This window comes from Salvelinus fontinalis, chromosome 38, assembly GCF_029448725.1.
Source record: "Salvelinus fontinalis isolate EN_2023a chromosome 38, ASM2944872v1, whole genome shotgun sequence".
Taxonomy (NCBI): Eukaryota; Metazoa; Chordata; class Actinopteri; order Salmoniformes; family Salmonidae; genus Salvelinus; species Salvelinus fontinalis.
The window spans coordinates 34,843,896-34,988,074 of record NC_074702.1 but is presented as its reverse complement, the minus strand read 5'-3'; the positions used below and the strand labels follow the sequence as shown (position 1 = coordinate 34,988,074).

The following is a 144,179-nucleotide window of genomic DNA, read 5'->3' as shown; positions in this document are numbered from 1 at the left end:
TCAAAACAACTTTCACAAACAACTGCCGTTTTGACCCCTTTCCCAACATTTTACAGAAAACAATGTTTTCTATATAAAATCTTCCCCTACTCTTCTGCTTTTCAAGCAAGACGTCGGATTTCAAATCGGGTCTACCAATCTGTAACTAGAGCTATTTTTGTAACCCTTCGCCTGTTTTTCTGGCTTCGGTAAAACATGTCAGAAGCTTGCAGATTCATTCAATTCAAAACAACTATCATTTTCACCACTAAACCAAAGAGTTTGACAAAAATATATTGGATTAAAACTTCCTCTACTTCTCTGCTTGTCAAATGCGGAGAGGGTTTATTCAGTATGGAACTTATGTTACAGCAGTTTTACTAAATGCACTACCATGTGTTTTTTAAACTTTCACAAACAACTGCCGTTTTGACCCCTTTCCCAACATTTTACAGAAAACAATGTTTTCTATATAAAATCTACCCCTACTCTTCTGCTTTTCAAGCAACAAGTCGGATTTCAAATCGGGGCTACCAATCTGTAACTAGAGCTATTTTTGTAACCCTTCGCCTGTTTTTCTGGCTTCGGTAAAAAATGTCAGAAGTTAGCAGATTCATTAAATTCAAAACAACTTTCACAAACAACTGCCGTTTTGACCCCTTTCCCAACATTTTACAGAAAACAATGTTTTCTATATAAAATCTACCACTACTCTTCTGCTTTTCAAGGAACAAGTCGGATTTCAAATCGGGTCTACCAATCTGTAACTAGAGCTATTTTTGTAACCCTTCGCCTGTTTTTCTGGCTTCGGTAAAAAATGTCAGAAGTTAGCAGATTCATTAAATTCAAAACAACTATCATTTTGAACCACTAAAACCAAAGAGTTTGACAAAAATATATTGGATTAAAACTTCCTCTACTTCTCTGCTTGTCAAATGCGGAGAAGGTTTATTCAGTATGGAACTTACGTTACAGCAGTTTTACTAAATGCACTACCATTATTTTTTTACATTTTCACAAACAACTGCCTTTTTGACTACTTTCCCAACATTTTACAGAAAAAAAATGTTTGATGAATAAAATCTTCCCCTACTCTTCTGTATTTCAAGCAAGAACTCGGATTTCAAATCGGGGCTACCAATCTGTAACTAGAGCTATTTTTGTAACCCTTCGCCTGTTTTTCTGGCTTCGGTAAAAAATGTCAGAAGTTAGCAGATTCATTCAATTCAAAACAACTTTCACAAACAACTGCCGTTTTGACCCCTTTCCCAACATTTTACAGAAAACAATGTTTTCTATATAGAATCTACCCCTACTCTTCTGCTTTTCAAGCAACAAGTCGGATTTCAAACCGGGTCTACCAATCTGTAACTAGAGCTATTTTTGTAACTCTTCACCTGTTTTTCTGGCTTCGGTAAAAAATGTCAGAAGTTAGCAGATTCATTAAATTCAAAACTTTCACAAACAACTTGTCACGTTCCTGACCTGTTTTCTGTTGTTTTGTATGTGTGTGATGGTCAGGGCGTGAGTTTTGGGTGGGCAGTCTATGTTTTCTGTTTCTATGTTGGTTTTGGGTTGCCTGGTATGGCTCTTAATTAGAGGCAGGTGTTTTGCGTTTTCCTCTAATTGAGAGTCATATTAAGGTAGGGTGTTCTCACTGTTTGTTTGTGGGTGATTGTCTCCTGTGTCCTTGTCGGTGTACCACACGGGACTGTAGCGTTTGTTCGGTTTTTGTGTAGTCTGTTTTCCCTGTCCGGGCGTTCTTCGTGTTTTATGTAAATACTCTCGTTCAGGTCTGTCTTCTTCGTTTTGTAAAATATTCAAGTGTTCTTCGTGTGTTTAGTTTTGTCTTGTAAATAAAGTTAGCTCAGATTCATTCAATTCAAAACAACTTTCACAAACAACTGCCGTTTTGACCCCTTTCCCAACATTTTACAGTTTCTATATAAAATCTACCCCTACTCTTCTGCTTTTCAAGCAACAAGTCGGATTTCAAATCGGGTCTACCAATCTGTAACTAGAGCTATTTTTGTAACCCTTCTCCTGTTTTCTGGCTTCGGTAAAAAATGTCAGAAGTTAGCAGATTCATTCAATTCAAAACAACTATCATTTTGACCACTAAACTAAAGAGTTTGACAAAAGTATATTGGATTAAAACTTCCTCTGCTTGTCAAATGCGGAGAAGGTTTATTCAGTATGGAACTTACGTTACAGCAGTTTTACTAAATGCACTACCATGTGTTTTTTAAATTTTCACAAACAACTGCCGTTTTGACCACTTTCCCAACATTTTACAGAAAAAAATGTTTGATAAATAAAATCTTCCCCTACTCTTCTGTATTTCAAGCAAGAACTCGGATTTCAAATCGGGTCTACCAATCTGTAACTAGAGCTATTTTTGTAACCCTTCGCCTGTTTTTCTGGCTTCAGTAAAAAATGTCAGAAGTTAGCAGATTCATTCAATTCAAAACAACTTTCACAAACAACTGCCGTTTTGACCCCTTTCCCAACATTTTACAAAACAATGTTTTCTATATAAAATCTACCCCTACTCTTCTGCTTTTCAAGAAACAAGTCGGATTTCAAATCGGGTCTACCAATCTGTAACTAGAGCTATTTTTGTAAAAATTCGCCTGTTTTTCTGGCTTCGGTAAAAAATGTCAGAAGTTAGCAGATTCATTAAATTCAAAACAACTTTCACAAACAACTGCCGTTTTGACCCCTTTCCCAACATTTTACAGATCTATATAAAATCTACCCCTACTCTTCTGCTTTTCAAGCAACAAGTCGGATTTCAAATCGGGTCTACCAATCTGTAACTAGAGCTATTTTTGTAACCCTTCGCCTGTTTTTCTGGCTTCGGTAAAAAATGTCAGAAGTTAGCAGATTCATTAAATTCAAAACAACTTTCACACACAACTGCCGTTTTGACCCCTTTTCCAACATTTTACAGAAAACAATGTTTTCTATATAAAATCTACCCCTACTCTTCTGCTTTTCAAGCAACAAGTCGGATTTCAAATCGGGTCTACCAATCTGTAACTAGAGCTATTTTTGTAACAATTCGCCTGTTTTTCTGGCTTCGGTAAAAAATGTCAGAAGTTAGCAGATTCATTAAATTCAAAACAACTTTCACAAACAACTGCCGTTTTGACCCCTTTCCCAACATTTTACAGATCTATATAAAATCTACCCCTACTCTTCTGCTTTTCAAGCAACAAGTCGGATTTCAAATCGGGTCTACCAATCTGTAACTAGAGCTATTTTTGTAACCCTTCGCCTGTTTTTCTGGCTTCGGTAAAAAATGTCAGAAGTTAGCAGATTCATTAAATTCAAAACAACTTTCACAAACAACTGCCGTTTTGACCCCTTTCCCAACATTTTACAGAAAACAATGTTTTCTATATAAAATCTACCCCTACTCTTCTGCTTTTCAAGCAACAAGTCGGATTTCAAATCGGGTCTACCAATCTGTAACTAGAGCTATTTTTGTAACAATTCGCCTGTTTTTCTGGCTTCGGTAAAAAATGTCAGAAGTTAGCAGATTCATTAAATTCAAAACAACTTTCACAAACAACTGCCGTTTTGACCCCTTTCCCAACATTTTACAGATCTATATAAAATCTACCCCTAACTCTTCTGCTTTTCAAGCAACAAGTCGGATTTCAAATCGGGTCTACCAATCTGTAACTAGAGCTATTTTTGTAACCCTTCGCCTGTTTTTCTGGCTTCAGTAAAAAGTGTCAGAAGTTAGCAGATTCATTCAATTCAAAACAACTTTCACAAACAACTGCCGTTTTGACCCCTTTCCCAACATTTTACAAAACAATGTTTTCTATATAAAATCTACCCCTACTCTTCTGCTTTTCAAGAAACAAGTCGGATTTCAAATCGGGTCTACCAATCTGTAACTAGAGCTATTTTTGTAACAATTCGCCTGTTTTTCTGGCTTCGGTAAAAAATGTCAGAAGTTAGCAGATTCATTAAATTCAAAACAACTTTCACAAACAACTGCCGTTTTGACCCCTTTCCCAACATTTTACAGATCTATATAAAATCTACCCCTACTCTTCTGCTTTTCAAGCAACAAGTCGGATTTCAAATCGGGTCTACCAATCTGTAACTAGAGCTATTTTTGTAACCCTTCGCCTGTTTTTCTGGCTTCGGTAAAAAATGTCAGAAGTTAGCAGATTCATTAAATTCAAAACAACTTTCACACACAACTGCCGTTTTGACCCCTTTTCCAACATTTTACAGAAAACAATGTTTTCTATTTAAAATCTACCCCTACTCTTCTGCTTTTCAAGCAACAAGTCGGATTTCAAATCGGGTCTACCAATCTGTAACTAGAGCTATTTTTGTAACCCTTCGCCTGTTTTTCTGGCTTCGGTAAAAAATGTCAGAAGTTAGCAGATTCATTAAATTCAAAACAACTTTCACAAACAACTGCCGTTTTGACCCCTTTCCCAACATTTTACAGAAAACAATGTTTTCTATATAAAATCTACCCCTACTCTTCTGCTTTTCAAGCAACAAGTCGGATTTCAAATCGGGTCTACCAATCTGTAACTAGAGCTATTTTTGTAACAATTCGCCTGTTTTTCTGGCTTCGGTAAAAAATGTCAGAAGTTAGCAGATTCATTAAATTCAAAACAACTTTCACAAACAACTGCCGTTTGACCCCTTTCCCAACATTTTACAGATCTATATAAAATCTACCCCTACTCTTCTGCTTTTCAAGCAACAAGTCGGATTTCAAATCGGGTCTACCAATCTGTAACTAGAGCTATTTTTGTAACCCTTCGCCTGTTTTTCTGGCTTCGGTAAAAAATGTCAGAAGTGAGCAGATTCATTAAATTCAAAACAACTTTCACAAACAACTGCCGTTTTGACCCCTTTCCCAACATTTTACAGAAAACAATGTTTTCTATATAAAATCTACCCCTACTCTTCTGCTTTTCAAGCAACAAGTCGGATTTCAAATCGGGTCTACCAATCTGTAACTAGAGCTATTTTTGTAACAATTCGCCTGTTTTTCTGGCGTCGGTAAAAAATGTCAGAAGTTAGCAGATTCATTAAATTCAAAACAACTTTCACAAACAACTGCCGTTTGACCCCTTTCCCAACATTTTACAGATCTATATAAAATCTACCCCTACTCTTCTGCTTTTCAAGCAACAAGTCGGATTTCAAATCGGGTCTACCAATCTGTAACTAGAGCTATTTTTGTAACCCTTCGCCTGTTTTTCTGGCTTCGGTAAAAAATGTCAGAAGTTAGCAGATTCATTAAATTCAAAACAACTTTCACAAACAACTGCCGTTTTGACCCCTTTCCCAACATTTTACAGAAAACAATGTTTTCTATATAAAATCTACCCCTACTCTTCTGCTTTTCAAGCAACAAGTCGGATTTCAAATCGGGTCTACCAATCTGTAACTAGAGCTATTTTTGTAACAATTCGCCTGTTTTTCTGACTTCTGTAAAAAATGTCAGAAGTTAGCAGATTCATTAAATTCAAAACAACTTTCACAAACAACTGCCGTTTTGACCCCTTTCCCAACATTTTACAGATAACAATGTTTTCTATATAAAATCTACCCCTACTCTTCTGCTTTTCAAGCAACAAGTCGGATTTAAAATCGGGTCTACCAATCTGTAACTATAACTCCAAGGTGGCTTAGCAGTTCAGACGTCTTTTTCCGTATTGTCGTGTCGTGTCCTGTATATATATATATTTACACCTTTTCTTCACATATCTTTAATTTATTTTTATTATCCAAGAACTCAACTACAAAAGCTTTCCTGCAAAAGCTTTCCTGCAACCCGCTTCACCAATTACAATAAGTATTTTACCTCAATCTGAAAATCCATCGTGGAAGATAGCCAGGGGCTAATTCAGAAGCTAGCCTGAAAGCTAACCAGAAGCTACTCCGATAGCTAGCCAGAAGCTAATCTGTAGCTGCCCCGAAATTAGCCGGTTTGCTGGCTAGCGTTGGTGTTTCAGCTGCCCACGTTTTGCGGTCATCAGCTATTCCTTTAGCTCGATAATCTACCGGCACTTTTGTGCAACGCGACTCGGACCGGAGCATTCCGGGACTTTTTTTCTCTCAGTTTCCCCGGATTCCAACCGCAGGCTCTGGACACTTGCACCTTGATTTCGCAGCTAGCTAGCTGCATACCGTGTGACTATTGGCTTACGTCGACCCCGGAGCAAACTCAAATCATGCTGGAGCTAGCCAGCTGAGGAGTTCCATCACCATCCGGACCCGTTTCTTTTGTTGCTGCTGCAGATACGGAACCCCACCGGGCCTTCACGACTGACTGCCGACGTTATCTGCCCGAGGGATTTATCCAACCGGCACCTCCGTCCCGACGTTACCTGAACGCTCATCTGAGGCCCGCTAATCGTTAGCTGTCTTATCGGCTGCTATCTGAACAAAACCCCACTACACGGAACCTACCGACGGAAACGCACGAGGTATCTACAAACAGACCTCCATCCTATGCTGCTACCGATAGCCATATACCCGGCCAGCTGTCTGGATCGCCACGACCCCAACCAACCTCTACTCACTGGACCCTTATTGATCACTCGATTAAGCATGCCTCTCCTTAATGTAAATATGCCTTGTCCACTGCTGTTCTGGTTAGTGTTTATTGGCTTATTTCACTGTAGAGATTCTAGCCCTGCTCTCTATACCATATCCAACCTCTCAGTTCCACCACCCACATATGCGATGACATCACCTGGTTTCAATGATGTTTCTAGAGACAAGATCTCTCTCATCATCACTCAATACCTAGGTTTACCTCCACTGTATTCACATCCTACCATACCTTTGTCTGTACATTATTCCTTTAAACTATTTTATCGCCCCCAGAAACTTCCTTTTACTCTCTGCTCTAGTAGCTCTAGGCGACCAATTCTCATAGCTTTTAGCCATACCCTTATCGTACTTCTCCTCTGTTCCTCTGGTGATGTAGAGGTGAATCCAGGCCCTGCAGTACCTGGCTCCACTCCTATTCCCCAGGCGCTCTCTTTTGATGACTTCTGTAACCGTAATAGCCTTGGCTTCATGCATGTTAACATTAGAAGCCTCCTCCCTAAGTTTGTTTTGTTCACTGCTTTAGCACACTCTACCAACCCGGATGTTTTAGCCGTGTCTGAATCCTGGCTTAGAAAGACCACCAAAAATTCAGACATTTTTATCCCCAATTACAATATTTTCAGACAAGATAGAACGGCCAAAGGGGGCGGTGTTGCAATCTACTGCAAAGACTGCCTGCAGAGTTCTGTTATACTATCCAGGTCTGTTCCCAAACAATTTGAACTTCTACTTTTAAAAATCCACCTCTCTAAAAACAAGTCTCTCACCGTTGCCGCCTGCTATAGACCACCCTCTGCCCCCAGCTGTGCTCTGGACACTATATGTGAACTGATTGCCCCCCATCTATCTTCAGAGCTCGTGCTGCTAGGCGACCTAAATTTGAACATGCTCAACACCCCAGCCACCCTACAATCTAAGCTTGATGCCCTCAATCTCACACAAATTATCAATGAACCTACCAGGTACCACCCCAATTCCGTAAACACGGGTACCCTCATAGATATCATCCTAACAAACTTGCCCTCCAAATACACCTCTGCTGTTTTCAACCAAGATCTCAGCGATCACTGCCTCATTGCCTGCATCCGTAATGGGTCAGCGGTCAAACGACCTCCACTCATCACTGTCAAACGCTCCCTGAAACACTTCAGCGAGCAGGCCTTCCTAATCGACCTGGCCGGGGTATCCTGGAAGGATATTGATCTCATCCCGTCAGTAGAGGATGCCTGGTCATTTTTTAAAAATGCCTTCCTCACCATCTTGAATAAGCATGCCCCATTCAAGAAATTTAGAACCAGGAACAGATATAGCCCTTGGTTCTCTCCTGACCTGACTGCCCTTAACCAACAGAAAAACATCCTATGGCGTTCTGCATTAGCATCGAACAGCCCCCGTGATATGCAACTCTTCAGGGAAGCCAGAAACCAATATACACAGGCAGTTGGAACAGCCAAGGCTAGCTTTTTCAAGCAGAAATTTGCTTCCTGCAACACAAATTCAAAAAAGTTCTGGGACACCGTAAAGTCCATGGAGAATAAGAACACCTTCTCCCAGCTTCCAACCGCTCTGAAGATAGGAAACACTGTCACCACCGACAAATCCACTATAATTGAGAATTTCAATAAGCATTTTTTTTACGGCTGGCCATGCTTTCCACCTGGCTACCCCTACCCCGGACAACAGCACTGCCCTCCCCTCTGCTACTCGCCCAAGCCTTCCCCATTTCTCTTTCTCCCAAATACAGTCAGCTGATGTTCTTAATGAGCTGCAAAATCTGGACCCTTACAAATCAGCCGGGCTAGATAATCTGGACCCTTTCTTTCTAAAACTATCTGCTGAAATTGTTGCCACCCCTATTACTAGCCTCTTCAACCTCTCTTTCGTGTCGTCTGAGATCCCCAAAGATTGGAAAGCAGCTGCGGTTATCCCCCTCTTCAAAGGGGGGGACACCCTTGACCCTAACTGCTACAGACCTATATCTATCCTACCCTGCCTTTCTAAGGTCTTCGAAAGCCAAGTCAACAAACAGATTACCGACCATTTCGAATCACACCACACCTTCTCCGCTATGCAATCTGGTTTCAGAGCTGGTCATGGGTGCACCTCAGCCACGCTCAAGGTCATAAACGATATCGTAATCGCCATCGATAGGAAACAATACTGTGCAGCCGTATTCATTGACCTGGCCAAGGCTTTTGACTCTGTCAATCACCACATCCTCATTGGCAGACTCGACAGCCTTGGTTTCTCTAATGATTGCCTCGCCTGGTTCACCAACTACTTCTCTGATAGAGTTCAGTGTGTCAAATCGGAGGGTCTGTTGTCCGGGCCTCTGGCAGTCTCTATGGGGGTGCCACAGGGTTCAATTCTTGGACCGACTCTCTTCTCTGTTTACATCAATGATGTCGCTCTTGCTGCTGGTGATTCTCTGATCCACCTCTACGCAGACGACACTATTCTGTATACTTCTGGCCCTTCTTTTGACACTGTGTTAACAACCCTCCAGGCGAGCTTCAATGCCATACAACTCTCCTTCCGTGGCCTCCAACTGCTCTTAAATACAAGTAAAACCAAATGCATGCTCTTCAACCGATCGCTGCCTGCTCCTGCCCGCCTGTCCAACATCACTACTTTGGACGGCTCTGACTTAGAATATGTGGACAACTACAAATACCTAGGTGTCTGGTTAGACTGTAAACTCTCCTTCCAGACCCACATCAAACATCTCCAATCCAAAGTCAAATCTAGAATTGGCTTCCTATTCCGCAACAAAGCATCCTTTACTCATGCTGCCAAACATACCCTTGTAAAACTGACCATCCTATCAATCCTCGACTTCGGTGATGTCATTTACAAAATAGCCTCCAAAACCCTACTCAATAAATTGGATGCAGTCTATCACAGTGCCATCCGTTTTGTCACCAAAGCCCCATATACTACCCACCACTGCGACCTGTACACTCTCGTTGGCTGGCCCTCGCTTCATACTCGTCGCCAAACCCACTGGTTCCAGGTCATCTACAAGACCCTGCTAGGTAAAGTCCCCCCTTATCTCAGCTCGCTGGTCACCATAGCAGCACCTACCTGTAGCACGCGCTCCAGCAGGTATATCTCTCTAGTCACCCCCAAAACCAATTCTTCCTTTGGACGCCTCTCCTTCCAGTTCTCTGCTGCCAATGACTGGAACGAACTACAAAAATCTCTGAAACTGGAAGCACCTATCTCCCTCACTAGCTTTAAGCACCAGCTGTCAGAGCAGCTCATAGATTACTGCACCTGTACATAACCCATCTACAATTTAGCCCAAACAACTACCTCTTTACCTACTGTATTTATTTATTAATTTATTTTGCTCCTTTGCACCCCATTATTTCTGTCTCTACTTTGCACTTTCTTCCAATGCAAACCAACCATTCCAGTGTTTTTTTTTGTTTTTATTTTACTTGCTGTGTTGTACTCACTTCGCCTCCATGGCCTTTTTATATTTTTATTTATTTATACATATATCTGTTTGCCTTCACCTCCCTTATCTCACCTCACTTGCTCACATTGTATATAGACTTATTTTTTTTCACTGTATTATTGACTATATGTTTGTTTTTACTCCATGTGTAACTATGTGTTGTTGTATGTGTCGAACTGCTTTGCTTTATCTTGGCCAGGTCGCAATTGTAAATGAGAACGTGTTCTCAATTTGCCTACCTGGTTAAATAAAGGTTAAATAAAAAATTAAAAAATAAAAACTAGAGCTATTTTTGTAACCCTTCGCCTGTTTTTCTGGCTTCGGTAAAAAATGTCAGAAGTTAGCAGATTCATTAAATTCAAAACAACTTTCACACACAACTGCCGTTTTGACCCCTTTTCCAACATTTTACAGAAAACAATGTTTTCTATATAAAATCTACCCCTACTCTTCTGCTTTTCAAGCAACAAGTCGGATTTCAAATCGGGTCTACCAATCTGTAACTAGAGCTATTTTTGTAACCCTTCGCCTGTTTTTCTGGCTTCGGTAAAAAATGTCAGAAGTTAGCAGATTCATTAAATTCAAAACAACTTTCACAAACAACTGGCGTTTTGACCCCTTTCCCAACATTTTACAGATCTATATAAAATCTACCCCTACTCTTCTGCTTTTCAAGCAACAAGTCGGATTTCAAATCGGGTCTACAAATCTGTAACTAGAGCTATTTTTGTAACCCTTCGCCTGTTTTTCTGGCTTCGGTAAAAAATGTCAGAAGTTAGCAGATTCATTAAATTCAAAACAACTTTCACAAACAACTGCCGTTTTGACCCCTTTCCCAACATTTTACAGAAAACAATGTTTTCTATATAAAATCTACCCCTCTTCTGCTTTTCAAGCAACAAGTCGGATTTCAAATCGGGTCTACCAATCTGTAACTAGAGCTATTTTTGTAACAATTCGCCTGTTTTTCTGGCTTCGGTAAAAAATGTCAGAAGTTAGCAGATTCATTCAATTCAAAACAACTATCATTTTGACCACTAAACTAAAGAGTTTGACAAAAGTATATTGGATTAAAACTTCCTCTACTTCTCTGCTTGTCAAATGCGGAGAAGGTTTATTCAGTATGGAACTTACGTTACAGCAGTTTTACTAAATGTACTACCATGTGTTTTTTAAATTTTCACAAACAACTGCCGTTTTGACCACTTTCCCAACATTTTACAGAAAAAAAATGTTTGATAAATAAAATCTTCCCCTACTCTTCTGTATTTCAAGCAATAACTCGGATTTCAAATCGGGGCTACCAATCTGTAACTAGAGCTATTTTTGTAACCCTTCGCCTGTTTTTCTGGCTTCGGTAAAACATGTCAGAAGTTAGCAGATTCATTAAATTCAAAACAACTTTCACAAACAACTGCCGTTTTGACCCCTTTCCCAACATTTTACAGATAACAATGTTTTCTATATAAAATCTACCCCTACTCTTCTGCTTTTCAAGCAACAAGTCGGATTTAAAATCGGGTCTACCAATCTGTAACTATAACTCCAAGGTGGCTTAGCAGTTCAGACGTCTTTTTCCGTATTGTCGTGTCGTGTCCTGTATATATATATATTTACACCTTTTCTTCACATATCTTTAATTTATTTTTATTATCCAAGAACTCAACTACAAAAGCTTTCCTGCAAAAGCTTTCCTGCAACCCGCTTCACCAATTACAATAAGTATTTTACCTCAATCTGAAAATCCATCGTGGAAGATAGCCAGGGGCTAATTCAGAAGCTAGCCTGAAAGCTAACCAGAAGCTACTCCGATAGCTAGCCAGAAGCTAATCTGTAGCTGCCCCGAAATTAGCCGGTTTGCTGGCTAGCGTTGGTGTTTCAGCTGCCCACGTTTTGCGGTCATCAGCTATTCCTTTAGCTCGATAATCTACCGGCACTTTTGTGCAACGCGACTCGGACCGGAGCATTCCGGGACTTTTTTTCTCTCAGTTTCCCCGGATTCCAACCGCAGGCTCTGGACACTTGCACCTTGATTTCGCAGCTAGCTAGCTGCATACCGTGTGACTATTGGCTTACGTCGACCCCGGAGCAAACTCAAATCATGCTGGAGCTAGCCAGCTGAGGAGTTCCATCACCATCCGGACCCGTTTCTTTTGTTGCTGCTGCAGATACGGAACCCCACCGGGCCTTCACGACTGACTGCCGACGTTATCTGCCCGAGGGATTTATCCAACCGGCACCTCCGTCCCGACGTTACCTGAACGCTCATCTGAGGCCCGCTAATCGTTAGCTGTCTTATCGGCTGCTATCTGAACAAAACCCCACTACACGGAACCTACCGACGGAAACGCACGAGGTATCTACAAACAGACCTCCATCCTATGCTGCTACCGATAGCCATATACCCGGCCAGCTGTCTGGATCGCCACGACCCCAACCAACCTCTACTCACTGGACCCTTATTGATCACTCGATTAAGCATGCCTCTCCTTAATGTAAATATGCCTTGTCCACTGCTGTTCTGGTTAGTGTTTATTGGCTTATTTCACTGTAGAGATTCTAGCCCTGCTCTCTATACCATATCCAACCTCTCAGTTCCACCACCCACATATGCGATGACATCACCTGGTTTCAATGATGTTTCTAGAGACAAGATCTCTCTCATCATCACTCAATACCTAGGTTTACCTCCACTGCATTCACATCCTACCATACCTTTGTCTGTACATTATTCCTTTAAACTATTTTATCGCCCCCAGAAACTTCCTTTTACTCTCTGCTCTAGTAGCTCTAGGCGACCAATTCTCATAGCTTTTAGCCGTACCCTTATCGTACTTCTCCTCTGTTCCTCTGGTGATGTAGAGGTGAATCCAGGCCCTGCAGTACCTGGCTCCACTCCTATTCCCCAGGCGCTCTCTTTTGATGACTTCTGTAACCGTAATAGCCTTGGCTTCATGCATGTTAACATTAGAAGCCTCCTCCCTAAGTTTGTTTTGTTCACTGCTTTAGCACACTCTACCAACCCGGATGTTTTAGCCGTGTCTGAATCCTGGCTTAGAAAGACCACCAAAATTTCAGACATTTTTATCCCCAATTACAATATTTTCAGACAAGATAGAACGGCCAAAGGGGGCGGTGTTGCAATCTACTGCAAAGACTGCCTGCAGAGTTCTGTTATACTATCCAGGTCTGTTCCCAAACAATTTGAACTTCTACTTTTAAAAATCCACCTCTCTAAAAACAAGTCTCTCACCGTTGCCGCCTGCTATAGACCACCCTCTGCCCCCAGCTGTGCTCTGGACACTATATGTGAACTGATTGCCCCCCATCTATCTTCAGAGCTCGTGCTGCTAGGCGACCTAAATTTGAACATGCTCAACACCCCAGCCACCCTACAATCTAAGCTTGATGCCCTCAATCTCACACAAATTATCAATGAACCTACCAGGTACCACCCCAATTCCGTAAACACGGGTACCCTCATAGATATCATCCTAACAAACTTGCCCTCCAAATACACCTCTGCTGTTTTCAACCAAGATCTCAGCGATCACTGCCTCATTGCCTGCATCCGTAATGGGTCAGCGGTCAAACGACCTCCACTCATCACTGTCAAACGCTCCCTGAAACACTTCAGCGAGCAGGCCTTCCTAATCGACCTGGCCGGGGTATCCTGGAAGGATATTGATCTCATCCCGTCAGTAGAGGATGCCTGGTCATTTTTTAAAAATGCCTTCCTCACCATCTTGAATAAGCATGCCCCATTCAAGAAATTTAGAACCAGGAACAGATATAGCCCTTGGTTCTCTCCTGACCTGACTGCCCTTAACCAACAGAAAAACATCCTATGGCGTTCTGCATTAGCATCGAACAGCCCCCGTGATATGCAACTCTTCAGGGAAGCCAGAAACCAATATACACAGGCAGTTGGAACAGCCAAGGCTAGCTTTTTCAAGCAGAAATTTGCTTCCTGCAACACAAATTCAAAAAAGTTCTGGGACACCGTAAAGTCCATGGAGAATAAGAACACCTTCTCCCAGCTTCCAACCGCTCTGAAGATAGGAAACACTGTCACCACCGACAAATCCACTATAATTGAGAATTTCAATAAGCATTTTTTTTACGGCTGGCCATGCTTTCCACCTGGCTACCCCTACCCCGGACAACAGCACTGCCCTCCCCTCTGCTACTCGCCCAAGCCTTCCCCATTTCTCTTTCTCCCAAATACAGTCAGCTGATGTTCTTAATGAGCTGCAAAATCTGGACCCTTACAAATCAGCCGGGCTAGATAATCTGGACCCTTTCTTTCTAAAACTATCTGCTGAAATTGTTGCCACCCCTATTACTAGCCTCTTCAACCTCTCTTTCGTGTCGTCTGAGATCCCCAAAGATTGGAAAGCAGCTGCGGTTATCCCCCTCTTCAAAGGGGGGGACACCCTTGACCCTAACTGCTACAGACCTATATCTATCCTACCCTGCCTTTCTAAGGTCTTCGAAAGCCAAGTCAACAAACAGATTACCGACCATTTCGAATCACACCACACCTTCTCCGCTATGCAATCTGGTTTCAGAGCTGGTCATGGGTGCACCTCAGCCACGCTCAAGGTCATAAACGATATCGTAATCGCCATCGATAGGAAACAATACTGTGCAGCCGTATTCATTGACCTGGCCAAGGCTTTTGACTCTGTCAATCACCACATCCTCATTGGCAGACTCGACAGCCTTGGTTTCTCTAATGATTGCCTCGCCTGGTTCACCAACTACTTCTCTGATAGAGTTCAGTGTGTCAAATCGGAGGGTCTGTTGTCCGGGCCTCTGGCAGTCTCTATGGGGGTGCCACAGGGTTCAATTCTTGGACCGACTCTCTTCTCTGTTTACATCAATGATGTCGCTCTTGCTGCTGGTGATTCTCTGATCCACCTCTACGCAGACGACACTATTCTGTATACTTCTGGCCCTTCTTTTGACACTGTGTTAACAACCCTCCAGGCGAGCTTCAATGCCATACAACTCTCCTTCCGTGGCCTCCAACTGCTCTTAAATACAAGTAAAACCAAATGCATGCTCTTCAACCGATCGCTGCCTGCTCCTGCCCGCCTGTCCAACATCACTACTTTGGACGGCTCTGACTTAGAATATGTGGACAACTACAAATACCTAGGTGTCTGGTTAGACTGTAAACTCTCCTTCCAGACCCACATCAAACATCTCCAATCCAAAGTCAAATCTAGAATTGGCTTCCTATTCCGCAACAAAGCATCCTTTACTCATGCTGCCAAACATACCCTTGTAAAACTGACCATCCTATCAATCCTCGACTTCGGTGATGTCATTTACAAAATAGCCTCCAAAACCCTACTCAATAAATTGGATGCAGTCTATCACAGTGCCATCCGTTTTGTCACCAAAGCCCCATATACTACCCACCACTGCGACCTGTACACTCTCGTTGGCTGGCCCTCGCTTCATACTCGTCGCCAAACCCACTGGTTCCAGGTCATCTACAAGACCCTGCTAGGTAAAGTCCCCCCTTATCTCAGCTCGCTGGTCACCATAGCAGCACCTACCTGTAGCACGCGCTCCAGCAGGTATATCTCTCTAGTCACCCCCAAAACCAATTCTTCCTTTGGACGCCTCTCCTTCCAGTTCTCTGCTGCCAATGACTGGAACGAACTACAAAAATCTCTGAAACTGGAAGCACCTATCTCCCTCACTAGCTTTAACCTGTCTAGGATCAGCGTGGCGCTAGCGGCAACCCCCCCCCCCCCCCCCACTGAAAAACCAGTGCCGCGAAATTCAAAAAAAATATTTTTTTTAAATATTTAACTTTCACACATTAAAGTCCAATACAGCTAATGAAAGACACAGATCTTATGAATCCAGTCAACATTTCCGATTTTTAAAATGTTTTACAGGGAAGACACAATATGTAAAGATGTACATCTATTACCTAAAAACACATTAGCATAATCCACCATCTTTTATTTGTCCACCAACACCAGTAGCCATCACCAATTCGGCTAAACTAAGATATTTATAGCCCCTAACCAACAAAAAAACTCATTAGATGACAGTCTGATAACATATTTATGGTATGGGATAGGTTTTGTTAGAAAAAAGTGCATATTTCAGGTATATGGCATAGTTTACAATTGCACCCACCATCACAAATGGACTAGAATAATTACAATGAGCAACGTGTTTACCTAACTACTAATCATCAAACATTTCGTAAAAATACACAGCATACACGAATCGAAAGACACAGATCCTGTGAATACAGACAATATTTCAGATTTTCTAAGTGTCTTACAGCGAAAACACAATAAATCGTTATATTAGCTTAGCACATAGCAATTAGCAGCCCAGCATTGATTCTAGCCAAAGTGAGCGATAAAAGTCAACATCGCCAAAAGATATTAATTTTTTCACTAACCTTCTCAGAATTCTTCCGATGACACTCCTGTAACATCACATTACAACATGCATATACAGTTTGATCGAAAATGTTTATATTTAGCCACCAAAATCATGGTTAGACAATGTGAAATGTAGACAAGCTGGTAAAGAAAACGTCCTTGCGCCACTTAGACAGTGATCTACTCTTATACATAAATACTCATAAACGTGACTAAAAAATATAGGGTGGACAGGGATTGATAGACAATTTAATTCTTAATACAATTGCGTTATTACATTTTTTAATTTATCCTTACTTTTCAATACAGTTTGCGCCAAGCGAAGCTACGTCAAAAAACATGGCGTCCTAAGCCACTAAAATGTTTCGACAGAAACACGATTTATCATAATAAAAATGTCCTACCTTGAGCTGTTCTTCCATCAGTATCTTGGGCAAAGGATCCTTTCTTGGGAGAAATCGTCTTTTGGTGGAAAGCTGTCCTCTTGCCATGTGGAAATGTCAACTACGTTCGGGATGAACTGAAAAGCGTGCCCAACTTTTCACATCGTTGCAAAAATAAATGTCCCAAAATCGCACTAAACGGATATAAATTGCTATAAAACGCTTTAAATTAACTACTTTGTGATGTTTGTAACTCCTATAACGAGTGAAAAGATGACCGGAGAAATATAACAGGCTAAACTAACGCTTGGAACAGGAGAGGGTCGGTGTCTTCCACGCGCGTTACGCAGCAAGAAAAGACTTGCTAGCTAAAGGTTTTTTTCATTTGTAGGGCCTGTGAACGAGCAATCGAGCCCGTTGGAATCGTCATCACGTAAAGGCATCCAGGGGAAGACGTAAGAAGTGTCCGTATAGTCATAGCAACGACAGTGCGCTTTTAAATGACTTCAGAAAAGTGGCCAACGTTTCTCAAATCTGACTCCATGTCAGGGAAATTGCTGTAGAATGGGCTCTGTTCCACTTAGAGACAAAATTTCAACTCCTATAGAAACTATAGACTGTTTTCTATCCAATAATAATAATAATATGCATATTGTACGATCAAGGATTTTGTGGGAAGCCGTTTAAAAAATTAGCCACATTAGCATAAATAGTCTAAACAGCGCCCCCATCCCCAACAGGTTTTAATATATTGTTCCGGAAGGGCGATTCCGACACCTTCTGGGAGGATATTTAACGGATCGAAAAACTGAAAAGCGATAATAACTATCGCAAAATAATTCTTAAAATTGCATTGACAATTGGTACAGCAGCGCTTCGATTTGTTGATGTATTGTTCCGGAAGGGCGATTCCGACACCTTCTGGGAGGATATTTAACAGATCGAAAAACTGAAAAGCGATAATAACTATCGCAAAATAATTCTCAAAATTGCATTGACTATTGGTACAGCAGCGCTTCGATTTGTTAATATATTGTTCCGGAAGGGCGATTCCGACACCTTCTGGGAGGATATTTAACGGATCGAAAAACTGAAAAGCAATTATAACTATTGCAAAAAAATTCTTAACCTGTTGGGGATGGGGGCGCTGTTTAGACTACTTATGCTAATTTGGCTAATTTTTTAAACGGCTTCCCACAAAATCCTTGATCGTACAATATGCATATTATTATTATTATTGGATAGAAAACAGTCTATAGTTTCTATAGGAGTTGAAATTTTGTCTCTAAGTGGAACAGAGCCCATTCTACAGCAATTTCCCTGACATGGAGTCAGATTTGAGAAATGTTGGCCACTCTTCTGAAGTCATTTAAAAGGGCACTGTCGTTGCTATGACTATACGGACACTTCTTACGTCTTCCCCTGGATGCCTTTACGTGATGACGATTCCAACGGGGTCGATTGCTCGTTCACAGGCCCTACAAATGAAAAAACCCTGAAGCTAGTCATTCTTTTGGAGCTGCGTAACGCGCGTGCTGGACACCGACCCGCTCCTGTTCCAAGCGTTAGTTTAGCCTGTTATATTTCTCCGGTCATCTTTTCACTCGTTATAGGAGTTAAAAACATCATAAGGTAGTTAATTTAAAGCGTTTTATAGCAATTTATATCCGTTTAGTGCGATTTTGGGACATTTATTTTTGCAACGATGTGAAAAGTTGGGCACGCTTTTCAGTTCATCCCGAACGCAGTTGACATTTCCACATGGCAAGAGGACAGCTTTCCACCAAAAGACGATTTCTCCCAAGAAAGGATCCTTTGCCCAAGATACTGATGGAAGAACAGCTCAAGGTAGGACATTTTTATTATGATAAATCGTGTTTCTGTCTAAACATTTTAGTGGCTTAGGACGCCATGTTTTTTGACGTAGCTTCGCTTGGCGCAAACTGTATTGAAAAGTAAGGATAAATTAAAAAATGTAATAACGCAATTGTATTAAGAATTAAATTGTCTATCAATCCCTGTCCACCCTATATTTTTTAGTCACGTTTATGAGTATTTATGTATAAGAGTAGATCACTGTCTAAGTGGCGCAAGGACATTTTCTGACCAGCTGAGCTACATTTCACATTGTCTAACCATGATTTTGGTGGCTAAATATAAACATTTTCGATCAAACTCTATATGGATTGTGTAATATGATGTTACAGGAGTGTCATCTGAAGAATTCTGAGAAGGTTAGTGAAAAAATTAATATATTTTTGGCGATGTTGACGTTATCGCCCACTTTGGCTAGAATCAATGCTGGGCTGCTATGTGCTATGTGCTATGCTAATATAACGATTTATTGTGTTTTCGCTGTAAGACACTTAGAAAATCTGAAATATTGTCTGTATTCACAGGATCTGTGTCTTTCGATTCGTGTATGCTGTGTATTTTTACGAAATGTTTGATGATTAGTAGTTAGGTAAACACGTTGCTCATTGTAATTATTCTAGTCCATTTGTGATGGTGGGTGCAATTGTAAACTATGCCATCTACCTGAAATATGCACTTTTTTCTAACAAAACCTATCCCATACCATAAATATGTTATCAGACTGTCATCTAATGAGTTTTTTTGTTGGTTAGGGGCTATAAATATCTTAGTTTAGCCGAATTGGTGATGGCTACTGGTGTTGGTGGACAAATAAAAGATGGTGGATTATGCTAATGTGTTTTTAGGTAATAGATGTACATCTTTACATATTGTGTCTTCCCTGTAAAACATTTTAAAAATCGGAAATGTTGACTGGATTCACAAGATCTGTGTCTTTCATTAGCTGTATTGGACTTTAATGTGTGAAAGTTAAATATTTTAAAAAAATATTTTTTTTGAATTTCGCGGCACTGGTTTTTCAGTGGGGGGGGGGGGGGTGTGCCGCTAGCGCCACGCTGATCCTAGACAGGTTAAAATTGATTTGACAATTGGTTCAGAAGCGCCTGGATTTGTTAATATATTCTTCCGGAGGGGCGATTCCGACACCTTCTGGGAAAATATACAACAACTCGAAAAACTGATTAACAGTAATAACTGTTGTAAATAATTATTCGTGAACGAGGGTGGGGCACCAGAGATAAGTCTGTGTCAGTGCCGGGAATGCATTACTGGCCTCGGCCAGTGACGGGCGAAGTGCACTAAGATAGTCAAACCTGAACCTTAAATTTACCATGGCTGCCGCTAATGCCCCAAAACTAAAGTTCAATGAATACCTAGAAAAAAAAATACAAGAAAGGGCAGGGGGTAAAGAACAGTATAAAACAGTGAAAAAGGTGTGGGAGGGGGTCAAGCTGAAATGGACCCAGGCCAGTTACCTTAGTGGGGGTGCTCCGTCAAAAGGGCAATTCACCGCTATGGAGAAGGAGCTAAAGGAGGCAGTTAAGGAAGGAATAGAAAGAGAGGTGGAAAAGAATAAGTCTCACTTATTTAAGAAGGAAGGAACTAAACACAGAGAGAGAGCAGAGGCTGAGCTTAAGATAGGAATGTGGGCCATGGAGGAAATACAACGAGCTCACCCATACAGGAAACCAGACATGATGGGGGTGGTGACTGAATCCACCACTGAAACTACACCAGCAGTGCCCATGAGTGCCACACCAGCACCAGCTGCCCCAGCACCCACAGCACCACTGTATCCGACCCTGCCACAGGAAGTGAAGAGCACACCACCCGCATATACACCCACTCCTCCAACCAACCCGTATAACCCATTCCTAACTCCTGCAGTTGTGCAAGCACCAGTGTTCGTGGTGCAAGGAGGACATTTGAAGGGTAACATGGCACTGACCCTGGGGGGGGGGTGATTCAATGTGAAGAAGCTCAACAACAACGACAGGACCCAGGCCCTACTACACACACCAGACAGGGACCTTCACCAACAGGGGGAGGTTCCGACCCCGCATCACTAATAAGGAGAACCCCTCCCCCTCAATTATACGACAGAACATCAACGCAGAGACGAGACGGGGCAGGAGCAACAAGACTCTCGGAATGGTTTTCTAACAACCCAGAGGAGAGCCGGGAAGGAGATGAAGGGGGTAGTGGTCCATGGATGTCGATAGGATCTGGTGCGTGTAGCTTAGTAGGGTCCAGACGCTGCCCACCAAGTGAATATGAGGAAACCGGAAATTTGATTGGATTTGACGAAGAATGGGATGCCGTTCAGGCAGAGGCCTCTCAAAACTTGGCAATCATAAAGGAAGCAGAAGGGGGAGGAACCTTTCAAATCAGAGGGGTGATGATGGGTGATGTGGTGAATCTGAACGGCCCTGTCCGAGCATCTCAAAGACTCAGGGAAAAGCAAGAAAGAAAAAACAAGGAAGAAGGAAGCAACAATCAACGACACACAACACATGCACAAATGCCACTGAGACCAAACCAGAGGGGAACTCAGGAGGAATATCGACCCTGGAAAATGACAGACTTAACTACTCTAATGGACCAACTGCCGAGTCTCCATGGTGGAGCATCTGCGTGGCTGTTGCAACTCCAAACCCTTACATCTGGATTTAGGCTTGCCCTGGCAGACATGAAGGCACTCTTGGCCAGGGCTACGGATCACACCACCATGACAGTACTGATAAGGGATGCAGGTATGGAAAAACACCCAGGTGTGACGCCACCGGAAGATTACAGAACTGTGTTGTGGGGAGTTCTGAGAAGGGCATATCCTACCGAACGAAACCATGCAACACTAACCTCGTTTACCATCGCCCCTGGGGAACAGCCAGCTGCCTACCTGGACAGGGCCAAAACCACCTGGAGAACAGTCCATGATGAACCATATGATCACTCCGACACCACCTGCAGCATGTGGAAAGAGATGGTGGTGAGCGGGACCCCGAGCGAAGTTCGAACCAAACTGAGGGGAACAGTGGGACTAATGGCACTCCCCAGGACACAGTTCAACTCTCATGTCCACCATCACATCACCCAGTACCACAAAGACAAAGGAGGGGCAGAAACTCAGGTCCAATCTCTACAGGTGCAGCTTCTTAAACTACAACTCAAGGAGGCACAGAAGGGAGATAAACCTAAGAAACAGATGGTGACTGAAGACCAACATGACATCTCTCAAATCATTGAAGAAACTGTCTCACAAATGATACAAACACAGCAGCCGACTCAAACAACATCCTCAACTCCGCCTGGGATAGTACCTCAACCATACTATCCAGCACCAGTCCCACCATACCAACCACCAGTCCCACTATATCAAGCGCCAGTCCCACCATACCAAGCACCAGTCCCACCATACCAAGCGCCTGTCCCACCATACCAACCACCAGTCCCACCATACCAACCACCAGTCCCACCATACCAAGCACCAGTCCCACCATACCAAGCACCAGTCCCACCATACCAAGCACCAGTCCCACCATACCAAGCACCAGTCCCACCATACCAAGCACCAGTGCCACCATATCAGTCACCGGTGCCACCACTCCAGACTCAATGGGGACAGCCAAGGCAACAAGGTAATGGGGGGGCCTGTTACAATTGTCATCAACATGGCCATGCGGCCAGATGGTGTCCGTCACCACCCACTCCACAACAACAACACTGGATGGCGAACAGAGGTAGAGGATATGCTTTCCGAGCAAGAGGAGGCCCAAGACCAATGTACCAGCCGCGTGCTGCCCTACCAGCATATAACCACCCACAACAAGACCCTGACCAACAGCCCAACCAGCAGCCGGCTCCCACCTTCCAGGGCATGTCAGACGAATATCCTCCCTGGCCCTGAAGCTGCCCACCACCACAGAACGGGAATGGGGGTCAGCATTTTCCACTCCACACCGAACCAACTGTTGTGTGTGAAGTGGAGGGAGTGACCCACCAATTTTTGGTAGATACAGGATGTACGTACTCTGCCATAAGATCTCGTCAACCACTCTCTTCGGAATCAATACAGGTGGTGGGGGTATCAGGAACACCCGAAGTACAAAGCAAGACTATACCATTGCTCTTCCAATGGGGCCCTTCCAATTTGAAGCATCAATTCCTATATTGTCCCAACTGTCCAATCAACTTATTAGGAAGGGACCTACTGTGCAAACTGAAATGTTCAATCTACCTCACCGAAAAGGGTGTGGAGGTTTCTATTGATCCCATTTCCTCCACACCAGTTCATCCAGTTAGGGTGCTGATGCTACCCATCGTCCCAACCCCAGTGCTCTCCCTGACCCAGGAAATATACTGGTTGAAGTGCATCGAATCCGGCAAAGGAACCCCAGAGGTTCAATTCAAGTTCAACCAGCTGAGACAACTCATTTACACTTTTCACCCATACAAGACTCCTCAAGCTGAAATCCACTGTACACTTAATGTGACTGACAATGATGTTAACCCATATACCGATGACTGGGATGAAAACATGATACACCTTACACCAACTATCAGATGTTGTACTATTGTGTGTGGACAGGAAGGAGTGGCCGCTCCGGTTATCCTACCTCCACATTTAAAATCTTGGTACCTACTGGGCGAAGAATCTGCTCCCCATGTTACACTAGCAGTGGGAAACGGTTTTGAAGCAAGGAGCCTTGGGCCTATGATCAGACGAGCATCCAAACTCCAGTGGGAACCCACCCAAACTCCAGGAATAACCAAAGCCACCACTGAGAACATGTGGAGATTTATGACAGTTGACACAGAGGAACACTGCCTTCCTGAACGTCTGACTCTCCCCAGACACCATGGTAAACCTTACACCGACCATCCCTCATCACAAGCACTGCTCTCCACCATTGATGAAGGTATATGGACACACACCCCATTCGATGTTGGACAACTACAGGTGGCACCGGTTACCATCACCTTACTTAACCCTGAACAAATTCCTATCTACCGAACACAGTACCGTCTGAAACTTGAACAGACTATGGGGATCAAACCAACCATAAATGGGTTGTTGGGAGCTCGAGTCATTTATCGCACCGTGTCTCCATGGAACACACCAATCCTACCAGTTCTAAAAGCAGGAGGCGAAACATACCGGATGGTACAAGACTTCCGAGCAGTGAATGACGTCACTGCACCAATTGACCTACCTGTCCCTGACCCTCACATCACTCTGAGCAATCTGTCCCCAAAACACCAATATTTCACCGTTGTGGATCTGGCTAATGCCTTCTTTAGCATTCCACTGGATGAGGCTTCACAGCCTCTCTTTGCTTTCACGTATGAACATCAACAATACACGTATTCGGTTCTGCCCCAGGGTTACAGGTGTTCTCCCGGAATCTTCAATCATATCCTGAAGACACACCTGGCCGAATTGAAAATCCCTGAAGGAGTGATACTCATTCAATATGTAGACGACCTTTTGCTGGGGGCTCCCACATCTGATCTCTGTCTACAAATGACAAAAACCCTACTTGACTTCCTGGCTGGCAAAGGCTACAAGGTCAAAATGAGCAAAGTCCAGGCTTGTCGCAGAACTGTCCTTTTCCTTGGCAGAGAAATCTCAGGAGAAGGTGCTGGTCTCTCGAAATCCCACCGAGATTCCATACTCCATCATCCACGTCCCATCACGGTGTCAGGCATGTTGTCCTTCCTGGGGTTGACAGGGTACAGCCGTACCCACATCCCTGACTACACATCCAGGACTGAACCACTGAGAGAAATAGTTAGAGAAGTAGGACCAAGAAACTTACACTCCTCACTCAACTGGACACCTGAAGCATCAACAGCATTTGCTCTGTTGAAAACTGATCTCTCGGTGGCAGCAGCTCTGACAGCACCTGACTACAAAAACAAATTTCATCTTGATGTTTCTGAAAAGGAGGGATTCACTTCATCCATCCTATTTCAGAAACAAGAGGGGGAGAGAAGAGTACTGATGTATCATTCCTCCAAGTTGGACCATATTGAAGCAGGTCAGACAACATGTTCCAGGTACGTGGCTGGAGTAGCAAAAGCTATTGAAAAAACCGCCCACCTGGTAATGTGCCACAAACTGGAAATCCATACTCGCCATGGGGTTGCAGCATATCTGATGAGCAAGGAATTCACGTTCAGCGCTGAACGAAAGAACAAAATCCAGAATAAATGCACCCAATCACACATTACTTTTGTCAACACCGACAAAAACATGGCAGACGCACTCAATGCAGAAGAAGGGTTGGCACACTCTTGTGAAGAGAGGGCGGCACAGGAACTAAAACTGCGACCAGACTTGGGAAACGAACCCCTTACCAATCCTGACTTATGGTTGTACACTGATGGATGCTGCTATAAAGGGGAAGAAGGGAACATTGCAGCATATGCAGTGGTACAGCAGCTTCCAGACGGGTCACACGTGACCCTGGAATCAGACATCATCCCACAACCTGCCTCAGCCCAACTAGCTGAGATCATAGGGTTGACTCAAGCCCTGGAAAAGGCTGAAGGAAAAACTGTGAACATTTACACCGATTCAGCATATGCTCATGGAGCAGTCCATATAGATGGACCACAATGGGTCAGACGTAACTTCACCACAACTGGAAACCTTCCGATCAAACACAAGGCACAAATGGAAAGACTGATAAAAGCAGTCTCACTATCAGAGAAAGTGGCCATCATGAAGTGCAAAGGACATCAGCAACTCAAGAACAAAGTGAACGAGGGAAATGACGCAGCTGATAAGGCAGCCAAGAAAGCTGGTGGGTACACTCCGAGACAGATGGTTCTACAGACTCAGCCAGCCCGGACTGAACTCACAGACCAACACATAAAAGAACTTCAACTCACCGCAGGCCCCTATGAGCACTCAGTATGGGGACAGAAAGGAGCCACCAAAGGACCAGATGAACTATGGAGATGCCATGATGGCAGGTTGGTGGCCCCGGCAAATCTGTGTCCTGAACTGATACGAGAGGCTCATGGGCCCACTCATGAAGGAAAACTAAAAACATTGCAGAAGGTTTCCCACATCTGGTGGCACCCTCACATGAAAGACATGACAGATTTGTTTTGTGACGAGTGTAGCATTTGTGGTAGCCACAACCCAAAGAAACCATATCAAACACCCATGGGTTCGTACCCAGTCCCCAATGCATGTTTTCAGGATATTAGCATAGACTATACCGATATGGGACCAGATAATGTGACACACGGGAAAAGATACCTATTGGTAATGGTAGACAGATTTTCCAAATGGGTTGAGGCAATACCAACGGCGCGTGAGGACGCCAGGTCAGTCATTAAGTGGCTACAGACTGAACTCATACCAAGGTATGGAGTTCCAAGACAAATCCGATCCGACAACGGGTCCCATTTCAGTAACCAACACCTGAGACAGGTGGAGGAAAGGTTCGGCATTGTGCACAAGTTTGGGTCAGTGTACAAGCCGCAATCTCAAGGCCTCGTGGAACGTGCCAATCAAACTTTGAAGGCTAAGATAGCCAAGATATGTGCAGGTTCAAAGTTGAGTTGGGTTGAAGCTCTGCCCCTGGCATTGATGGCCATGAGAGCCTCTCCAGGTGCAGGCACCCATCTCTCTCCTCATGAGATAATGACTGGAAGAGTCATGCCTGGTCCACCAAGGGAGGGAGGTCATATGCCCGCCCTTGATGTACAACAAATTGTAATGTCTGACTATGTGAGAAAACTGACGGAACTTTCTGCAGCTCTCTCCAAACAGATACACAAGGTCCAAGAGGGGGAGCTGACGGGAGATCCGGCACCACTGAAGGTAAAAGTTGGTGACTGGGTGAGGGTGAAAGTCCACAAGAGAAAGTGGCTAGAACCCAGGTGGACTGGACCGTACGAAGTGAAGGAGGTTACTTCACACTCAGTCCAGGTCAAAGGTAAATCAGGCGCACCTTGGCACCACCTTACACATTGCACTCCAGCCCCAATCCCTTCTAGAACACTGACAGAAGTCAGAGCTGATTTGAACAGCCTAAATTCGATTCCAAATGAAGACACTCCTGACTCAGGTGATGCGGCTTCAAACTCCGCCTCCCCTGAAAAAGGAACCTCGCCCAGTTAGAGGGACATTTCTCCCTCCCTGGGCAAGGCTAGGGATATCTGGCCCATTATTTGTGATATTCCTACTAATATTTGGGGTGTCCGTGGGCACTTTCATATGGTTGATAGAACACTTATCACACCCTACCACATCACGCATACATACCCTTACCCATATCCCAACCACCGTCCCTGATATCACTCCCTCCAATTACTCCCGTCCCAAACGAAGTATGGCACACAGCACTGCACCCACAGACCAACAATGCACTCCAACAAAGGTCAGAAGCACCACCTTATGTGTGCCCTCTAATGCGACCACCACCATTACACTGTCTTGGGGGGCATTGGGAAAGGCTAGGAATGGCCTGGGAGGGCATAGTCTGGAGTACACCAGATTCAACTGGTACATGACAAAAGGGGGGTTTCAGGAGTGGTCATGGAAGAACCTGGTCGCTGAGACTGGTCCTGACTGGTCCAGTTATTCATCAGGGCAAGCAGTTCTCATCTGGCGACAAAGATTAACATTGACTAGGACTAAAATGCGTAATTGGGGTTTATCCCTAATTATCCGACCAGGTACGGGGACGGGTTGTCAGAATTTTATATTAGCACCTCAGGTAGAGTCTAGCAAGGATCTACTCTATTGGCCATTAAAAATCTGCATTACACAGCAGGCTCAGCCCTCTGCTATTTCTGACCGGTTTACTGTTTTAACATCTAAGGGGAAGGGTGATTGGGGTCCTATTATTATGGTCACCACTCCTACCACCCCTGATGATATCATTCTTACTGCTACCGGAATCTCAGGTTTCTCTAACAATTGGCTATTATTGACCGAACAAGCAACTAACACGACCCTGCAAAGCTGCGTCGTTTGCATGGGAGCTAGACCATTGCTCCGCATAGTCCCAGCCGCCATAACAGGAGACTGTCTAATGCCCCTTATGGACAAAGACAACCCACCTGAGAAGTGCTCACAGTGGGACTCTGTTTATCCGGTAGTCACCACTGTGCTCAAGAAACCGATATTCTCCTCTAGCGTGGCTAGAGCTAACTTCACATGCATAAACATGACAGGAGGAGGGATATTGTTGGGCAAGCTCCCTGATAGTTGGTGCTTGTACACTCACATACTTACGGCCATCTTTGAACCAGTGTCTAGAGCTGATGTGTGGTGGTGGTGTGGGGGTACTCATTTGTTTGACAAACTTCCCAGTAATGCCACTGGTATCTGTGCACTCATAACTCTTCTGCTGCCCATCTCTGTTTACCCCATAGGTGTCCAAGATTTGCTCACCGGTATGCAAGCCCTGGGACTTGAATATTGGCCCACCAGGACCAAGCGCGCAGTAGGCCCTTCTGCTGGGGACCCAACTTACATTGATGCTATTGGTGTCCCTAGGGGGGTACCAGATGAGTATAAATTGGTTGACCAAGTAGCCGCGGGTTTTGAATCATCATTTTGCTGGTGGTGTACAGTTAATAAAAATGTGGACCGAATCAATTACATTCATTTTAATGTCCAGAAACTGGGCAATTGGACTCAACAAGGCTTCGAGGCGGTCCATGGCCAATTGGAAGCTACTTCCCTGATGGCATTCCAAAATAGAATCGCGGTGGATATGTTGTTGGCTGAACGCGGAGGTGTTTGTGCCATGTTCGGAGAGCAATGTCGTACTTTCATTCCCAATAACACAGCAACTGATGGTAGTCTTACTGTTGCTTTAGAAGGTCTTCGTACTCTTAATGGGAAAATGAAGAGCCACTCAGGAGTGAATACCTCAATGTGGGACTCTTGGATGGATGCGTTTGGTAAATATAAGACGCTTGTTTCTTCCATACTGGTATCTATATCTGTCTTCGCTGCGATACTGGTGCTTTGTGGATGCTGTTGCATTCCATGTATTCGAACACTGGCCACTAGGATCATAACTACTGCTATTGATCCCAACCAGGCAGAGAAGGGACAGATGTTTCCTCTGCTTGCCCTGGAGGATGCTGAGCCAGGCTATTTGACTGATGACTGATTCAACGCCATTTATAGCTTTTGTCACGTCTCTTGTGAGACGTGAAGAGAGGGAATCAAAACTTTTTCTCTGATAAAGTTTACTCTAATTTTGCCATTTATAGCTTTTGTCACGTCTCTTGTGAGACGTGAAGAGAGGGAATCAAAACTTTATCTCTGATAAAGTTTACTCTAATTTTGCCATTTATAGCTTTTGTCACGTCTCTTGTGAGACGTGAAGAGGGGGAATGAAAAAACTTTATCTTCTGATAAAGTTTGCCCTATTCTGCCATTTCTAGCTTTTTATGTCACGTCTCTTTTGAGACGTGAAGAGAGGGAATTAAAACTTTCTCTCTGAGAAAGTTTCCCTGGTTGTTTACTTTTGCTTTTCTTACTCTTACCTAGTTTATGTCACGTCTCTTTTGAGACGTGAAGAGAGGGAATTAAAACTTTCTCTCTGAGAAAATTTCCCTGGTTGTTTACTTTTGCTTTTCTTACTCTTACCTAGTTTATGTCACGTCTCTTTTGAGACGTGAAGAGAGGGATTTGTAAGAAATACTATTGTAATAACACGAGCATATTGCTATTACATTGTTATAACTAACTTCTTTCTTAAACAAGGTTCTCTCACATACTCACAAGCAGAAACTGAGACACACACACACCAGAGACAGATGGCTGACACAGAACATTCATAGACACTGATAAGGCAGGGAAGGCCGTGAGCAAGAGTGCTTGGTACGGCTTCCCACGAGATAATGAGACACACACACATAACCAAGGACTGAGGGCTGACGTAAATCTTTCATAAAACACAGATAAGACAGGAACATCAACGCACACACAAAAAACTCCTCTTCAGTCTGAACATTTTTGAAGACAAAGAACTCTACTCAGAGCCAATGGGACAGTGATACTAGCCTGAAGGAGACCTCGCCCAACTCATCAGAACCAACCAGAGGACCAGAACTTCCAGACTCAACCTACTTTCTGTGCTGTATAAAATGACTATGTATTTCTGTTATCTGGGCTCTGTCTGCAGGTTCCTTACGAGCCGAATGAACGAGTCCATGCATGTTTGTATCAGATATCTTTACCTCTGAATAAAACTGCTTTTTATTATACGAATATCCACCCTGTCCAGAGTCTCTACTTCGTCTCAGTTCTCCAGTAAACTTGTGTCATCAACACATCCACATTGAACTCCAGATACAGACTGATCCAGTTTAATTTCCTCCATCAGCTCTATATCACCCCATCTAGACTGCACAAGTTCAACCCTGATATCTCCTCCCTATGTTTTAGATGTGGCTCAGATGAAGGAACATTCCTCCATTCCACTTGGCAGTGTTCAAAACTACACGGTTTCTGGCAGGGGGGTTGCGATACCATATCCTCAATTCATGGGGTTGCATTCCCTCTAGACCCGGAGGTCTGTCTACTGGGCAACTTTAATAACACCAATCTTAGGCAAAGCCATACTATAAAGCTAACAGAAATATTGCTAGCGATTGCCAAGAAATGTACCGCCTTGAAATGGAAAATGGATTCCCCCCTGCCAGTTGCAATGTGGCTATCAGAAGTTAATAGTTGTATTCCACTGGAGAAAATTACTTACCGCTTGAGGAATAAGTTAAATACATTTTACAGAATTTGGCAACCTTTTATTGACTATATGGAGAATCTCCCCCCACATCACATTGAATGAATCACTATATTATCCTTATATAATGTTTCACACGTAACGTATAATATGTAGCCTACGGCAGGTGACCATATGATCCAATGTCTCATTATAATTTCTTTTTTATTGTATGTCTGTATATATAATTATAATTTGTTTTATTTTTTCTTTCTTTGTTATGCTCATCTGTTATTGTCACTTTGTCCTATTGTTGTCTAATATATTTTCACGTTTGTCTTGAATGTTGTTAATTGGAAAATGCAAAAATAAAATATTTTAAAAAATAAATAAAAAAACTTCCCTCTACTTCTCTGCTTGTCAAATGCGGAGAAGGTTTATTCAGTATGGAACTTACGTTACAGCAGTTTTACTAAATGCACTACCATGTGTTTTTTAAACTTTCACAAACAACTGCCGTTTTTACCCATTTCCCAACATTTTACAGAAAAAAATGTTTGCTATATAAAATCTACCTCTACTCTTCTGCTTTTCAAGCAAGAAGTCGGATTTCAAATCGGGGCTACCAATCTGTAACTAGAGCTATTTTTGTAACCCTTCGCCTGTTTTTCTGGCAACGGTAAAAAATGTCAGAAGTTTGCAGATTCATTCAATTCAAAACAACTATCATTTTGACCACTAAACCAAAGAGTTTGACAAAAGTATATTGGATTAAAACTTCCTCTACTTCTCTGATTGTCAAATGCGGAGAAGGTTTATTCAGTATGAAACTTACGTTACAGCAGTTTTACTAAATGCACTACCATGTGTTTTTTAAACTTTCACAAACACTAGCCACTTTAAACTATGACACTTTGTTTATATACCCTACATTACTCATCTCATATGTATATACTGTACTCATTACCATCTACTGCATCTTGCCTATGCCGTTCTGTACCATCACTCATTCATATATCTTTATGTATATATTCTTTATCCCTTTACACTTGTGTGTATAAGGTAGTAGTTGTGGAATTGTTAGGTTAGATTACTTGTTGGTTATTACTGCATTGTCGGAACTAGAAGCGCAAGCATTTCGCTACACTCGCATTAACATCTGCTAAACATGTGTATGTGACAAATAAAATTTGATTTGATTTGAATACTTTGAATCCCATTTTTAACACTCCATTCGGCCGCTACTCTTACCAGCACTTACCCTTTGGAATAATAACCCCAGAAATCTTCCACCAGGCAATGGAGCAAATTACAGAGGGTCTGGATGGCGTCAGGGTATACGTTGATGACCTGGTAGTTTGCGGGTCTACTCAAATGGAACACGACGAGAGTCTGGAGAAAACAATGCAAAGAATCCGACAGTGTGGACTCAAACTAAATAAGGACAAAAGTCTGTTCAGCATCAATGAGATCAAGTTACTAAGGGACAAGATTTCCGCTGAAGGTATCCAGCCAGACGAAGAAAAGGTGCAGGCAAAACAGGATATGGAGAGGCCTATGGACAGAAAAGGAGTTCAGAGGGCGCTTGGCATGGTTAACTATCTTGGACGATTCATTCCAAATTTGTCAGTGAAAACTGCCAACCTGAGAAAGCTACTAGATCAAGAGACAGAGTTCCAGCCGGGTCACAAGCATAGATGGAACTGCTATGTGTTCTTGCAAGTGAACCCCTGCACAGAAATAAAAGCTTCTCCCAAGTTGGTGTGACACCTACTCCCATTGCCTGCTGCACTGCTGCTTGGATTCAACCTGGCGATCTGTTCACCATCTGCCCTGGCCTGTCTGGTACAGATACCTCCACCACACTCACGCCTCTCTCCCGAGCTTTCGCTCGCCTCCAGCACACACGCACTGTTGGGGCGAGTGACTCTGAACTTACAATGGCCAAGTCGTTAGATATATATATTTTTTTCTTGTGCATTTTGCTATTTTGCTATTTGTCCCATGACTCCTGCATTATTTGATGGCTACAAACTTTCTTTACCCAACCGTGGGACAGACTGTTTGTTACCATGTTACTTGATGAAATTGCTGTACAATATGATCTTGTTGCCATTGGATGCACATTCAGATGTCATAAATCAGCACTGCAGAGCTCTCCCTGTACTATGCCATGCCTCGATTGTATTACTGTTGATGATATCTGGAAATGTGCATGTACACCCTGGCCCATCTACTGTTGCTAGCCCCAATTCTGACTTGTGCGCTGATATCTGCTTCACTGATTTCTCCTCTCGTAAAAGCATGGGTTTTCTGCACGTTAACACTAGAAGCTAATTACCTAAACTGGATGAATTGAAAGTGTGGGTTCACAGCTCCAATCCAGATGTGTTGGTCATTACTGTGACGTGGTTAAGAAAGAGTGTTTTGAATACTGATGTTAACCTTTCTGGTTATAACCTTATTCGGCAAGACAGATCTTCCAAAGGTGGGGGAGTGGCAATCTTTACCAAGGATCACCTTCAGTGCTATGATGTCTCGACCAAGTCTGTCCCAAAACAATTTGATTTGCTGGTTTTAAGCATTAAACTTTCAAATAGCTCTTTGTTGACTGTTGCTGGGTGCTGTCGTCCTCCATCAGCACCGGCCTGTACCCTAAATGCCCTATGCTCTCTCCTGGCCCCTTACACTAAGTCTGAATTTGTCCTGCTAGGTGACCTAAACTGGGACATGCTTAAACCACCTGACCAAGTCCTAAAGCAACGGGACCCTAAATATTTCTCAGATGATCACCAATCCCACAAGGTATGACTTCAAACACCCAAAAAAGGCTACACTCCTCCACGTTATCCTCACAAATAATCCTGATAAGTATCAGTCTGGTGTTTTCTGTAATGACCTTAGTGGTCAAATCAAATCAAGTTTATTTTATATAGCCCTTCGTACATCAGCTAATATCTCTAAGTGCTGTACAGAAACCCAGCCTGTCACGATCGTGTGGAGGATTGACGGACCAAAACGCAGCAGTAGGAAAATAAGCCATATTCCTTTTAATGAATATGAAGGCAAAACGAAACAAAAACACTTATACACTAAACAAAACAAGAAAACGATCGTGAAGCTAAGAACGAAGTGCACACACAGGCTACAAACGTATAACATAGACAATTACCCACATCAAATGAAAGCCTATGGCTACCCTAAATATGGCTCCCAATCAGAGACAACAGAAATCAGCTGTCTCTAATTGGGAACCCATCCAGGTAACCATAGACTCTCCTAGACAACTACACCAACATAGACACAGCTAGACACATGCACTCAACACAAACCCATACACTACACCCAACACCCCCTTTACCATATAACCACCCAAAACCTATAAAACACAAACATTCCCCATGTCACACCCTGACCTAACTAAAATAATAAAGAAAACAAATAATACTAAGGCCAGGGCGTGACACAGCCTAAAACCCCAAACAGCAAGCAATGCAGGTGTAGCACGGTGGCTAGGAAAAACTCCCTAGAAAGGCCAAAACCTAGGAAGAAACCTAGAGAGGAACCAGGCTATGAGGGGTGGCCAGTCCTCTTCTGGCTGTGCCGGGTGGAGATTATAACAGAACATGGCCAAGATGTTCAAAATGTTCATAAATGACAAGCATGGTCAAATAATAATCAGGAATAAATGTCAGTTGGCTTTTCATAGCCGATCATTAAGAGTTGAAAACAGCAGGTCTGGGACAGGTAGGGGTTCCATAACCGCAGGCAGAACAGTTGAAACTGGAACAGCAGCAAGGCCAGGTGGACTGGGGACAGCAATGAGTCATCATGCCCGGTAGTCCTGACGTATGGTCCTAGGGCTCAGGTCCTCCGAGAAAGAGAAAGAAAGAGAGAAGGAGAGAATTAGAGAGAGCATACTTAAATTCACACAGGACACTGGATAAGACAGGAGAAGTACTCCAGATATAACCAACTGACCCTAGCCCGCCGATACAAACTACTGCAGCATAAATACTGGAGGCTGAGACAGGAGGGGTCAGGAGACACTGTGGTCCCATCCGATGATACCCCCGGACAGGGCCAAACAGGAAGGATATAACCCCACCTACTTTGCCAAAGCACAGCCCCCGCACCACTAGAGGGATATCTTCAACCACCAACTTACAATCCTGAGACAAGGCCGAGTATAGCCCACAAAGATCTCCACCACAGCACAAACCAAGGGGGGACGCCAACCCAGACAGGAAGATCACGTCAGTAATTCAACCCACTCAAGTGACGCACCCCTCCTAGGGACGGCATGAAAGAGCACCAGTAAGCCAGTGACTCAGCCCCTGTAATAGGGTTAGAGGCAGAGAATCCCAGTGGAGAGAGGGGAACCGGCCAGGCAGAGACAGCAAGGGTGGTTCGTTGCTCCAGAAAATTTCTGATTTTTGCAATGTTACGTAGATGGAAAAAAGCTGTCCTTGAAACAGTCTTGATATGTTCGTCAAAAGAGAGATCAGCACGGGCCTCCTGGGTGGCGCAGTGGTCTAGAGCACTGCATCACGGTGTTTCCTCCGACACATTGGTGCGGCTGGCTTCCGGGTTGGAGGCGCGCTGTGTTAAGAAGTAGTGCGGCTTGGTTGGGTTGTGCTTCGGAGGACGCATGGCTTTCGACCTTCGTCTCTCCCGAGCCCGTACGGGAGTTGTAGCGATGAGACAAGATAGTAATTACTAGCGATTGGATACCACGAAAATCGGGGAGAAAATGGGATAAATTTAAGAAAAGAAAAAAAAGAAAAAACGGGATCAGGGTCAAGAGTAGCGCCGAGGTCCTTCACAGTTTTATTTGAGACGACTTTACAACCATCAAGATTAATTGTCAGATTTAACCTGTTTGGGGTGCAAGCCCGACCTCGGACCGAAAATGACACCCCTGCAGAGCGCGAAATTCAAAATCTATTTTTTAAAAATATTTAACTTTTACACATTAACAAGTCCAATACAGCATTTGAAAGATAAACATCTTGTCAATCCAGCCAACATGTCCGATTTTTTAAATGTTTTACAGAGAAAACACCACATATATTTATGTTAGCTCACCACCAAATACAAAAGTGGACAGACACGTATGAATTATGATTATGAAGTATGAATTATGATTGAAGTAGCATGCACAACCAACCGAAATAAACTAAAACCAACCTAAAGAGCCCAGAAAAAACGACCTCAGATGACAGTCATATAACATGTTACACAATAAATCTATGTTTTGTTCATAAAAAGTGCATATTTTAGCTATAAATCTGTTTTACATTGATGCTACCCAAAAATGCTAATACATAGCTACAGTCTGAATCCAGCCGGGAGTAGCCAGAGAAAATACATACACCAACGTCGGCTACTAATTACACCTCATAAAACATTTCAGAAAAACATGGTGGATAACTAATGAAAGACAGATATCTTGTGAATACAGACAACATTTCCGATTTTTGAAGTGTTTTACAGCGAAAACACAATATATCGTTATATTAGCTAACATCATAAGCTAGCATAAGGCAGCATTGATTCTAGTCAAGCGCTAGCCTAGCATAGTTAGCAGAGTTAGCATTCAACAGTTCGACATATATATGAAAAAGCATCCCAAATTGGGTCTTATCTTTCTTGGTACTCCATCAGAATGTTGTAACGGGGTCCAATGTCCAGTAGAGTCTTTAGTTGGGTTCCAGAACGAATGATTTCCCTCTTTGGTTAGCTAGCACGGTAGCATTGCTGCGCCAGAAAGCGTTTCTTCAAAAAATTCTTCCGTCGTTTCACATCTAAAGTCCAGAATAAATTGCAATAATATAATTAAAGTATATTGAAAAAACCTACTTTAGGATGATTTTGTGACATGTAGCAAATAATATCGTAGTCAGGCATCATATTCAACGTTATCTACCTTGTTCCAGAAGCCGAGATCAAATTATCCTTCGCGCCCGGATTTTTATTTTAACTGCGCAGGTCTCACAAGAAGTTCTGTTATTCAGTCCAGGGACGAGATATTCGACTCCTTTCAATTCTCACTTCCGCATTACAGTCTGACGAACGCCTCTGACGTGTTAATATGGTCCCAAGTCAAATGGCCTTTTATAGAGAAGGTCTTAAAGAGACACATCGCATTTTGGGAAACTCAATTCGGCTGGGAAAATGGCTGTAAAAATATTTCTGTTCGACTTAGAGAAACAATTCAAACCTTTTTAGAAACTACAGACTGTTATCTATCCAACAGTAGTAAATATATGCATATTGGAAAATAAAAAGTTTCTTAGGAGGCCGTTTGAAAATGTGCACACATTTTCCAGTTTTTTCAATATTCAGCGTGCAGCCCAAACAGGTTTTTAACAGAAGATCTCTTTGTTTCTTGGGACCTAGAACAAGCATCTCTGTTTTGTCCGAGTTTAAAAGTAGAACGTTTTCAGCCATCCACTTCCTTATGTCTGAAACACAGGCTTCTAGCGAGGGCAATTTTGGGGCTTCACCATGTTTCATTGAAATGTACAGCTGTGTGTCATCCGCATAGCAGTGAAAGTTAACATTATGTTTTCGAATAACATCCCCAAGAGGTAAAATATATAGTGAAAACAATAGTGCTCCTAAACGGAACCTTGAGGAACACCGAAATGTACAGTTGATTTGTCAGAGGACAAACCATTCACAGAGACAAACTGATATCTTTCCGACAGATAAGATCTAAACCAGGCCAGAACTTGTCCGTGTAGACCAATTTGGGTTTCCAGTCTCTCCAAAAGAATGTGGTGATCGATGGTGTCAAAGGCAGCACTAAGGTCTAGTAGCACGAGGACAGATGCAGAGCCTCGGTCTGACGCCATTAAAAGGTCATTTACCACCTTCACAAGTGCAGTCTCAGTGCTATGATGGGGTCTAAAACCAGACTGAAGCATTTCGTATACATTGTTTGTCTTCAGGAAGGCAGTGAGTTGCTGCGCAACCGCTTTTTCAAAAAATTTTGAGAGGAATGGAAGATTCGATATAGTCCGATAGTTTTTTATATTTTCCGGGTCAAGGTTTGGCTTTTTCAAGACAGGCTTTATTACTGCCACTTTTAGTGAGTTTGGTACACATCCGGTGGATAGAGAGCTGTTTATTATGTTCAACATAGGAGGGCCAAGCACATGAAGCAGCTCTTTCAGTAGTTTAGTTGGCATAGGATCCAGTATGCAGCTTGAAGGTTTAGAGGCCATGATTATTTTCATCATTGTGTCAAGAGATATAATAATAAAACACTTAAGTGTCTCTCCTGATCCCAGGCCCTGGCAGAGCTGTGCAGATCCAGGACAGCTAAGCCCTGGAGGAATACGCAGATTTAAAGAGGAGTCCGTAATTTGCTTTCTAATGATCATGATCTTTTCCTCAAAGAAGTTCATGAATTTATTACTGCTGAAGTGAAAGCCATCCTCTCTTGGGGAATGCTGCTTTTTAGTTAGCTTTACAACAGTATCAAAAATAAATTTTGGATTGTTCTTATTTTCCTCAATTAAGTTGGAAAAGTAGGATGATCGAGCAGCAGTGAGGGCTCTTCGATACTGCACGGTACTGTCTTTCCAAGCTAGTCGGAAGACTTCCAGTTTGGTGTGACGCCATTTCCGTTCCAATTTTATGGAAGCTTGCTTCAGAGCTCGGGTATTTTCTGTATGCCAGGGAGCTAGTTTCTTATGACAAATGTTTTTCGTTTTTAGGGGTGCAACTGCATCTAGGGTATTGCGCAAGGTTAAATTGAGTTCCTCAGTTAGGTGATTAACTGATTTTTGTCCTCTGACGTCCTTGGGTAGGCAGAAGGAGTCTGGAAGGGTATCAAGGAATTTTTGTGTTGTCTGAGAATTTATAGCACGACTTTTGATGCTCCTTGGTTGGGGTCTGAGCAGATTATTTGTTGTGATTGCAAACGTAATAAAATGGTGGTCCGATAGTCCAGGATTATGAGGAAAAGCATTAAGATCTACAACATTTATTCCATGGGACAAAACTAGGTCCAGAGTATGACTGTGGCAGTGAGTACGTCCAGAGACATGTCGGACAAAACCCACTGAGTCGATGATGGCTACGAAAGCCTTTTGGAGTGGGTCTGTGGACTTTTCCATATGAATATTAAAATCACCAAAAATTTGAATATTATCTGCTATGACTACAAGGTCCGATAGGAATTCAGGGAACTCAGAGAGGAACGCTGTATATGGCCCAGGAGGCCTGTAAACAGTAGCTATAAAAAGTGATTGAGTAGGCTGCGTAGATTTCATGACTAGAAGCTCGAAAGACAAAAATGTCTTTTTTTTTTTTGAAAATTGAAATTTGCTATCGTATATGTTAGCAACACCTCCGCCTTTGCGGGATGCACGGGGGATATGGTCACTAGTGTAACCAGGGGGTGAGGCCTCATTTAACACAGTAAATTCATCAGGCTTAAGCCATGTTTCAGTCAGGCCAATCACATCAAGATTATGATCAGTGATTAGTTCATTGACTATAACTGCCTATGAAGTGAGGGATCTAACATTAAGTAACCCTATTTTGAGATGTGAGGTATCACGATCTCTTTCAATAATGGCAGGAATGATGGAGGTCTTTATCCTAATGAGATTGCTAAGGCGAACACCGCCATGTTTAGTTTTGCCCAACCTAGGTCGAGGCACAGACACTGTCTCAATGGGGATGGCTGAGCTGACTACACTGACTATGCTAGTGGCAGACTCCACTAAGCTGGCAGGTTGGCTAACAGCCTGCTGCCTGGCCTGCACCCTATTTCATTGTGAAGCTAGAGGAGTTAGAGCCCTGTCTATGTTGGTAGATAAGATGAGAGCACCCCTCCAGCTAGGATGGAGTCCGTCACTACTCAGCAGGTCAGGCTTGGTCCTGTTTGTGGGTGAGTCCCAGAAAGAGGGCCAATTATCTACAAATTCTATCTTTTGGGAGGGGCAGAAAACAGTTTTCAACCAGCGATTGAGTTGTGAGACTCTGCTGTAGAGCTCGTCACTCCCCCTAACTGGGAGGGGGCCAGAGACAATTACTCGATGCCGACACATCTTTCTAGCTGATTTACACGCTGAAGCTATGTTGTGCTTGGTGACCTCTGACTGTTTCATCCTAACATCACTGGTGCCGACGTGGATAACAATATCTCTATACTCTCTACACTCGCCAGTTTTAGCTTTAGCCAGCACCATCTTCAAATTAGCCTTAACGTCGGTAGCCCTGCCCCCTGGTAAACAGTGTATGATCGCTGGGTAATTAGTTTTAAGTCTAATACTGCGGGTAATGGAGTCGCCAATGAATAGGGTTTTCAATTTGTCAGAGCTAATGGTGGGAGCCTTCGGCGTCTCAGACCCCGTAACGGGAGGAGTAGAGACAAGAGAAGACTCGGCCTCAGACTCCGACTCGCTACTTAATGGGGAAAACCGGTTGAAAGTTTCTGTCGGCTGAATGAGCGACACCAGTTGAGCATTCCTACAGCATTTCCCTCCAGAAGCCATGAGAAAGTTGTCCGGCTGTGGGGACTGTGCGGGGGAGTTTATACTACTATCTGTACTTACTGGTGGCACAGACGCTGTTTCATCCTTTCCTACATTGAATTTACCCTTGCCTAACGATTGCGTCTGAAGCTGGGCTTGCAGCACAGCTATCCTCGCCGTAAGGCGATCGTTCTCCTGTATAATATGAGTACAGCGACTGCAATTAGAAGACATCATGTTAATGTTACTACTTAGCTTCGGCTGTTGAAAGTGCTGACGAACCATGTCCAGATAAAGCGTCCGGAGTGAAAAAGTTGAATGAGGGAAAAAAGTTGTGATGGAAAAACTAAAAATATAAACGGTAATTAAAAAGTAAAAAGAAAAAAAAACGTAAAGTTGTCAGCTAGTAAAGTAAAGTTGGCAGCAAAACGCACAGCAACACGTCTGCAAATTCAAGAGGAAGTGACGACACGAAAATTTGGTCACTGTTTGGTCACTGTTTTACAGCATGTGTTGGTAATGGCTGCTCAGTGAAACGATCTGTCCTGATTTGTCATAGACGCTTGCTAAAAAACTTTAATGAGCAAGCCTTCCTTCATGAACTGGCCTCTGTAAAATGATATAGAATCAGATTGATCCCCTCTGTCGAAGACGCTTGAACCTTCTTTTTGATATTTTCAGCTGTTTTGTTAACAGACACACCCCCATAAAGAAAAAAATAATTAAAAACAGGTTCAGCCTCTGGTTCAACCGTGATCTTTCAGAGTTACTCGGCGGTGGCTAGAAAGTTGGTGACTTCGACCGCCAAACGCCGCCCGAACAAGGAGAGGGACCGACTTCGGCGGAAGTCGTGACACAATGACTCACTATTACAAACATTAAGGGGTGAGTGCAATTTTTACATATTCCCTTTGTTTCAATGCCACTGTCTTTTTTGTATTTTAGGTCTCAGTGAGATTCTGTACATCACTCAGGCTTATAAAGGTTTGCTTTAGCACCTGTAAGTAGTTCGAAGGGAACAATGGTGCCATTCAACAGCAAAGAACATATCCAAGTTTCAATCTGTAGGGCATACACCTCTTTTGAATTGTTTAGTTTTGGCTCACACTAAACTATTCCCACAAACAGGCCATCTGATTCATTCACTGCATACCAGCAGCATACCACCTTGCATACCACTGCTGGCTTGCTTCTGAAGCTAAGCAGGGTTGGTCCTGGTCAGTCCCTGGATGGGAGACCAGATGCTGCTGGAAGTGTTGTTGGAGGGCCAGTAGGAGGCACTCTTTCGTCTGGTCTAAAAAATATCCCAATGCCCCAGGGCAGTGATTGGGGACACTGCCCTGTGTAGGGTGCCGTCTTTCGGATGGGACGTTAAACGGGTGTCCTGACTCTCTGAGGTCATTAAAGACCCCATGGCACTTATCGTAAGAGTAGGGGTGTTAACCCCGGTGTCCTGGCTAAATTCCCAATCTGGCCCTCAAACCATCATGGTCACCTAATAATCCCCAGTTTACAATTGGCTCATTCATCCCCCTCCTCTCCCCTGTAACTATTCCCCAGGTCGTTGCTGCAAATGAGAATGTGTTCTCAGTCAACTTACCTGGTAAAATAATGGTAAAAAAAATAAAATAAAAATTGTTCAATATCTGTGTTTCTGCCTCAATTTATGTCCTCCAGGAAGCACATTTTAGCTAAATGATTTCTGCCTTTGCATTTAGCACAGTTCTTTCAGTAGGCAGGACACTGCTTTGCAACATGTCTATTACCACACTGCCTGCAGTCATGAGGCGTTTGATTCCTGGATTTGGATTCCATGCGCCCTCGTGTCCTTTTTATTTACTACACTCCCGGGCACATTTTCTTTCTCCAATCCCGCAGCGCTCGCTGCACGGTCTCCAAATGTTTGAGTGCATAGCAGAGCTCGCTAGCATGCAATATTTTTACTGCAGCCTCAAGAGTCAGTTCACTGCCCTGAGCAGTATCGCTCTCACCTTCTTGTCCAATATTCCAAAGACAATGTGGTCACTTATCATTAACTCCTTAAGCTACCCAAAATTGCATGTCTGTGCCTTAGCTTCTTAAGGGACTTAAAGACATCAAATGACTCTCCTAGCTTTTGAACACGGTAGCGAAACACGTATATCTTTCAAACGTTTCATTATTTTTAGGTGTGCAGTAATCAGAGTTTCAATAGTGTCCAGAATTTCTCTTATCCTCATTCTCAAAAGTAAATGTGTTGTACACTTACTTATATGGCTTGCGAGCCAGCCACTGTTAGCAACAAACCTACTTTACGTGCTCCTGGTTAATTGGAGGTGCCAATCGCGTTGAAGTACAGAAGAAAGCGTTGTTTGAAACTTTGCCACATTACATCAACATTTCCAGTTGCAGGAAAAACGGCAGCGTTATTCCTTCCATTACATCCTATTATGTGCTCTCACTCCTGGTACCTTTTAATGTTATTTAGAAATAATCTGATTCTGACACGAGGTCATTGAAGTGTAACTTTACTGTGACCTGTCAACTAGGACAACTACCTAACACCTACTTCTTTATTAGCGGTCTTTATGACAGTTCCTGCATATCATTACAACTACTGTTTCCCATTCATCATCTCTATCTTTACAACGCACTTCTCGATTCAAACTCGACATCCACTTTCACCATGATGTCCCTCCTAGAATGCAGCTAGTTCCTTCTTTGTCAACAACAAAAATGGTTGTTGATTTGCATGATTATCTGTGGAGCACCAGAGAAGACAAGTGGACATTGAGAAAAGAGACAATCAATCAAAGCCTACACATGAATAGGCCTGCCCTGAGTGCATTCAAAACTTTCTAAAATGGGGAGTGAGGTGAAACGGAGGAGTCACTGTCAGTCTTTTTGACTTTTGAGTCTCTACCAGACAGTCATGTTAGGATATCTCAGTTGTCCTGTTAGAGCTTCTGTGCAGAATCCACAGCAGTATGTAGGAGGGAGATTCCAAGATGTGGGAAGTGTGCAGGAGGGCATGGGACAGGGTAAGAGATGATGAGGAAGGTGTAGATTCAGTTGTAAGTGAACATTTAAGAACAAAATGCTATGCTTTCCTAAATATATTCACAGATGGTTCTAAGGACCATAAAACAGGGAGGACAGGAGCAGCTTTTAGTGTTCCTGAGTTTAAGGTGGCAGTGACGAGAAGAGCACTGGATCATTTATCTGTTTACACAATGGAGTTGTTGGCCATACTATTGGCTGCAGAGTGGGTGGAGGTGAGGCCAGACAGAGTAGTCATCTGCTCTGACTCCTGTGCAGCACTGATGAGCTTCAATTAATTTATGTCTCAGAGCAGACAGGGTGTATTGTATGAGGGTGTAGCAGTTCTTGTATAGGGTGAAACAGATAGAGGTATTTGTGATGTTCCTCTGGGTACCAGCTCATGTGGGAGTAGAGGGGAATGAGGAGGTGGATATTATTGCCAAGCAGGCTCTTAAACATCCTAATGTTGAGATGAAATTGTCAATCAGTAAAGCAGAAGCCAAGTGGATAATAAAAACAGTGGTTAAAAATAAGTGGCAAGAGTTGTGGAACAGGGAGAGAAAGGGAAGATACCTGTATAATATCCATGAAAAGGTGGGGGCAGGGAGGTCCTCAGGCCGAGAGAGAAGGGAGGAAAGTGTAATCACAAGGCTGAGACTGGGACACACACAAGGCTCAATAGTACATTGAAATTGGTGGGGAAACATCCGACTGGGAGGTATGATCATTGTCAGGAGGAGATGGAGACAGTGGAACATATTCTATTTCAGTGCCAGAAATATGTGAGGGAGAGGGAGTGAATGTTGTTAAATTTGAGAGGTAATGGGTTTGAAGAGCCAGGATTAAGTGAACTGCTGGGGAAATCTTCAGAGGATGTAGTATTTAAATAGGTTTTTCGTTTCCTTAGAGAGACAAGATTATTGTGTAGGATTTAGACCTTCACTGTCTCTGGTCCACTCTCAGGTCCAGTTGGTGGCGGTAACGCACCTAAAAGTTGGTTGCCAACCACCATATAAAATCCACAGAAGAAAAAGGTCCATTTGTATAGAGATTGTGGTGAGTGGTTGTCAGATGATGTCACTTTTTCCCTAGTTATATGTACATATCTAGCAGTGTATGGAGTAAAAAGTACATTTTATTTAGGAATGTAGTGAAGTGAAAGTAAAAGTTGGCAAAAAAATAAATAGTAAAGTACAGATACCCCAAAACAACTTAAGTAGTACTTTCAAGTAGTTTTACTTATGTACTTTACACCACTGATATCTAGCTACCTCAATTACCTCGTACCCCTGCACATAGACTCTGTACTCATTGTGTATCTATTACTTTTATTATGTGTTTTATTTTTCTATTATTTCTCTATTTTCTTTCTCTCTGCATTTTTTTATTTCACCTTCATTTAACCAGGTAGGCCAGTTGAGAACAAGTTCTCATTTAGAACTGCGACCTGGCCAAGATAAAGCAAAGCAGTGCAACACAAACAACAACACAGAGTTACACATGGGATAAACATACAGTCCTGGCCAAAGTATGCCACAGGGTGTTTTTATGCTGGTCAAGGGCAGTCAAGTCTGTTTACTTAGTGAAATGCTTACTTACGGGCCGATCCCCTGTTAGTCTACACCTGTTGTTTATGAAGCATGTGACAATACAATTCGTTTTGACTATAGCCAGCACGCACACCAAGCAATTTTAGGTAGTCTAACATGCTTCATCCATGCAGTAGATGGCGCTACTACGTTTAATTTTGAATGGTTTTACAGTTTCGTTTGTTGCTGACACTGCCTGTCGTCTTCTAGATCACTTCCGTAATGACGTTGGAGTCGACAACAAATAAACAAATATGGCTGAATCCGGCACGGCTATGTACTTTGCTGTTAGCAATATACCTGCTGCCTTTCGATCTGCTAACCTTCGAAACTTTTTTAGCCAATTCATAGAAAGCAATGGTTTCTTGTGTTTCCATTACCGACATCGACCGGAGGTTTTGAAGGAGTCCGAGGGCACCCAAGTCAACATGTCAGACCATACAAGAAAAGACACGCCGACAACAGACATGCCATCCACAGATGTCGAGGAGGGCACAGAGGAGAGTGGATCTTCGCCGAAGAGTATAAAAACATGTTGTTGCGTGGTATCGGTACCTTCAAATGAGGCGGCCAGATTGGTCAAAATGTACGCGGGGAATCAATGGATCGACTCGAAGGGCAACTGGCTTGCGAGGCGTTGTGTGATAAGAAAAGTAAAAGTATCACATCCCACAGGTTAGTATGTATTTGGAGTCATTAACACTAGAAAAGCTGGGCTTCGAGGGACCCCTTTAAACCACATTCTAACGGTCTAATAAATAGATGTTCTACGATATCGGGGAAATAATGTTTTGGTTATGTTTATGAAGGTGTCTAACGTCAGAATACGAAATATATACATATGCTTAAAGACAATATAATGTATTAGTTTGTTAGTGTAGGCCAGGGATCAACTAGATTCAGCCGCGGGCAGACTTGTTTTTCTTGAGTAGATGGTCACGGTAGCCCAGGCCGGCAGATGGCGATATTGATCTGGTATTGATGGTTTCATCTTACCTTCCAAAAGCATTGACTTTGTATGCAGCCGGCAATACATTGGTATTTCCGTTGACCGGTTCGTACGTAAAACAGTTTTACATTCAGGCTGCAAATGCGTCGATTTCCTCATTAACTATATTTAATGGTGAGAAGGATGGAAAATGGGGTTCCATAAAGAAAGCATGCATATTTAACGTTGGGGTTTTTTCACCACTTAGTGGCTAATCCTACTTCCTGATATTGAGTCCTGTGTTCAGCCAGGGGTAGACTGCTGCATCTTGAATGGCTGAACGCAATACCTTACATCCTTACTAGCATTCCTAGTTTAGTCCCGTGTAGCTCAGTTGGTAGAGCATGGCGCTTGCAATGCCAGGGTTGTGGGTTCGATTCCCACGGGGGGCCAGTACAAAAAAAGTTTGAATATATGTACTTGTAAGTCGCTCTGGATAAGAGCGTCTGCTAAATGACTTAAATGTAATGTAAATGTTTAGCATGGTGGTGGAAAAAGGTGTGTCAAAAAGCATGAATATTTTACGTTGTTTTCCTATTTTCTTGCCATTGAATCTAGTTAAGGAGGACATTGAAGCCTTTGCAGCTTGAATGGAGAATTTTAAGTATGAATCGGTCCACATGTATATGAGTGTATTGTTGGCTGCATTCTGACGGATTTGTATATATTTTTTATTTTACTAGGCAAGTCAGGTAAGAATACATTTTTATTTACAGCGGCCTACACCGGCCAAACCCGGACGATGCTGGGCCAATTGTGCGCCGTGATACAGCCTGGATTCGAACCAGGGTGTCTGTAGTGACGCCTCAAGCACTGAGATGCAGTGTCTTAGACCGCTGCGACACTCGGGAGCCCACGAAAGATGAAATAACTCAATATCGCTATCTGCTGGCCATTTGGCTAGGTCAAGGGGGACAGGATGTCCAATCAAAAACACATATTTTCACCAATGGGTAAAATAATGTTAATTGTGTAGATAATAGGCCTACTCTAAGAAAACCAATGGTCCAAACCTCACATCTCTACCATAATTTGTTAAATGATTGGAGTTTTTACCCTTGTAGGATGGTCAAAATTAGGGCGGCTAAATCAATGGAGGCCACAGGAAAAAAAGTGGCCATAAATCATGAAAATAACACCAAGTCAGACTGGGAAAAATAGTTTTGAACCCATCCTACTCGGATGTCCAACTGCAGTCCAAAAACAAAGTAGACAACCCTCAGCCCCTGAATGACATTTACATAATCTTCTGTGGATTTTATATGGCGGTTGGCATCCAACCAATGCATAATTTGGCTGGCTGTTCAACCCCATTACTGCTCAAATGTAATAACAATCGCACCCTTTCCCTCACATATTTCCTGCACTTAAATAGAACACTGTCTCCATCTCCTCCTGACAATGATCACACCTCCCAGTCAGGTGTTTCCCTACCAATTTCAATGCACAATTAGAAGGGAAAGGGGGATACCTACTCAGTTGTACAACTGAATGAATTCAAATGAAACATGTCTTCCGCATTCAACTAAACTCCTCTGAATCAGAGAGGTGCGGGGAGCTGCCTTAACCCACTGGTCCCCGGCACCGATGACGATTAACTGCCTTGCTCAGGGGCAGAAAGACAGGTTTTTACCTTGTCAGCTCAGGAGCCTTGTGTGTCCCAGTCTCAGCCCTGCGACTACATTTTCCTCCCTTTATTCTTGGCCCTGCCCCCACCTTTTCCTGGATCTTACACAGGTTGTCTTCCCTTTCTCTCCCTGTTCCACAACTCTTGCCTTTTGTTTTTAAACATTGTTCTTATTAACCCCTTGGCTTCTGCTTTACTGATTTACCTTTTACATCGTCACATCCGAGTGTACCTTAAATGTTGCTTGCTCAAGTGAGAGATTGATGTTCGGAGAGGCAACGTCCTTGGTGGATATCTTGAAGTTGAGGTTAAAAATAACCAACCTCAAGCTAAGAATGTACCTATCAATTTAACATAGCTAACTAACACTCCTGTCAGGTAGCTAGCTACAGTTACCCATAGGTGGCTAGCTCGTTTTACAGTTTGGTCATTTATTACAATACATTTCAGAATTACCCCCAAAATGTATGAAGTTAGCTATGTTTTATAGGCTCCTCACTACGACTAAGCCAATTTGAGCATCATTCCCATTTGCCAATGCTAAAATCAATGTCATCAATATCTATTTTTTAGCAAGCTAGTTAAATAATTTTGTCTCGCATTCCAAAATTGCAGCCATGTTGATTAAATTTGACACTTTGCGGCCACCGAAGTTTGACACGTGACTACAGTTTGCATTGAATTGTGGGTTATGTCAACCTCCCAAGTGGTCAAAGGCTGCATTCCAAACACGTCAAAGACACACCCTCAGCCCTCAAATTAAGTGGACACTTATGACATTTCATGACGTATGATGAGTTAACACTTGCAGGGCAAACGAAGAATGAATTGATTTTAAATTGACTGCTCTTTCCCGTAAATTCTTCACTCGTTCGTCCCACAGTTTTGTTTTCATTCATCATGGAACCACCGGTAGATCATGTGTTTGCTTTATATGCGCTACAGTCTGCTAAATGACTTAAATGTAAAAATTGCTAAAATAGATTATGATTTCAGGGATTTTTGTGATGAGTTATCTGAAATTGAGATAAGGTATTTAATACAATATTTTAAGGACAATAGGTCTCCTGGAAATGGTTTAATAAGCGAGTTCTATAAAACATTCAATGATCAATTGATTCCTTTCATTCTTGCTATGTTCCAAGAATCGTTAGAAAAAGGGGAGCTACCAGCTTCCTTAAAGCAAGGTGTAATTACTTTGATTCCCAAACCTAACAAGGATAGTCTTTATATAGACATAATGATGTTGAATAATGATGGAAAATTATTTGCCCTTGTATTTGCTAAGAGGTTGAAACAAGGCTTACGTCATAATTGATGAAGAACAATCTGGTTTTCTACATGGTCCACACATTAGTAAATAACATCAGGTTGATCTTAGATGTGATTGATTATAATGACCTCATCCTTGATGATAGTAGTCTTATGTTTGTTGATTTTTATAACCGGCGGAAACCAATTGGAAGACGACGACCACAAAATGTAAAATCCTCTAAAGGATGTCAACAGAGCTTGGTGCTTATCGGTTGTATTAGGTTAGGAAATCTGACTTTTTGGAAATCCTTTTTATGAAATGTTAGATACTGAACATGAAGAATCGTATTTTATAACATAAGGAAGTGAAATGTCATCACTAAAGTGTGTCACCCTAAGGGCCAGAACATAATTACAAATAATTTGTAGACTGCAAATTGACCGCAAGAAGCCCAAACATACTGTATATAATATTTAACAAAAACAAAATAATTTCAAACCTTACTTACATTTGTATATGGTCACATAGGCTATATACAGTACCAGTCAAAAGTTTGGACTCACCTACTCATTCAAGGGTTTTTCTTGATTTTTACTATTTTCTACATTGTAGATTCTTCAAAGTAGCCACCCTTTGCCTTGACAGCTTTGCACACTCTTGGCATTCTCTCAACCAGCTTCATGAGGTAGTCACCTGGAATATGCATTTCAATTAATAAGTGTGCCTTGTTAAAAGTACATTTGTAGAATTTCTTTCCTTAATGCGTTTGAGCCATTCAGTTGTGACAAGGTAGGGGTGGTACACAGAAGATAGCCCTATTTGGTAAAATACCAAGTCCATATAATGGCAAGAACAGCTCAAATAAGCAAAGAGAAATGATAGTCAATCTGGAAAATTTCAAGAACTTTGACAGTTTCTTCAAGTGCAGTTGCAAAAACCATCAAGTGCTTTGATGAAACTGGCTCTCATGAGGACCGCCACAGGAAAGGAAGACCCAGAGTTACCTCTGCCGCAGAGGATAAGCTCATTAGTTACCAGCCTCAGAAATTACAGCCCAAATCAATTATTCTCAGAATTCAACTAACAGACGCAGATCTCAACATCACCTGTTCAGAGGAGACTGCGTGAATCAGGCCTTCATGTTTGAATTGCTGCAAAGAAACCACTACTAAAGGACACCAATAATAAGAAGACTTGCTTGGGCCAAGAAACACGAGCAATGGACATTAGACCGGTGGAAATCTGTCCTTTGATCTGATGAGTCCAAATTTGAGATTTTTGGTTCCAATTGCTGTGTATTGGTGAGACGATGAGCAGGTGAATGGATGATCTCCGCATGTGTGGTTCCCACCATGAAACATGGAGGAGGAGGTATGATGGTGCTTTACTGGTGACACCGTCTGTGATTTTATTTAGAATTCAAGGCCCACTTAACCAGCATAGCTACCACACCATTCTGCAGCAATACGCCATCCCATCTGGTTTGAGCTTAGTGGGACTATCATTTGTTTTTCAACAGGACAATGACCCAAAACACACCTCCAGGCTGTGTAAGGGCTATTTGACCAAGGATTTTCTACATTGTAGATTCTTCAAAGTAGCCTCTCTACTTTCGGAAAGTAGGGTGGCTACTTTGCTGCATGAGATGACCTGGCCTGCATGAGATGACCTGGCCTCCACAATCACCTGACCTTAACCCAATTGAGATGGTTTGGGATGTGTTGCACAGCAGAGTGAAGGAAAAGCAGCCAACAAGTGCTAAGCATATGTGGGAACTCCTTCGAGACTGTTGGAAAAGCATTCCAGGTGAAGTTAGTTGAGAGAATGCCAAGAATGTGCAAAGCTGTCAAAGGGTGGCTACTTTGAAGAATCTCAAACACATTTAAAATGTATTTTAGATGTATCACTTTCTTGGTTACGGCATGATTCATGTGTGTTATTTCATAGTTTTGATGTCTTCACTATTATTCTACAATGTAGAAAATAGTAAAAATAACGAAAAACCCTTGAATGAGTAGGTGTGTCCAAACGTTTCACTGGTACTGTATATAAAATAAATCTAGTTTTGTGAGGAAATCACCCAATAGTAACTCCAAATCGTTTCTGAAGGATTCAAATTAGGCCACAGTGCCTTCTGAAAGTGTTCACAACCCTTGACTTTTTCCACATTTTGTTGTTACAGTTTGAATTTAAAATTGATTAACTTCTTATGGCTGCAATCCCGCTAACGGGATGATATGACAACAGCCAGTGAAAGTGCAGGGCACCAAATTCAAAAAACAGAAATCTCATAATTAAAATTCCTCAGACATACATGTGTCTTATACCATTTTAAAAGGTAATCTTGTTGTTAATCCCACCAAAGTGTCCAATTTCAAATATGCTTTTCAGCGAAAGCACTACAAACGATTGTTAGGTCGCACCAAACCACAATAAGCACAGCCATTTTTCCAGCGAAAGATAGCAGTCACAAAAAGCAGAAATATAGCTAAAACGAATCACTAACCTTTTGATGATCTTCATCAGATGACACTCATAGGACTTCATGTTACACAATACATGCATGTTTTGTTTGATAAAGTTCATATTTATATAAAAAAATCTGAGTTTACATTGGCGCGTTACATTCACTAGTTCCAAAAACATCCAATGATAGTGCATAGCCACATCGTTTCAACAGAAATACTCTTCATAAATGTAGAGGATAATACAAGTTATACACATGGAATTATAGATATACCTTTCCTTAAATGCAACCACTGTGTCAGATTTCAAAAAAACTTTACTGAAAAAGCAAACCATGCAATAATCTGAGATGGAGCTCAGAACAATAGTTAAAATTAGCCGCCATGTTGGAGTCAACAGAAACCAGAAAATACATGATAAATGTTTCCTTACCTTTGAACTTAATCAGAATGCAGTCCTAGGAATCCTAGGTCCACAATAAATGCCTGATTTGTTCGATAATGTCCGTTTATTTATGTCCAATTAGCTACTTTGGTTAGCGCGATGGGTAAACAATTCCAAAGTCACAAAGTGCGTCCACTATAACGTGACAATGTCCAAAAGTTCAGTAACAGTCAGTAGAAACATGTCAAACGATGTATTGAATCAATCTTTAGAATGTTGTTAACATACATCTTGAATAACGTTCCAAACGGAGAATTACATTGACTTCAGTTGAGCGATCGAACGGAGCTGCCTCTCACGTGAACGCGCGTGTTCAATGCGTGGTCACCTCATGGCAGTGGTGAATCATTCCTGTCTCCTTCGACCCCCTTCACATTAGAGTCATCAGACAAAGTTCTGTTGACTGTTGTCATCTAGTGGAAGCCTTAGGAAGTGAAAACTCATCCATATCTCGCTGTAATTTCAATGGGAGCTTGGTTGAAAATCTACCAGCCTCAGAAAAAATCAAAACAGGAAGTGGAACTTCTCAGGTTTTTGCCTGCCATATGAGTTCTGTTATACTCAGACATAATTAAAACAGTTTTAGAAACTTCAGAGTTTTCTATCCAATACTAATAATAATATGCATATATTAGCAACTATGACTGAGGAGCAGGTTGTTTACTCTGGGCACCTCAGTGCACCTTTCATCCAAGCTACTCAATACTGCCCCTGCAACCATAAGAAGTTAAATTGAGATTGTGTCACTGACCTAGACACAATACCCCATAATTTCAAAGTAGAATTCTGTTTTTGAAAATTTTTACAAATAATTAAAAAGCTGAAACGTCTTGCTTCAACCCCTTTTGTTATGGCAAGTAAGTTCAGGAGTAAATTGCATGGACTCACTGTGTGCTAATAGTTAACATGATTTTTTTGAATGACTACTTCGTCTCTGTACCCTACACATAAGATCCCTCAGTCGAGCAGTGAATTTCAAACACAGATTCTACCACAAAGACCAGGGAGATTTTCCAATGCCTCGCAAAGAAGGGCACCTATTAGTAGATGGGTAAAAAAAAAAAGCTGACATTTGAATATCCCTTTGAGCATGGTGACGGTACAGTATTAAACTTTGAAGGGTGTATCAATATACCCAGCCGTCGTTCCTAACTGATAGGAGAAAACTGAGGATGGATCAACAAAATTGTAGTTACTCCGCAATGCTAACCGACAGTGAAAAGAAGGAAGCCTGTACAGATTACAAAATATTCCAAAACATGTATCAACTAAAGCACAACTGCATATGTGTAAAAAAAAATATATATATAATAATAATAATCTCTCTCCTGAATACAAAGCTTTATGTTTGGGGCAAATCCAACGCAACCCATCACTGAGTACCACTATTATTTTTCAAACATGGTGGTGGCTGCATCATGTGGGTATGCTTATCATCAGCAAGGACAAGGGAGTTTTTTTTGGGAGGGGGGGGGGGGGTAAAAATAATCGGAAAAGAAAAGGAATGATGAAAAACCTGGTTCAGTCTACTTTACAACAGACACTGGGAGACAAATTCACCTTTCAGCAGGACAATCACCTAAAACACAAGGCCAAATCTGCACTGGAGTTGCTTACCAAGATGACATTGAATGTTCCTGAGTGGCCTAGTTACAGTTTTGATAAAAATTGTCTTGAATATCTATGGCGAGACTTGAACATGAATATCTAGCAATGATCAACAACCAACTTGAGAGCTTTAAGATTTGTACAATCCAGGTGTGTAAAGCTTTTGTAGAGACTTACCCAGAAAGACTCACAGCTGTAATCGCTGCCAAAGGTGATTCTAGCATGTATTGGCTCGGGGAGGTTGAATACTTATGTAATTTTAGAATCAATTTCAATCCCACCTTGTAACACAACAAAATGTGGAAAATGTCAGGGAGGGTGTAATACTTTCTGAAGGCACTGTAACTGAGCAATTACTCTAGTTTGGGCAATCTTGTCATGGGTTGTCTTGCGCATCAGTCAATAGCCTGGGGATGAGGTCAGATATAAAACCATAAAATCTGCCTCTGTGTGCTATTCATAAAATGTAATGAATCTACATTTTTTATTTCAGATGAGGATGAATTCCCCTACAAGACAAAGTCCGGGCACAGGCGCCACGTGGCACTAACAGAATGCTTCACAGAGACGGACCTAAAGGGCTTGCCAGAGCTGAACCCGCCTTCTCTTATGCCGGCTGGTAATGTGGGTACAACCGTAAAGGTATTCTTACAGCTTATTCAGTCATGCCGCCTACCCCCCCGCCTCATACGCAAGCTGGGCCTTGCCTTCCCCAAGACAAGCTGCAATCGGCGCTATGGTAATGTGCCCTTCCAGTACCATAACACCAGCTTGGCACCATCTACTGAGGAGAGTGTCTTCACAGCTGGTGGGCATGAAATATCAGGTCCTGGTAGTGTGGCCCCTCCCTCAGGAACCCAGGGCCCCACTGAACCCTCAGGGGACCCTGAAATACCAGAGGAAGACGAGGATGCCCAGTCAAATGCAGATGATGTGAGTCTAAATTTGTTACTGTGTATACTGTACATATCCTATAACCTGTGAGCTATAGCACTTGCTGTGTTAAGTTCATAAGGGAATCATGTTGAAAAGTGGAAGGGCTTAAAATGTTAAAAAGCCCGAGTAAAGAAAAATACATCTCAATGTAGAAACATCTGAGTAGCCTACATAACAATGGCTGGGTAATATGAGAGTATTCTTGTTGCTGTGAACTCTGGCTTTACAGATGCATTTGCCATTTCTTGTATTGCATATGATCCCTGTGTTCTTCTGTGCTGTAGGACGATGACCGCTGTGAGGAGTGGGAGCGCCATGAGGCCCTACATGAGGATGTGACGAGCCAGGAACGCAGCAAGGAGCGGCTCTACGAGGAGGAGATAGAGCTGAAGTGGGAGAAGGGAGGCTCGGGCCTGGTCTTCTACACAGATGCCCAGTACTGGCAAGAGGAGGAAGGAGGTATGACAGGGACTCCACTAGCCCTCTTAAAGATCTGCCCTTCTGATTTAATATTTCTGTCTTGTAAAATGCATAATTATACATTTCCCTCTAGTCAAATAGTGATTATTGTTTTTTCTCTCCGGTTAGATTTTGATGAGCAAACTGCAGATGATTGGGATGTGGACATGAGCGTTTACTATGAAAAAGGTAACCTGACTTAGCATGTTTTCCTTCACAATTCAGGATCTATAGCTAGGCTTCCATCCAATTTGCAACAGATTTTCATGTGAGTATTCTAAAATATGGATAAAGAAAATATGCGTGTGTTTCCACCAAACTGACTTGTTGCAAATAAAAATCCGTGCTTGATTACCTAGTGCGCACATTTACTTTTTCACTTAAGTTTTCATGTACTAAATAAAACATTGAATATTTAATGTCTTTCAATCGCATAGTTTTGTCACAAGTTGTGTTTAAATAGCAAATGTGCCTACTCTGGTCTTGGTACAAGCCAACAGCTTGCAGATACAGTATGGTTAGGCTAGTCTAAATGATGAGATTAGAGCGAGAATGTTTTGATTTGTCACAACGGCAGTCAAGCATCGATCATTATGTCACCGGAATAAGACCCTCAATATGTATTGGACCGGAGCATCAAGCTAACTCTAGCATCAAGCTAATCAAGCTAACCCTAACCCATAATTAATTTTACTAACACAAAAAGATCTCACCAAGTCGAAAGAACAAATTATATTTTGACATTTTATGAAATTATGCCAAAAGTTCCTGTTTCCATCACAGCTGTCGAGACTTTACTGGCATAACTGGATGGAAACGTGGTTGACTGATTTGAAATCCTAGTGCACTAGGTAGGCATGCTGTCTTAAGACATTTGAAGGAACATTTAACCTTTTATTTAACTTTGCAAGTCAATTTAAGAACAAGTTCTTATTTACAATGATGGCCTACCAAGATGTAAAAGGCCTGCGGGGGATGGGGGCTGGGATTCGAAATTTAGGACGACACACACAAAGACATGAGAACACTACATAAAGAGACCTAAAACGATAACATATGGCAGCAACACAACATGGCAGCGGCACAAACATGGTACAGACGTTGTTAGGCACAGACAACAGCACAAAGTGCAAAAAGGTAGTAATGGTGTACATAGAGAATGAATCTCGTGGGGGCCACTCTCTCCACACAGACGGGGGTGACATGGACTCCCGTGACTACGTCCGCATGCGGTATGAGAAGAGGCTGAGGGAGGGCCTGGAGGACCGGTCTGGAAGACAAGATCAGCCAATCGGCAACTTTGAGAAGTTCACAAAGGTAGGAAAGTCCTTGTGCCAATCCACTTAATAAAGCATTTATAATGGATTAGTAAATAGTTGACTTATTAATGATTACTCTATAAGATGTTTAATGTAGGTTTACTAATAATTAGTTAAGTCTTTTTGTGTGGCCTTATCTAAAGTGTGGGCAATTTATACTTTATAAATGTTTTGAGTGACCAGTAATTTCTCACACAAAAAATGGACATGCCATTGGAAGACATTCCAGCAGTACTGGATGCTCCTTACCTTAAGGTTAAAAAATAGCCTAGAGCATATCAATGGTAAAACACAGGATGTTAACCTCTCTAGGGTACGTGAGACGGTAGTGTCCCACCTCTTCAACAGCCAGTGAAACTGGAAGATACACTTGTTGTAAATCCAGCCACAGTGTCCGATTTCAAAAAAGCTTTACGACAAAAGCAAACCAAGCGATTATGTTAGGTGAGTGCCTATTCACAGAATAACACAGCCATTTTTCCAGCCAAAGAGAGGATTCACAAAAAGCAGAAATATAGATCAAATTAATCACTAACCTTTGATGATCTTCATCAGATGACACTCATAGGACTTCATGTTACATAATACATGTATGTTTTGTTCGGTAAAGTTCATATTTATATCCAAAAATCTGAGTTTACATTGGCGCCTTACGTTCAGAAGTCACAAAACATCCTTTGATTTTGCAGAGAGCCACGTCAATTTACAGGAATACTCATAATAAACATTGCTAAAAGATATTGTGCAGTCAACAGAAGTCAGAAATAACATTATAAACATTCAATTACCTTTGATGGTCTTCATCAGAATGCACTCCCAGGAATCCCAGTTCCACAATAAATGTTTGTTTTGTTCGATAATGTAAATCATTTATGTCCAAATTCCTCCTTGTTCTAGCGTTCAGTACACTTTCCAAACTCACGATGCGCGGGCAAGTCCAGCGGAAAGTACGGACGAAAAGTTAAAAAAGTTATATTACAGTCCGTAAAAACAGGACAAACTAAGTATTGAATCAATCTTTAACTTCTTGCGACTACAGGGGGTGCTGTTTTCTCATTAGCATAATTGCATTACAGATTAAACGGCTTCCTACTAAATTCTTGCTCGTACAATATGCATATTATTACTATTATTGGATAGAAATCACTCTCTAGTTTCTATAGGCGCTGGAATTTTGTCTCTGAGTGGAACAGAACTCATTCTACAGCAATTTCCCTGACATGGAGTCAGATTTCACACATTTTGGCCCCTGATCTGGAGTCAGTTTAAAGGCCACTGTGAACGCTATCAGGATACGGACACTGCTTACGTCTTCCCCTGGATGCCTTTACGTGATGATGATTTGAATGGTATCGATTGCGTAATCACAGCCCCTATAAAACAAAAACACGTGTAGGTAGGAACTCCTTTCCAGCTGCGTCGGACGCACGGTGGACACCGACCCGTTCTTTTTCCAAGCATTAGTGTAGCCAGTTATATTTCTCCGGTCATGTTTCTACTCGTTATAGGAGTTAAAAACATCATAAGGTAGTTCATTTAAACCGTTTTATAGCAATTTATATCCGTTTAGTGCGATTTTGGGACATTTATTTCTGAGACACTGTGAATCTCTGGGCACGGTTCCAGTTCATGCCGAACGCAATGGGCATTTCTACATGGCAAGAGGACAGCTTTCGACCAAAAGACGATTAGACCCAAGAAAGGATTCTTTGCCCAAGATTCTGATGGAAGAACAGCTCAAAGTAGGAACAATTTATTATGATAAATCGTGTTTCTGTCGAGAAATGTTAATCGCTTATGACGCCATTTTGTTTGACGTAGCTTCGCTTGGCGCAAACTGTATTGAAAAGTAAGGATAATTTAAAAAATGTAAATCAGCGATTGTATTAAGAATTAAATTGTCTATCAATCGCTGTCCACCCTATATTTTTTAGTCACGTTTATGAGTATTTATGTATACGACTAGATCACTGTCTAATATGGCGCACGACATTGTCTGACCAGCTGGGCAACTTTTGTCATTGTCTAACCATGATTTTGGTGGCTAAATATGCACATTTTCGAACAAACTGTATATGTATGTTGTAATGTGATGTTACAGGAGTGTCATCTGAAGAATTCTGAGAAGGTTAGTGAAAAAATTTATATATTTTGGCGATGTTTACGTTATCGCTCTCTTTGGCTAGAGTCAATGCTCTGGTAACGTTTGCATATGTGGTATGCTAATATTACGATTTATTGTGTTTTCGCTGTAAGACACTTAGAAAATCTGAAATATTGTCTGTATTCACAGGATCTGTGTCTTTCGATTAGTGTATGCTGTGTATTTTTACGAAATGTTTGATGATTAGTAATTAGGTAAACATGTTGCTCTATGTATTTATTCTAGTCCATTTGTGACGGTGGGTGCAATTGTAAACTATGATATCTACCTGAAATATGCACATTTTTCTAACAAAACCTATCCTATACCATAAATATGTTATCAGACTGTCATCTGATGAGGTTTTTTCTTGGTTAGTGGCTATCAATATCTTAGTTTAGCCGAATTGGTGATAGCACCTGATGTAGTAAGAAACTGATGGAGTTAGAAAAGTGGTGTCTTTTGCTAACGTGGTTAGCTAATAGATTTACATATTTTGTCTTCCCTGTAAAACATTTAAAAAATCTGAAATGGTGGCTTTATTCACAAGATCTATATCTTTTATTAGGTGTCTTGGACTTGTGATTTAATGATATTTAGATGCTACTATTTAATTGTGACGCTATGCTAGGCTATGCTACTCAGGGGGGGGGGGGGGGGGGGGGGGTGATCCCGGACCCGGGGTAGATACTCGTGAAAGGTTAAGATGTTTTTAACATAATTCTTCAATAATGTTCCAACCGGAGAATTCCTTTGTCTTCAGAAGTGCGATGGAACAGAGCTCGCTCTCACATGAATGCGCATGGTCAGCGCATGTTCAGGTCATGGTAGACCTTACTCAATCCCCTCTCATTTGGCCCCACTTCACAGTAGAAGCATCAGACAAGGTTCTAAAGACTGTTGACATCTAGTGGAAGCCTTGGGAAGTGCAACATTACCAATATCCCACTGTATCTTCAATAGGAGCTGAGTTGAAAATCGACCAACCTCAGATTTCCCACTACCTGGTTGGATTTTTTCTCAGGTTTTTGCCTGCCATATGAGTTTTGTTATACTCACAGACATCATACAAACAGTTTTAGAAATTTCAGAGTGTTCTATCCAAATCGACTAATAATATGCATATTCTAGCTTTTATGGCTTTGTAGCAGGCCGTTTACCCTGGGCATGAATATACTGCCCCTACCCTGCTGCTATAACAGCCTCCACGCTGTGGACTAGTACTAATCTTTTTATGTTGTCTAGGGTGTTGGTCGCCGGGTGATGGAGAAGCAGGGCTGGAAGGAGGGAAAGGGCCTGGGTAACAGTCAGGCAGGGATTCCAGAAGCCCTGGAGAATGAAGGACAGCATCCCAAATGCAAGAGGGGCTTTGGGTGAGTGCAACAATTACTATGACGATTAAATCTATGGCCTTTGTAACTTGGATATGTACAGGAAGGTAACGGAAAGTTGAAGAATATTACATGTTATTCTTGTTGACATCCAGGCAAATAAAAACCCTGATTACAATATGCTGTTTTGTGCAGGTACCATGGAGAGAAGCTGAGCACCTACTTTGTGAAAAAGGCCAAACCAGACTTGTTCATATCCACGGTGTATGATAAACCCAAAGACATAGACCAAGGAGACCCCTTATTGCGACGCAATCCCCAAACCAGCATGAAGTACAGAGGCTGGCAGCCAGGTGGCAGCATTGGGCCAAAAAGATGACAACACTATTTACATAATTTCTTATTACTATTACCTCTTGTTCCCATTAGAATTCATGCTTTGTTTATATTAAAGCATTTATCATACAAGGAATTTGTTTAAATTATTTTGTCTTGTCTCCTAAATGAATTACACATTTGTAATTTTGACCATAGTATGATTGAAACGGAAGTAATTATTTTAGGCAGTAGTAGTTGGCATGACCTGCCTTCCACCTGCAAGAATAAGGTCGTGACTCTTGCGATTTTCCTTCTAAATAAAAGTCCCGAAATGATGGTAAAATGTTTTATACCAATGGTTGAAATTTGTAACATTTTGAGGAAATGTTGGTAGACTTAGAATTTTGTTTACCCTTATTCCTTTTTTCATATTGTTAATCTCCTTTTTATAGCACATATTATAGTAATGACATTGTTAACAGTATTATTTACTAGATATCATAGTAACAGTAACAAGACAAAATGCTATTAATAATATAATCAACTTTAGAAAACATTTAAATCCTATTGTCAATTAACTTATTTGCCCAATGTTCAGTACATTTTCCATATTGGACATACTGCACCATAGTACACAATTTCCTGTACATTGTGTTGCAGAAATCAGGAGCACTTCTAGTTTCCAAATTCGTAGTGTACAACCCAAGGAGTGTCACTGCTCAGTCTGCGGCCCTTAAAGTGGCCTATCACCTTAAATGCAATACGTTTTTCATACTGGACATGCAGTATCAGTCAAAATTTGGACACACCTACTCATTACAGGTTTTTTTTATTTGTGCTATTTTCTTAATTGTAGAATAATAGTGAAGACATCAAATCTACGAAATAACATATGGAATCAGTGTTAAAAAAATCTACATATTTGAGATTCTTCAAAGTAGCCACCCTTTGCCTTGATGACAGCTTTGCACACTCTTGGTGTTCTCTCAACCAGCTTCATGAGGTAGTCACCAGGAATGCATTTAAATTAACAGGTGTGTTAATTTGTGGAATTTCTTTCCTTAATGCGTTTGAGCTAATCAGTTGTGTTGTGACAAGGTATACAGAAGGGCTCTATTTGGTAAAAGACATTTACATTTAAGTCATTTAGCAGACGCTCTTATCCAGAGCGACTTACAAATTGGAAAGTTCATACATTTTCATTTTCATTTTGGTCCCCCCGTGGGGAATGAACCCACAACCCTGGCGTTGCAAGCGCCATGCTCTACCAACTGAGCCACACGGGACCACCAAAATCCATATTATGACAAGAACAGCTCAAATAAGCAAAGAAAAACAACAGCCACTCATTACTTTCAGACATGGTCAGTCAACATGGAAAATTTCAAGAGCAGTAAAAAAAACTTTAAGCTCTATGATGAAACTGGCTCTCATGAGGACCGCCACAGGAAAAGTAGACCCAGACTTACATCTGCTGCAGAGGATAAGTTCATTAGCGTTACCAGCCTCAGAAATTGCAGCCCAAATAAATGCTTTAGAGTTCAAGTAACAGACACATCTCAACATCAACAGTTCAGAGGAGACTGCGTGAATCAGGCCTTCATGTTTGAGTTGCTGCAAAGAAACCGCTACTAAAGGACACCAATAAGAAGAAAAGACTTGTTTGGGCCGAGAAACACAAGCAATGGATATTAGACCGGTGGAAATCTGTCCTTTAGGTCTGAGTCCTAATTTGAGATTTTTGGTTCCAACTGCCATGTCTTTGTGAGACGCAGAGTAGGTGAACAGATGATCTTTGCATGTGTGGTTCCCATCGTGAAGCATGGAGGAGGTGTGATGGTGCTTTGCTGGTGACACTGTCCGTGACTAATTTAGAATTCAAGGCACTCTGCGGTAACACACCATCCCATCTGGTTTGCGCTTAGTGGGACTATCATTTGTTTTTCAACAGGACAATGACCCAAAACACACCTTCAGGTTGTGTAAGGACTATTTGAGCAAGGAGAGTGAAGGAGTGCTGCATCAGATGACCTGGCCTCCACAATCCACCGACCTCAACCAAATTGAGATGGTTTGGGATGAGTTGGACTGCAGAGTGAAGGAAAAGCAGCCAACAAGCGCTCAGCATATGTGGTAACTCCTTTAAGACTGTTGGAAAAGCATTCATCATGAAGCTGGTTGAGAGAATGCAAACCTGTCATCAAGGCAAAAGATGGCTACTTTGAAGAATCTCAAATATAAAATATATTTTAATTTGTTAAAAACTTTTTTGGTTTTACACATTTGTGGCCTGCTGGAGGTCATTTTGCACATTTGTGGCCTGCTGGAGGTCATTTTGCAGGGCTCTGGCAGTGCTCCTCCTTGCACAAAGGCGGAGGTAGCGGTACTGCTGCTGGGTTGTTGCCCTCCTACGGCCTCCTCCACGTCTCCTGATGTACTGGCCTCCTGGTAGCGCCTCCATGCTCTGGACACTACGCTGACAGACACAGCAAACCTTCTTGCCACAGCTCGCATTGATGTGCCATCCTGGATGAGCTGCACTACCTGAGCCACTTGTGTGGGTTGTAGACTCCGTCTCATGCTACCACTAGAGTGAACGCACCGCCAGCATTCAAAAGTGGCCAAAACATCAGCCAGGAAGCATAGGAACTGAGAAGTGGTCTGTGGTCACCACCTGCAGAACCACTCCTTTATTGGGGGTGTCTTGCTAATTGCCTATAATTTCCACCTTTTGTCTATTCCATTTGCACAACAGCATGTGAAATGTATTATCAATCAGTGTTGCTTCCTAAGTGGACAGTTTGATTTCACAGAAGTGTGATTGACTTGGAGTTACATTGTGTTGTTTAAGTGTTCCCTTTATTTTTTTGAGCAGTGTATATATATATACACACTTTTTTCTCACAAAAGTAGCGCACTGGGCCTTTACCTGTCCTGTATTAGTGGACAGATATAGCCGGCTATAGCATGGGCCAAAAAAAGTGCAGCACCCCCAACCGCAAACATCTTCCCGTTGCTATGGACGCACTTGATATTGTGTGCCCAGCAGAGAATCAGAGATGAAGGGCGGCATCAGGCACACATTGATATATAGCCTAAAAAGCAACGAATTTTAAAACACTGAAGTATTGAAATTTCATAATTTCCAAATGACTGTGCATTCGGAAAGTATTCAGACCCCTTGACTTTTTCCACTTTGATATTTTCAGGCTTATTTTAAAATTGATTCAAATAATTTTCTTCCTTAATCTAAACAATACCCCATAATGACAAATTGAAAACAGTTTTTTTGAAGTATTCAGACCCTTTGCTAAGAGACTCGAATTTGAGCTCAGGTTCATCCTGTTTCCAATGATCATCCTTGATGTTTCAACAACTTGATTGGAGTCCACCTGTGGTAAAATTACATTGATTGGATATGATTTGAAAAGGTGCATCCTGTCAATATAAGGTCCCACAGTTGACTGTGCTTGTCAGAGCAAAACCAAGCCATGAGGTCGATGGAATTGTCCGTAGAGCTCCGAGATAGGATTGTGTCGAGACACAGATCTGGGGAAGGGTACCAAAATATTTCTGCAGCATTGAAGGTTCCCAAGAACACAGTGGCCTTCATAATTCTTAAATGGTAGAAGTTTGGAACCACCAAGACACTTCCTAGTGCTGGCCACCAGGCCAAACTGATCAATCGGGGGAGAAGGGCCTTAGTCAGGGGGATGACCAAGAACCCGATGGTCACTCTGACAGAGCGCTAGAGTTCCTCTGTGGAGATGGGAGAAGCTTCCAGAAGGACAACCATCTCTGCAGCACACCATCAATCAGGCGTTTATGGCAGAGTGGCCAGACAGAAGCCACTCCTCAGTAAAAGGCACTACAGCCCTCTTGGAGTTTTCCAAAAGGCACCTAAAGACTCAGACCATGAGAAACAATATTCTCTGGTCTGATGAAACCAAGATTGAACTTTTTGGCCTGAATGCCAAGCGTCACATCTGGAGGAAACCTTGCATCATCCCTACAGTGAAGCATGGTGGTGGCAGCATCATGCTGTGGGGATGTTTTTCAGCGACAGGGACTGGAAGACTAGTCAGGATCGAGGGAAAGATGATCAGACCAAAGTACAGAGAGATCCTTGATGAACACCTGCTCCAGAGCGCTTAGGACCTCATACTGAAGGCAAAGGTTCACCTTCCAACAGGACACACAGCCAAGACAACGCAGGAGTGGCTTTGGGACAAGTCTCTGAATGTCCTTGAGTCTCCCAGCCAGAGCCCGGACTTGAAACCGATCGAACATCTGTGGAGAGAACTGAAAATAGCTGTGTAGCGACGCTCCCCATCCAACCTGATGGAGCTTGAGAGGATCTGCAGAGACGAATGGGAGAAACTCCCTAAATACAGGTGTGCCAAGCTTGTAGCGTCATACCCAAGAATACTCGAGACTGTAATCACTGCCAAAGGTGCTTCAACAAAGTACTGAGTAAAGGGTCTGAAAACATATGTAAATGTGATAGTATTATTTTATTTTTTTATAAATTTGCAAAATGTTTAAAAACCTGTTTTTGCTTTGTCATTATGGGGTATTGTGTGTAGATTGATAAAAAAAATACATTTTAGAATAAAGCTGTAACGTCACAAAATGTGGAAAAAGTCATACGAAGACTTGAGGATGTAATCGCTGCCAACAGTGCTTCAATAAAGTACTGAGTAAAGGGTCTGAAAACATATGTAAATGTGATAGTATTATTTTATTTTTTTATAAATTTGCAAAATGTTTAAAAACCTGTTTTTGCTTTGTCATTATGGGGTATTGTGTGTAGATTGATAAAAAAAAATACATTTTAGAATAAAGCTGTAACGTCACAAAATGTGGAAAAAGTCATACGAAGACTTGAGGATGTAATCGCTGCCAACGGTGCTTCAATAAAGTACTGAGTAAAGGGTCTGAGTAATTATGTAAATATGAGTTAATTTTTAAAAATAAATTTGCTAAAATTGTTGGAAAAAAAATGCTTTGTCATTATGCGGTATTGTTTGTAGTTTGATGAGGGGGGGAAACGATTTAATCCATTTAAGAATAAGGCTGTAACGTAACAAAATGTGGAAAAAGTCAAAGGGTCTGAATACTTTCCGAATGCTCTGTACATGACCCTCTCCTGGACTAGATGATTAAAAAAAAGCTAAACCCTATCCTTGACTGGAATTGAAAAAGTATGACCCTCCCCCATTTTCCTCCAGGTACCCATTCTGTACATTTCGATCCATCCCTTATCGAGTAGCCAATCAGCTTAAATCCAATGGTTTTCTCATACTGGAAATACATATTGCACCTCACACAATTATCTGTTCGGTATGTCGATGTAAAGGGTCCATTCTACTCAGGAGCACTTCTAATTTCTAAATCCACAGAGTTCACACACAGAGGAGTTTTGCTGCTCTTTTTGCGGCCCTTATAGTGGCCCATAAGCTTAAATCCAATTGTTTTTCCATATTGGACATAGTGCCTTAGGGAAGTATTCAGACTCCTTTACTTTTTCCACATTTTGTTAGGTTACAGTCTTGTTCAAAAATTGATCAAATAGTCCCCCCCCCCCCTCAATCTACACACAATACCCCATAATGACAAAGCAAAAACTGTTTTTGACATTTTTCTTTATACTGAAATCATATTGACATAAGTATTCAGACCATTTACTCCGTTTTTTAAAGCCTCAAGTATGACACTACAAGCTTGGCACTCCTGCATTTGTGGAGTTTCTCCCATTCTTCTCTGCAGATCCTCAAGTTCTGTCAGGTTGGATGGGGAGCGTTGCTGCACAGCTATTTTCAGGTCTCTAGAGATGTTCGATCGGGTTCAAGTCCGGGTTCTGGCTGGGCCACTCAAGGACATTGAGACTTGTCCCGAAGCCACTCCTGCATTGTCTTGGCTGTGTGCTTAGGGTCGTTGTCCTGTTGGAAGGTGAACCTTTACCTCAGTCTGAGTTCCTAGGTGCTCTGGAGCAGATTTTCATTAAGGATCTATCTATACTTTGCCTTGATCCTGATTAGTCTCTCAGTCCCTGCCGCTGAAAAACATCCCCACAGCATGATGCTGCCACCACAATGCTTCACCATGGAGTTGGTGCCAGGTTTCCTCCAGACAATGCATTCAGTCCAAAGACTTCAATCTTGGTTTCATCAGACCAGAGAATCTTGTTTCTCATGGTCTGAGAGTCTTTAGGTGCCATATCTCAAGACTGGCCAATAAAAATAAAATATTAAGATGGGCAAAAGAACACAGACACTGGACAGAGGAACTCTGCCTAGAAGGCCAGCATCCCGGAGTCACCTCTTCACTGTTGACGTTGAGACTGGTGTTTTGAAGGGTAATCTCTTCATAGTCATGAAGCTGCCAGTTGAGGACTTGTGAGGCGTCTGTTTCTCAAACTAGACACTCTAATGTACTTGTCCTCTTTCTCAGTTGTGCACCGGGGCCTCCCACTCCTCTTTCTATTCTGGTTAGTGCCAGTTTGTGCTGTTCTGTGAAGGGAGTAGTACACAGCGTTGTACGAAATCTTCAGTTTCTTGGCGATTCCACCCATGGAATAATCTTCATTTCTCAGAACAAGAATAGACTGACAAGTTTCAGAAAAAAGTTATTTGTTTCTGGCCATTTTGAGCCTGTAATCGAACCCACAAATGCTGGTGCTCCAGATACTCAACTAGTCTAAACAATGCCAGTTTGTATTGCTTCTTTAATAAGAACAACAGTTTTCAGCTGTGCTAACATAATTGCAAAGGGGTTTTCTAATGCTCAATTAGCCTTTTAAAATGATAAACTTGAATTAGCTAACAACATGCCATTGGAACACAGGAGTGATGGTTGCTGATAATGGGCCTCTGTACGCCTATGTAGACATTCCATTAAAAACAAAAGTCTGCCGTTTCCAGCTGCAATAGTCATTTACAACATTAACAATGTCTACACTGCATTTCTGATCAATTTGATGTTATTTTAATGGATTAAAAAAATTGCTTTTCTTTCAAAAACAAGGACATTTCTAAGTGACCCCAAACTTTTGAACGGTAGTGTATTTCAGTTTTATATTTAATTTATTTGCAAAAGTTTCTAAACCTGTTTTCGCTTTGACATTAGGGGGTATTGTGTAAAGATTGCTGATTTTTTTAATCAATTTTAGAATAAGTCTAACGTAACAAAATGTGGAAAAAGTCAAATAGTCTGAATACTTTCCGAAGGCTCTGTACATATTGCCATTTTCTGTGTTTTGTGTTGCAGTTAAAGGGTTGTCCATTCTACTCAGGAGCACCTGTAGTTTCCAAATCCACAGAGTTTACACCCTCAAGGGTGTCACTGCTATCATTGTGGCCTTTTAAGAGTGGGAAATCAGTTTACATCAATATATTTGCATAGTAGATAGCTAGGTTTTATTTACACATACATGTTGCACAATAGATCAATAACTAAACTATTTACACAGAAATGTACTATAAAACAGTTGGAATAATAGCACACAAAAAAACAACAGCAAAACCTACAATAATCAGACTTAGGAACTAGTACTTATTAATCAGGGCTGGTTCAACCTGCTCTTAAGGACCCACAGGATGTGCAAGCCTTTGTTAAAGTCCAGTTTTACATACATGTTTCTACTAAAAAGCTGATTAGTAGTGCCAGGTTTGGTAGTACCGGGCTTGAACATGAAGCCACCCTTGATACAAAATGCTAACATCATAAACTGCTTGGAAAAAGATAAGTCTTTAGACAAGTACTAAAGTCCTAAAATCTATGCATTCAAACTTTTGCTAATACATTTCATGAGTAAAACTTAATATTCTGAATTCGGAAACTAGAAGTGCTCTTGAGTATTTAACCTTTATTTAACTAGGAAAGTCAGTTAACAACAAATTCTTATTTACAATGACGGCCTATTAAAAGGCAAAAAGCCTCCTGCGGGAACGGGGTCTGGGATAATAGATTTTTTTTAAATACAAATATAGGACAAAACACACATCACAACAAGAGAGACACCACAACACTACATAAAGAGAGACCTAAGACAACAACAATAGCATGGTATCAACACAACATGGTAGCAACATAACATGGCAGCAGCACAACATATGGTACAAACATTATTGGACACAGACAACAGTACGAAGGCCAAGAGGGTAGAGAGAACAATACATCACACGAAGCAGCCACAACTGTCAGTAAGAGTGTCCATGATTGAGTCTTTGAATGAAGAGATGGAGATAAAACTGTCCAGTTTGAGAGTTTGTCGTTCCAGTCGCTAGCTGCAGCGAACTGAAAAGACGAGCGATCCAGGGACGTGTGTGCTTTGGGGACCTTTAATAGAATGTGACTGGCAGAACGGGTGTTGTATGTGGAGGATGAGGGCTGCAGTAGAAATCTCAGATAGGGAGGAGTGAGGCCTAAGAGGGTTTTATAAAAAAGCATCAACCAGTGGGTTTTGCGATGGGTATACAGAGATGACCAGTTTAAAAAGGAGTATAGAGTGCAGTGATGTGTCCTATAAGGGCCTTATGATTAACGACCCATGGTGTAATCACAAAAACATACAGGAACTCAAGTCCTTTTGTTCACCTGACCTAGAATCCCTTACAATTAAATGGCGACCGCATTATCTTCCAAGAGAATTCTCTTCGATCCCTGAACTAAATGCCCCCCCCCCCTTTTCCCTCCAAACGTAACAATGGTCACTATGGCGAAACAGTTCTATTTTTGTTTCATCAGACCAGAGGACATTTCTCCAAAACGTACGATCTTTGTCCCCATGTGCAGTTGCAAACCGTAGTCTGGCTTTTTCATGGCGGTTTGGGAGCAATGGCTTCTTCCTTGCTGAGCGGCCTTTCAAGTTATGTCGATATAGGACTTGTTTTACTGTGGATAAAGATATCTTTGTACCTCTTTCTTCCAGCATCTTCACAAGGTCATTTGCTGTTGTTCTGGGATTGATTTGCACTTTTCGCACCAAAGTACGTTCATCTCTAGGAGACAGAACGCGTCTCCTTCCTGAGCTGTGTGATGGCTGCGTGATCCCATGGTGTTTATACTTGCGTACTATTGTTTGTACAGATGAACATGATACCTTCAGGCGTTTTGAAATTGTTCCCAAGGATGAACCAGACTTGTGAAGGTCTACACTTTTTCTGAGTCCTTTGCTGATTTCTTTTGATTTTCCCATGATGTCAAGCAAAGAGGCACTGAGTTTGAAGGTAGGCCTTGAAATAAATCCACAGGTACACCTCCAATTGACTCAAATGATGTCAATTAGCCTATCAGAAGCTTCTAAAGCCATGACAATTTTCTGGAATTTTCCACGCTGTTTAAAGGCACAATCAACTTAGTGTATGTAAACTTCTGACCCACTGGAATTGTGATTCAGTGAATTATAAGTGAAATAATATGTCTGTAAACAATTGTTGGAAAAATTGCTTGTCATGCACAAAGTAGATGTCCTAACAGACTTGCCAAAACTATAGTTTGTGGTTGAAAAACGAGTTTTAATGACTCCAACCTATGTGTATGTAAACTTCGACTTCAACTGTATGCAATGCTGTTCATTGACTACAGCTCAGCATTTAACACCATAGTACCCTCCAAACTCATCGTTAAGCTCGAGACTCTGGGTCTCTGGGACTTTGGGACTTTGACGGGCCGCCCCCAGGTGGTAAAGGTAGGAAACAACATCTCCACCCTGCTGATCCTCAACACTGTGGCCCCACAAGGGTGCGTTCTCAGCCCTCAACTTTCCACCTTAGAGGTGGAAAGTAAGTTCCTCGGCGTACACATCACGGTAAACCACACAGACAGCGTGGTGAAGAAGGTGCAACAGCGCCTCTTCAACCTCAGGAGGCTGAAGAAATTTGGCTTGTCATCTAAAACACTCACAAACTATTACAGATGCACAATCGAGAGCATCCTGTCGGGCTGTATCACCGCCTGGTACGGCAACTGCTCCGCCCACAACCGTAAGGCTCTCCAGAGGGTAGTGAGGTCTGCACAACGCATCACCGGGGGCAAACTACCTGCCCTCCAGGACACCTACACCACCCGATGTTACAGGAAGGCCATAAAGATCATCAAGGACAACAACCACCCGAGCCACTGCCTGTTCACCCCGCTATCATCCAGAAGGCGAGGTCAGTACAGGTGCATCTAAGCAGGGACCGAGAGACTGAAAAACAGCTTCTATCTCAAGGCCATCAGACTGTTAAACAGCCACCACTAACATTGAGTGGCTGCTGCCAACATACTGACTCAACTCCAGCCACTTTAATGATGGAAATTGATGGAAAAATATATCACTAGCCACTTTAAACAATGCTACTTATTAATATAATGTTTACATACCCTACATTACTCATCTCATATGTATATGTATATACTGTACTCGATATCATCTACTGCATCTTTATGTAATACATGTATCACTAGCCACTTTAAACTATGCCACTTTGTTTACATACCCTACATTATTCATCTCATATGTATATACTGTACTCGATACCATCTACTGCATCTTGCCTATGCCGTTCTGTACCATCACTCATTAATATATCTTTATGTACATATTCTTTATCCCTTTACATTTGTGTGTATAAGGTAAATGTTTTGGAATTGTTAGGTTAGATTACTCGTTGGTTATTACTGCATTGTTGGAACTAGAAGCACAACCATTTCGCTACACTCGCAGTAACATCTACTAACCATGTGTATGTGACCAAAAAAAATTTGATTTGATTTGAGGTTGTTGGCCAAGATCTCGCGATACATGGCCCCATCCATCCTCCCCTCAATACGATGCAGTCGTCCTGTCCCCTTTGCAGAAAAGCATCCCCAAAGAATGATGTTTCCACCTCCATGCTTCACGGTTGGGATGGTGTTCCTGGGGTTGTACTCATCCTTCTTCTTCCTCCAAACACGGCGAGTGTATTTTAGACCAAAAAGCTCTAAGTTTGTCTCATCGAACCACATGACCTTCTCTTATTCCTCCTCTGGATCATCCAGATGGTCATTGGCAAACTTCAGACGGGCCTGGACATGCGCTGGGTTGAGCATGTGTATTAATTTATTTAGCATTGTTTGCGGTTTTCTTCTGTCTTTTCCTTTTTTCTCTTTAATTCATTCTCTTGGTTGTTGGTGCGTTGGTGGGTTCTTGGTGGTGGGGAATGGAATGAATTGTACTTTATTTTTTAAATGTTTCTTCCTGGCCAAAAAAACGTGACTGTGGGAGGGGTCTCGATTGGTTGAGGGACAGCTATTGGGGAACTGTGTGGGGGGGGGGGTTCTGGGGTCTTGGAGGGTTCAGGTTCACGTTTTTTGGCCTGGTGGTAGATCGGTCAATATGCCCTTGAGCAGGGCATTGATCCTGGATGCTTCTGTGTTTCGCTCTGAATGGGAATCTGTTGGATGACTGGTATGATGTAGTTATTGAGCGGCTTCACTGCAAGTATATTGTATGTTTAGAATATTCAATAAATAATAATAAAATTTAAAAAATGCAGTAGATGGTATAGAATACAGTATATACATATGAGATGAGTAATGTAGGATATGTAAACATTACTAAAGTGCCGTTTATTTAAGTGACTGGTGATACCTGAGATGTTATTACCTACCCTCACCAGCGGGGTGACAGGGCGGGGTCGAGACCCAGGGTCTCGAGCTTTATGACGAGTTTGGAGTGTACTATGGTGTTAAATGCTGAGCTGTAGTCGATGAACAGCATTCTCACATAGGTATTCCTCTTGTCCAGATGGGTTAGGGCAGTGTGCATTGTGGTTGCGATTGCGTCGTCTGTGGACCGATTTGGGCGGTAAGCAAATTGGAGTGGGTCTAGGGTGTCAGGTAGGGTGGAGGTAATTTGGTCCTTGACTAGTCTCTCAAAGCACTTCATGATGACGGAAGTGAGTGCTACGGGGCGGTAGTCGTTTAGCTCAGTTACCTTAGCTTTCTTGGGAACATGGACAATGGTGGCCCTCGTGAAGCATGTGGGAACAGCAGACTGGGATAAGGATTGATTGAATATGTCCGTAAACACACCAGCCAGCTGGTCTGCGCATGCTCTGAGGACGTGGCTGGGGATGCCGTGCAGGTGTTTGTACACATGCATACCTCCTTCCCTCAGTAAGAGCATTGAAGATGGGTCGTGGCTGGGTCTTCCAGCATGACAACAACCCGAAACACACAGCCAGGGCAACTAAGGAGTGGCTCCGTAAGAAGCATCTCAAGGTCCTGGAGTGGCCTAGCCAGTCTCCAGACCTGAACCCAATAGAAAATCTTTGGAGGGAGCTGAAAGTCCGTATTGCCCAGCGACAGCCCCGAAACCTGAAGGATCTGGAGAAGGTATGGAGGAGTGGGCCAAAATCCCTGCTGCAGTGTGTGCAAACCTGGTCAAGAACTACAGGAAACGTATGATCTCTGTAATTGCAAACAAAGGTTTCTGTACCAAATATTAAGTTTTGCTTTTCTGATGTATCAAATACTTATGTCATGCAATAAAATGCAAATTAATTACTTAAAAATCAATGTGATTTTCTGGATTCTTGTTTTAGATTCCCTCTCTTACAGTTGAAGTGGACCTATGATAAAAAATTACAGACCTCTACATGCTTTGTAAGTAGGACAACCTGCAAAATCGTATATTACTGTATATTATACTGGAAAAATTCAGTTATAAATTCTTTTGTCTTAGTTAAAAATAAGGTCTCCTCCAGTAAACTTTGATCAAATTTCCAATATCTAAGTTCACGTGAAAAATATATAAGTTATGTGAATGCCAATTAGAAGATGATTCGATCGCATTCTGTCTCCTATTAAAACTTTTTAAACCTTTGATGCAAGAGAGAAAAAGACAAGTAGTCAAGACGACTAGCTTGATTAAGTCTCCATGTATATCTCACTAGGTCTGGGTTTTTTAGTCTCCAAATATCCACTCTTTCTAATGTATCCATAATATTTGTGATTTCCTTAAGGTCACGGTGATGATAGTTAGTAGAGTGATTACCTTTACGGTCCATTGAGGTACTTCTCACTGTGTTATAGTCTCCTACCATAATGATTAGATCATTTGTTGCCTGTAAGTTCAATAAATTGGTATAAATGTTTTCGAAAAAGTGCGGATCATCCTGATTTGGACCATATAAATTAATGAGCCAAATCACTTTTTCATCCACTTTCATATTCAAAAGGATCCACCTTCCTTGCGAATCATTCCTGACTATTTGCACATTCAGATCGAAATGTTTGAGTTCCTGTAACGGTCATTCTTCAGACGAAGAGGAGGAGTAGGGATTGGACCAAAGCGCAGCGTGGAATGTGGACATAATGTTTATTAAAGTAAAGACGAAACACGAAAACACTTTAACAAACTACAAAACAAATAAACGATGTAGACAGACCTGGACTTGAGAACTTACAATATACGAAGAACGCACGAACAGGAACAGACTACATACACGAACGACAAAACGAAACAGTCCCGTGTGGTGCAACATCCACAGACACGGAAGACAATCACCCACAAACAAACAGTGTGAACAGCCTACCTTTATATGGTTCTCAATCAGAGGAAACGTCAAACACCTGTCCCTGATTGAGAACCATATAAGGCTAATTACCAATGAACCTAAACATAGAAACACATAACATAGAATGCCCACCCCAACTCACGCCCTGACCAACTAAACACATACAAAAACAACAGAAAACAGGTCAGGAACGTGACAGTTCCTTTGTCCATGACAGAAAATTATTTCACCACCCCATTCATTTTCCCACGCAACTTCATATAAGGATGTAGAGTGAGTTTCCTTTAAACAGTATATGTTATATTCCTTTTCTTTTAGCCATGTAAAGACTGATCTTTTTTATAAATCTGCTAAACCATTACAATTATAACTGGCTATACTTATTAACCCCCTTACCATAACTAGATACTATTCTCAGTCTAAATTGACCATAATTAGTGCTTGTAAAGTTACTGCCATCAGAGGTATTATGAAGGTCAAAACTAGAGCTTTCAAATGTCTGATATTTAGAATTCAAGAAATAGGTTCTAGCAATATTTGTTTTATTCCCTTGCCTGTTTGCTGTGAGCAAATGCCACAGATGTTAGAAAATTGAGACAAGATATTATGTGTGTAGCAAATCTGAGTAGGTTGATGTGTATGCTATTGGATGTGATGTCTGTATAAGAGTAAGACTATAATCTGTGATGTCCAAATAAATAATAACTCTGCCAATTTGCATGGTTGAGTGTCTATGTGTGTAACATGTAGTGCGTACAGTGGGGCAAAAAAGTATTTAGTCAGCCATCAATTGTGCAAGTTCTCCCACTTAAAAAGATGAGAGAGGCCTGTAATTTTCATCGTAGGTACACTTCAACTATGACAGACAAAATGAGAAAAAAAAAATCCAGAAAATCACATTGTAGGATTTTTATTTTTTTAAATACTTATTTTCCACCATAATTTGCAAATAAATTCATAAAAAATCCTACAATGTGATTTTCTAGATTTTGGGATTTTTATTACTTGGTTAAAGCTTCTCTAGTGTCCGTGGGTTATTTAATCTGAAAAATAAGAACCTAACAGTAGTGTTCAAATTTTGTGATGATCGCTCGGGGACCCTTGGTCTTGTCGCTCCAAGTCTGTGTACTCGGTGGAAAGTCACCTTGTTTACAGTCTCTATAGGAAGTTTCAAGGCGGATTGCATGAATTCTCTGATCGCGCCCTCTGGATTATTGGATTCGTCCACAGGAATCCCATAAAAAAATAGATTTTCACGCATGCTGCGACTTTGTATGTCTACTCCTTCATCACCCTGTTTTCCCTGAGTAGACAATCCATGTTGGAATTGTGGATTTTTACTTTGGCTGTGGCTGTGTTTTCTCTTTGGAGTGTGAGAATTACACTCTGGCTGAACTCCAAACTCCCCCTCAGCCCTGCTACCTCCTCACACAACTTTTCCAGTGTTGCATGGATTCCAGCCAGAGCACTAGCCTCTACCTCAATGGTAAGTAAATCACCTGTGTCTGTAGATGAATCTGTTTTTCTTTTTTTTGTCGGGCTAAAGTTATTTTGTGAGGTGGTCGCATCTTTCCATGAAGGAGTATAGCGTAAAGCTGTTGGTACTCTTCGATTTCCCTCAGGATCTCCTTAGTATCCAGATTGGCTCTTTACTGCAACCAGTTGTTTTACGAAAAGATAACAATGAGTCTTTCCTACAACGACGACAGGTGTCTGTAGTACAGCCAGCTAGCACTCGCGGAATCCACGCAAAAAAATGTCTATCTACTGCATCTTGCCTATCTACGCATGCTTGAGCTATATTGTTGATGTAAATTGAGAAGAGCGTGGGGCCTAGGATTGAGGCTTGGTGACAGGCAGTGGCGGAGACAGCAGATGTTCTGAATTTATACACTGCACTCTTTGAGAGAGGTAGGTAGCAAAACAGGCCTAACCCTCAGAGACACCAATACTCCTTAGCAGGCTCACAAGAATGGAATAGTCTACAGTATCAAAAGCTTTGGTCAAGTAAATAAAAATATCAGCACAACATTGCTTAGTCAGGGGCATTTAGGACCTTAAAGGTTGCCGTGACACATCCATAACCTGAGTGGGAAACAAGATTGCATACCAGAGAAAATACTATAGACATCAAGAATGCCAATCAGTTGATATTTGACAAGTTTTTCAAACACATTTGATAAACTGGGCAAAATAGAAATTGGCCTATAACAGTTAGGATCAGCTTGATCTCCCACTTTAAATAAAGGATGCACTGTGGTTGCCTTCCAAGCAGTGGGAACCTCCCCAGAGAGGAGACAGGTTAAAAAGGTCAGAGATAGGCTTGGTGACGATAGGGGCAACAACCTTAAAGAAAAAAGGGTCTAAACCATCTGACCCAGATGTTTTTGGGGGTCAAGTTTAAGGAACTCCTTTAGCACCTCGGACTCAGTGACCGCCTGCAGGGAGAAACTTTGTAGTGGGGCAGGGAAAAAAGAGGGAGAAGCATCGGGGCTAGTCATATGAGAAGAGGTAGGAGATGAAGAAATGTTGGACGAGCAAGGAGACATGGCTGTCTCAAATAGGAATCCTGACTTAATGAAGTGGTGTTTAAAGAGCTCAGCCATGTGGTCCTTGTCAGTAACAACCATGGGCAGCTGTTAGGAGGGTTTATTCTCCAGGTCTTTAACCGTTTTCCATAACTTCTTAGGGTTAGACCCAGAAAGAGAGAACTGCTTCTTAAAGTAAGTAACTTTGGCCTTCCGGATAGCTTGAGTGCACTTATTTCGAATTTGCCTGAACGAGATTCCAGTCAGCTGAGCATTTCACCAAATGGAATTCTTGAGGTGGAGTAACTTTGCAAGATCACGGTCGAATCAGGGGCTGAACCTGTTTTTAATTCTCATTATCTTTATGGGGCATGTTTGTTAACAATACCACAATACCATATAAAAAAGAAGGTCCAAGTGTCTTCGACAGAAGGGCTCAAGCTGATTCTATACCATTTTACAGAGACAAGGTCACGAAGGAAGGCTTGCTCATTAAAGTTTTTTAGCAAGCGTCTTTGACAAATCAGGACAGGTTGTTTCACTGAGCAGCCATTACGAACACAGGCTGTAAAATAGTGATCACTAAGGTCATTACAGAAAACACCAGACTGATACCCATCAGGATTATTTGTGAGGATAACATCAAGGAGAGTAGCCTTTTCTGGGTGTTTGGAGTCATACCTTGTGGGATTGGTGATAATCTGAGAAAGATTTAGGGAGTCCCATTGCTTTAGGACTTGGTCAGGTGGTTTAAGCATGTCTCAGTTTAGGTCACCTAGCAGGACAAATTCATACTTAGTATAAGGGGCCAGGAGAGAGCTTAGGGCATTTAAGGTACAGGCCGGTGCTGTTGGTGGACGATACCACCCAGCAACAGTCAACAAAGAGCTATTTGAAACTTTTATGCTTAAAACCAGCAAATCAAATTGTTTGGTGACAGACTTGGTCGAGACAACCAAGCACTGAGGTTGTACCTTGGTAAAGATTGCCACTCCACCAGCTTTGGGAGATCTGTCTTGCTGAAATAGGTTATAACCAGAAAGGTTAAGATCAGTGTTCAAAAAACTATTTCTTAACCATGTCTCAGTAATGACCAACACATCTGGATTGGAGCTGTGAACCCACACTTTCAATTGATCCATTTTAAGCTTTTAGTGTTAATGTGCAGAAAACCCAGGCTTTTACGAGAGCAGAAATCAGTGAAGCAGATATCAGAGCATAATTGGGGCTAGCAACAGTAGATGGGCCAGGGTGTACATGCACATTTCCAGATATCATCAGCAGTAATACAACCAGGGCACTGCAGAGGACAGGGAGAGCTCTGCAGTGCTGATTTAGGACATTTGAATGTGCATTAGATGGCAACAAGATCATATTGTACAGCAACATTTTATCAGGTAACATGAATAAAAAGCAGGCAATAAGTGGTTAGAATAGAGTCAGAGTCTCGAGTGTGGGAACAAACAGTCTGTCCCACAGTTGGGTAAAGAACCAACTTCACAGTTAACAAAGCACGCAGGAGTCATGAGGCAAATAGCACAAGAAAAAAATATAGTGACTTGGGACTAGCCATCGTAAGTTCAGAGTTACTGCGACACAACATACGGCTACTTTTTAAAGTTGCAATTAATGTGTACACACACGAAAAACAGTGTTGACCATTTAGGCTTTAACATTTTATGACATAATATCTTATAGAAATATGTAGTTCTTTGTAGGATAAGAAGTCAAAGATATTGATAATTGTGCTCATTTTTGCCCTAATTATTCCTTTACTAAGTATACAGGACGGGACTTTTATTCTGAAGGATTCCAAAAACCGTGACCCGGAAGTAGTTGGTTATTCTTACCTGTTTCACAGCAGTGTTGTCTAGATTTTGGGCAGCTTCTCCAATAACCAAATTTAACGGCTGCAAGTGGCGCTGGTTAGTATATTTCACTCGTATCGTAATGTAATATTTACAACACTTATTTCTTCTTATAACATGTCTTTTGGGGAGCATTTTGCTAACTATTTTAGCTACTTGTCGTGATACATTTGCTACGCTGCTAATTAGCAAGCTAGCTGCAATATGACTAACTAGCGCATCATCACTTCGCATGACATTGCGCATTGAATGCTATTCTAACCAGTGGTGTATAGTACTTAAGTTAAATTACTTTAAAGTACTACTTAAGTCGTTTTGGCTGGTATCTGTACTTTTTAGATTTGACACATTTTACGTCCCTACATTCCTAAAAAAAAAACTTTTACTCGATACATTTTCCCGGACACCCATTCGTTACATTTTGAATGCTTAGTAGGACAGAGAAATCGTCAAAATCACACTTAAAGAGAGCATCCCTGGTCATCTACTGCCTCTGATCTTGCGGACTCACTAAACACATGCTTGGTTTGTGAATGACTTCGGAGTGTGTCCCTGGCTATCCGCCGTAAATTAAAACAATGTGCTATCTGGTTTGTTTATTAAAAGGAACTTGAAATGATTACTTTTGATACTTAAGTATATTTTAGCAATTACATTTACTTTTGATAAGTATATTTAACCAAATACTTAGTTTTTTACTCAAGTAGTATGTTCCTTTAGTCATTTTCAATTAAGGTATCTTTACTTTTATTGAAGTATGACAATTGTGTCTTTTCCACAAATGGTGCTAACTATAAAATGTGCATGTTAATTGAAAGATGTTAGTCAGCAAACCAAGTTTTACACGTTTCTGCGCTAACCTGGCTAGTTTCCTAAACTCAGTCCACCTTGGGATCCCAAGGATTGCAGGTTTTGGTTTTTGCCTTAACACTACACAACTGATACAACGCCTGATAATTAGTTCATTATTTGAATCAGTTGTGTAGTGTTATGGCACTCCTTGGGGTCCCGAGGACCGAGTTTGGGAAGCCCTGCGCTAGACCCATAATAGCGGATGAACGCTCAACTCCGTTCTCTTCGAGGCGAATGTTTGCTAGTAAAATGTGTCAAAACTCAACTCCGCCTCGATAAGAGAACGGAGTTGAGCGTTCCCCAGCTAGCCCAATAATATACTATTTAACACACCGTCAGCGTCATTGCGAAAAATAGTATGCAGCATCATCTGGATATGTATGTAACAAAAGTTCAACATTCACCTTCTGCTACCATTTCTGTCAAGCCGTCCACGCATACAGTTTGACGCATATGTTCGATAAATCCAATGTATGCACCACACCGAACGCACTGCCTTTGCAACGGAAACGCAGTGTTTCATTGGAAATGAGTGTAATTGTGGTGTACCAAAATGCAAAACGCTGTCGGTGTGTTCGAAGCGTAACCCTATAAAGGTGCGTACTAATTTAACCTTTCATTTGTTGAAAATTATTTCTTGCTGATATACAACATGCATACCTTATGTTTCCAAAACCGTACCGTAAATGATGCATCATTAATAGGCGCTAAATGTAGTTAGCTTCTATGAATGGGCTAACCTGAGGCAAGGACCATATGTGGTGGTTAGTGATGGGTATGTACCATTTGTTTTCTCCTCAGATGGGAATCTAAAAGGTCAGAGCTTTGGAGAAGTAATCATGGCTACCCAGCCCTCGCAGCCTCCATCCTTACGCTTTGGCCAGGTGGTCATAGGACCTCCTGGCTCAGGTAAAACCACATACTGCCGGGGGATGCAGGAGTTATTGAGTCACTTGGGAAGGAAGGTAGTTGTGGTGAACATGGACCCTGCAAATGAAGGGCTCCCATACCCCTGTGCCGTGAATATTTCAGAGCTGGTCACCCTAGATGACGTGATGGAGGGTTTGAAGTTGGGGCCCAATGGTGGACTCCTGTACTGCATGGAGTACCTGGAGGCCAATCTGGACTGGCTGGAAACGAAGTTAGAGGAACATAGTGACTGTTACTTCCTGTTTGACTGTCCTGGTCAGGTGGAGCTGTACACCCACCAGAACTCAGTGAAAAACATCTTTGCTCAGCTGGCCAAGTGGAACTTCAGGGTGAGATGGTTCAGGATTCTAAGATGTTTGTGCCCATTGGTGCTGGAATGTTGTGATTCCTAGTATGAATGATTCCCCAAAATAAACACTTAGTGTAGTATGTCAATCCATGCATGACACATTCAGTATCATTTAGGCTAACTTAAGAAATGTATTGTTTGCCACATTGATTGGGAATTTGGGTCTTTGACAAGTAGGCCTAGCTATTTGTATTGGGTGTTTATGGGCATGTGCTTTATTAGTGTTGAGTCATAGTGCCTATAGGTCGTGCTCATATCACTGGGTGAGTTCTATTAACCTGAGCAGCGGTGCACCAGTCAATGACTCGTGACATTAACGGTCAAAATCAGTGAGGGAGGAGCTCCCTTCTCAAATCACAGTGTGGTTCATTGTCCAGAAACGCATCTCTTTCCATAAAATATATGTTTGAATTTTTAAACTAGTTTTTATTGGGAAGGCAGATTAGTGTTTTTATTAAAAGCAATCACTTTTGCTTTTAATAAAAGTAGAAGCCTACTCATTACTCCACATGCTTAATCTAGCCTAGGCTTTGAACAGGGCACCTGGCTCACGCCCGAGGGGGCAGCCCGTTTCCAAAACAAATGCAATCACTTTTCACCCTGTGCAAACTCACCCCACTGGGATAACCTGGGCCTGTTAGTTGAATCCCTGCACTGTCTCACTAACACTCCCTCTTTAAACACTCAGCTGACTGCAGTGCACCTTGTGGACTCTCATTACTGCGCTGACCCAGCTAAGTTCATCTCAGTGCTGTGCACCTCCCTGTCCACCATGCTGCACGTGGAGCTACCCCACGTCAACGTCCTCTCCAAGATGGACCTCATCGAGCAGTACGGCAAACTGGGTGAGATGAGACATCCTGGGTGATGATGAATGTGGGCTTTGTATGGCTATATTCCCTCAGTTTCCCTCAGAAGTGTTTGATTTGACAGTTTGTCTTTAGCTGCGGGACTTGTTTCATTTTTTGCACTTTCTCTGTCTCTGGGATAGCCTTCAACCTGGACTTCTACACAGATGTTATGGACCTGACATATCTGCTGGATCACTTGGCTGCTGACCCTTTCTTTAGGAAGTTCCTCAAACTAAATGAGAAACTTGCAGGGGTCATACAAGACTATGGCCTTGTCTCTTTTGTGCCTCTCAATGTGCAGGTGAGACTTTGCTGCTACCTTTAGAAGGTCACTGGTTCTTGGGCATCTGCTGTTTCTGGGTCATATTTATTATGGTACATGAAGTTCAGTACCTCCCTGTTTCAGATATTTTTCTTTGTGCTTACTAGTGAACACAACCACAATACTTTGTCTAAACTCTAAATAAATACTGGTCAATTTTAGCAGGTGGGGCAAGGTTAAAACACTAGTCTCAACCTGGAGGATGAAGCTTGCATTTAAATTTTTTGCCATTTAACCACTGACATCCTGCACTGTGCTTTCTCTCCAGGACAGGGAGAGCATGACGCAGGTCCTGCGGACTGTGGACAAGGCCAACGGCTACTGCTTCGGTAACCTGGAGGAGAGGAACTTGCAAGCAATGATGTCAGCCGCTGTGGGAGCAGACTTCCAGTTCACCTCGTATCCTTTACTAACAGCTGCTATATTGATTTATGTGTTTGTTATTAAACCAGTCTATTCCACATGCTCAACCTATGAAACAAAGCAATTTTAAATGTCAAAAGTGTTAAAGGCCAGGTTCAGTCCAAAACTAGATTTTCCTGTGTGTTATTTATAAATAAATACAGAGTACCAGTCACAAGTTTGGACACCTACTCATTCAAGGGTTTTTCTTTATTTTTACTATTTTCTGCATTGTAGAATAATAGTGAATACATCAAAACTATGAAATAACACCATGTGGAATCATGTAGTAACCAAAAAATTGTTAAACAAATCAATATCTTTTATATTTGAGATTCTTCAAAGTAGCCACCATTTGCCTTGATGACAGCTTTGCACACTCTTGGCATTCTCTCAACCAGCTTCACCTGGAATGTCTTGATGGAGTTCCCACATATGCTGAGCACTTTTTGGCTGATTTTCCTTCACTCTGCGGTCCAACCAGCTTCATGAGGTAGTCACCTGTAATGCATTTCAATTAACAGGTGTGCCTTGTTAAAAGTACACTTTTGGAATTTCTTTCAATGTGTTTGAGCCAATCAGTTGTGTTGTGACAAGGTTGGGTGGTATACAGAAGATAGCTCTATTTGATGAAAGACCAAGTCCATATTATGGCAAGAACTGCTCAAGTAAGCAAAGAGAAACGACAGTCTACCATTACATTAACACATGAAGGTCAGTCAATCTGGTAAATTCAAGAACTTCGAAAGTTTCTTCAAGTGCAGTCTTAAAAACCATCAAGCGCTATGATGAAACGGGCACTCATGAGGACTGCCACAGGAAAGGTAGACCCAGAGTTACCTCTGCTACAGAAGATACGTTCATTAGAGTTAACTGCAACTCGGACTGCAGCCCAAATAAATGCTTCCGAGTTCAAGTAACCGACACATCTCAAAATCAACAGTTCAGAGGAGACTGCGTGAATCAGGCCTTCATGGTCGAATTGCTGCAAAGAAACCACTACTAAAGGACACCAATAAGAAGAGACTTGCTTGGGCCAAGAAACACAAGCAATGGACATGAGACCGGTGGAAATCTGTCCTTTGGTCTGATGAGTCCAAATTTGAGATTTTGATTCCAACTGCCGTGTCTTTGTGAGACGCAGAGTAGGTGAACGGATGGTTCCCACCGTGAAGCATGGAAGAGGAGGTATGATGGTGTGGGGGTGCTTTGCTGGTGACACTGTCAGTGATTATTTAGAATTCAAGGCACACTTAACCAGCATGGCTAGCACAGCATTCTGCAGCAATATGCCATCCCATCTGGTTTGCGCTTAGTGGGACTATCATTTGTTTTTCAACAGGACAATGACCCAAAACACACCTCCAGGCTGTGTAAGGACTATTTGATCAAGAAGGAGAGTGATGGAGTGTTGCATCAGATGACCTGGCCTCCACAATCACCTGACCTCAACCCAATTGAGATGTTTGGGATGAGTTGGACCGCAGAGTGAAGGAAAAGTAGCCAACAAGTGCTCCTTATATGTGGGAACTCCTTCAACACTGTTGGAAAAGCATTCCCCAAGAAGCTGGTTGAGAGAATGCTAAGACTGTGCAAAAGGTGGCTACGTTAAATATTTGATTTGTTTAACACTTTTTTTGGTTACTACATGATTCCATATGTGTTACTTCATAGTTTTGATGTCTTCACTATTATTCTACAATGTAGAAAATAGTTAAAGTAACGGAAAACCCTTGTAGGTGTGTTAACTTTTGACTGGTACTGTGTCGTGTCTTTGGCATCATTAAAGGTGAAGACTGTTATTTTATCAAATCAATTCTCAGTTATTATTATTACCTGATTAAATTAATCTTGTAAATTTAATTAACTAGGATGTCGGTGCACCACGGAAAATCTTCAGATTAAAGTTATAATTTTGCGAATATAACTCTTCAGATATTTAAATATCTGATCAATTAGTCTTTAATGAATTATTCTTTACCTCACGTGAGTCTCATTCCAATCGTCGTGAATTGTTGGTTATCTGCACGAACCCAGCCTAAACCATGAATCATCCATACACCGGTTGGCTTAATCATTTATTTATTAACTAACTAAATAATCACAGAAATGCATAAACAAACAAACAATAGATATTGGTTACTGACAAGGATAGGAAAGTCCCTTATTGGGCTAAACAAAAACAGTTCGGTTATAACACGATAGATTCAGAGAAGAGAATGGGTTTTGGGAAGGAAGGCTAAGGAACATTGGTCTTTATCGGACCTGGGAAGCTATTCTCACATAAATACATATGCTACTATCGATCGCTCATTCGGAAAAGCAATGTATTGTATTTACATGAAGCTGGTTATGTGAGGCTCTGGTTTGTCCTTTGTGGAATCTTGTCGTTGTGTGGTCACGTGGTCTGAGAGGTTCATCTCACTCTGGAGATTCGTCCATGTCAGTCAGTGTTCTCGTACTAGATTTGCGCATATGTTCAGCTGCAGTCTGATATATGCTAGTTTAGGATGCACTTCTTTAGGTGTCCAATAGTTCAGAGTTCATACCATTTCATGTGTGGCGCAAGCTCTCATGTTTCCTGGCCTGTAGGGTTGAAATTAGAATGAGCCCTTTTTAAACATGAGGACAAATCCTCCTGTTATTTGGAACTCAGGTGACTTTGGGGGCTTTTATAGAAATGTAGAAAAGGGGTTAGTTCATAATTTCCAACCAATGCCTATTCACTTGGGGGTGGCTCCTGACTTAGTTCAACTTTAAAGGGAAGATGATTTTCTCATTTTAAAAGTTAACATCATATTACATAATTTTGCAAATAGTTTCATCTTTACTCATTCATTTTATACAATAATTAGATGCAAACCTCATAACTGAGGCACCTGTATAAACAGAGTTAGGGTAATGTGGCTATATTGCCTTTCATAAGGTCACAAACATGAAACAAAACGGACCGGGTCGTAGCTGGCTTCACCGACCGTTTACACATTCACCACAATATGGATATTGTTCAGTTATATTCTGTGATGATGTAGAAGTTCCTTTGTTCTACTGTGAAACTCTCTCCATACTGCATGGGCAGGGAGAGTCTCTATATGGAATTTATGGCGTGGGGGTTAAGTTGTAAAACTCCCCCTCCCCTCCTAACAGGAGAGGGGGTTGTTCACATCTCTGCTAGCCAATTCACTGAAAGGGCTGTAGGTGTGAATGACAACTGTACAGTCATGACAACTGTATTTCAATAAAATAGTTCTGGTCCATTTAAAGGTGCAAGATTTTTTATTTTATTTTACCTTTATTTAAATAGGCAAGTCAGTTAAGAACAAATACTTATTTTCAATGACGGCCTAGGAACAGTGGGTTAACTGCTTTGTTCAGGGGCAGAACAACAGATTTGTACCTTGTCGGCTCAGGGATTCGATCTTGCAACCTTTCGGTTACTATTCCAATGCTCTAACCACTAGGCTGCCTGCCGCCATACCAGGCAGTGATGCAACCAGTCAGGATGCTCTCGGTGGTGCAGCTGTATAACTTGAGGATCTGAGGACCCATGCCAAATCTTTTCAATCTCCTGAGGGGGAATAGGCTTTATCGTGCCCTCTTTATGACTGTCTTGGTGTGTTTGGACCATGATAGTTTGTTGGTGATGTTTGCAGCCCCACTGCAGCCCCTTCGATGAGAATGGGGGCGTGCTCTGTCCTCCTTTTCCTGTTGTCCACAATCATCTCCTTTGTCTTGATGACATTGAGGGAGAGGTTGTTGTCCTGGCACCACACGGCCAGGTCTCATCCTATAGGGAAGGAGGTCAGTCTCATCGTTGTCGGTGATCAGGCCTACCACTGTTGTCATCGGCAAACTTAATGATGGTGTTGGAGTCGTGCCTGGCCAAGCAGTCATGAGTGAACAGGGAGTACAGGAGGGGACTGAGCACGCACCCCTGAAGAGCCCCCGTGTTGAGGATAAGCATGGTGGATGTGTTGTTACCTACCCTTACCACCTGGGGGTGGCCCATCAGGAAGTCAGGGATCCAGTTGCAGAGGGAGGTGTTTAGTCCCAGGGTCCTTACTTAGTGATGAGCTTGGAGGGCACTATGGTGTTGAACGCTGAGCTGTAGTCAATGAATAGCATTCTCACATACAGTGGCAAGAAAAAGGTTATGTGAACACTTTGGAAATACATGGATTTCTGCATAAAGTGGTCATCAAATTTGATCTGATCTTCATCTAGTTCACAACAATAGACAGTCTGCTTAAACTAATAACACACAAACAATTATACATTTTCATGTCTTATTTGAACACACCGTGTAAACATTCAGAGTGCAAGGTTGATAAAGTATGTGAACACTTGGATTTAATAACTGGTTGACTCTCCTTTGGCAGCAATAACCTCTTCTGTAGTTGCGGATCAGACCTGCACAATGGTCAGGAGGAATTTTGGACCATTCCTCTTTACAAGACTGTTTCAGTTTAGCAATATTCTTGTGATGTCTGGTGTGAGCTGTTCTCTTGAGGTCATGCCACAGCATCTCAATCGGGTTGAGGTCAGGACTCTGCCTGGGCCACTCCAGAAGTCGTATTTTCTTCTGTTGAGGCCATTTTGTTGTTGATTTACTTCTGTGTTTTGGGTCGTTGTCCTGTTGCATCACCTGACTTCTGTTGAGCTTCAATTGGCGGACAGATAGCCTAACAGTCTCCTGCAAAATGTCTTGATAAACTTGGGAATTCATTTTTCCGTCGACGATAGCAAGCTGTCCAGGCACTCAGGCAGCAAAGCAGCCCCAAACCATGATGCTCCCTCCACCATACTTTACAGTTGGGATGAGGGTTTGATGTTGATGTGCTATGCCTTTTTTTCTCCACACATAAGTGTTGTGTGTTTCTTCCAAACAACTCAACTTTATTTTCATCTGTCCACAGAATATTGAACACCATTCTTGTTTAGTGTGTTCCAGAGCATGTTAGCATGTTTCTGTAAGTCTTTAGCTGACACTCTAGGATTCTTCTTTACCTCATTGAGTGTTCTGCGCTGTGCTCTTGCAGTCATCTTTGCAGGGCGGCCACTCCTAGGGAGAGTAGTAACAGTGCTGAACTTTCTCCATATATAGACAATTTGTCTTACCGTGGACTGATGAACATCAAGACTTTTAGAGATAATTTTTTAACCCTTTCCAGGTTTATGCAAGTCAACAATTCTTAATCTTAGGTCTTCTCTTTTGTTCGAGGCATGGTTCACATCAGGCAATGCTTCTTGTGAATAGCAAACTCAGATTTTGTGAGTGTTTTCTGTAGGGCAAGGCAGCTCTAACCAACATCTCCAATCTCATGTCATTGATTGGACTCCAGGTTAGCTGACTCCTGACTCCAATTAGCTTTTGGAGAAGTCATTAGCCTAGGGGTTCACATACTTTTTCCAACCTACACTGTGAATGTTTAAAATATGTATTCAATATAGACAAGAAAAATACAATAATTTGTGTTATTATTTTAAGCACACTGAGTTTGTCTATTGATGTGACTTAGATGAAGATCAGATCAAATTTGATGACCAATTTATGCGGAAATCCAGGTAATTCCAAAGGGTTCATATACTTTTTCTTGCCACTAGGTGTTCCTTTTGTCCAGGTGGGAAAGGGGAGTGTGGAGTGCAATAGAGACTGCATCATATGTGGATCTGTTGGGATGGTATGCAAATTGGAGTGGGTCTAGGGTTTCTGGGATAATGGTGTTGATGTGAGCCATGACCAGCCTTTCAAAGCACTTCATGGCTACAGATGTGAGTGCTACGGGTCGGTAGCCATTTAGGCAGGTTACCTTAGTGTTCTTGGGCACAGGGACCATGGTGGTCTGCTTGAAACCTTGGTATTACAGACTGTCAGGGAGAGGTTGAAAATGTCAGTGAAGACATTTGTCAGTTGGTCAGCGCATACTCGGAGTACACATTCTGGTAATCTGTCTTGCCCTGAGGCCTTATGAATGTTAACCTGTTTAAAGATCTTACTCACATCGGCTACGGCGAGCGTGATCACATGGTCGTCCGGAACAGCTGATTCTCTCATACATGTTTGTGTTACTTGCCTCGAAGCAAGCATAGAAGTAATTTAGCTTGTCTGGTATGGTCGTGTGACTGGGCAGCTCGCAGCTGTGCTTCCCTTTGTAGTTTGTAATAGTTTGCAAGCCCTGCCACATAAGACGAGCGTTGGAGCCGGTGTATTACGATTCAATCTTAGTCCTGTATTGGCACTTTGCCTGTTTGATCGTTCGTCGGAGGGCATAGCGGTATTTCTTATAAGCTTCCGGGTTAGACCCGCTCCTTGAAAGCGGCAGCCCTACCCTTTAGCTCATTGTGGATGTTGCCTGTAATCCATGGCCTCTGGTATAGTTACGTTGGGGATGACGTCATCAATGCACTTATTGATGAAGCCAGTGACTGATGTGGTGTACTTCTCAATGCCATCGAAAGAATCCCGGAACATATTCCAGTTTGTGCTAGCAAAACAGTCCTATAGCTTAGCAGCTGCTTCATCTGACCACTTTTTTTTATTGACTGCATGCTTTCTGCTTTAGTTTTTGCTTGTAAGCAGGAGGATAGAATTATGGTCAGATTTGCCAAATGGAGGGCGAGGGAGAGCTTTGTACGCGTCTCTCTGTGTGGAGTAAAGGTGGATCAAGAGTTCTTTTCCTTTTGGTTGCACATTTAACCTGCTGATAGAAGTTAGGTCAAATGGATTCAAGTTTCCCTGGATTAAAGTCCCCGGCTACTAGGAGCGCCAGCTGCACGTAAACCCGCCAGCTGTATGTTCTTCATGTCGTCAACATAAGATATTAACGTTTTTAATGTCCCATTGGTAGGATATACAGTGGCAAGAAGAAGTATTTGATACACTGCCGATTTTGCAGGTTTTCCTACTTACAAAGCATGTAGAGGTCTCTAATTTATCATAGGTACACTTCAACTGTGAGAGACGGAATAAATAAAAAAATATCCAGAAAATCACATTGTATGATTTTTAAGTAATTAATTTGCATTTTATGACATAAGTATTTGATCACCTACCAACCAGTAAGAATTCCGGCTCTCACAGACCTGTTAGTTTTTCTTTAAGAAGCCCTCCTGTTCTCTACTCATTACCTGTATTAACTGCACCTGTTTGAACTTGTTACCTGTATAAAAGACACCTGTCCACACTCAATCAAACAGACACCAACCTCTCCACAATGGCCAAGACCAGAGAGCTGTGTAAGGACATCAGGGATAAAATTGTAGACCTGCACAAGGCTGGGATGGGCTACAGGACAATAGGCAAGCAGCTTGGTGAGAAGTCACTGTTGGCGCAATTATTAGAAAATGGAAGAAGTTCAAGATGACGGTCAATCATCCTTGGTCTGGGGCTCCATGCAAGATCTCACCTCGTGGGGCATCAATGATCATGAGGAAGGTGAGGGATCAGCCCAGAACTACACGGCAGGACCTGGTCAATGACCTGAAGAGAACTGGGACCACAGTCTCAAAGAAAACCATTAGTAACACACTACGCCGTCATGGATTAAAATTCTGCAGCGCACGCAAGGTCCCCCTGCTCAAGCCAGCGCATGTCCAGACCCGTCTGAAGTTTGCCAGTGACCATCTGGATGATCCAGAGGAGGAATGAGAGAAGGCCATGTGGGCTGATGAGACAAAAATAGAGCTTTTTGGTCTAAACTCCACTCGCCGTGTTTGGAGGAAGAAGAAGGATGAGTACAACCCCAAGAATACCATCCCAACCGTGAAGCATGGAGGTGGAAACATCATTCTTTGGGGATGCTTTTCTGCAAAGGGGACAGGATGACTGCACCGTATTGAGGGGAGGATGGATGGGGCCATGTATTGCGAGATCTTGGCCAACAACCTCCTTCCCTCAGTAAGAGCATTGAAGATGGGTCAGGGCTGGGTCTTCCAGCATGACAACGACCGGAAACACACAGCCAGGGCAACTGAGTGGCTCCGTAAGAAGCATCTCAAGGTCCTGGAGTGGCCTTGCCAGTCTCCAGACCTGAAACCAATAGAAAATCTTTGGAGGGAGCTGAAAGTCCGTATTGCCCAGCGACAGCCCCGAAACCTGAAGGATCTGGAGAAGGTCTGTATGGAGGAGTGGGCCAAAATCCCTGCTTAAAAATCATACAATGTGATTTTCTGGATTTTTGTCTCTCACAGTTGAAGTGTACCTATGATAAAAAAATATAGACATAGCACAAAACATTTCAGGAAAATTCTTGAAAATCTGAAGTTACATAAAAACACTTTTCTGACAATTAGAGGAGTTTAGAAAAGTAACAATGCATATAAACAAATTATTTTCTTTGAGAGACTAAAAACAAGTCTAGAGCGAAATGGAGGGGGAAAAACGGCAGTTAAGCAAATCGGTCTCATCAGTTGCTCGTTCTATCTATTAGATGGAGGTGTGAATGACATGAGGTCACTGGGGCACATTGACTGTCTCACTCTGTCCATCTGATCAGGGGTGAACAGCAACATGTCCGACTCGACTGGCGGTGGGAGACGACACTTCCTCCCTACTTGCTTTGTAAGTAGGAAAACCTGCAAAATCGGCAGTGTTGCAAATACTTGTTCTCCCCACTGTATGTGCTCGTAGATCGTCTATTTTATTATCCAATGATTGTAAATTGGCTAATAGGACCGATGGTAAAGGCAGATTACCCACTCGCCGTCAGATCCTTCCAATGCACCCAGACCTACATCCCAGATATTTCTGTCTCTTTCTCCTGTGAATGACGGGGATGAGGGCCTTGTCTGATGTCTGGAGTAAATCCTTTGCGTCTGACTCGTTAAAGAAAAAATATTCTAGTACGGGGTGAGTAATCGCTGTCCTGATATCTGGAAGCTCTTTTCGGTCATAAGAGACTGTGGTAGAAACATTATGTACAAAATATGTAACAAATAACGTGAAAAAACACATAATAGCACAATTGGTTAGGGGACTGGGAATTATCACTTAAATAGACCAATAAGAGTTCCTAACCCCTCTGCCAATAACAGCTAGTTTTCCCCTCCCCACTCAGACCACTCCCAGACAGTCCTAGCAAAATTCTTGCTTGAGAAATTGATCTTTGCTAAGAAGCTATTTTTGTTTGTTTTTATTTAAAATGGTCAAAAAGAATCTGTAAGGTACTTAATTGTTACCCAAAAATGATTTGATATTGAGCTAAAAACTGCTGCATTTCGACTTTTTTTTTTTTTTAACAGTCTCAGCAAGTGGTGACAATTATTTGAGTTTGAAAAGTGTGTTCTGCTGTAAACAGCTCTGCCTGTAGAGTGCTGCTTAACATAGATGACTGGTCAACACTCCTAAGCTTTTCACTGTTGGTCTACACCTGTTGTTTAAGGTGCATGTGACGAGTAGCATTTTGATTAGATTTTCTTAAATTTTACCCCTAGAACTCTAGGAGTACAAGAGAGGTATGTTGAAGATGATGAAAAGACCGTGGAGGAGGAGGTGATGGATCTGTAAATCGACAGACACCCATCAATGGATGCTGCTGACCTCGATGTTGCTTGCACTGGACCAGCAAAGGACCGACGGTACAACATTTGTACAGTGGAATTGGAGTGTGAAACGCAGCAAATGCTATTCTTCTTTCGCTCTTTGACTGAACACGTAAATAACTTTTTTTTATCTTGATATGGCTGCCTCTGGTTATATAGAGAGGAGAGAAGGGTGGAGAAGGGGTTAGAAACATCAGTCTGCAAATAAAATCCAAATCAACTGCTTCTTACCCCACAGTCCAAGAATTGGATCAATCTGGGTTAAGAGTTTGAATTGATATATCCTTGGCTTTGTGGCTGGGTTATAATGCTAGTGTTAGTACAGACTACAGTGTGTTGTTTAGTTGGATGCAAATGTTGATCTCTTATTCTGCCAGTGAAAAAGATGGACAAATCCAGGAGCTCTGGAGTACAGATAATTGTTTACATATTGTAATGAGAAATACACTGGTGTGTGGTGCAGTTTGGTCAGCCCTTCAGTCTATAAGGTGTGTACATTGGGTATGAATCCCTTTGCAGATCAGCAAAATCAACTGTTAAATGTGTTTTTTACATCTCATGAATAAAGTTTGTGAAGAGTTGGTCTTACATACATGTACAGATGTGCCCTCTTGTGTTTGTATGGACCTATAGTGTATTAGGTGCAGACCAGGAGAGGGTGAGGTGGACTATCTCAAACTGAGCATCGTCATCTCCCTATCTACCCCAGACCTGTGACACATTTAGATTAGGAAGAGGCAGAGAGGGAGAATTCAGAGTGGAGCTTTAGTCAGATCAGCAGCATAGGTCCTGGTCCCCTGATGCAGCTGTTCCCTTCATTTCTCTCCAGAATTTATTCAGGTAACTTTTGTTCTCCATAGGTGGCAGATGATAGCCAACAGAAAGAAGCTCGCAGGCGGATTAAAACAACAGACGTGTGCAAAATAGTAGGCAAGATTCTTAACCAAACCTGATTTAGATGCTCGCTTTAAGGATGTAAAATGATACACAGAGGTTTAAAATATACACTTATAAGGACCTTGGTGTTTCATCTTTGTAACCTTCAGAAGCATTGGCATAACTGAGTCAGTAATTCACCTAGCTCATAGAGTAGAGCTGTTTTCAAAACATGAAATGGAGTTCTATCAAGTATTGGTCACACTTCAAGGTCTTGTCCTCAGTTGTCTGCCAACCTTTCAAAGATGTAGCTTAAATGGAACTAATGCTGCTGTACATCTAGAAAGGTGGAAGTAATCTTGACTTTCATATGCTTAGAAAAGTTCATACCAGCAGTGTCCAGAGGCTTGTTGGCGAACCAAAAATAGATGAATGTGGATATGTTTTATCCATGGATAAATGCTTTCTTGTAAACCGTTATTCCATGTAAAAACAAGAACATTGGCAGTATATTGGCAGTCAAAACTAACCCTACTTAAAGACTCATCAATAAGTGCATCGATGACGTCTTCCCCACAGTGACCGTACGTACATACCTCAACCAGAAGCCATGGATTACAGGCAACATCCGCACTGAGCCAAAGGGTAGAGCTGCCGCAATGAGTGGGACTCTAACCCGGACTCTTATAAGAAATCCCGCTATGCCCTCCGACGAACCATCAAACAGGCAAAGCATCAATACAGGACTAAGATTGAATCATACTACACCGGTTCTGACACTCGTCGGATGTGGCAGGGCTTGCAAACTATTACGGACTATAAAGGGAAGCACAGTCGCGAGCTGCCCTGTGACAAAAGCCTACCAGACAAGCTAAATAACTTCTATGCTCGCTTCGAGGCAAGCAACACTGAAGCATGCATGAGAGCATTAGCTGTTCCGGATGACTGTGTGATCACACTCTAGCCGATGTACGACCTTTAAACAGGTCAACATTCACAAGGCCGCAGGGCCAGACAGATCACCAGGGCGTGTACTGATCAACTGGCAAGTGTCTTGACTGACATTTTCAACTTGTCCCTGATTGAGTCTGTAATACCAACATGTTTCAAGCAGACCACCACAGTCCCTGTGCCCAAGAACACCAAGGTAACCTGCCAGAATGACTACCGACCCGTAGCACTTACGTCTGTAGCCATGAAGTGCTTTGAAAGCCTGGTCATGGCTCACATCAACACCATTATCCCAGAAACCCTAGACACACTCCAATTTACATACCTCCCCCAACAGATCCACAGATGATGCAATCTCTATTGCACTCCACACTGCCCTTTCCCACCTGGACAAAATAATCACCTGCGTGATAATGCTATTCATTGACTATAGCTCAGCGTTCAACACCGTAGTGCCCTCCAAGCTCATCACTAAGTAAGGACCCTGGGACTAAACACCTCCCTCTGCAACTGGATCCTGGACTTACTGATGTGCTGCCCCAGGTGGTAGGTAACAACACATACATCATGCTTATCCTCAACACAAGGGCCCCTCGGGGGTGTGTGCTCAGTCCCCTCCTGTACTCCCTCTTCACCCATGACTGCATGGCCAAGGATGACTCCAACACCATTAAGTTTGCTGACGACAACAGTGGTAGGCCTGATCACCGACAACGATGAGACAGCCTATAGGGAGGAGGTCAGAGACCTGGCAGTGTGGTGCCAGGATAACAACCTCTTCCTCAACTTGATCAAGACAAATGAGCTGATTGTGGACAACAGGAAATGAGGACAGAGCGCGTCCCCATTCTCATCGACGGGCTGTAGTGGAGCATGTTGAGAGCGTCAAGTTCCTTGGTGTCCACATCACCAACAAACTATCATGATCCAAACACACCAAGTCAGTTGTGAAGAGGGCAAGACAACGCCTATTCCCCCTCAGGAGACTGAAAAGATTTGGCATGGGTCTTCAGATCCTCAAGTTATACAGCTGCACCATCGAGAGCATTCTGACTGGTTGGATGACCCGCCTGGTATGGCAACTGCTCGCCGTCCGACCGCAAGGCACTACAGAGGAAGTGCATTTGGCCCAGTACATCACTGGGGCCGAGCTTCCTGCCATCCAGGACCTCTATACCAAGCGGTGTCAGAGGAGGGCCCTAAAAATTGTCAAAAACTCTAGCCACCCTAGTTATGGACTGATCGCTCTGCTACCGCACGGCAAGCAGTACCGGAGCGCCAAGTCTAGGTCCAAAAGGCTTCTTAACAGCTTCTAACCCCAAGCCATAAGACTCCTGAAAAGCTAATCAAATGGTTACCTGGACTATTTGCATTGTCCCTACCCCACCCCCCATTTTTATGCTGCTGCCACTTTGTTTATTGTCCTTGCATAGTCTCTTTACCTACATGTACATATTACCTCAACTAACCGATGCCCCCGCACATTGACATTGATGCTGTACCGGTACCCTCTGTATATAGCCTCGCTACTGTTATATTATTGTTGCTCCTTAATAGTTTTTGTTGTTTAAACTTCAGTTCATTTTAGTCAATTCTTCAACACTTTTTCTTAGCTGCATTCTTGGTTAAGAGTGTTTTAAGTAAGCATTTCACTGTAAGGTCTACACCTGTTGTATTTGGTGCCTGTGACTAATAAAATTTGATTTGATAAAACACATGGCTGGTGAAGGAGACTGGGCCAAGCATAACTGGTCTAATGTGACAATATACCTTTATTTACAGTTATGTATACCGAACAAAACAATTTCAAAGATTTTACTGAGTTACAATTCATATATGGAAATCAGTCCATTAAAATAAATCCATTAGGCCCTAATCTATGGATTTCACATGACTGGGCAGGGGCGTAGCGATGGGTGGGCCTGCCCACACACTTGGGAGCCAGGCCCACCCACTGGGGAGCCAGGCTTAATCAATCAGAATGAGTTACCCCCCCCCCCCCCCCCCCCCACAAAGGGGCTTTATTACAGACAAATACTCCTCAGATGATCCCCGTAGGTGAAGGAGCCGGATGTGCGGGTCCTGGGTTGGCGTGGTTACACGTGGTCTGCGATTGTGAGGCCGGTTTAACGTACTGCCAAATTCTCTAAAACGATGTTGGAGGCGGCTTATGGTAGAGAACTGAACATTAAATTCTCTGGCAACAGCTCTGGTGGATATTCCTGCAGTCAGCATGCCAATTGCACGCTCCTTCAAAACTTGAGACATCTGTGGCATTGTGTTGTGACAACTGCACATTTTAGAGTGGCCTTTAATTGTCCTCAGCACAAAGAGCTCCCGTGTAATGACCATGCTGTTTAATCAGCTTCTTGATAGGCAACACCTGTGAAGTGGTGGATTATCTTGGCAAGGGAGAAATGTTAACTAAAAGGGATGTAAACAAATTTGTGCACTACATTTGAGAGAAATAAGCTTTTTGTGCGTATAGAAAAATTCTGGGATCATTTATTTCAGCTCATGAAACAAACATTACAAATGTTGCATTTATATTTTTGTTGAGTATAAATACAGTATAAATAGGACATCTAGGGTAGTGTATTTGTTTTTAAGTTCCTTTCTGACCAGGAGATGGCACCAGTGTATCCAAATCCCCTTCCCTAGATCCCTTAAGAAATTATACTCCAGCTTTACAGATGGCCAAAAAAACTAAGTTAGGAGGGGTGAGGGCCACATTAAATCTGTGTTTCTGCACAACTGGCCCTGTGTCCGTTCTCTGGGATGGGAAGGCCCTGCATGTCTTCCAACGCGACAAGTGGCTTTGAGAGAACAGGGACAATTCTTTCCATCTCTCCTCAGACCTTTTGTCCTTAGTGAAAGGTCAAAGTCCTTCCAGGTTTTTCTGCTATTGTTCCCTGATATTAAAAATGCCCGTTTAAGATTGATATTTAGTATGGACCTCCTAGATAGATGCCTCTTCTCATCAATTGGGGATGTAGGCGCAGACACAGATGGTGCTAACTTTGGAAAAATAATGGCAGACTGTAGTACCTTGAAAGGCCGTATCTCGACTGCCATTATAATCAAATCAAATGTTATTTGTCATATGCGTCGAATACAACAGTGAAATGCTTACTTACAAGCCTTTAACCAACAATGCAGTTTTAAGAAAAATACAACAAAATTATTATTATTATTTTACAAATAATAAAGACCAGCAGTAAAATAACAATAGCGAGGCTATATAGAGGGGGTACCGGTACAGAGTCAATGTGTGGGGGAACCGGTTAGTTGAGGTAATATGTACATGTAGGTAGTTATTAAAGTGACTATGCATAGATGATAACAGAGTAGCAGCAGCGTAAAGGAGGGGAAGCGGGGCAGTGTAAATAGTCTGGTTAGCCATTTGTTTAGGAGTCTTATGGCTTGGGGGTAGAAGCTGTTAAGAAGCCTCTTGGACCTAGACTTGGCGCTCCGGTACCGCTTGCCGTGCGGTAGCAGAGAGAACAGTCTATGACTAGGTTGGCTGGAGTCTTTGACAATTTTTACGGCCTTCCTCTGACACTGCCTGGTATAGAGGTCCGGGATGGCAGGAAGATTGGCCCCAGTGATGTACTGGGCCGTAAGCACTACCATGTGTAGTGCCTTGTGGTCGGAGGCTGAGCAGTTGCCATACCCGGCAATGATGCAACCCGTCAGGATGCTCTCGATGGTGCAGCTGTAGAACCTTTTGAGGATCTGAGGACCCATGACAAATCTTTTCAGTCTCCTGAGGGGGGATAGGTTTGATCGTGCCCTCTTCACGACTGGCTTGGTGTGCTTGGACCATGTTAGTTTGTTGGTGATGTGGACGTCAAGGAACTTGAAGCTCTCAACCTGCTCCACTACAGCCCCGTCAATGACAATGGGGATTCTCCTTTTCCTGTAGTCCACAATCATCTCTTTTGTCTTGATCACGTTGAGGGAGAGGTTGTTGTCGTTACACCACACGGTCAGGTCTCTGACCTCCTCCCTATAGGCTGTATTGTTGTTGTCGGTGATGAGGCCTACCACTGTTGTGTCATCAGCAAACTTAATGATGGTGTTGGAGTCGTGCCTGGCCATGCAGTCATGAGTGAACAGGGAGTACAGGAGGGGACTGAGCACGCACCACTGAGGGGCCCCCGTGTTGAGGATCAGCGTGGCGGATGTGTTGTTACCTTCCCTTACCACCTGGGGGCAACCCATCAGGAAGTCCAGGATCCAGTTGCAGAGGGAGGTGTTTAGTCTCAAGGTCCTGAGCTTTAAGGGCACTATGGTGTTGAACGCTGAGCTGTAGTCACTTAATAGCGTTATGACATATGTGTTCCTTTTGTCCAGGTGTGAAAGGGCAGTGTGGAGTGCAATAGAGATTTCATCATCAGTGGATCTGTTGGGGGTGGTATGCAAATTGGAGTGGTTTTAGGGTTTTTGATATAATGGTGTTGATGTGAGCCATGACCAGCCTTTCAAAACATTTCATGGCTACAGACGTGAGCCTACAGGTCAGTAATCATTTAGGCAGGTTACCTTAGTGTTCTTGGGCACAGGGACTATGGTGGTCTGCTTGAAACATGTTGGTATTACAGACTCAGTCAGGGACAGGTTGAAAATGTCAGTGAAATCACTTGCCAGTTGGTCAGCGCATGCTCGGAGTACACGTCCTGGTAATCCATTTGGCCCTGCGGCCTTGTGAATGTTGACCTGTTTATAGGTCTTACTCACATCGGCTACGGAGAGCGTGATCACTGTCGTCCGGAACAGCTGATGCTCTCATGCATATTTCAGTGTTGCTTACCTCGAAGTGAGCATAGAAGTAATTTAGCTTGTCTGGTATACAAATCTAGAAGATGTTTTATTGTCATATACACCGAATAGGTGCAGTGAAATGTGTTGTTTTACAGGATCAGACACAGTATTACGCCAACCCTGGAACAAATTAGGGTTAAGTGCCTTGCTCAAGGGCACATTGGCAGATTTAGTTTTAGAGTACTGGGCAAAGTACCATCATTCATGAAGAGTGTGTTGTCGATGTGCTCTTGTCTGTGAAAGGGTTACTGTTAAATTCCACACTCCTCAAAAAGGCTCATTGCTCCCCATCCTCTGTCATCTCAGTGAGAGGAATTAGTCGGGCGACTGGTCGTATATATGTTCAGTTCTTTACCTGGATCTCCACTGATCTAACACGACCATTGGTCCCAGGCATGATCTTTAGTGATACGGCCCACCGGCCAGGAGGCTTGAGGCAGCTGAGGGTCCACAATCATTATTACTTGGTCAGTTTCCAGACTGGCCATTTCTCTCCACCATTTCCCTCTGTGCTGTAGGCTTGGTAGGTAATCCCGAATGAATCGGGCCCAGAAATGGTCAGCCAAGATCTGACTGTGTTGCCACCGGCGTCTGCCAACGGCGTCTGCCAACGAGGTTGGTATCAGCATACATGACTTGATGAAGTGATGCATCTCGGCGTCGCATCAAGAGTATATTCGGTGTAACCGGATCGGGGTAAGCGATGTTTGCAGAGAGATATCCCAAGGGTTTGGAGTTCAGTATCCCTTCCACCTCTATCAGGATGGTACGCAAGACCGTTTCAGTGACAGTTTGGTCCCCCGAGGACGACTCGTAAGGCCGTCTTTACAGATTTCTCTCGCTCCCATGTTCCTCCAAAATGAGGAGCTCCTGGAGGGTTAAATTCAAATGAGATTTATTGGTCCATCAGCTGATCCTGGAGGCATGGCTTGGAAGGCTTCCTCCAACCTGGCTTCTCCTGCCTTGAAGTTTGTGCCCCTGTCAGCCAGGATCTCAGGATCTTTATCGGGAGATAAACCGCCGCAGGGCCATGAGGAAGGCTTCAGTATCCAAACTCTCAAGTAGGTCCAGGTGGACACATCTAGTTGTCAAACACTTGAATAGAATGCCCCAGTGCTTTTCCACTCGACTTCGCTTGATCGTCAAGGGGCCAAAGCAATCTACTCCTGTTGACCAGAAGGGTGGTTTGAGGAGGTGCAAGCGAGCAGGGGGTAAATCTGCCATTTTGGGCACCGTGGCTCCGTCCCGCCATCTCTGACATTCTACACAGGCATATTGATGCTTACGAATGGCTCCTCATCCTCCAAGTATCCAATACTTAGGCTGAAGCTACTAGCAGTTTCATAATGTTGGCTCCCTCTTCTGGTTGCGTGAAGGATAAACCTGGGACTGCTGATGAGCTCATTGGGCCTGTCACCTACTGTCCCAGATCCTCCATTGGTGGCAGCTGGAATTGGATGAGAGACCTCCCACCTGATGTTTGATGACTGGCCTGGCCCAGGCCATGGACGAGAGGAACGATTTGCCGTGGTTGGTAATTGGTGGAAAGGCGAAGGAGTGATGCTTTGTCTAGATGGAGGAATGCTAACTTGTGTCACTGGCATAGAGGGCGTTGGCGGAGCGGCCTGTCCCCCGTGCTCCGTGTTGGCTGTTGACCTTGGAGCCTCCGGGGACTGTGTGCCATGCTGTACCAGAGGAGCAGATTGGGAAAGAAAGGCAGACAGGTCAGGTCCATGTGGAGGGGTGCTCAGGTCAACTCCCTGTTCGTTCCTCTCCAGGAAGGATGAGACCATTCGTGCCTCCTCCAATTCCCTTCTTGCTTGGCGGTGCCGTCGCTGCTGTGCCAGGTCCTTGGCAATTAATTCCCGGTCCTGCAGAGCTCTACGGACCTGCACATCCAATAGGTGACATCGTTCGTCAGCCTGTCGTTCCTCCTCAATCTGATGCTCAATTTCATCCAACGCTAGTAGTTTCATCCTCTCTCGTAGGACAGCGGTCTGTGAATCGCTGAGGGCTAGTGAATGGCGGCTGCCATGGCCACTTCCAAAGGGGTATCCACTGGTCGAACTCTCACTCTGTCTAGAGTGCCTCAACGATTTTCCTCAGCAATCCAGTTCATTAAGAAGTCAATAGGAATCATCCTTGAGTCATTTAGGCTCGTAACTATTTATCATAATCATGAGAAGAATAATACAAACAGTGATCGGTTATTCAATCTATAATCCCCATTAGACTGATATCAGAATCGATCAGTTCAGCAAACAATGACGTTTCATATTTCACCCTTTCAAGTGTCTTAATATGTACATGTAATTTCATTACATATTAACCATATATCAATGGCATAATTGGCCTCTGATGATCTGTAGGGCCGTGATCATTGCCCATTCACATTACAACAATAGGTTTGAAGCGTGCTCTCCAAGCCCCGCTCCACGGTAATAACTATAAACAATAACTGATGGCCCACTCTCCCGATCGCAACAGATAGTTCAGATGAAAGGTAACAGATTCGGTGGACTTACGTGGATTCATGGACGCACAGAACTTCTGGATTAGACGGAGTTAAGGAAGAGAAAGCAGTGAGATCGGGCGATGGCGATTTCGTCCTTTTACGGAGTTGAGAGCTGTCGGACATTTCCACCTGACCTAATTAAAGCGCCCCTGGCCCAGCTGAGCAAGTGGCCAAGAATTAAAGGATTCTTCCACCAACTCCATGGGCCTTTTCTACAGTTACAGAGTAGCACTTCTGTCGAGAATTCCCTAGTGTGTGTATGTGTCATAGAGTGGCACCTCCTTCCTCAGCACACTCCAGACAATGTGTGTGTTTACGTGTGTATGTGTAACGGATGTGAAATGGCTAGCTAGTTAGCGGGTATTCGCTAATAGCGTTTCAATCGGTTACGTCACTTGCTCTGAGACTTGAAGTAGGGTTTCCCCTTGCTCGGCTTTTGTGGAGCGATGGGTAACGATGCTTCGTGGGCGACCGTTGTTGATGTGTGCAGAGGGTCCCTGGTTCACACCCGTGTCGGGGCGAGGGGACGGTCTAAAGTTATACTGTTACATATGTGATGGTCTGGGACTGAGTCTGGGACTGATCATCACTCTCAGGCTATGATTGGGTGTGCCAGGGAGAATGTGAGGTTGAGTTGTGAATGTTTATACATGTGAGTGTGCCTCCTGACTGGCACTTACTGCCTTTTCTCTTAGCGCCCCCTGTACAACTGTGTTTGTGTATGGGGGGAACTGTAGATTAACCTCACATTGATCAGAATATGGCTTAAATGCAACAACACAATTACCCCCCCCCCCCCCTCTTACAGTCAAGCAGGCAACTGATGATTGAGTGGTCATGTTTCATGATTTGGAAGTGTGAATAATAACTATTAGATACATTATTTCATTGTGATGTATCCACGATCAATGAATATTGTTTGGTTGAAAGACTCCTGCTCTGGGCCAGGACTGAGGGATAGCATTTCACCAGTGTCGATGTGTCATCGTGTGCGGAGTGCATACTATGTGATGAGGTCGCCAGAATGAATGAGGAAGTGAAACAAAAAAAATAAGGTTGTCACACAAATCAGCTACAATCTGGTCATGTTAGCATGTTCTAAATATCAAAACCCAGTTGGGGCCTAAAATTGATATTAGCTCAGAATTTTACAGGGAAAATTTAGCCAGAACGAGACTACTAATGCACCCTCACACTAATTCGCTACCCACCCCCTCTCGGTCTGTCTCTCTTTCCTAACGGCAGCAGCGCTAGCAGAAACACTCCTCTTGTGAGTGTGGGGGATGGGCAGTGAACACAGCTTTCTCAGCCACCAACATTGAACTACGCTGGCTTGCCAACCCTGACCTTGCCCTGAGGGGAATCCCACTCATATCAATAGTTACTCAGAGTCAAATGTAAAACACATTTTTATTAACATTTTAGATCTTGTACTTTGAGTGTATCACAATTTCTTGACTGTCGCATGTTGAATTGTTCAAAAACAGTCGATAGAATGGAACAAAGCAACGATTAATGTTTTGAGAATCGTTGCATTTAAAACCAAAACACCACTTTATGAATGCAACCACTCTTGTGCCCTTATGCAATGTGAAAATGAACGAATCCACTCCGTGTTCCCACCTAGCTCAAATCCGTACTTTACTTCTGTCTGTACGGCTTAGTAAAATGGCTGTATCTCGCGGAGCCTCGTGCTGGTTCGCTCCGTTCCTTGCCTCTATCCTCGCTCACTAATAGAACCCCCGGAATATATGTCTGTTTATGCATCCTTGAGGTTTATTATTACGTGTCCAATTATTTTCACATCGGAATCAGGAGACAAAACCGGATTCGGTCCGGTGAAAGGGGTGGGAATGAGTCGGGACAAGGATAAATGGTTATAAACAATTATTTATATTCAATGCTAGCGTTTGATTGTGACTGACTCGCCGAGAGAGGGGGGTATTATGGCCGCTCAGGTCGCCAGCGCCGCCACTCTCAACACAAGTCCGCCTTCCGAACTAAAGAAACCGGATCGAGACCCAAATGAGGATTCTATACTGGGGGAAAAGCAGCAGGAAAACAAGCAGCCGGGATTAGAGCGCGGATCTCCGGGCCGGGGGGATCTGCAGGACGGGGCCGATGTTGGAAATGCAGGGGGAGGAGGGGAACCTGAGATGAAGAACGGGAACGGGAACCCTTCCAGGACTAATAATAATCAGAATGATTCCATCGGATCCGAGGGGAATAACCATCCCGGGATGGTACACCACCATGGGTCCGGTTTTCCTCCACCTTCTTATGGATATAGTCAACACTACGGCCGGGCCCCTTTTCATCAACATGGCGGACAACAAAGCCCTGGCATGGCAGCTGCTGCAGGTCCAGCCGTGCCGTCGAGTAATATGATGGACCCATATCAACCCAATTCGCACGACCATGGCTTTTCTAATCACCAGTTTAACAATTACAATCCATTCCCGAACAGAACTCCCCATTCTGGCCAAGGATACGGCATGAACCCCTCACGTAATACCCAGGCTCCGGCAGCTGGGGGACAGCCAGCTAACGTTAAGCAGCAACCAGCAGGAGGACCCACAGCAATGGCTGCATCTTACAACAACCAGAGATATAATATGGGGAATCCACAGCCAACGTCTACCCCAACTCTCAACCAGCTACTAACTTCTCCAAGCTCCACGCGTATATATCCAAATTACCCATCTAGCGAATATAGTAATCAGGAAGGCGCTAGTAAGGGACCAACAGACACGGGCAGTAGCGGTCAGTATGGAGGGGGGAATCCGGGTTGGCAACAAAGGACCCATCATCCGCCGCCTATGAGCCCTGGAAGTACAGGGCAACCCCTAGGTAGAAGCCAGGTAAAGGCCAATGTTCCACCGAATCTTTATTGCTGTACATTTGGTGTAATCTTATGTATGTAGTTCATAAACGTAGCAGGCCAGCCATTGTTGCTTGCCAGTTTGCTTGCGAAGACACTCTAAAATGGCTGCCTCTCGTTTTTCCAACACCACCTCATTAAACAGTATTTATTTAGTTGGTATGAAATGTATCACTTGCAGGCAACTGTTCTTCGGTAATCCTCCTTATGAAATCAAACTTCGAACGTTCAGAAAATGGAGGCCCGAATCTCGAAAGAGGTGAAAAAGCTCTAAAGGCCTATATTCATTACTCTGACTTGTTTCTCGGCAGGGCGGTATACAACGTAATTAAACAGTTATTCCATAATATGGGTATTTCTTATAGTTTGTATTGGTAACGTCAGTCGTTTCGGAGTACAATTTAATGCTTATGAATAGACTATACATTTTTATGTCGGCAAGTCTGTTTTGATCATTATGGAAATTGTGAAGGAAATGCACAACACTTGCAAGCCCAGACCACTGATGTTGCCTAGACTCAAGTGTTCGTGTGTGTTTGAAAGTGATTTGAGGTGGACTGCACAAGTAACTAAATGACGTAAAATGCTACATTTTAATCAACACACACTGGCCTATGTATTTATGAAACGGTGTCATTTGGCGCCTCTGTTGCCAGGAACTGCTTCCCCCACCACATTCTGCTTGTAAACATTGGCCTAGTGATTTGTGTGACTGACTGCAGATTGCTTTTCTCTGGGATTTGAATTGTGGAGGTAAAAATCCTGCTGTCAAACCCAGTTGACAGTTGGTCTTGGTTTGACATGCTAGCTGAGATCTGATTGGCTCCTCACCCTTCGCTCTTGGCCATTTATAATTGAATATGCTGTAAAGCAACAACAGTTTCTGATAAGTGCACACCACAAATCCATGATTGCTCATACTACACACATTTTTGGCAATTTCTCTAAATTACTACTTTGCAATCATCTGTTTCCCACACTTATGACATGCCGGTTTGCACACTTCCACATGCATTCTATAGTAAGGAGAGATGGTCAGAGTGTGGCCCATTGACCAAGTATTTCACGTTAACCTTTGTCAATCCAGTTTGATATTGTGATCCACTGTTTATTTTTTTTTATACATGGTATAGCCTAACCCATACCTGTTGAATTTCTATATTCATTAACAACCGCAACCGCGACCAACATGGCAAATAGAAGAGTTTGCGGAACTCGGTAGCCTACATGTATAAGTACGGAACCGTATTGCACCAACCTATAAAGAAAGGCAGATGAAAATGGCCATAGTGCGTGCTTAACAATGAGGGTAAAGATACTATCTCCTCTCATTTTGGGTCAAAGTAAAATGACAAGATAAATCACCCAAGTTAATAATTTATTATACTGTCATTTTAAATCGTTTTTGTATCTGCACCATGCATTTATAAGCTACAAATCTTAAACTAAGCAAATGTTCTTAGTGGTTGAGATGTGTACAGTCGATGCCAGATGAGCAATCCATCACAAACAATTCATATCACAAAAATGTAAACATTTATCATGATAACAATTTGAAGGACCATGAGACCATGTGGGTGTGATATGAAATTGAAAGAAAAACATTGCTAAATTAACATTATTTGACAAGTTCAGGTTGCACCGACTCTATTTTGACAGGGGTTTTTCACATTTGGAAGCAACTGAATTTGACCCATGTAGGCCAGGGTTTCCCAAACTCGGTCCTGGGGCACCCCTGTGTGCACATTTTAGCCCTTGCACTACACAGCTGATTTCAATTAATCAGCTTGATGGTGAGTTGGTTATTTGAATCAGCTGTGTAGTGTTTGGGCAAAAACCAAAACGTCCATCCAGGGGGGGCCCTAGGACCAAGTTTGGGAAACCCTTATGTGGGCTACAACAAGAACTTTCTGCAGTACCTGAGAACACAATCTGGAGCAATCATATTTGGGTGTGACCACTGTAAATATCATGGAAAGCTGAAATCTGCTCTGACGACCTATCTACCCATGAATATCACCCAGAACTAACCAACTGTCATGAAATGTATGTACATACTTCGAGACTACAGTGTGGCCAATCTGATGTATGCTCAGCTGTCTTTGCTTACATGCCATAGCTCACTAGCATATTAAAGCAGTAATACTCATGCACCTTTACTTTTCCCTAAAAAACTTCTACCTGACAATGTTTTGGTCATCAATAGGATCTTTGTTAGGTTGGTGATGGTAATGCATGCCAATGTTAATGTGTTAGGGAGACATCATCCGCTATGTCCCATTTGATGGGTTCATCTATCAATGACATACAGATGTATTCCTGAGGCAAGGTTAGGTCTACATCCTGTGGCATTGCTGTGTGTTGACCCTGCATAGCGAGGTGAACATGAGCCGTGTGTGTGTGTGAGACATGAGTAGCTGCTGTATCTCATGTGCCACTCTGTCTCTCTGTGTGTGACTAAGAATTCCTTCTAACCCCCCTTGGCCAATCACAGAGACAGTCCAGCCGCCTCTCCCCCACCTAGGGAGTCTCCACTCTGTCTTATGCAGATTAGCCATGTGCTGCTTTTATTTATTTCAATTAATTATCTGGAAGCTGGGAAATGTTAAAGGCTTTTTGCCCTCCATTTCTAAAGGCCTTTGTTTAGCAGTGACGTGCCAGAGCTGTCTCAAGTCTCAGAGCAGTGTGCATTGACAAGGGTACAGATAAAGAAACAAAGCCCATAAGAATCCACTGTGGTAAATGAATGCTTATGTTTTCATTAGCTTGTCCATTTGTTGTTATTAACGTTATCAACATGGAATATTTCGACGACCCTTGTTTAGGTTGTTTTGAGTTGAGCAAGATAAACTGATAGACCTAAGGGTTAGTGATTTACATAGAGTGAAATTATAATGTTGAGATGGTGGCCTAGAGATTTAAGAACTTTCTCCACTGAGAGGATACTTTACTCATAGTTAGTTGTGTTTACATCATAACACAGTATATTGAGTAGGCTACTTCTCCTTCCATTTCTGATGTCATTCATTCAGAGCCAGAATTGCCCCCCCCCCCCAGAAGGGAAACCGGCTTGCAAGCCAAACAGGACCACAGCTGGGATGTGTTTAAGATTGGGCAGACTGCCCTCCATTTGAGATGAGATATATATATATATTTATTTATAGCTCTGACTTCCGTAAATATGGCACAAAAAAGGTTAAAGTCAGGTTAATGACCGTGGGAAATGTGAAGGAAAAAACGTTCCCTTTGCTCTAGTAATGCTCTCACGTGTTCTATGGACTTCCCCTTTGTCATGTTTTTAGTTTTTGTGCCTATCTGGATGGGAAAATGCATACCTATAGCTCTTGCTGTGTTGGGAAGCTTGAAATGTGTGAGTTGGCTTGCATGTGAGACCCCTGCTAGATAATTTAAGTGCCTATAATCTATAGTATAGTCATCTGCCTGTATCCAAGTCTTTTGTGATCTATGGTACATCCGGTCAACTGCACTTCTCAGTATTTTTTTAAATAGTGTTCATGTTATGAAGTGTTGTTCATGTATTGCATCTTTGTTTCTGCTCCACAGCCCCCAGGTGCAATGGATCCGATGGCTAAAATGAGAGGCCAGACGTACGGAGGGGGCAGTCCATACTCCCAACAACCTGGACAGGGGCCACCCCCAGGAGCCCAGCAGGGTCACGCATACCCGGGCCAAGGCTACGGTCCCCTTGGCTCCCAGAGATACCCGGTGGTCATGCAGGGCCGCACCCCTGGGGCTATGGGGGGCATGCAGTACGGGCAGCAGGTCAGTGGTGTCATAAAGCTGAATTATTCCTATATTCTCTCACACCGGAATCAGCCCTCCTCTTCACACACTACTATATGGATTGCTTGTCATATGCCTAACCATTTTCTTGTTTTCTAACTTTCGTCTGTATTTGTGTATAGATGTCGTCTTATGGGCAGCAGGGACCAGGAGGCTATGGGCCTCAGGGCCAAGGGCCCTACTACGGCCAACAGGGCCAGGCTTTACACCCAGGCCAGCAGCAAGGGCCCTACCCACAGGCACCTCTGGGACAGCAGGGTGGTCAGACACCCTACCCTCAGCAGTCCCACCCTCCCCAGACGTCAGCCTCACATGCCCAGGGTGGGCCGCCCTATCCGCAGCCCCACATGCCCCCCCAGTCCCAGGGCCCGCAGCCAGGTCCATCCCAAGGGCCCCCGCAGTCTCAGCCGCCCTACTCCCAGGGCCCAGCCCAGGCTCAGGCCCAGTCTGGTCAGCCTCCTTACCCCCAGCAGCAGGGGCCTCCCAGCCAGCCTCCACAGCAGGCTAGCTCCCAGGTCCCAGCAGGGTCGCAGCCCCAGCTTAGCTATCCACCCACGCAGGGCCCACAGCAGCCCCCCACACAGCAACCCCAGACACCCTCTCAACCCCCTCAGCAACCACCAGGTCACAGCCAGCATCCACAGGGCCAGCCTGCATCCTACTCCCAGAATCCTCCACAACAGCAACAGCAGTCACAGCAGTCACCTTACCAACGCTTCCCTCCTCCACCACAGCAGGTACAACTAAGTTTGGTGTGTATGTGTGCGCGCAATTGATGTTTTATGATTGAGGTACCTTTGATATCGTCATTGAACGTTCAGTACCGGTTGCCATACTTGCTCACCAGATGGAATGTATTGTCACTGTGTATTCTCATGTGCGCATATATGTGTATGCTCTTCAATACTGATTGTCTCGTTCTCTCCCCCAGGAGATATCCCAGGACTCGTTCAGTTCCCAGTCTAGCGCCCCTCCCTCCAACCAGCCCAAAAGTGTCTCGGAGGACGTCAGCATGCAAGGCCAGCCGTCCAGCCTACCGGTGAGTCCTCACCCAACCTGTGCAAAGGTATACTATACATCTATAAATCATTATTACATTGTTCTAAAATCATAATGCATTGAAAAACGTTTGCATGATTCCGTGTGACCCATTTTAGACTTAACATAGTAAAACCGTTTGGTGTGCTGTTGTGGTTAATTAATGCTACCCCTGTTTATTGTGTATATCATTTGAGTGTGTGTGTCTGTAGATGTCATTGGGTATGCGTAGCGTGTTTTGTGGACTTGCTGAAATGTTGTCTGGGAGATGAATATTAGTAAATTTGAGCAGAGCTCCGGCCTGGATAACACGAGAGCAAAAGTGACGGCGCACACGCCTAGCTTCTGTGTGAGAGCGTGTATCAGATTCACATGGCAGGGTTACGGCGAGCTGAGTTGGCACACGTCCACCGTAACCATGACAACCCCCTGCTCTAATATGCCCTCTTTTCCTCGACAAGATCAATAACAACAACTGTGTGTGTGTCACATGTCTCCAAACCTAATAGAAAGTGTGCTGTCATGCTTTCTAAAACTGAGGAGATTAAATTGTGCTTGCGTCCTGAATGTGCTTCTGTTGTGCTAGTAGACAGAGCTACAGGAAATGCATGGAGTCGTTATCAAGACGTCTCACTGCTAACTGTACAGTCAGCTAATAGCTGTCGTGTCGATTCCATCAGGCCGGCGTATTTCCACAGCATCTCCTCACCATAGTCCCCGCTGTCTCCTGTCTTGTGTGTCTGCAGGATCTCTCAGGCTCCATCGATGACCTGCCCACGGGCACGGATGGCGCTCTGAGTCCTGGCGTGAGCACTTCAGGTGTGTCAAGCAGCCAGGGCGAGCAGAGCAACCTGGCCCAGTCGCCCTTCTCGCCCCACACCTCTCCCCACCTGCCAGGCATCCGAGGGCCCTCACCGTCACCCGCCGGCTCCCCCGCCAGTGCCACCACCTCCCGCACGGGGCCCCTCTCACCCGCCACAATGCCAGGTGAACACACGTACACAAGAGTGCGCACACATACATGGGTTTTTCTGACATGTACTAGGACACATGCCATTTGTTATACATATACGCGATGACAACAATATTAATATAGATTGAAACAATGGAACTACTGCAGCAAAGCACCTTTTAGAACCGTATGATGCTTGGCTGCAGTAGCTCCACTGTTTCAATCTATGGGAATTTTGTTGGATTAACAATATTTAAGGGACACTTAGGTTAACTAAGTAGTGACATTAGTGGCCTTGTTCCTACTTAGACTTGTTATTTACATACTGAGACAACCCTTCTGTTGTTTAGGGACCCAGATGCCCCCTAGACCATCGAGTGTACAGTCTGATGGGAGTCTGCACCCCGCCATGAGCCAGTCTCCGATGGCCCAGGAGAGAGGTGAGTTCACCCTGACTGAGAATCCCCTCACACACTACCCCGCTCTGCAGGGACCACTGACAGTGTGCTGTTTTAAAGAAACTTTGGTTGCACTTTATTTTATGGTACCACTGGTATTTACCTGGTACTTATTTAAACCTTTTGTGGTAACAATGGGTACTTTCTGGTACTTCAAATAATATTACATGTAATTGCCATTTTACCATGTACTTTCTAAGTAAATACTGTCTCATTTCTGTACCAAAGCCCTCTGATGTGTTTTATGAGAGATTTCCAGTGTTGGAGGATTAACATTTTTTTCACGCTCTCTTCTCTGACCCTGCCAGGGTTCATACAGAGAAACCCCCAGATGCCCCCATACGGTTCACCACAGTCTGCCTCTCCCCTGTCACCCCGACAGTCCTCTGGAGGACAGATGCACCCTGGGATGGGACCTTATCAGCAGCAGAACAACTCCATGGTGGGCTATGGACCTCAGGGTGGGCAGTATGGCCCACAAGGTGAGTTCTGTGGGTTACACTGTGCAACAAAGGAGAGGGGCTGGTGGCAATTAGTTAAAGGATCCTTTGGTTTAGTTTTGCTTCAATAGAAGTGAGTTCTATTCTATGTTAAAATTTCAAAATTTGGTACACTTGAAAAAGAACAACTCAGTTGATATACCAAATAGACTTTTAATCATTTTGATCTTTAACATGTTGGTTATCCTCTGACTGCCAATGTATAAATGCATCCCACTTCATTATCTCACCATCCTTTGAAGTTGCTTCTTTTTTGTTCCCCCAGCCAAATCCATGGAATATGTATTTTTGCCTCATAGGAATTCCATCCTATCGGCTCATCCCTCCCTCTTTGAGCCTAGTGCAGCTATTTTTAGCCATGGAGAACAGTCAGCTGACATAGCAGAGCCCCCCCCCCCCCTGTCAGTAGAGCTGCCACTGTGATGGCAGGCTCATTAGCTCAGTGTGCACAGCTCCACTGCCAGCTCAGTATAGTGCCTTGCACAACTTCAACAGACATTAGCAGTCAAGTACACCTTTCACAATAGAACCCCAAGTTGATTAAATATTTAGTTTGTTGTTTTGCGCTTATAACTAGTCTTCTCAATGTCACCTGAGCAGTGTATTTATTTTTTTACACATTTTTTACACACTGTTTTTGTTAATTTTATTACAGGTTACCCCCGACAACCTGGATACAACAACATGCCCAATGCCAACTACCCTGGCCCTGGCATGGGCAACCCCATGAACCCTGGCCCTGGCATGGGCAACCCCATAAACCCCATGTCTGGGCAAGGGGGGCTGCCGTACGCAGGCATCCCCCCTGGTAGAATGCCTGCGGGCCAGATGGGAGTGCGTCCCTATGGCCCTAACATGGGGCCCAACATGCCACCCAATATGGGTAACATGCCACCTCAGGTGGGCTCAGGGATGTGCCCTCCCCCCGGTCTCAACCGGAAGGCCCAGGAGGCTGCAGCTGTAGTCATGCAACACGCTGCTACCAACTCCATACACAGCAGGTACACTATACTCTTTTCTAACCCATATTACACATGTACGGTGCATTTGGAAAGTATTCAGACCCCTTGACTTCTTCCACATTTTGTTACGTTACAGCCTTACATGCTGACCAGACCAGTTGTTGATTTTGTCCACCCACACTAGACGTGATCAGCAGGTTGAAAATCTAAACAAACTGAACCAACAATATTAATTTGGAGACAGGTCCAAAGCATTAATCATTTAAAGCAATTTAGCTAGCTACCTTGCTCTTGCTTGCTAATTTGTCCTGGGATATAAACATTGGGTTGTTATTTTACCTGAAAGACACAAGGTCCTCTACTCCGACAATTAATCCACAGATAAAACCGTAAACCAAATAATATTTTTCTAGTAATCTCCTTCAGGCTTCTTCTTTGGACTTTATATGGCGGATGGCAATCAACTTTAAGGTGCATTACCACTACCGACTGGAGTGTGGACCTCGGTTCATCTTTCAATCACCCACGTGGGTATATGCTCCTACAAACCAATGAGGAGATGGGAGAGGCAGGGCGTCAAGCGTCACAAATAGAACTAAGTTCTATTTTAGCGTCTGGCTACGCGTACGCTCGTTGATGCGCAATGGCGTGGATGCAATGATTGAATAACATATATATGTACATTTATTATGCGACGCAGGCAGTGTGGTCAGCATGTTATTCTAAAATGGGTTAAATTGTTTTTTTTCCCTTCATCAATCGACACACAATACCCCATAATGACAAAGCAAAAACTGTTTTTTTTTATAGAAATGTTAGCAAATTTATTACAAGAACTGAAATATCACATTTACATAAGTATTCAGACTTTTTACTTAGTACTTTGTTGAAGCACCTTTGGCAGCGTTTACAGCCTTGAGTCTTCTTGGGTATGACGCTACAAGCTTGGCACACCCGTATTTGGGGAGTTTCTCCATTCTTCTCTGAAGATCCTCTCAAGCTCTGTCAGGTTGGATGGGGAGCGTCGCTGCACAGCTATTTTCAGGTTTCACCAGAGATGTTCGATCGGGTTCAAGTCCGGGCTCTGGCTGAGCCACTCAAGGACATTCAGAGACTTGTCCCGAAGCCACGCCTGCTTTGTCTTGGCTGTGTGCTTAAGGTCGTTGTCCTGTTGGAAGGTGAACCTTTGTCTGAGGTCCTGAGTGCTCTGGAGAACGTTTTCATTAAGGATCTATCTGTACTTTGCTCCGTTTATCTTTCCCTCGATCCTGACTAGCCTCCCAGTCCCTGCCGCTGAAAAACGTCCCCACAGCATGATTCTTCCACCACCATGCTTCACCGTAGTGATGATGCAAGGTTTCCTCCAGACGTGACGCTTGGCATTCAGGCCAAAGAGTTCAATCTTGGTTTCATCAGACCAGAGAATCTTGTTTCTCATGGACTGAGAGCCTTTTGGCAAACTCCAAGAGGGCTCTCGTGCCTTTTACTGAGAAGTGTCTTCTGTCTGGCCACTGTACCATAAAGGCCTGATTGGTGGAGTGCTGCAGAGATGGTTGTCCTTCTGGAACTCTCAAGCCCTATCAGTGACCATTGGGTTCTTGGTCACCTCCCTGACCAAGGCCATTCTCCCCCGATTGTTCAGTTTGACCGGGCTGCAAGCTCTAGGAATAGTCTTGGTGGTTCCAAACTTTAATTTAAGAATTATGGAAGCCACTGTTCTTGGGGACCTTCAATGCTGCAGACTTTTTTTGGTACCCTTCACCAGATCTGTGCCTCGACACAATCCTGTCTCAGAGCTCTACCGACAATTCCTTCGACCTCATGCCTTGGTTTTTGCTTTGACATGCACTGTCAACTGTGGGACCTTATATAGACAGGTGTGTGCCTCCAGTCAATATTTTTTTTAATCATTGTTAATGTGTTGCGTATGCCTTATCTGGTCCTAACTAGTAGATTTTCCTCTACGTTGAAGGTCCAGTGAAGGCAGTGAGAGGAGTGATTAGAGCAACAGGAAATGAACAAAGGAGAGAGCAGATGAGATGAGGACAGACTTACTGAGAGGTAGACAGGCAAAGGCAGACGAGATGATCATCCGGCCGCTGTCACTACGAGGAATACCTGGCTCTCACATTACATCCAAACATGAAATGCATTGGAGAATTCAGATGCAGGTTCAGCATATTTTCCCTCTCTTTAGTCTTCACAGGTGTACAAAGTCACTAGACCTTTTCATATCAAGAACTCAAACAATTCCCCCTTGCAATGGCACTCATAACTCACTCTTTCTTATTTAGTGATATTGTTGCATAACTGATTGATTGTTTTTCAGCATAAGAGTTTAATTTCTCAGCAGGAGAGGAATACTTTTCACTCTGATATCATGCTACATGCTAAAAGTGTGGTTGTCCCTCATTGTTCAGGATGCCTGGCTACCCCAACATGTCCCCTGGCATGATGGGCTCTGGCGCCCCCTATGGCCCTCCCATGAACAACATGCCTGGCATGATGAACGCGCAGGGCGGCCCGCCTTTCCCTATGGGGCCCAACATGGCCAATAACTCCAGTGGTGAGTACTGTAGTCCAATACTGTTGCTCCATGGTGCCCCAGGTATTTCTGATATGGCAGGATGACTTTGGTTGGGACGGTGGTCAGTGGCATAGGTTTGCATTGGGGTGGCTAGTAAGTAAGGCGTGACGCAATTTGTCTGCAGTGTTTTCACAATAGACCTTTTTTTAATCTGAAAGTTCTAGTATAGACGGATAGTGCGGTAGCTAAGTAAAACAAATATAGTTTTAGTGCAGTGGTTGTTAATCTAAGTCACACTTGAGGAAAGGTTTTGCATTGGTTTCACCAGAGCACTTCCTATCCTGTTTCAAGATAACGTTGGTCAATGAACAATGGCTGCGGTATGAATAAGTTCTATAGGGGAAACTTTGTTGTTAGTCTGTATTCCTCTGAAATTAGAATACAAAAAAATGTCAACTGCCTCTGTTCGTTCAGCAGTTGTTTGTTATATGTCCTGATCCCGAGAATTGTTGTTCAAAAGCCGTTGAACAGTGCTCAACCCCACAATGTACCCTTGTACCTAGGTTTGGCCCCCAGTCCAGAGTTTTGTATGGATGGGAAACTGAATCAGGGCCAGAAGATGAACAACAAAGTGGACGGAACACCGAAAGCAGAACCGACTAAATCCAAGGTGATAAGATAATGGCTTTGTCTGTCCACTTGGGACAATTTTGTTTAAGGGCTTGTGTGTACGTTAAAAGAAACTACGTTATAAACCATATTGTTTGTAAACTGTTAACACACGTGTTACGATCATACTTTTGACATTATTCCATGGTTATTACAGTTGCCAATGAGCTAGCTACTAAAGGGAAATAAGACCAAGGGGTTTATAACCCAACCCTTTCCCTCATGACGGCTCTCTTGACGTCCTGTGTTCTCTTGACGCCTTACAGAAGTCGAGCTCTTCCACGACAACCAACGAGAAGATCACGCGTCTGTATGAGCTGGGCCCCGAGCTCGAGAGGAAGATGTGGGTGGACCGCTACCTGGGCTTTATCGAGGAGAAAGCCATGGGCATGACCAATCTGCCTGCTGTGGGCCGCAAGCCCCTAGACCTCTTCAGACTCTACGTCTCGGTCAAGGAGATTGGAGGCTTCGCACAGGTCAGTGTAGGTTTGTGCTGTACTATGCATGCATATACTGTAGTGTGTTTGATCTATGTGTTTCCCTATTGAGGCGCCCTCTTGGCCAGGTTTCCCTTATAAAAGAGGTCTTCTGACCTCAATGGGAATTCCTGGATAAATATTGGTTCAATAAATAAGTTTAACACATGCACAATCACACCATGCACAATCTCTTGGTTATTATTTGCTCATCCCCTTCTCTCTGGTCCCTGTTCTAATGCCCCTGTCTTCATGCTCTATGTCCAGGTGAACAAGAACAAGAAGTGGCGGGAGCTGTCCACCAACCTGAACGTTGGCACGTCGAGCAGCGCTGCCAGCTCCCTGAAGAAGCAGTACATCCAGTGTTTGTACGCTTTTGAGTGCAAGATCGAACGCGGGGAGGACCCCCCTCCTGAGATCATCACTGACAACAAGAAGGCCAACCAGGCCAAGGTCCAGCCACCCTCCCCAGGTCAGTGCCAGACGGTTATCCACACTATGCTGGGTCGTAATTACTAGGCATCAAACGAAAGAAAGCGGACTGAAACTGGTTGGTACTACCTGGTCTTGTCCAATATGAAAAGCTCATTTTCGTTGCAAAACTTTACAATTTTTTGCCTTTGTTGATTTGAACAGGGAGTCCCATTGAGACCAAGATCTCTCACAAGGGAGACCTGCATACGCATAATTTACAAAATACAATATAGAAATCTATATTTTTGTAAAAAAATAACAATCACATTCATCAGCAAAGAGGTCCCCAATCAACATTTTGAACTGCCTGAGAGGCACCAGAACATCCAGTTGTAGGGAACTCTGTTCCATACATGGGGTGCAAAGAAAATAAAAGCAGATTTACCTAACTCTGAGGAGACTGAAGAGATTTCCAGAGTTAGACATCCCTGAGACCCGGTATGGTAACTCATACTTATTATTCGTTATTAACGAAGTTAGTTACGGCGGGAGTTTTTGTTCGAGAACTTTATAAATAAAAAGAAAGCACTGAATCGACCTACTTGAATTCGAAGAGGGCCAGCTTACTTTCTGGTAGAGAATGAACCTGATGCCATAATAAAATGAAGTGCGCTATGTTAAATGCATCTAACGGCTTTAATGAATTGGCAGCTGTATACATATAGATAATGTCGCCACAGTCTAGTATCGGTAGAAATGTCAATTGAATGACCTGTATATTTAAGCAATAAGGCCTGAGAAGGTGTGGTATATGGCCAATATACCACGGTCAAGAGCTATTTTTAGGCACGACGCAACGTGTAGCCTTAGTATTTTGGCCATATCCCACAAAACCCCCAAGGTGCCTTATTGATATTATAAACTGGTTACCAATGTTATTAGACCAGTAAATAGTAATCATTTTCATACCTGTGGTATATGGTCTGATATACCACGGCTTTCAGACAATCAGCATTCAGGGCTCAAACCACCCGATGAAAGTCAACTCTCTCTAACTGAAATGCCCCTCTTTTGTTCCGGTAGCCGGGTCAGGTTCTCTCCAGGGCCCTCAGACCCCCCAGTCCACAAGCAGCTCCATGGCCGAGGGCAGCGACCTCAAGCCCCCCACACCCGCCTCCACCCCACACCCCACCCAGATGCCACCCGGGGCCAGGTGAGTTGCAGCGCTTCAATCTCATCCTCTTTGAGTTATCAAATGCATTCAGGAGATTTAAATTCTTCAATTGGAATTTTTATTTACTTATTGAATTTAAATGGAACTCACCCCAACTTTGCTATCCGCTTTGATAAACCCCTATTTACTCCCTAAACGTCCCTCTATCTTTTAGGAGCAATGTGGCGCTGCAGGACCCATTTGCTGACGGTAGTGACCCTGCTTTCCCCAGAAGGAACTCCATGACCCCTAACTCTGGCTACCAGTCTGGCATGAGTACCCCAGAGATGCCAGGTCGCATGGGTCCAGGGCCCTACGAGGGTCCAGGGCCTAACAAAGACCCCTTTGGTGCCATGCGGAAAGGTGGGTAGAAGAGGCTACAAGAAAGATCCCTAGAAACTGATGGTGCTGGGAAGTTGGGTCCCTTGCTGACGGAGTGTGTATTTCTTTCCAGTTGGGGAGCAGTTCTTGCCTGCCAGTCAGGGTCCTAACAGTGGGATGGCTGAGCAGCAACAGTTTACTCGTGGGCCTCCTCCAGGTGCTATGGGGAACATGTCGATGGCTCAGAGACAACAGTACGGACCAGGACCTTACGGACAAGGCTACGAAAGGAGGTAAGACCCTACACACGCTTAGATCGTAGAAATGTAATTACTATAAAGGACATCCACATTCAAGTCAATATGTCTATGATGGGGGACTGGAGGCCATATTGAGTATAATTCTATTTCTATACAGCCACCATCTTTGACTGCGAAGAAGGCTGCTCATTTCCTTTTTTTATGGAAATGATTCGTACTAAGTGTGGTCAACCAACCTTGTCCTGTATGGTGTTGTTTACCAGGCCAGAGCAGGGGATGGGCCCAGAGGGCAGCATGGGACCTGGTGCACCGCAGCCAAACCTGATGCCCGTCAACTCCGACACGGGGATGTATTCGCCAAACCGCTACCCACCACAGCAGCAGCCACGGTAAGTACACCACCCAGCACCACTCTCTCTCAGGAGTGGTCTGGCACAAACTTGTGCAGACAGACACCATGTACTGACTGTCTCAGCATTTATAGTCTTGCAATATTGTAAAGATTGGGTTGTTTTTCAGAGGGTTTATTGGCACACTAGCAGTGTACTGTAGCAATATTAGGTACATAGGCACTCGGCTTATTTGGAATGTCATGCTGATGTATTGTGGTTGTTTACAGGAATGATTCCTATGGTAATCAATATCCTGGCCATGGTACTCCCCCTGGTGGTTCCTATCCCAATCAACAGCCAGGAATGTACCCACAGCAACAACAGGTGATGGCTCTAACCCACTGTGTAAGCACTGGAAATCAAACTGTAATGTGGTAACCACGAGCCATCTGTTATTACCCCAAAAAGTAGCACTTACTGTATAGATGAGTAACAGCCATCAACATTCATCTGATGAAACTAACTAAGCATATTTGCTCTATACAGAACTACAAGCGTCCCGTGGAAGGGGGCTACCCACCAGCGAAGCGTCACGAGGGGGAAATGTACAGTGCGCCCTTCAGTGCAGGTCTGCAGCAGCAGCAACAACCGCAGCAGCAGCCAGGGGTGGCCTCTGCACCCCCTGCTGGCCAGCCAGAGATGTACCAACCCCAGTACAGCAGCGGCTCCTTCACCGGCACTGACCGCCGCCTACCTGGTCCCCAGGGCCAGTTCCCCTTCCCCTTCAACAGAGAGCGCATGCAGGCTGCCACGGGGCCCAACGCCCAGCCCTCCATGCCCCCTCAGATGATGCAGCCAAGCCCTGATGGACCCCCGGGTGGCGTGTGGCAGGGCCGCGGGGAGATGAACTATCCCGGCAACTACCCCAACCGGCAGGGTGGCCCCCCAGGGGGCCCAGCCCAGGGACCTGGCCACCCCGGCATGAACCGCGGTTCAGAGGAAATGTCATCAGAGCAGCGCATGAACCACGAGGGCCAATGGGGGCCAGGTCAGATGGGCCCTCGGCAGCCCCCCTACGGCCCTGGAGGGACGGGCCCGCCCATGACCCGCACCCTACAGTCCAACTACCAATCTGCTCAGGCCATGCAGAACCACATTCCACAGGTGTCCAGTCCCTCCCCCATGCCCCGCGGGGGCCCCATGGAGAGCCGGACGTCGCCCAGTAAATCTCCCTACATACACAGTGGCATCAAGATGCAAAAGGCAGGGCCCCCGGTTCCTGCCTCTCACATAGTGCCCCAGTCTGTGCAGTCCCCTCTGATCCGTAGAGACATGCCCTTTCCCCCAGGCTCAGTGGAGGCCACCCACCCCATCCTAAAACCACGCCGATGCCTCACAACGAAAGATATCGGTATGGCTATCACATTCCAAAACTCCACCAACAATCAATGTTATTATACATGCGTTATATAGTATTTAGGGATCACATTTGGACATTACAATGATAGGTTGCTTCTGCTCTCTATGAACGAGTTTGTATTGTGTGGTCCATCAGTACTGTGAAGGGTATCCGCTTGAGTTAAAATACTGTGTATCTCCATAGGGACCCCAGAGGCTTGGAGGGTGATGATGTCCCTAAAGTCTGGCCTGTTGGCTGAGAGCACGTGGGCCCTCGACACCATCAACATCCTCCTGTATGACGACAACAGCATCTCCACCTTCAACCTCAATTCGGTGAGCTAACAAGACTGGTAGCTTAGCGGGTAGAGGTTTGGGCCAGTAACCAAAAGTTCGCTAGTTCAAATCCCGAGCCAACAAGGTGAAAAATCTGATGGTGCCCGTGAGTAAGGTGCTTAAAACCTAATTTTGCCAGACCCTAGATGTGACCCCACTTTCTGAGGGTGTCTTGGGGAGAGTCTGCTATACAAAACACATTAATACACACTTGTACAAGTGTAAATAGGACAAATATAAGCACCCACTAAATTATTATTACTACACTGGCCACAATGTGGGATAGAGGTTTTAATAAAAACCCTACATGGTTAACCTATCCAATCAGAAATGTAATATTTTTTGATTTAGGGCTTTTTCTTTTGTTTTTACATTTATCCTTTCACAAATGTATTACATTTGACCTATTCCCAAACCCTTTTCCAGATTTTCTGTCATGCACATAATATCATACAATGCAAAATATTGATCTTCTCCTCAGCTGCCTGGCCTGCTGGAGCTGGTGGTGGAGTACTTCCGGCGCTGCCTCATCGAGATCTTTGGGATCTTGCGCGAGTACGAGGTGGGCGATCCCGGCCAGAGGACTCTACTGGACCCTGACGCCCTAAAAAGAGACTGGAGCTGCATGGAAGATGAGGAACCAGGGGTGGAGGAGATGAAGGTAGAAGGAGAGGATGATGAGGATGATGACAATGAGGAGGAGGAAGAAGAGGTGGTGGTGCAGTGTTCAAAACAGCCGGCCGGGACGACAATTGAGGGACAGGCTCAGGTGAAGCAAGAGGATGAGCAGGAGTCGTGCTCAGAACGGGACACTCTGAAAGAGAAGGATGCTGAAGATAAGGAGAAGAGCTTCTCTACCTTTGAGCAGCCCAGCTCTTCATCGGACCCCCCTGGCCTTGGCCCGGCTACCCCCCAGGAGAGACCCAAACAGGCTAGCAAGTTCGACAAGCTCCCCCTGAAGATGGTACGGAAGAAGGACCCGTTTCCGGCAGGCAGGGCAACCCAGAGAGGAAAAGTGCAGGAGTTTGACAGTGGGCTGCTCCACTGGAGTGCCGGCGGTGGAGACAGCACGGAACACATCCAGACCCACTTTGAGAGGAGGGAGGAATTCCTGGTCCCACGAGAACGAGTGCTGGTCGTCCCCACAGCCAAGAGGAAAAGGCCAGAACCAGAGAAGGTAGGGGACAAGGACAATGCTACCCCCACAGAGAAAGACAAGCAGAAGGGGGGGAAGGATCAGAGGCCCTCCCAGCCATCATCCACAGAGAAGGCCTCAACAACAACCGACGGTAAGGAGGGGAAGTCCGAGCACTCGGACGCTGAGACAGAGGAAATGTCACAGACGGAAGAGCCCCAGAGCCAGCAGGAGCACGACAAATCGAGCGGACCCGCTCGTCAGCAAGTCCCCCAGCGTGTGGTGGAGGACGAGCCTCACAGCAAGGACGAGGGCCCACTGGTTACACTGGCCAACTGGCAGGATGCTCTGGCCCGCCGCTGTGTCTGTGTCTCCAACATCGTGCGCAGCCTCTCCTTCGTGCCTGGCAACGACCAGGAGATGTCCAAACACCCTGGCCTCATGCTGCTGCTGGGTCGCCTAGTGCTGCTGCACCACCGCCACCCTGAGAGGAAACAGGCCCCGCTCACCTACGAGAAGGAGGAGGAGTCTGATGACTGTCTTGGCCAGAGGGATGAGTGGTGGTGGGACTGCCTGTCGCTGTTGAGGGAGAACTGCCTGGTCACTCTGGCCAACATCTCTGGCCAGCTGGACCTCTCCATCTACCCCGAGAGCATCTGCCTTCCTCTGCTGGACGGCCTCCTCCACTGGGCTGTGTGCCCCTCGGCTGAGGCCCAAGACCCCTTCCCCACGTTGGGGCCACACAGCGCAATGTCCCCCCAGAGACTGGTCTTGGAGACCCTCAGCAAGCTGAGCATCCAAGACAACAATGTGGACCTGGTCCTGGCCACGCCGCCGTTGGGTCGGTTAGAGAAGCTGTATGGGACCTTGGTGCGGCTGGTTGGGGAGAGAAAGGTGGCCGTCTGCAGGGAGATGTCGGTGGTGTTGTTGGCCAACCTGGCCCAGGGAGACAGCATGGCAGCGCGCGCCATTGCCGTGCAGAAGGGAAGCGTGGGAAACCTCCTGGGCTTCTTGGAGGACAGCCTGGCAGCCACCCAGCTACAGCAGAGTCAGAGCTCTCTGCTGCACCTGCAGGGGATGCACTTCGAGCCCACCAGTAATGACATGATGCGGCGGGCGGCCCGGGCCCTGCACGCCTTAGCCAAGGTGGAGGAGAACCACTCAGAGTTCACACTCTACGAGTCACGCCTCCTCGACCTCTCCGTATCACCTCTCATGAACTCGGTGGTGTCTCACGTCATCTGCGATATACTTTTTCTGATTGGCCAGTCATGACAGCTGTAGGGAGCTTTGGCTCCACCTCCTCTTGGTTTCGTCCCCCCCCTCACCCCCTGGTTACAACCTGGCTTGTATGTGTGTAGGGGGCAGGGAAAGTTCAAGTGACTGTTTTTAATTTATGCAAACCCTTCAGATTCCACTCTGAGCCCCCTTTCGCTGTTCTCACTCAAGGAGAAGGGACGTCACAAAGCTACAGTGGTGGATTTACAAACCAGAGACTCCACAAACTGTCACAACTTGTAACATTAATGCCAACTAGATGACAGAGTGGAGAACCTGGGTTTAGGAGTGTTCCACATGTTTGTTTGTTTTTTTTTGAGGGGGGGGGTGTATTTTTAATAAAGATAAATAGCTGAAAAACAAACTGTAACCAAAGTTGCTGTCTCGTTTACAGGAGATTTGGGGATAATGTGTGCCCTTGTGTGCCCGTCGAGCACAGTGAGTGAGTCAGACTGGTTCATGTTTGGAGGTAAAGCAGACTGAGGAACAGCCTGATCTGATGGCATAGTTGCTGTAATTGGATGCTTACCAGTCAGCCTACCACTCAGTAGGCTGTTGAGACGCCTTCGCTGGGGAGGCCTGTGCAGTAGATTGTAGGGCATTTTCTCTACCGTACTGCTCGAGTGTCAGGCATTCTGTAAAAAAGTTTCACACAGAAAAACGTTGCCAATGCAGCTCTACTAGAGTTAAAAGGTCATTTTAGTTTTCATGTTAAAAGCTAAAAAGGCTTTCCCCAAAGTACCGAGAACCTACTACAACACCCTTACCTCCTCTCTTTAGCCCTTGATTGTATGAATTGACCCTTGTAAAATAAATCACCTCTTAGGATTGGTTTTCAACTTCAGATGCAGCTTTGCTGTGGTGTATATATATGATATTGTACATTACACTTCCTTTCTGTGTCTGTTTCTGTGTCACTATTCCCACACATTTTGTTGATGAGGAATGGAAGGTGACCCATGAGTTTGGTTCCTGTCATCCAGTCCCTGCTGATAGACCCTTCTCCGGCCTCTCACTCCACGGCTCCTTAGTACGGCAGACTCAGATCAAATCTGTTATCTCCTCCTGGTACCACAAAAAAACTCTAGATGAAGAAACACACTTGACAATTCATTTCTCCAGGATTCTGCATATTTGTATTTCAAACTATGTAGCTAAAAACATGTAAATTCCTCCTTTTCCTTTTTTTGGCTCAATGAATATCAATTCAGTATGAAATCTTTATACTATATGTTCCACGTGGTAAGAATAAATGTACATTAAATCTTCATAAGATGTTTGGTTTTGTTCCGTTGGACTTGCAATGTCTTTCTCAGATGTACAATTTATTAAAAAGCAGTTTGTCTTTCACAATTTTTTTACAATCCCTGACCCTGTGAAAGTACTGGGTGTACATGTATTTTTTTTAAATTTTAGCCCAGTACTAGAACACTTGATTCAACTAATCGCCAAGCTTGATAAACTGAATCAGGTTATTATGTTAGAACTGGGCTGGGATAAAATCCTGCACACTGGTGTGCATTCCCCTTTGTCTCAGCTTCCTTGGTTATGACTGACTAGTTTCTAGGATTTGAATCAAGACAAACTAGTCGATTGTAGATAAATGATAAATCTATAATTTATATGGTAACGTAATTAGTATATTTATTTAAGGTCATAAGTTATTGTATTTCATTATGCAATAATGATAACTGATCATTCAAAGCAAATATTATTCCCCTCTAACAGCTGGAGACGATCTTTTTCATTCGAACTTTTATTTTGAAATAAAGAAAATTCCACCGGAAGTAAAATATAGCGGACCAACCAGTTCCAACAATAGAATATGAAGGGTTCTGACCTTAATGTCTAGGGTTCTGACCTGGCTCCTCTAATCAAAAGGTAAAGATATGTGTAACGTTTCATTTTTTTAATGAAAAAAAAAATAGACCGTGTGTGAATGTCAACGTTTCGTCCCGTTTGCCACCGTCTATTTCGAGTGCTTGTAGAGGCTGAAAATTGTGTTGCCTTCGTTCCATCCACACCAAGCTAGCTCGCGCTAGATATTGTTATGGGAAAGGCTGTTCATTGTAATGACAGATGGACGTGAAGACGGTTCTGCAATTCGCCGCCACCACAAGAGGCTTGTCACTACTAATACAGGTCAGTAATAATAATGTATCTAGTTTCAATAGTTGCTGGTTAACGACAACATGACGTCCACAGACTGGAGGACATGGATGTTAATCTGAAAAGTGTCATTGGTGTGTGCTTGTCATCTCATGTTTGCTATGCCTCCCTTTCAGGCTCTCTTAAATGCTGCAATCCCAGATCACGAAGCTGATGCATTCACTCCTCCACGTGCAGAGGAGCCTCGGCTTCTGGACCCTGCAGTGCAATGGTTTCTAGGGGGCCTTTCCCACTGGGATGCAGAGCATTTCCTCTTCATTGCTGAGAGGGGTTACCTGTATGAGCACAACTACGCCTTCTTCCCCCTGTTCCCTGTCATACTGCGGGGGCTTGCAGAGACTATACTACGGCCCCTCAGTGGCTGTCTTACACTGCGTGGACGCCTGCTACTGGCTGTTGCCTTTGGTAACAGCGCCCTCTTCCTGCTGAGTGTGGTAGCACTGTATGGACTCGGCCGTGTGGTGCTGCAGGACCGGCGTCTTGCTCTAGTCTCAAGTTTGCTCTACTGTCTCACCCCTGCCAATGTCTTCATGATGGCTGGTTACTCAGAGAGCCTGTTTGCTGCACTGACCTTCGGAGGCCTCTTTCTCCTTGAGAGAGGATACACCCTCAGAGCCTGCCTGGCTCTGAGTATAGCTACTGCTGCGAGAGCCAATGGACTTGTGAATGTAGGATTCTTGCTGTATCTGCCCCTGCAACAGGCCCTGTCTAAGATCTGGGTACTGCGTAAGGACAATAACAGGCACCACAAATGCCTCCACTACTCCTGGATCGTCGCTCGTCTCCTGTTCACGGCTGCATTGGGCACAGCAGTTATTGCGCTCCCCTTCTTGGTCTTCCAGTACTATGGGTACAGGGTGTTCTGTACACCCTCCCTCTCCTTGGAGCAGGTTTCCCCAGCCCTCATCCAGCTTGCTGAGGATAAAGGCTACAGGGTCCCTGACGAAAACGCGCCCCCACCCCTCTGGTGCCTGCGACCCCTCCCCTTGCTCTACTCTCATATCCAGGATGTGTATTGGGATGTGGGCTTCCTGCGCTACTTCCAGCTTAAGCAGATACCCAACTTCCTGCTGGCGCTGCCCATGGCAACTCTGGGCTTGGCGGCGGCCTACATATACTATAGGGCTAACCCAGCCAGGTGTCTGAGACTGGGGCTGTGGGACGGAGGGGCAAATAAACGTCCAGACAAACCCACACCTGGATTTTACAGCCCCAGGGTGTTTTTGTATGTGGTGCATGCTACAATGCTCCTGGGATTTGGAACATTCTGCATGCATGTGCAGGTAAGGAACTAATCAGTGGAAAATGTTTATGTAAGGGGATTTTAACAGGTCTAGTGGGGGAACAACAGTCACTATGTTAAGCAAATTGCTGCGTTTGAAGATTTCTATGAAATACTGGCAACTCGTCTAGTCCGTTAATCTTATTCTCTTTTACTGATTTCTCCAGGTTTTGACCCGGTTTCTGTCTTCCTCCTCCCCTGTACCTTTCTGGATCAGTGCCCACCTGCTCTTACTCTACGAGCCCCTCCTTCAGCGAAGGTCACCACCCACATACAATAAGGGGCAGCAGCGGGGGACACCTAGGACTGTCTTCTTGTACTTACCCCAAAACCCCATTGTTCATCTACTGTCCCGCTGGAAGACATGCTCTATTCCCACACGATGGATTCTAGGGTACTTCATCTCCTATTGGCTTATGGGCCTGGCACTGCACTGTAACTTCTTACCATGGACTTGACCTGACACTTTCTACTGAAGTGTGCACAAAATACTATTTGAGGGCAATAATAATAGCTCTGAAGCGTGTCATTTTCTGCCTGCTTCATAAATAGACAGTTCCGTTTTGAGATCGCAACTGGCTACTCCCCTCTGTTAGTGTTAGGCAATAAGGTTCAAGCGTTTTATTTGCACTCATCTCATTTTCAGAAAATTGCGTATTTCTTTAACAAGAAAAACATTGGATGGATTCGTAATCCAGCATTGATGCACTGATTATTCCATTCACTTAAAAGTTCCATTATATCAAATTGTCTCTGAAAATGTACAGGGTGCAGTTTGTGCTTTATGTGCATGTGTTATTGTATTTTTTGTTTACTAAAGAGATACTGTGTAATAAAGTATTGCTGTGTTTTTTAAGTTAATTAAAATAGTATGCATCACAAATAATTAGCGTTTATTGATAGATTCTGCTTGCAGCATTTCAACCATTGATTTCAGCACCACCGACAGCAAGCCTTTCTAGTTGAAAGACCTAGAAAGTTACGATCTTAAGTAAATGAAGCTAGCTAGCGAGCTTGCTGTATTTTATACAGACCATGCATGCTACTGTAGTTGACCTTCTGATAAAACTTGCATCATTACTCTAGAACATTACTAGCAAATGACATTGAAACGTTGAAAGGTGAGCAGTGCACATAATTATGGAGAGTCTAAAAACAGACGGTCTAAACTCAAAGGCGAGTGTGAATGTATTGTTTTGAATTATAATGACCCAACCGAAGCCGTGCGGGCGGGTTGTCCACTTTGACGCCTAGCTCAATTAGAACTCTACGTGTCTCTATATTTGCGTTGGCGCTGTAGTCACAAAACAAATGTCATTCACTTTTTTCAAGCTCATTTGAATTGGAAGTGGTAGCTGTCTGATGAGTATGCAGGCCATGGAAGAACTAGGACATGGGGCCGTGCATTATCTTGCTGAAACATGAGGTGATGCCAGTGGATGAATGGCACGATAATGGGCCTCAGGATCTTGTCACGGTATCTCTGTGCCGTCAATAAAATGCAGTTGTATTCATTGTCCGTAGCTTAAGCCTTCCCATACCATAACCCCACTGCCACCATGGGGCACTCTGTTCACAACGTTGACATCAGCAAACTGCTTACCCACACGATGCCATACTGGGATATATCCGTGAAGAGCGCACTTCTCCAGCGTGCCAGTGGCCTTCGAAGGTGAGCATTTTCCCACTGAAGTCAGTTATGACGCCAAACTGGAGCCAGGTCAAGACCCTGCTGAGGATGGCGAATATGCAGATGAGCTTCCCTGAGATGGTTTCTGACAGTTTGTGCAGAAATTGTTCGGTTGTGCAAACCCACACTTTCATCAGCTGTCTGGGTGGCTTGTCTCAGATGATCCCGCAGGTGAAGAAGCAGGATGAGGAGGTCCTGGGCTGGCATGGTTACACGTAGTCTGCGGTTGTGAGGCCGGTTAAGCGTCCTGCCAAATTCTCTAAAACAACGTTATGGTAGTGTCACAAGCCGGCTCATAGCCTGTGACAAAAATGAGGGGACACGAACAACAGGTATAGGCCAATTCAAAAGTGTTCTTTATTATAAACAAACTATTAACTCAATTTAAAAGTGTTCTTTATTATAAACAAACTATTATTAACTTAAACTAAGAAAAAGGAATGAGGTGTGGAAGTATCATGATGTAAGGTGTATGTAAAGTGCATGGATGCGCGAGTATGTGTGTGTGAACATGACTGAGTGAAAACTATGCAAAACTACAAAGGAACAAACAAATCATGAGCATACCTGGAGGAGCAGAGAGAGAGAGAAGTGATTAGTGAAACAGTTTAAATACTTAGAGCCCAGGTGACTCCAATCACTAACGACCCTCTGCCTGCAGGAGGAACCGCCCCCTGCACTGCAGAGGAGGAGCCGTGACAGTAGAGAAATTAATATTAAATTATCTGGCAACAGCTCTGGTGGACAGTCATCATGACAATTGCACACTCCCTCAACCTGAGGCCTTGTCAAAACTGCACATTTTAGTGGCCATTTGTTGTCCCCAGCATAAGGTGCACCTGTGTAATGATCATGTTTTTTTCCAGATTGGCGGCTACCACGTTCACTGTATCCTTGGAAGGTTTCATCCCATGTAGGAGCTGCACCTATTTTGCACAGTTCCAGGATAATATTGACCGGCCAAATTTCCAATGTGGAAACTCAGTTTATTGAGGAATGTCTGAGCTGGACATCCTGCTGACCAACCGTTTCGCCCACCTGCTTCCAGAGATTTCCTGCTCCATCATCTACCCTGTCTCCTGAGGGTCCAGCTCAGGGAGTTTCTACCACACACCTCTACCCCCGGGCTCCCTCACATCAGGCTTCGAGGGTGTCTGAGGCTCCAGCATCCCACCCTGCTCTGAGTTTCTATTGATTATGTGGGTCCCCCATCTCCCGTCGGTCCTCAAGGAGGCACAGAAAAGGCCAAACATCCACAGCCATTCCGCAATAAAACACATTTAGAATCAAGGCAGGTAAAATATCAATAGTGGGATGGCGCTAAATACCTTTCAGGTGGGACTAGGACTATGAGATGGAGTCTGTATAATTGGGCTTCAAGGCCCGTTTTAAAAAAGTTCAGATGGACAGGGAGAGTATTTCAAAGGGAGCAGAAGGCTCTGTTTTCCATAGTTCGGAGACGTGTCTTGGGGACTTGAAGCAGTAGGGATTGGCTGGAGCGGAGATTGCAAGGTGGCTCGGCGATGTAGGTGGGGCTCAATCCGTTCAAGGCTTTAAATACAAGCAGGATGATTTTAAAGTCGATCCTGTAGTTGACCGGTAGCCAGTGGAGTTGGACCAGGTTCGGGGTGATATGGTCTGACTTCTTGGTCCTGGTCCCTGGCAGCACTGTTCTTGATTAGTTAGTCGTTCCGAGAGAAGATAAAGGCGTGGATGAGTTTCTCTGCATCTGTCTAGGAGAGTGATGTATGACCCAGGCAATGTTTTTTAGAAGGAAAAATGTTATAACATGTTTTTTTATGTGGGCATCGAAGGACATAAAAGTATCAAACTTGACTCCCAGGTTGGAGATGAGAGGACCGATAGATGGCCTGGCCGTTGATTGTAGGGAAGATGTTTCCAGCACTGGTGACCTGCTTGGGTGTCCCAATAAGCATAGCCTCAGTCTTGCTACTGTTCAACTGAAGAAAGTTCTCTCATCCATGCCCTAGGCAGCTGCTGAGTTTTACTGGAGCGGAGATGGTGTCCAGTTTGGTGTTAATGTAAACCTGGGTATCGTTAGCGTAGCAGTTGATGTTAGTCTCTGAGGATTTGGCCCGAGAGGGAGCATGTAAATTAAAAACAGGATAGGCCACAGCACTGACCCCTGTGGGATGCCGCATGTCTGCAGACTACTCAGATCTGGACTCTCCAATAGTGATGCATTTCTTCCTATTGGAGAGGAAGGGGAGGTTGGAGATGGACCTGTAGTTGGATATGATATCCTGGTCAAGGTTGGGTTTCTTCAGTAAGGGTGTGACTGCAGTTTTGAAGATCGATGTTGATCAGGGTGGTGACAAACATAAGCAGGCTAGATGAGCAGGTTTTGAGTAGGGATATGGGGTAGGGTTATGGGAGCAAGTGGTAGCCTGTATGACTTCAACTACTATGAAGATCCTGCCTCGTTTTGTTTTGGCCTACAGTACCCTCCACATGTCCCATCACCTCCAATGCAGAATAAGCATTCTGGTAGTTTGGAACTCCTGTCTGGAGAGCAACATCTTAAATGGAATTCAATCAGGTTTTAGGTCTGGCCACAGCACTGTTTCAGCAACATTGAAGGTTTTAAATGACATCCACTGTGCTCTTGATAAGAAGTTACATTGTGTGTCTGTCTTTATTGATTTGTCGAAGGCTTTTGACACCGTGGACCATGCTGTATTAGTGCAAAGGTTAAAATGTTGTGGAATTACTGGTCATGCTCTAGATTGGTTTATAAATTATCTATCAAATCGTACACAATGTGTAATGGCGGATGGTTGTAAATCTGAGTCCATAGAGGTGTGCTCAGGTGTTCCGCAAGGTTCTATTTTGGCCCACTGTTCATTTTTATGCAGATGATACTGTTCTTTATTCAAGTGGTAGTAGTTTATCTTTAGCTTTTGAAAATGCCCAAAGAACATTTAACATCATACAACAGAATATGTATGATTTAAAGCTGGTTCGAAATTCGGGTAAAACAAAATGCATGGTATTTTCAAATGCCAGGCATATTACTAATCATGTCATTGTTACATTGGCCTGGACATACTATAGTGCAAGTTAAAGTGTACAAATATTTGGGTGTGTGGGTTGATGATAAGCTGAGCTTCACTGTGCATGTAGAGAACTTGATAAGGAAGCTCAAGCTGAGAATAGGTTTTTATTACCGGCATAAGGCTTGTTTTTCTTTTGAGGCCAGGAAGGAGCTGGTACGATGTACATTACTGGCGGTTTAAGATTTTTGTGATGTTATATATATGCAGGCCTCAACCACTACCCTGAGAGTACTTGATTCAGTGTATCATGCAGCCCTCAGGTTCATTACAAATCAAAAATGTCTCATTGTGATCTCTACAGCGCTGTTGGCTGGTCATCATTGACCTTGCGTAGGCGTTAACACTGGTATACACTGATTTATAAGGCCATATTGGGTAAAATACCATTTTATCTCTGTTCTTTTTTAGTCAAGTCGGTAAATAAATATCAATTACGGTCCATTCTCATTTGCTTCGAACTTAGAACAGGTCATGGTAGAAATAGTTTTAGTTACTTAGCTCCATGGTCCTGGAATTCTCTCCTGAACATTTTAAAATTTGATGATCTAGTTTCATTGGTGGAGTTTAAACACTTGATCGATGTATATATCACAGAAGAGTGTAATTGTTTTTAGGACAGCTGTTTTTAGTAAAGAGTTTCGTGTTTTTAATGTAATATGTAATTGTTGTACTGTATGTGTGTTTTTATAGTTTTGTTTAATGTTGTGTTAGTGTATGTAAGTTATTTTGTCTGAAACATTGTTCCCTCTGCTGCTATTGGACCAGGTCTCTCTTGGAAAAGAAATGTTATCTCAATGAGAAAAACCTGTATAAATAAAGGTAAAATAAAATGAGAACAGTAGGACACCCATATCTCCCACTAGCTCTTCCATGGAGTCTCCAAAATCCAATCTACTGAAAAAGTTTGAGAGCATCGTTTTGGCGGTCATCTGGAGGGCAGTGAAGGATTTACATTTTAGTAATTTAGCAGATGCTTATCCAAAGCAATTAGGGTTAAATGCCTTGCCCAAGGGCACATCAGTTTTTTTGCACCTTGTCAGCTCTGGGATTCGAAACAGCAACCTTTCAGTTACTGACCCAATGCTCTAACCGCTAGGCTACCTGCCACCCTATGATGTTACTAATATGTCAGAGGAGACAAAATACAAAACAAAACAAAGTGAGTAGAGAGCCCAGGGATGTCAATGCTATTATGGAGCCTGGCCCTAAAGCCAACAATGCTGAGAACATAATTCATGTACATAGGACACAAACAAAGACAGAGAGTACATATGAAAGCAATCTTGACAGTTCTGATAGGGAGGCGAGCCCCAGCCAACATGTATGTCCCATAAGCATGTCCAGGACAAACTACGTGTCCAATGAGCTGGTAAACCATGCTGGAGAATGTTAGCTCTATGATTGCCAAGGAGGAAATTGAGGTAATCTCTATGGCTGAGTTTGAGAAATCCATCCAGTCATCTAGCAGGTCATCCAGCCAATCATCCTGTTCCTTTGACCTCAGACGAGGTACTTTGTTGTGTGTCAGATGGCCAGGCCCACCACAGAGGGCAGAGGAGGACGCCAGCTTTGATTGCAAGCTTCTGGGCGGACATTGCTCCAATATGACCTCTCCTACACCCCTAGCGTTGAAAGAAGAACTGACACTGGTGAGATTGAACCTTATGCTGATGAAATCATCAGTGTTATCTTGCAGAACATTGAGTAAAATACTGAGGACGAAGGTGTAAGTGAACTGAAGAATGAGCCTATGAAAATCAGACAAGTGACACCACACAGACATTGGTAGCGATCTTGTGTTGTCAGGCTTCCAAATACGCCATCATGCAGTCAAGGTAGCTCACAGTATATTCCAGAAGATCAAAATGCATCCTGGCAAGATAGAGCAGGGCGATATCCAGACGGGTGGACAGCAAAGAGCAGGTGGATGGCATCCTTGTTCTAGAGATTGTTGAAAATGCATTGGAGAAGCTGGATGATCATGTGAGGAGGGATTCCTCTGAGACAGACGCTTCTAAATAGGAGTCAAGGAATATCAGAGAACTTCAAACTAAAGATGAAAAGGATCTCAATTTAGCCAGTCAGGGCTGTCCTCGAAAAGGTTGTGGCAAAATTTGGCAGCTCCAGGGAAGACATTCCATCGCTGAACTTACCATCCAACCACTGCAGCCCAAAAGTTTCCATGTGTGCTGTAAGGAGTTGGAGAGTGCTCTCTTCTTTGGCTGCCGACATCATATCTGTGGTCCTGAATAAGCTCGTGGAGACCTCTGGTGGTAAAACAGCTGCTTCCTCAAATCACATGGAGATAAAGAACCTTGTCCGAGCATTGTCTTCCAAAAACCCAGAATCTCTTCCGACAGACTTATCAGGGTCTCAAATTGAATTGGTGTCAGAGGAAATACTTCAAAACATTGTTGGAAAGCTAAAAAAGATAATCAGTCAGGAGTTTGAGTAATTCAGGGGAACAAACAGAGTTTGGTTTTCCATGTGAAGCTCAGGATTTTGTTGAAGAAATCTTACAGACACTCAAAGGTCCAGGGTCAGACATTAGTCAGTATGGGCCAAAGGCTATTGACCATGTATCCTCCTCTATATCTTAGACCTTATTTATTCAAACACACACGTGAGACTCGCTTCCATAAAGACATTGCAAAGATACCTCGTAAACATCACGTCACCATTGGGAATGAGACCCTGGTCTCAATTGGGCTACCCTGAATAAAACAAAGTGTAGAAATAAAACAGCTCACCTGCTCTCTAATTCCCTGCGTGACTAGCACAGAGCTGGCCAAGTTCCGTGGCTCGCTCTCAAAGTCAGCTACGTCTCTTCTGAAGGAGACATATGGTGAGCGATCCACAAACCTCAAGACGGAAAGGGAACTTCCAGCCTGCATCTCATATCAAAGATTTGAAAACCTGGTGATACAGCCTTACATGTATGTAAAATAACCTAGTGATACATCCTTATGTAAATAGCATAGACATCATTGTACAGAGAGTTACAGTAGAGGCGTTGTCCCCTATTGCACATGGACACACAAAGGAGTGTAACCAGGAAGCTAAACATCCTTTGTCTGAAGTCAAAACTAAGACAATACCTCAAACAATGCAGTGGCCCCTGAGAACAAGCGGCCCTTGACACTGATTGCAGTCGTACTACAGATACCTGTCAGCGAAACTACATGCAAAGCTAACAATATCCTCCATGTACTTACTCAAGTCCATAGTGGAGAAGTTTGTGAAGGTGATGGATCAGTGCAAGCTACCGGACATCCTCTCATGTCAGTCAGAGTAGGGAGTGCTATGAGCGAAATGCAGCCTTCCTAGAGTGGTGACGCTGAGCTGCTGATCAGTCTGAACTTCAGGCATCAGGGGAGGAGCTGAAGATGAACACAAAGAGCTCAATGATTCATCACCTTCACTCTGTGATGTTGTGACCAAGTCTGTGATGATTTCTTTGCTGTGGGATAACTCTCCCCAGGCCTCAACAAGCAACACATGTAAGTCCACAACTATCATCTTATTTAAAAGGTAAAAAGTTCACGCCTCTCTATTGGCGAGGCACTTTTCTGACCAACCAAATTATATTATTACATAGGTCTACCACAGCTTCAGTTTTTGTAGAGCAAATGTATCCTTTATGGAGAGGGTTGGTGGGTGCTGATATTTTTCCTATTTCACACATGTACCAGTGTGTATTAATATACGTGTGAATTGGAAATTTGTTTTTTGCATATCCCCCGGAGAGTGCGTTCACGGCCTTGAGTGTATTTACTCACATTAACCTTTACTAATAAGTACAGAATGAATTCCCTCAATAGAAATTAGATATGTAAGTATGAGAATAAAATATATATTAGCGCCTGTTCCATGTTAATAATTTGTAGTCTATGCTTTTATGATTCATGTTATGTAGGTGTTAAAATAGGCTGCTTTTATGGAATGGAAGTTAATTGAAAAACATCAAACATGTTGTGAGCATTGAGCAGTAATTGATCACTGTGCTGCCATCCTGTTAGAAGGTAACAGATTATTTTATTACAATGGTTAAAATTTATTTTCATTGTGTTCCATGGTGTTATTCGCCCCCTAGTGGAGCTTTCTGGTACTTAGAAAGACTACGCAAACAGGAAGTAGGGAATTCGTTCTGCACGCATAGAAGCAGCTAAAAACAACGCTACGGTGCAGGTCTTTCAGTGTAGTTATTTCTTGTCACGCTTCAGCCTTGGAAAATATTTGTTTTTTAAATTCGATTCAAGCATTTAGCTAATGATGATAATCTTGTTATTGATAGAGTTGCTTACATATCAATGTTGGTTGGTTGCATTTATTCACAAATTGCAATGCCTTTCATGTATGCCGTTAGCTGTATTACTTTGCTCGTGCGTCATGCAAACGAATTGTAAAATATACAATACTGTAGTTTTGTTACTGTTTCTAGTGTAATATGCTTTGTTATTCTATATAGATGATTGTACATTATTAGAGTAATGAAAGGAGTTAGCCAATTACCATATGAGTAACAATTAGCTATATGGTTTGGCATCAGGCCAGATGCATGGTGCCTTAGCACGTGCTTTGTATTTATGCAACTTCAATTGTATAATGTACAGCTACAGTATGTCGGTGTGAATTGAATACTAAAGTATATTATTTTCTGTATTTTGCAGTTTTACAACATAAACGTTTACAATATATTCATTCAAGAAAAGTCACGCCTTGGGAGATTTATTGAAGACTTAGTTGTTAGCTATCTGTCTAGTTTTGCATGGGAAAGCAACTCAAGGGCAGAATAATCACACAAAAAAACATGTGGGCATTGATCAGTAGTAATTACATTTTTATTAAATTAAGGCTACAATGTTAATTCCTATAAACTATTTGGTTAATCAAAAATATACTTAAAAAATGAAACTGGTAGTTTATTTGAAAGTGACCAAAGAGATTTTGGATAAATCCGATGCATTATTACATCATGTGCATTGGTACCATAAAGATAGTGACTGTTACATCACTATTACATCATAGAAACGGTTCGTCAGTGTGGCATTATTATAACAGAGTGATGGTTATCAATAACTTGATCATTTTTTCCTGAGGGTAAGAGAAACGTATCCACTGAAAACCTTTTCAAATAGAAATAGAAGCTATTGCAGCTGCAACAATGTCATGATCTGTACACTAGTCATGTTAAAGAAGATTATTGGCTTGGTGGCCATTTGGTCACCATGTTGTATGACTTCAACACCACAGATTACGTTTCACTTACCCCTGTGTTTTTCAGATGTGAAAAGGATCATGTGGTCTAAATGTGTGAAACCTGAGCTTCCCTGGCACAGTAAGGCTGCCAGCAGTGTGAGAAGGTCTTTTAGGAAGACGTCACCAGTCAAGACCGCCGTGCACACTGAACAGGAGCCACACATCAAAGCCACCCAGAATGAGGGAAAACCCAGCCAGTCACAGGCCAAACACCATGAGACACCCGTATGGGCCCAGAGAACCAAGGAGCAAATTAAAAGTGCATTGGAATCCCCAGCCAATAAGGAGCCAACCTTAACAACTGCACCACAAACACCTGACTTTGGCAACAAGGCAGGATGGTTTAATGTACTTGAGAACCAACCCAGGCCAAAGTCAGCCCGGCAGAGTGTGAGGGTCCAACAGATGACACCAGATGACGACAGTCTATTTTCTTTTCTTGAGAATCAACACGCTCAGCAAGTTGAAACAATTGATGATATTGTGACCTGCTTAATAGGCGAAATCTATTACGATGAGACAGGTACCAAACTAGACACCGCCATTCCTGGCCTGAGTGAAACAGCTTTGGACCTCATTGATAATGTGGTTGATGAGCTAAAGAACACCCCAAGTGACCTGTTTGGTTTACATACCGACGAGTCTCTGGTCCTCCCATCTAGTTATAAACATCAGGTGGCCAAGAGTGTTCACAAAGAATTGCTTTCCTGCACTGGTTCCCAAGAAAGCTTGTGGAAGGCTGTATCCTCGGGACACATGGTGAAAGAGATTTCCAGCTCAATCTCTCTGGAGGTGTCCAAAGTAACCAGCAGGATTGGGGCTGTCTATCACACTAGTGTCGATCACACTGATAGTCCAATCTCACCCGGCCCCAGAACGGACACCAATGCTTCCTCGGTGTCCTGTGCAGCCTCCGACATCTCTGAAGATCTTGTCCTCAGAATCCTAGACTTCATATCATACTGTCGGTCACCAGACAGCACCTGGAATGGGCCACAGAGCCGATGCTCCACTGACATGACCGGAGATCTCATGGATGCAGTCATGGTGGAGCTCTTCACTAACACAGCTATGCTGACGATTCCAGTAGGTGAGCACCAGCAAAAATGGTGCAAACCCTCCCTTACAGATCTGGAGAAAGCTGCCAGATTAGTGTATAAGAAGATGGTAAAGGAAACTGGCTCAGCTGAGGCTTTGCAAGACGCTCTCAAGCTCAGAAGGAAGCTTGTAGTCACAGCATTGACTGATATAGTGGCAAAGCAAGTGTACAAGCTCTTCTCAGAACAGGAGTCAGACTCCACATATCTCCCAGACCAAACCAGCCACAAAGATGACTGCCCTGTTACAAGCCACAGTAACAGACGACTCACACCTGAGCTTGCTGCTCCTCAATCTGCCAGTGAGTGCATAGTGAACTGCAAGGCTGTGTGGGAGATCATCTCCAGACTGCTGCAGGAGATTTGTCCTAACGTGCCCATGGAAGAGAAGCCCCACCTTTATGCTCAGGATCTTCTTCATAGTGCTATAAATAAGCTGTCTGAGTCTCCAGGGGTAACCGTTTGTGCTGATGAGACTATCTGTGACATCTGCCGCCATCCACAGGCCATTGAGTTAATCTGCGGTCGTGTTCTGGAGTGCCTGCAATTTCAGATTAACCTCATGGGCTACAATTTAAACTCTGCCCTGGATGCACAAGATGAGGCTCTCAGCTACTTCATTGTTGCTCATCTTGTGCAAGAGACCCTGCTGTTGATCTCAAATCAGACCAATGGCAGCTCCCCTGAAGTAGACTCAGGTTCCCACCGTCAACCTGAGAGTCAAACACAACCATGTGTAGTGAGCAGCAAAGTAAATTATGAAGAATGGCCCACTTGTCAGTCAAACATCACTATACCAAAGGGCCCTTCCACCATTTCTGCAAGCAAGGGCTTGTCACCTAGGGCTTGCCTTTCCACTGTTTCTGCAACCAAGGGCCTAACACAGATGCCAGGTCAAACGCCACCATATGCAGTGAGCAGCAAAGTCAATTATGAAGAATGGCCCACTTGTCAGTCAAACATCACTATACCAAAGGGCCTTTCCACCATTTCTGCAAGCAAGGGCTTGTCACCTAGGGCTTGCCTTTCCACTGTTTCTGCAACCAAGTGCCTACCACAGATGCCAGGTCAAACGCCACCATATGCAGTGAGCAGCAAAGTCAATTATGAAGAATGGCCCATGTGTCAGTCAAACATCACTGTATCAAAGGGCCTTTCCACCATTTCTGCAACCAAGGGCTTGTCACCTAGGGCTTGCCTTTCCACTGTGTTTGCTACCAAGGGCCTACTACAGATGCCAGGTCAAACATACACTGGCAGAAGAAGGCACACAGTCCTGAGTGTGAAAATAAAAAAGGTACAGTATGTGCTTATGCAGTAACAGATTGGAAATCCCCCAAACTATCAAACATAAATTTCACTGAAGTGACTTCATGTTTATTTGACTTAAAATGTCATACACTTTATTTTATGCAGTTCTGTACACATTCTTTCACAGCTCAAGGATTTAACCATGCGTTTGTATGTCAATACAGCACTCTCACAGAGGAATTCATATCACACCGTCAGAAAGGATCATTCGGTTGAAGAAAATGCAGAGAGAGTCATCTTCTGAGGTCTCATCAGGTTTGAACCATGTATTTGCTTTCAACAAGTTTATCTCTACTTCTTAAGGAATTATATTCTGGTAAATTGTTGTAGAAAGTATTGACTGTCTAATTATATTCTCAGTGGAGATGTTTTCTGAAAGCCATGGACACAGAAGAGGGTGTTTTGGATGGCTCCTCTCTAAGCTGATGTGCACTGAAGACATCCACTGGTTCGAGTAATGTTTGAGTGTAACCAAACATTCAAACCTAAGCTGAATGACAAATACAAGTTGAAGGGTGGAGGAATGTAAATAAATCAAAGCAAGTCTACTTTGACCTATTATTGTGATTCAGTAACAGGTGATTTCACCGTGGTTTTAGTAAGTCATAGAATTCCCATTATATGTATAGTCATTTCGGCGGCCGACCTTCCACAGCTAGCTAAGTATATGACGCAAAGATTATTTGTTGGTTTGAATGATGCCTGATCAACAGCATGGCCTATTATGAACACAGTGCCAGAAACATTCCATAAAAAAAATATACAATGCCTTTCAGAAAGTATTCTCACTAGGACAATAACCTAAAATGCACGGCCAAATCTACACCGGAGTTGCTTGCCAAGAAGACACTGAATGTTCACGAGTGGCAGAGTTACAGTTTATACTTAAATCTGCTTGAAAATCTATGGCAAGACCTTGACATGGTTATCTAGCAATGATCAACAACCAATTTGACAGAGCTTGAAGAATAAAAAAAAAAAAGAATGAAGAAATGTTGCGCAATCCAGGTGTGGAAAGCTCTAAGAGACTTACCCAGAAAGACTCACAGCTGTAATCGCTGCCAAAGGTGCTTCTACAAATATGTACGTATGCAAATGAGATATTTCTGTACTTAATTTTCACAACATTTGCAAAAAAAAATTGAAACATGTTTTCACTTTGTCATTATGGGGTATTGTGTGTAGAAAAAAAACTATTCAATCAATTTAGAATTCAGGTTGTAACACAACAAAATGTGAAATAAGTCAAGGGGTATGAATACTTTTGGAAGGCACTGTATATTTTGAAATGCTATAAAAGGAAGAACAATTAGTGTGACAGCAAAAATTATAATTTTTTATTTGGGGGATGGGGGAAGGTCTGTTAGAAGTTAGTAGAGCTCTTTAATTTTCTTAGTAGAGTTATATGGTGCGGTGGCGTATTGCTGCCACTCAAATTTGTTTTATGTCATGTCACAAGTAGAGATGAAACGGTATGAAAATTTCATATCACGATTATAGTGACCAAAATTATCACGGTTATCAGTATTATCACAGTATTGTTAAAATGTGCTGGAAATGTTAAAAAAGTACTGATACACATTCTGAAATAATTTCACCAAGTTTTATATTTAAAACCAACAAACAACAAATAAAATTAGCAGCACTATGCACTTTTTGCATTGTGCATAAACACTAAACTAATAAACATTAACATTAAAGATGGCACCATGTGGCCATGAGAGGTAAAAGTTTCCCTAGTGCAGGTTTTAATGAACACAACCTTAAGTAAGCAAATCAAATGTGCATATAAAAGCAACAGAAGTAAAGCAATGTGCATGTAAGAACAATACAACCATATGTAAACAAATCCAATGTGCATGTAAGAACAATACAACCATATGTAAACAAATCCAATGTGCATGTAAGAACAATACAACCATATGTAAACAAATCCAATGTGCATGTAAGAACAATACAACCATATGTAAACAAATCCAATGTGCATGTAAGAACAATACAACCATATGTAAACAAATCCAATGTGCATGTAAGAACAATACAACCATATGTAAACACAGCCAATGTGCATGTAAGAACAATACAACCATATGTAAACAAATCCAATGTGCATGTAAGAACAATACAACCATATGTAAACACAGCCAATGTGCATGTAAGAACAATACAACCATATGTAAACAAATCCAATGTGTATGTAAGAACAATACAACCATATGTAAACAAATCCAATGTGTATGTAAGAACAATACAACCATATGTAAACACAGCCAATGTGCAACAGTATAACTTTAGACCGTCCCCTCGCCCCGACCGCGAACCAGGGACCCTCTGCACACATCAACAACAGTCACCCACGAAACATCGTTACCCATCGCTCCACAAAGGCCACGGCCCTTGCAGAGCAAGGGGCAACACTACATCTAGGTTTCAGAGCAAGTGACGTAACTGATTGAAACGCTACTAGGGCGTACCCGCTAACTAGCTAGCCATTTCACATCCGTTACATAAGAACAATACAACCATATGTAGACAAATCCAATGTGCATGTAAGAACAATACAACCATATGTAAACACATCCAATGTGTAGGTGTTGACGTTAAAATAACAACACAAAATAGGTAAACAAATGAAATGAACAGCACTGGTTGTATGTCCGTTCTCTCCTTCATACAGAAATAAGGTGCTGCTGGCCTAACATCCTGTATGTATGCATCTTTGTTCACTTGAGATTGAAATGTAAAAATGTCAGCATATTTACTTTGTCTGGTTTAAGCAGTGACCTGCAAGAGGAGACAATGTGCCCGCTGGCACTGAACACTCTCTCTGATGGCACGCTGGTTGCTGGGATGCACAAAAGCTTACTGGCAACCCTGGCAAGGTGAGAAAGCTCTGATGCATGGCCCCTCGTTGTTTCATTCTAATTATTATTACACACACACAGTCTATCTTCTGTGTTGCATTTGAGTAATTGCAATGAGCCCAACAATTGACATAAATACAAGAGTCTTGTATAGGAGTCTACAATGTTTCTCCAGTTGGAACACTTTAACAACCAAGTCCACGACTGCCGAATTTTAAATAAACAAAATATGTTGGTTGAGTGACTAAACTACATAACGTGTTATCGTGTGCAATGGGCGGATAGAGCCTGCAGACACACGACGTGTAACAGGTGTAAAATATACTTTCTATTTAACCGAAAATCCCTAATTTATTTTAATTTATTATTTAAAAGTTATTTTGAGATCTATTACACTACTTTCAAGAGTGAATTAATTTATTGTATTTATTTTCTAATTTGTGTTAATGCTGTGATGTCATCAACGGGAGCCATGATTTTACTCCTCAATTTGCTCAGAGCGTGATGAGGAGAATTATGTGTTATGTATGCTCCGGTCTTTTGAATGCCTATGTTCGCAAATATTCACAAATGCTCAAGAAAAGACAAGCAAACGTTATATTGTCACTGATTTAGTGTTGCATTACTGTTTATAGTAATATATATTTAGGTGAATGGGAATAATGTTCGAGTGCAACTTTGCATGGCTCACCCAGCTACCGTTAGCTTTGTTGCGGGAGTGGGTCTCTTCCAGGTGCCGGCAGCATGAGTTTTCTGATGATTTTCTTACAGGTATTCTGCACTATCTTTTGTCTTTTATTAGGCAACTATACTTGTATAGGAGTCCAGGCGGCAGCATTAACTTTTGCCTTGTATTTGTACCCATTCCATGCAGGTATGTTGTGAAATGTGACGATTTTGTATTTCATGTTTAATGTGCCTAGTTAGCTGTCGTTAAAAGATGGTGTTGCTTCATTAGTATGCCTCCGGTATAATGGTAAAATAGTACACTCTAAGAAATATTGAGCACTTATTAGTAGATTATTGGTGTACAACATTTATAAAACGAAATGGGAGTCTTTTGAAAAAATGAACATGAACATTTTGTACAATGTATTTTTTTGTTGATGCTTTTACTCCTGAGTTTGCTCACAGCGTGATGAGGAGAGGCAAATATACTTGTAAGGGAGTCCAGACGGCAGCATTACATTTTGCCTTGTATTTATACCCATTCCATGCAGTCATTAAAAGAGAGACAACCTGCAGAATTGTGTCCAGAGCCTTATCTTCCACCTACACCTTACCAGAACACAACGCAGAAAGGTACCGGTACAGAGTCGGTTACATTGGTGCCGTGACCCGGATCAACATGGATCATTGTGAATCGGCGTTGATCAACACCAGCTTGGTCGCCGGGAGTTGCTATGCTATAAATAGGTTGGAAGTGAAATATCTTACACACACAAGGGAAAAAAACGAATGTTTGTTGGGTATATCTCTTAGATTAACTGATTCATTTGAAATTGTTGATACATATATTTCATTTTATTTGTGTATATTGATAGTGAATATGACTTATATTGTTGGAAAAGGAGACTGTGTTTTCGGTGATGAGCTTGTACTGGGTCTTGGGAGAGGGAGGTTTTTCAGGGAGTTGCCTCAGACCCCAGCTAGAACTATTTTTTATTTATTTTTTATTTAACCTTTATTTAACCAGGTAGGCAAATTGAGAACACGTTCTCATTTACAATTGCGACCTGGCCAAGATAAAGCAAAGCAGTTCGACACATACAACAACACATAGTTACACATGGAGTAAAAACAAACATATAGTCAATAATACAGTGAAAAAATAAAAAAAATAAGTCTATATACAATGTGAGCAAGTGAGGTGAGATAAGGGAGGTGAAGGCAAACAGATATATGTATAAATAAATAAAAATATAAAAAGGCCATGGAGGCGAAGTGAGTACAACACAGCAAGTAAAATAAAAACTAAAAAAAAAACTAAAAAAAACACTGGAATGGTTGGTTTGCATTGGAAGAAAGTGCAAAGTAGAGACAGAAATAATGGGGTGCAAAGGAGCAAAATAAATTAATAAATAAATACAGTAGGTAAAGAGGTAGTTGTTTGGGCTAAATTGTAGATGGGTTATGTACAGGTGCAGTAATCTATGAGCTGCTCTGACAGCTGGTGCTTAAAGCTAGTGAGGGAGATAGGTGTTTCCAGTTTCAGAGATTTTTGTAGTTCGTTCCAGTCATTGGCAGCAGAGAACTGGAAGGAGAGGCGTCCAAAGGAAGAATTGGTTTTGGGGGTGACTAGAGAGATATACCTGCTGGAGCGCGTGCTACGGGTAGGTGCTGCTATGGTGACCAGCGAGCTGAGATAAGGGGGGACTTTACCTAGCAGGGTCTTGTAGATGACCTGGAACCAGTGGGTTTGGCGACGAGTATGAAGCGAGGGCCAGCCAACGAGAGTGTACAGGTCGCAGTGGTGGGTAGTATATGGGGCTTTGGTGACAAAACGGATGGCACTGTGATAGACTGCATCCAATTTATTGAGTAGGGTTTTGGAGGCTATTTTGTAAATGACATCACCGAAGTCGAGGATTGGTAGGATGGTCAGTTTTACAAGGGTATGTTTGGCAGCATGAGTAAAGGATGCTTTGTTGCGGAATAGGAAGCCAATTCTAGATTTGACTTTGGATTGGAGATGTTTGATGTGGGTCTGGAAGGAGAGTTTACAGTCTAACCAGACACCTAGGTATTTGTAGTTGTCCACATATTCTAAGTCAGAGCCGTCCAAAGTAGTGATGTTGGACAGGCGGGCAGGAGCAGGCAGCGATCGGTTGAAGAGCATGCATTTGGTTTTACTTGTATTTAAGAGCAGTTGGAGGCCACGGAAGGAGAGTTGTATGGCATTGAAGCTCGCCTGGAGGGTTGTTAACACAGTGTCAAAAGAAGGGCCAGAAGTATACAGAATAGTGTCGTCTGCGTAGAGGTGGATCAGAGAATCACCAGCAGCAAGAGCGACATCATTGATGTAAACAGAGAAGAGAGTCGGTCCAAGAATTGAACCCTGTGGCACCCCCATAGAGACTGCCAGAGGCCCGGACAACAGACCCTCCGATTTGACACACTGAACTCTATCAGAGAAGTAGTTGGTGAACCAGGCGAGGCAATCATTAGAGAAACCAAGGCTGTCGAGTCTGCCAATGAGGATGTGGTGATTGACAGAGTCAAAAGCCTTGGCCAGGTCAATGAATACGGCTGCACAGTATTGTTTCCTATCGATGGCGGTTACGATATCGTTTATGACCTTGAGCGTGGCTGAGGTGCACCCATGACCAGCTCTGAAACCAGATTGCATAGCGGAGAAGGTGTGGTGTGATTCGAAATGGTCGGTAATCTGTTTGTTGACTTGGCTTTCGAAGACCTTAGAAAGGCAGGGTAGGATAGATATAGGTCTGTAGCAGTTAGGGTCAAGGGTGTCCCCCCCTTTGAAGAGGGGGATAACCGCAGCTGCTTTCCAATCTTTGGGGATCTCAGACGACACGAAAGAGAGGTTGAAGAGGCTAGTAATAGGGGTGGCAACAATTTCAGCAGATAGTTTTAGAAAGAAAGGGTCCAGATTATCTAGCCCGGCTGATTTGTAAGGGTCCAGATTTTGCAGCTCATTAAGAACATCAGCTGACTGTATTTGGGAGAAAGAGAAATGGGGAAGGCTTGGGCGAGTAGCAGAGGGGAGGGCAGTGCTGTTGTCCGGGGTAGGGGTAGCCAGGTGGAAAGCATGGCCAGCCGTAGAAAAATGCTTATTGAAATTCTCAATTATAGTGGATTTGTCGGTGGTGACAGTGTTTCCTATCTTCAGGGCGGTTGGAAGCTGGGAGGAGGTGTTCTTATTCTCCATGGACTTTACAGTGTCCCAGAACTTTTTTGAATTTGTGTTGCAGGAAGCAAATTTCTGCTTGAAAAAGCTAGCCTTGGCTGTTCTAACTGCCTGTGTATATTGGTTTCTGGCTTCCCTGAAAAGTTGCATATCACGGGGGCTGTTCGATGCTAATGCAGAACGCCATAGGATGTTTTTCTGTTGGTTAAGGGCAGTCAGGTCAGGAGAGAACCAAGGGCTATATCTGTTCCTGGTTCTAAATTTCTTGAATGGGGCATGCTTATTCAAGATGGTGAGGAAGGCATTTAAAAAAAATGACCAGGCATCCTCTACTGACGGGATGAGATCAATATCCTTCCAGGATACCCCGGCCAGGTCAATTAGGAAGGCCTGTGTAACAGATGTATAGTGTACTCTCCACGTGACGTCCGGCAAAGACAAGAAGACGAGTCACGGCACCAGTGTAACAGTATAACTTTAAACCGTCCCCTCGCCCCGACACGGGCGCGAACCAGGGACCCTCTGCACACATCGACAACGGTCGCCCACGAAGCACGGTCGTTACCCCTCGCTCCACAAAAGCCGCGGCCCTTGCAGAGCAAGGGGCAACCCTACTTAAAGTCTCAGAGCAAGTGACGTAACTGATTGAAATGCTACTAGCGCGGACCCGCTAACTAGCTAGCCATTTCACATCCGTTACACTCACCCCCCTTTCAACCTCCTCCTTTTCCGCAGCAACCAGTGATCCGGGTCAACAGCATCAATGTAACAGTATAACTTTAAACCGTCCCCTCGCCCCGACACGGGCGCGAACCT

At 43.3% G+C, this 144,179-nt stretch overlaps 6 protein-coding genes across 12 annotated transcripts; all 6 read left to right on the top strand.

The window, feature by feature from the left end:
- The first annotated feature begins 23,520 nt into the window (after positions 1–23,520).
- Positions 23,521–28,205, top strand: LOC129837576 (uncharacterized). The gene is made up of 2 exons (XM_055903855.1): positions 23,521–26,658; positions 28,131–28,205. Exons 1-2 carry the CDS (start codon positions 23,521–23,523, stop codon positions 28,203–28,205), a joined length of 3,213 nt encoding a protein of 1,070 aa, XP_055759830.1.
- A 16,543-nt stretch (positions 28,206–44,748) lies between these two features.
- Positions 44,749–59,591, top strand: gpatch3 (G patch domain containing 3). Its single transcript, XM_055903778.1, has 7 exons — positions 44,749–45,218; positions 53,425–53,864; positions 54,152–54,326; positions 54,456–54,515; positions 55,519–55,643; positions 59,034–59,161; positions 59,315–59,591. The coding sequence occupies exons 1-7, from the start codon at positions 44,798–44,800 to the stop codon at positions 59,496–59,498; spliced, it is 1,533 nt and encodes a 510-aa protein (XP_055759753.1). The 5' UTR covers positions 44,749–44,797; the 3' UTR covers positions 59,499–59,591.
- Positions 59,592–77,343: 17,752 nt separating this feature from the next.
- LOC129837524 (GPN-loop GTPase 2) lies at positions 77,344–91,224 on the top strand. Its single transcript, XM_055903769.1, has 6 exons — positions 77,344–77,437; positions 79,034–79,491; positions 80,200–80,356; positions 80,503–80,663; positions 80,953–81,083; positions 90,519–91,224. The coding sequence occupies exons 2-6, from the start codon at positions 79,072–79,074 to the stop codon at positions 90,589–90,591; spliced, it is 942 nt and encodes a 313-aa protein (XP_055759744.1). The 5' UTR covers positions 77,344–77,437; positions 79,034–79,071; the 3' UTR covers positions 90,592–91,224.
- Positions 91,225–100,604: 9,380 nt separating this feature from the next.
- Positions 100,605–122,019, top strand: LOC129837520 (AT-rich interactive domain-containing protein 1A-like). 7 transcript variants are annotated; one of them, XM_055903764.1, is made up of 20 exons: positions 100,605–102,653; positions 106,238–106,456; positions 106,600–107,214; positions 107,409–107,516; positions 108,262–108,502; positions 108,818–108,907; positions 109,234–109,407; positions 110,081–110,426; positions 112,808–112,953; positions 113,478–113,584; positions 113,850–114,059; positions 114,327–114,531; positions 115,557–115,686; positions 115,862–116,049; positions 116,141–116,300; positions 116,531–116,656; positions 116,887–117,004; positions 117,146–118,010; positions 118,203–118,333; positions 118,815–122,019. In XM_055903764.1, the coding sequence occupies exons 1-20, from the start codon at positions 101,739–101,741 to the stop codon at positions 120,741–120,743; spliced, it is 7,023 nt and encodes a 2,340-aa protein (XP_055759739.1). In that variant the 5' UTR covers positions 100,605–101,738; the 3' UTR covers positions 120,744–122,019. The 7 variants fall into 7 exon arrangements, with proteins under 7 accessions (XP_055759739.1, XP_055759738.1, XP_055759735.1 ...); XM_055903763.1 differs by having other exon boundaries at positions 113,850–114,065; XM_055903760.1 differs by having other exon boundaries at positions 107,409–107,543.
- A 501-nt stretch (positions 122,020–122,520) lies between these two features.
- Positions 122,521–125,163, top strand: LOC129837521 (GPI mannosyltransferase 2-like). Its single transcript, XM_055903766.1, has 3 exons — positions 122,521–122,888; positions 123,032–124,198; positions 124,365–125,163. Exons 1-3 carry the CDS (start codon positions 122,826–122,828, stop codon positions 124,653–124,655), a joined length of 1,521 nt encoding a protein of 506 aa, XP_055759741.1. The 5' UTR covers positions 122,521–122,825; the 3' UTR covers positions 124,656–125,163.
- A 7,928-nt stretch (positions 125,164–133,091) lies between these two features.
- Positions 133,092–140,742, top strand: LOC129837760 (uncharacterized). Its single transcript, XM_055904186.1, has 3 exons — positions 133,092–136,617; positions 136,796–136,886; positions 136,992–140,742. Exons 1-3 carry the CDS (start codon positions 134,134–134,136, stop codon positions 137,087–137,089), a joined length of 2,673 nt encoding a protein of 890 aa, XP_055760161.1. The 5' UTR covers positions 133,092–134,133; the 3' UTR covers positions 137,090–140,742.
- Positions 140,743–144,179: the final 3,437 nt, after the last annotated feature.

Bases quoted from the DNA above. Each gene is read 5' to 3' on its own strand.
- LOC129837576 (XM_055903855.1), top strand. From the start codon at position 23,521: ATGTGGAGATTTATGACAGTTGACACAGAGGAACACTGCCTTCCTGAA. The intron at 26,659-28,130 runs GTTACTTCACAC...TTTACCCCATAG, and splicing joins GACCGTACGAAGTGAAGGAG to GTGTCCAAGATTTGCTCACC.
- gpatch3 (XM_055903778.1), top strand. From the start codon at position 44,798: ATGGCTGAATCCGGCACGGCTATGTACTTTGCTGTTAGCAATATACCT. The intron at 45,219-53,424 runs GTTAGTATGTAT...TTTTTATTTCAG, and splicing joins AAAAGTATCACATCCCACAG to ATGAGGATGAATTCCCCTAC. The intron at 54,516-55,518 runs GTAACCTGACTT...CTCTCCACACAG, and splicing joins GAGCGTTTACTATGAAAAAG to ACGGGGGTGACATGGACTCC.
- LOC129837524 (XM_055903769.1), top strand. From the start codon at position 79,072: ATGGCTACCCAGCCCTCGCAGCCTCCATCCTTACGCTTTGGCCAGGTG. The intron at 79,492-80,199 runs GTGAGATGGTTC...TTAAACACTCAG, and splicing joins TGGCCAAGTGGAACTTCAGG to CTGACTGCAGTGCACCTTGT. The intron at 81,084-90,518 runs GTATCCTTTACT...TTTTACCCCTAG, and splicing joins GCAGACTTCCAGTTCACCTC to AACTCTAGGAGTACAAGAGA.
- LOC129837520 (XM_055903759.1), top strand. From the start codon at position 101,739: ATGGCCGCTCAGGTCGCCAGCGCCGCCACTCTCAACACAAGTCCGCCT. The intron at 115,687-115,861 runs GTGAGTTGCAGC...TCTATCTTTTAG, and splicing joins CAGATGCCACCCGGGGCCAG to GAGCAATGTGGCGCTGCAGG. The intron at 116,050-116,140 runs GTGGGTAGAAGA...ATTTCTTTCCAG, and splicing joins CTTTGGTGCCATGCGGAAAG to TTGGGGAGCAGTTCTTGCCT.
- LOC129837521 (XM_055903766.1), top strand. From the start codon at position 122,826: ATGGACGTGAAGACGGTTCTGCAATTCGCCGCCACCACAAGAGGCTTG. The intron at 122,889-123,031 runs GTCAGTAATAAT...CCTCCCTTTCAG, and splicing joins GCTTGTCACTACTAATACAG to GCTCTCTTAAATGCTGCAAT. The intron at 124,199-124,364 runs GTAAGGAACTAA...TGATTTCTCCAG, and splicing joins CATTCTGCATGCATGTGCAG to GTTTTGACCCGGTTTCTGTC.
- LOC129837760 (XM_055904186.1), top strand. From the start codon at position 134,134: ATGATCTGTACACTAGTCATGTTAAAGAAGATTATTGGCTTGGTGGCC. The intron at 136,618-136,795 runs GTACAGTATGTG...ATGTCAATACAG, and splicing joins TGAGTGTGAAAATAAAAAAG to CACTCTCACAGAGGAATTCA. The intron at 136,887-136,991 runs GTTTGAACCATG...TTATATTCTCAG, and splicing joins ATCTTCTGAGGTCTCATCAG to TGGAGATGTTTTCTGAAAGC.